Source organism: Suncus etruscus, chromosome 15, assembly GCF_024139225.1.
Source record: "Suncus etruscus isolate mSunEtr1 chromosome 15, mSunEtr1.pri.cur, whole genome shotgun sequence".
Classification (NCBI taxonomy): Eukaryota; Metazoa; Chordata; class Mammalia; order Eulipotyphla; family Soricidae; genus Suncus; species Suncus etruscus.
Genome location: NC_064862.1, coordinates 91,604,746 through 91,723,847, shown reverse-complemented (window position 1 = coordinate 91,723,847; position 119,102 = coordinate 91,604,746). Strand labels below are relative to the sequence as shown.

Below are 119,102 nucleotides of genomic sequence, written 5' to 3'. Positions count from 1 at the left end.
GTTGAGGACTGGCTAGATCAAGGGGTCAAAACTCACCACTTGATAATGCTCATGACCTCTTCTTAGAGGAAGGGTCTGTGTTCTACCTCCATGTCCCCCAATGGGTATGCTTACGCACGAGGTTCACCCACACACCAGGGGCCTGAGAAATAAAACATGTGCTTTGCATACTGGAGCCCTGGGTTCGATTTTACATACTGATTGATCCTTTGAGCTCCCCTAAGGAAGGCCCCTCAGCAGCATCAGTGCTGAGGATGCCAGGGCTCGAAACCAAGATGGCTGCATGCAAGGCAAGCACCTTCCCCACTGCTCTCTCTGTTTCTCCAGTATTTCTTTTTCAAAGTAAAGAACTTGCATGAAGGTGCATCGTAGCATCTGGTCTCAGATACCTCCAAGAAGGAGCCACCCGGATGAGCACCCACAGAAGGGCAGTGGGAGCACTGAACTGAACTGACACTAGAAAGAATTCTTGACACAGACATGAACCTCTGTAGCTTTTTTTTTTTTTTTTTTTTTTTTTTTTTGCAGATCCAAACACGCCAGACACAAAAAAAGACACATTTTTGTAAGATTCCATTTATAGCAACTATCAAGACAGGCGAATCCAATCCAGAGAACAGAAAGTAGATCAGCGGTTGGTGGGGCGGTGGGGGAGGCCAGCCTGGGAGTGAAGATTAATGAGGGTGCGGGGGTGGGGGACAGGGTGTCTGGGAGCTAACCAAGGCGGTTTAGACTGGACACCTCGCATGCAGAAGGCCATCGAGCCAGCTGCTTTAACCCGGTTTACACCGGGACAGAGAGGCTGCTGACCTTACTCAAGGCCGACCCAGGTTTAATGTCCAGCACCCCCATGTGGTCCCTAAAACCCGCGTCATGAGTGATCCTTGAGCTCAGAGCCCTGAGCATTCTTGGGTGTGATGCTGAAACCTATATAAAGAAAATTATTTACAAGAGGGCCAAGGGGTCACTCAGAGGGATGGAGGGCACTGCACCCCGTGAGACCCCCAAAAAACCCTCCACAAGAAAAGTGGTTAATAAGGCCCTAGAAATAAAGTGAACAGGGTAAGTTCTCTGAGAGGTGAAATTTCATGTGTGGGTGGGCCCCAGGTTCTCAGTCCCTTACAATAGGGGTTTTCCTGAAGAACTGCAGCCCCAGCTTTAAAATATTTTCTTTTGGTTTTGAGCCACACCCAACAGTGCTCAGGGGTCACTCCTGGCAGTGCTCAGGGGACCCCATGGGCCTATGGGATACCGGCGATGGTACCTCGGTCTGCTGTGTGCAAGGCAAATGCTCTATCCACTGTGCTGTGTCTCCAGTCCCTATATTTTTTTATAATTGATTTATTTTTGGTTTTGGGATCACACCCATTGGCATTCAGGGCTTCCTCCTGACTCTGCACTCACAAACCACTCCTGGTAGTGCCCAGGGAACCCTATGGGATACTGAGGATCAAACCCGTCACTCCTATGCAAGGCAAATGCCCTTCCCATTTTCCAATTGCTCCAGCCTCACACCAAGTCTTAAGCATGTGAGTTTTGCCATCCTGGAAGTGTGTAGTTTTTCATGCTGACATTGTGGAACAATATCTCTGCTTGAAAGAACACAAAATGTCTCCAGTACATGTGAGAAACTTCGAGAGTTTCCAGGAGCCCTGGTTTATGTGATGGTCTGGGTTCAAATGTGCTTATTCTCTCTGCCCCAACTTCCTAAAAAAATTGAAAGTGGGAGGAGGAGGGTCAGGGGGCTGGCAGAGAGAAGACTTAATGAGCTGAACACGTTTTGTTTTGTTTTGGCTTGCTGGATGCCTGGTTCTGTTTCCTGAGCACTTCCAAGCTGGGCCCAAGGAACTAAAGCAACCGGCAATGCAAAAGAACCGATTTAGGGCCCGGAGAGATAGCACAGTGGCGTTTGCCTTGCAAGCAACCGATCCAGGACCAAAGATGGTTGGTTCGAATCCCGGTGTCCCATATGGTCCCCCGTGCCTGCCAGGAGCTATTTCTGAGCAGACAGCCAGGAGTAACCCCTGAGCACTGCCGGGTGTGGCCCCCCCCCCAAAAAAAAAAGAACCGATTTAAAAAAAAATAAATATCAGCAATGGACTTTCCTCCAATTGGGACCCACTCCAACCTCCCAGGCAGAAAGATGGTAGTGCCCCAGTCCTCTCTCTTCATACCAGGGGCTGAGTCTCAGTGGTCAGTCTGGGTCCACCTTGAGCCAATCGGAGCTGCTCTGGAAGAGGTGCCACCGCTGCCATTGGCTGTCGAGCAGAAAGGGGTGGAGTCAGGTCGGGGCCAGGTGGGGCTGGATCCAGGGATGCTGAGCCCGGGTGTGGGAGGGAAGATGCTGCCGCGCGGGGCAAAGGTCAAAGGCTAAAGGTCGTGCCCACAGCCCAACCCACGCGACTCCCTTCGGACCCGGGATCTAAGCGAGGGCCGGAGAGCCCAGTGAAGAGCAGCATGATGGGGGAACGTCGCGTTCCTGGGGATCAGACCCGCAGCCACGTCACTCACCCATGCAGGCTGTCTATGAGTCCTCAGGGTACCCCAGAAATGACACCCCAGGAAAAGCAGGCAGAAGCCGGAAACACGGGCCAGATGCACCGTCACCGCCCAGCCGTGCATTCGTGGGCTGAGAAGGGGCAGACCCAGGTGGAATGGTTGAGACAATAGGGGGGGCCAAGGGGAGGAGGACAAGACAGGTTAGGGCTACCAAGGACCCAAAGGACCCCCATCATCACCTTGCTTCTGGATGGCCCACAGGCTGCTCACCAAAGGGCCATGTCCTGGGTCTTAGAAACAATCGTTGCCGTTTTATTGAGCCCCCCAAGAACTGTGCATTCCCCAGCCTCGGGACCAGACCCAGGGGAGATGGGACTCTGGGGTGCAACACTCCACTCTGGCCACTGGATACCCTCAGCGGCCAGACTCGGGGTGGGATTCCCCAGGATGAAGTGTGGCATATTCCCAGCTCAGCACAATCTGTGTGAATATGAGTGTGTGTGTGTATGTGTGTGTGTGTGTGTAAGTGTGTCTCTGCTTCTGTGTGTGTGAGTTTGAGTATGCAGCTAGTTCCTGACTTCTCAGCAGGAATCTGCCCCTTGACCCTTGAACCCAGGGCCTTGCTGTTCCATGAGATTTAAGGTCCTTCCACCCCTCCTGGATCCCTCCAGAGATAAATGAGGCGCGGGCAGGGAAGGGGGGGGGCTGTGTAGAATGCGGAGGGGTCCGAGGGCCCGGCAGCTGGACCCTCGCTTTGTGCCTCTGTGTGGCTTCATGCGGTGCGGCTGTCCAAGGCAACGCGCGGGTCCAGGGTGGTCCGGGAACTCCCTGAAAGGGAGGCATCAGCCCCGCGGGGTGCGGGGAGGAGTTCCTGAGAGCGCGGATGCCCGTTGCCATGGGGACGGCGTTGCCGTGTCTATGGAAACTGTCTCTATGGAGACAGCTTGGCGGGGCGGTTAAACGGGGGGGGGGGGCACAGGTGTTCTGGTACCTCCGACTTCAAGTTCATTTCCATGGCAACAGCCTGGAGGGGTCCCAGCTGCATGGGGAGGGCTGGGAGGGAGGGCGCCCTGGGTTGGGGGTGAGGTTTGAACCAGAGTCGAGAAGGGGGAGCGCATCGCCCACGGTGTGGCACAGACACTGGAGGTGAACTTGGAGGCGTCTGGGAAGCCTCAGGATCCATGGATACACCCCCCCCCCCGACTGGGGCGGCATCTCCGTGGCGGGCAGATGAGGTGACAGGCCAGTCGCCAGCAAGGACGCACAGGCGAGGCACCTGGAGTCCAGAGCGCGCTAGGCGCTAGGGCCTCTTGGAGCGGTTCTTTGGTTCAAAGGCGGGTGAGGGGGGCAGGCTCCTTCAATCGGATCCCTGAGGGGTGTGTCCGGCCTCTACCCTTGCAAGCCCCTCCTGAAACTTCCCATTGGCTGGTCTCCCCTGAAAAGAACTCAGGAACCCTGGGGAACTCAGGGAGGCAGGCGGGGGAAGGGGAGAGAACTGGAGACCCCCAAAATCCGAGTCACTGCAGGTGCCCACATTCTCTACCTTTGGGAGTCTGACCAGAGAGAGAGAGGTTGCCAACTTCAGGGCAGGCGGATCATGGAGGGGATGATTTCAGTGTCCCCTAAAAAGAACAGCCAAGGACCAGCCCTCCCTCTTCAAGAAGCAGCAGAGGGCGCTTGGCAGATCTCCATAAAATCCTGGGGGGTCCAGCCTCCAGGCTCCCCCTCTCTGGGGAGGGGTCCACAAACCCTGGAGAGAGTCGGAGGTGGGGTCGCCACTGTCCAGGGGATGGGAGTCGATCGGAGTCCAGGTGACTGACTCCAAGGGACCTCGGGGCGCGCGGTCGGGTCAGTGTTCCAGGCCGGGCCAGCGCCCCGCGGGGAACCCTAGACGTGCAGCGGGGTCCAGGCGGCGGGGTCGCGCGCGCCGACGGCCCAGCCACCGCCGCCGGCCCAGCCCCAGCCCCAGCCGCCGGGCGCGGGGTCGGGCGCGCCGGGCGCGCGGTAGCAGTAGACGCCGAAGAGGCGGCGCGCGGCGTCGGGGAAGCCGAGGTTGCGCACGCCGGGCCGGGGCCCTCCGCAACGCGCGCGCGGGTTGACGATGGGGTAGCGGGCGCTGCCGTCGGCCACCCATCCCGCCGTGCAGCGGTCCAGCAGCTGCAGCTTCCACGCAGCGAACAGCTGCCCGACCTTGGCCACCGCCGCGCCGCGCGCCGCACAAGCGCGCTCGGCTCCCGCGAAGGCCACGGGGCGCAGGGGCTTCAGGAAGAAAACGCGGCCTGCGGGGGTTGCAATTTGGGCACTTAAGGTGGGTCATCTGCAAGCACCCCCACCCCATCCCGCACGGCTGCAGGCTGGCGCCTGGACTCCCATCTGGCGCCACCCCCAAGTCGCGGTTGGGGTCACCCTCCTGGAGGGACTCATCCTCGGGACCATGCGCCACAGGGGCGCGGGGAGCGCACGCACCCGCCAGGTTGGAGGTGAAGCAGAAGGCGTCGTAGCGCTCCCGCGCGTCGTGGCGGTACCCGTAATTGCGCACGCCCGCCGAGGCGCCGCTAGGCCCGGCCCGGCCCCCGCAGGGCTCCCGGGGCTGGCTCACGGGGTACTGCACCGAGCCGTCTCGCAGCCAGCCGGCGTTGCACCAGTCCAGCCCGTCGCGCCAGGCCGCGTGCAGCTGCTCGGCCGACGCCAGGATCCCGTCCTGCTCCGAGCAGGCGCGCTGAGCCTCGCGGAAGGTCAGCTGGTAGCGCCCCCCGCGCGGGTGGTAAGGGAAGACCACGCCTAGGGAGGGGACACACACATGGGGGACTCAGCCGAGGTAGGGGTGCGATGGAGGGTTGCCTAGACCTTCCTTCCAAGGCCTGCCAGCTCCTGGCCTCAAAGGCCATCCCAAGGATTCCCCCTCAGAACCCTCTTCTCAAATTTGCATTTCTGTTGGCCTGACCCCTTAATTAATTAATTAATTAATTAATTAATACGTTTTGGTTTGGGAGCTAAACCCAGCGGTGCTGAGGGCTGACTCCTGGCTCTGAGCTCAGGGTTGACAACTAGAAAAGCTTGAAGGGATCATATGTGGGTGGGGAATCGAATCCGGGGTCCATGGCGTGCAAGGAAAACGTCCTCCCTGCTGTCCTATGGGTCCAGCCCCTTCTTGCATCTTCTACGGAGGTTGAAATCTTGCCTCCCAGACCCAGAGTTAACCGATCACAGCTCCCCAAGTGCTAGGCAGCCACAGCAATTGGCTCCTGGCTTGTAATGAGTCGCAGCTGAGCCAATGAGGGACAAGTCTGGGACTCAGGCCGGCAGATAGCAAAGCTGAGCGCGTGGAAGTCTGGTGCTAAATTGGTGAACCAAAAAGTTGCATCTCTGGGGCCCGGAGTGATATAGAACAGCCGGGAGAGGGTTTGCCTTGCACGATTCAATCCCCAGCATCCCATAGGAAGATGAGCCTGCCAGGAGTGATTTCTGAACGCAGAGCCAGGAGTAACCCTTTAGCCCCACAGGGTATGCCAGAAAAGTTTCATCTAAAAAAAGCCATGCAGGGCCCGGAGAGATAGCACAGCAGTGTTTGCCTTGCAAGCAGCCGATCCAGGACCTAAGGTGGTTGGTTCGAATCCCAGTGTCCCATATGGTCCCCTGAGCCAGCCTGCCAGGAGCTATTTCTGAGCAGACAGCCAGGAGTAACCCCTGAGCAACGCCGGGTGTGGCCCAAAAATAAAGAAAGCCATGCCAGGGTTGAACAAAGAATCCAGCTACAGTAGTCTGAGCGACTGGATCGGATCACATCCCGCTGAATCCCATCTGGATGTTCCCCAGGTACCAGCTATGCAATTTGAACTGGCTCATCTTGTTCTGTGCCAAGTTGGCAGCATCCCTCAGCTCTGCCCCCTTCCCAGGTGCCACCAGCAAGTCCAGAACTCTCTCTCAACACGGAGTCCCTGGAGCTCAATACTACCTTGTCCCCTGCAGCCTCTGATCCCGTCCTCCGGCCCCCGCCTCCCCCCGGAGCACCGCGCCCTCCGCCAGGTCACCTTCTAGGTCCAGCTTGACCATGCCCGTGTCGTCCTCCAGCTCATTGGTGACCTCGCACTCGTAGCGCCCGTAGTCCTGCAGCGTCACATTGCGCAGCACCAGCGAGGCGTCCCCGGGCCCGTCGCCCTGCAGCTCGGCCCGCCCGCGGTAGCTGCCGAACGCCCGCTGCTGGGCGCCCAGGGCCACGAACACGTCGGCGAAGGCCAGCGGGTCCACCACCTTGGTCCACTTGAGGCGCACGCCATCGTGGTCGTCGGCGGTCGCCTCGTAATGGTAACGGCAGGGCAGCACGATGGTGCCACCGCGGTGGCTCACCACCTGCCCGGGGGCCGTCTGCACCACCACCGAGCCGGACTCACCTTCTGTGGGCAACCAAGCCACTGGGATTCAGAAGCGGGATGGGATGGGATGGAGAGCGGGGAGGGAGCCCAGGGATGGAGGCCAAAGAGGGTACCTGGAAGGGGCGGGGCCGTCTAGAGGGGCGTGGTCTTTGGGCGTGGCCTCTGGGGACAGGGTCTCCAAGAGGCGTTATCTGATAAGCGCAGGACTATATCAAGGCGTGGCTTATGTGGGCGGGGTTTCAGAGAAGCACGTTTCGTGGTGGGCGGAGTCTACAAGAGGCGTGGTCTCTGATAGGCGAAATTATACCCGGGTGGGCGGGACATTTGTGGGCGTGGTATCATAGAATGAGGTTTTCTGTGAGAGAGCCTCGGACTTTGATAGGCAGGGCAGGTCTGGGCGGGACGTAATGGGCGTGGTTAACAGTGGGCGGAGTCTCTTGGAAGGGGCGGGGTCTGCAAGAGGCGTGATCTCTGATAGGCCAGGGACCATATCGAGGCGTGGCCTATGTGGGCGGGGTTTCAGAGAAGCATGTTCTCCGGTGGGCGGGGTCTCCAAGAGGCTTGGTCTCTGGTAGGCAGGACTGGGTTGGGCTGGACCTTAATGGGCGTGGTTTATAGTGGGCGGTGCCGCACCTGGGCAGTCTTTGGTGGGGCGGGGTCTCCCAGAGGCATGATCTCTGATAGGCGGAACCACATCAGGGCGGTGCCTTGTGGGCGGGGATCTCTGAGAAGCGTGGTTTCTGATTGGTGGGCTTGGGGGCAGAGACCCTGGAAGCCCCGCCCCACCTCCCTGCTTCCCGCAGCATCCTCAGCCCCCACTCACCCAGCACATGCACCACCTTCTTCCTGCCGCGCTGCGCCCCAGCCGGCCCGGTGAGCAGCAGGACGCCCCAGGCCGCCGTCCAGAGCGCGCGGAGCCCCAGGGCCGCCCGAGCGCACACCTGGAGGACGCACCTGGTCAGGCCCGCCTCCCCGTGGCGTGGGGGGCTGCAGGGGCCTACTAGGCCTCGCCCCCAACCCCAAACCCAGACCTGCATTTAGTTTGGAGTCGGGCCGCCTGGGCCCCCCAAGGCAGGGCAACCTCTCACCCGCTGTCTTTCTCCTCCGGCACCTGGGCAGAGCGCGCGGCCCTGACGCCCCTGTCCGGGGGTCCCGTCGAGACTCGGTCCCCGCACCCCGGGGGCCTCCTGACCCCGAACCCCGAGGCGCGGAGCCCCGCCCCCCGCCCTGGCCCCGGTCCGGGACGGGGGAGGAGCGAGGCGGCAGCAGCAAGGTTATCCGTGCGCCAGGAGACTGCAGCAAACCGGCCCGGGGAAGCTGGCGAGGACCGGGTCCCCGGGAAACTGGGGGTGACGCAGGGGCCCAATAGCCCCCAAAGAAATGGGGATCGAGAGGAGAGACGAGGGGAAGGAGGACAGACTGGCCGAGAGGGAGGGACAGACACGGACGGACACAGACCCGGACGGAGCGAGGCGCAGGAGGAGAGAAACTCGGAGAGAAGGGGACCCGGGGGTGGGCGCAAAGGAAAAGTGTGGAGCGGCCTTGGGGTGCGGGATAAGCGACAGGGGGTGGTGGAGAAGGTCTGGGGAGGGGATTGGAGGACAGCACTGGGGGTGCCGTGCCTGGCACAGAGGGACAGAGCCGCGGACCCCACTCACCATGCTGCCCCTGCGGGCCCCGCGAGCAGCCCGCGCGCGCCGGACACTGCGCACCCCACGCTCCCTGGGACACACTGGCGCAATCCCGGAGTCTGCCTGCAAGGGGAGGAGGGAGGCGGGCGCGATGGGGGGGCATTAAAGGGGACGCTCCACTGAGTTTGTGGGGGGGGGGTCTGCCCTGCCCTGGGCACGCAGCAAGACTCTCTCTGCCGGTGTTTAAAAGTTGGGGCCGGGGGGCCGGCGAGGTGGCGCTAGAGGTAAGGTGTCTGTCTTGCAAGCGCTAGCCAAGGAAGGACCGTGGTTCGATCCCCCAGCGTCCCATATGGTCCCCCCAAGCCAGGGGCGATTTCTGAGCGCTTAGCCAGGAGTAACCCCTGAGCATCAGAATGGTGGTGGAGTCGGAGTGACCTCAGAGAAGGTTCCATTTCTTTATATCCTTTCTGCCATGTGGGTATCTAAGTGGGGGGATCCGGGGCTTGCATTTGGGCCCCCCAAACATCAAGCACTACTACAACTGTGGCTGGAAGGATATTGGGGATCTCTAAGCCTGTACCCACCTTTTGCTGGTTCTTGGGGGGGGGGACATCTAGAAACTGGGTTCAGGAGCAGGACTGAATCCTGACCCCTTCCGGGACCCTGGACTCAGGTTACCCTAGCACCTGACCAACCCTTCAGACTTCAACCCTTAGACTGGAACCCATGGCTGAAGAGATGGTGCTCAACTGTACATGGGCAACCCCAGTTGGATCCCCAGCATCTCTCGAGTCCTCCAAACACCACAGGGGGAGGTGACTTAGGGCTCCAAGCTGAGAGTAGCCCTCAACACTGCTGGGTATGGCCCAACCCCACTCCTGATTTTCCCCCAAATGAAAACAACATGGAACCAGGAGACTGGACACATTCCCAATTCTTTAATTCCTCCCAGACTCAGTGTCCTGAACAGGAGCCACCAGATAGGGGGCGGAGGGGCCACCTGCTGTCTGGGTTCGGGACACATCCGCCCAGGACATGTGTCTGAGTCGCACCCCCCCCTCCGCCTGCCTGCCTGCAGACTTGTCATCCATCACCCCATCTGGGCATTGGGACATGGGGTTCCAGCCAGCTTGGCACACAGGAGGGCGGTGGTGGCGGGTGAAGGCCACGTGCATGGTTGACAGTCGTCTGCTGTGCGTCTTCCTGAGCCTCAGTTGAGGCTAAGCTGACCTCTCCCCATCTCTTCCCTTCACAGTGGAGTAACAGGAAACATCTTTAAGGAAAGGACATGTAGGGGGGGACCATATCCATGGAGGATCTTCAGGGGTGCTGGTGGGGGTCCGAACATTAAGACGGTCACTCCCTGTGCCTGATTCCTTTGTTGGAAGTGGTGAGACAAGTCGTCCGCTCTCCCCGTCCAGTGCTCAGAGCCCCCACTCTGGGTATGAAAAAAATTAGTCCCAGGAGGAGCCCCTCAGAGCTGCTTCTTGTGGGGGTCGGTGGGGCCTGGCAGTGGGTGCAGGAAGAAGCCGGGCCGGAGTTGGCAGCGCAGGGCCAGCAGGTGGGCGCCAAGCGCGCAGGACAAATTGCACAGCAGGAAGCATGGCCAGGCGTCCTCGGGCACACGGTAGGTGAATGGGGTTCGAAGGTGCATGGAGGCGCACACATGGGAGAACTGGGCCTGGACCGCAAAAGGGGAGGGCAGGAGGCGGGGTGAGGGCAGCAGTGCACAGGTCCAGCCAGCTGTACTGAACCCCTTCCCCGCCCATATCTGTCCCTCCGCTGCTTCTCCAGAACCACCGAGTCTTGTCTGCACCCATCTCTGCCTCATCCTCCCCGTCCCCCACCAGGCCAGGTCTCCAGCTTTGCTTATTTATTTATTTATTTATTTATTTTTGGTTTTTGATCCACACCAGGCTGTGTTCCAGGGTTACTCCTGGCTCAGGAATTACTTCTGGCCATGCTCAAAGGACCATATGAAATGCTGGGGCTCGAACCCAGGTCTGCCCCGTACAAGGGCAACACTAATGTGCTGTGGGTACCTACTCAGGTCCTTACTACACGTGTCTCTTTCCTCGTTTGTCATGATTTTGTTGCCACACCCAGCGGTGCTCAGGAGTTACTCCTGGCTCTGTGCTCAGGGATCCTTCCTAGCAGGGCTCTGGGGACCCTGTGGATGCCGGAGATTGGACCCAGGTTATCTGCATGCAAGGCCAGCGCCCTCCCCCACTGTGCTATGGCTCTGGCCCTGCATTGGACACGTTCTCCTCTAGACTAGGCACTCAATCGTCGAGGCTCCCTATCCACAAGTCCATGGTGAGCCCTGAAGGAAGTGAGGGCCAGCAGAGAAAGCCCCTCACCACCCCTCAGCCCGCACCCAGTCCCTCACCTGACCGATGGCCCCCGCGAACAGCAGGCTCAAATCGGGCAACCAGGAGCAGCCGGGCCAGACGAGCGCGTAGGCGGCCAGGCCGTAGAAGGGCAGGGCGTAGAACAGCTGCACCAGCATCTGGGGGCACAGCTTCCAGGGATGAGCGCTGGGCCAGGGGCGCCCGGCAGGCCGCGCAGTTCCGATGCCGGCCAGCAGGGCGCGCACGGCACAGAAACCCAAGGCCAAGAGACTCAAGTTTGCACTCAGGGAAAATGGGACTCGTGGTTCACATACGGGCTGAGCGGGAGGGGGGGCCATGTTCCAGGTTCTGGGGAGCCAATGCCCAGTCAGCAGAGGCTGAAAGAGCTGGAGCAGAGACGTCTCAGGAGCACACATGAGGCCCTGCCTTTCATCTCAGCATTTCAGACACCTCCCGTCTCCAAACCAACCCTTTAGCATGGCCAGATGTGGTCCTGGTGGCCTCCCACACTGCAGTCTGCAGTCTGAGTAGTTTCCACTGCCAGGCCTGGGTATCTGGTGACCAAGCATTGCTGGGAATGGTCTAGAATGTTCCCCTTAGCACCACATGCGAGACACAAAAGACAGGAGTTTGAGAGGGACAGAGACAAGCCACCAATATGACCTGGAGTGTTTTTCTTTTTTTTTGGGGGGGGGGCACACCCATTTGATGCTCAGAGGTTACTCCTGGCTATGCGCTCAGAAATCGTCCCTAGGTTGGGTGACCATTTGGGACGCTGGGGGATCAGTGGTCCATCTTAGGCTAGCGCTTGCAAGGAAAACACCTTACCTCTAGCGCCACCTCTCCGGCCCCGACCTGGAGTGTTATGCCCTGTATTCTGTTTCATCGGGACCCAGGGACCCATCACCTCACTTCCTCCACCCCACCCCACCCACTCCCTCTCTCTCACCTGCACCTTGGGGTAGGCCACAGGGTCCCGCAGGTAGGGCTCATACTGATAGAGGTAGACGAAGCAGCTGTCCGTGGGGCAGTCGAGGACCACCTGGGGCCGATAGACCAAGCGACAAAGCCCGTTAGAGGCCCCTTCCCAGGAAACCACCTGGCCGAGGGCTGGGGAGGGGCATCAGGGAGCCGGGGGCCTCAGGGAGGCTCACCAGGCCCCGGAAGAGTGTGAAGAAGCCTGCGAGGCCCAGGTAGAGGAGCAGGACCAGGTCCAGGGGGCGCCAGAGCAGGCTGCGGTGCTCCTGCTGCACCTGGAGAAGAGCCATGTCCAGACATGAGTCTCGAGTCCTGGGACCTTTTAAGCACCCGCCACCCACTCCCTCCTCCCTCAGGGCTTGGGGGTTTGCTCCTGACCACAGTGCTCTGCGTCCCACAGGGCTGTGGCCATCAGGCCCCTAAGCAGCACGTGTGAGCGGCTTAGGAACTGAATTTGGGTGTCATTGTCACAGCTGAAGCTCCCCTCCTTTGAGGCCGGCTCTGCTCAGACGTCTGTCCCAGTTTACTTGGGGGACCTTGGGGTTCCAGGGACCAAGCCCAGGCCCCCTCATGCACAACTTGCCCTCTGCTCCTGGCAGGCTTGGGGGACCATATGGGATGCCGGGAATTGAACCCAGGTTCATCCTGGGTAGGCCGCATGCAAAGCAAATGCCTTATCACTGAGCTATCTCTCTGGCCCCTGACCCATTTAGTTAGTTAGTTAGTTAGTTAGTTCGTGTTTTTTTTTTTGGCCACACTCGACTATGCTCTGGGCTTACTCCTGGCTCTGCACTGACTAATCACTCCTGGCAGGCTTGGGGACCGTATGGGATGCTGGGGACAGAACCCGGGTCCATCCCAGGTAGACCGTGTGCAAGGCAAGTGCCCTCCCTGCTGAGCTATTCTGCCAGTCCCAATGTGACAGTTCTTTGGACCTGCTGGGTCCTGGACTAGAACTTGGGGCCTCGCGTGTGGCAGTATATACTTGAAATTCCTCACTCCTGGGCAACCTCCCACTCATAGGCACTATGTACTTGAGTAGAAGTAGCTCAGCAGGGGCAGGGGGGGGGGCGTTGGGGCGCGCTTACCACGTCGGCAGGACAGTAGACAGGATCCCGGGGCTGTGCAAAGATCCTCAGGCCGGCCCAGCAGGGGAGAAGCAGGCAGGGGATGGTGAGGAGCAAGGTGGGCCTGATCTCAGCACTGTACTTGCCTGCAGATGAAGGCCTCCACTCAGCAGAACCCCCACCAGCCCTGTGGGGTCTTCCTGAGAGCTCCCCCCATGTTCCTCGTTCAGAACTTTTGCCCTGCTGGGGCCCACCCAAACACTCTTTCCCCAATTTCCTTGAGACAGTGGCTGTGTTGAGGTGGGGTGCAGGCGTGGGTTGGGGGCCCCAGCTTGGTCCTTACCAAGAAGGTTCCCTCCGATGAACACCAGGGCGCTCATGAGGAAGGAGCCCAGCCAGTAGAGCCCAAAGTGCCGGTACCTCTTCCTGTGCGGGTGACCTCTGGGTGAGTGGGAGACACGCAGCACCCCTCCCTGCGTCCTTCCCAGCAGCATCCATAGGCCATCCTGCTCCCCACCTAGCTCCATGTGAGATTCTCCGGGGCAGAGGCATGGAAAGGAGTCGGTTGAGAGAAAGGGGTCAGGAAGGCAGCAGGAGAAAAAGCCCCAAATCCCGTGGCCAGCCCCCCACCCAGGTACCCCTCGAGAGAGACACCCCGGCCTGGGTTCCCCGAGCGCCAGGATGGGGCCTTTGCTGGGCACCTCTTGCGGATGGCGCCGGCCATGGCCAGGTAGAGCAACAGGTGGACGATGCCGTCCCAGTAGCAGCTGGATACGCCATGTGGGGTGCGCAGGTAAGGGTCCCCCTGCGGGGGGCGGGAAGTGCGCGATCAGACGGCGGGTGGCGGGGCAGGGGCTCCCCCGGCTTCAACCTACCTACCCCCTGGGTGTAGAAGTCCATGAAGCTCCCCAGGTAGCCGTCCTCCCGAAGCGCGATGAGCAGGTTCACCATGGACGTGAAGGCGAAGACTGCAAACACTATGGGAAGGAGGTGAAAGCGCGGGGGTGGGCGGAGCATCGATCGTGGGCGTGGCCTACCAGCTGATCAGCTCGGTTTGGGGCGTGGTTTCTTGTTTGGTCATGGTCTGTGTGGGTGGGTGTGGCCCTGTGTGGGGGCGTGGCTTCCTGTTAGGGCACGGATCGCTATGGGCGTGGCTTCTTGCCGAGCCAATTTTATCAATGGGCGCGGCCTATCAGCAGGTCCCTCATGTGGGCGTGGCTTATTTGTGGGTGTGATCAAGACGTGGTGTCTCCTGTAGGCGTGGCTTGCATATGGGTAGCTGTGTGGGCGTGGTCTGTTCTGTGGGCGTGGCCTGTGTTAGACCTGTGGGCGTGGTTTGTGGGTATGATCAGGGGTGCTGTCTCCTGTAGGACGGTTAGCATATGGTGCAACCTCTGTATAGGGGCGTGGACTCTTGACTGGGCGTGGTCATGTTTATGGGTGTGGCCCTCTGTGGGCGTGGTCTGTCGGTGGGCCCTGTCATTGGTGTGGCTTGCCTGTGGGCGTGGCTATATGGCTTGTGTAGCCCGCGTGGTTCAGAGGGAGGTGGTGGGTGCAGCTGAGTCAATGAGGGGGCTCAGAGGGGCGGGATTTGAGCAAGAAGTGATTCTGCAGGGTGCTGGAGCTGTGTGAGCTGGACTCAGGTATAGGCAAGGCCATGTTGGAGTGGGGTGGGGGGTGAAGGTGTGGGGAAGGCTGGTCTGGTCCTGGGTGTGGATGGGATCTGAGTGATCCCAGGATCTGGGATTTCAGGAACCCCGGTTATAGGCCTCTTGCTCTCATTCCCCAGACCACCACTTACTCACTCGGGGGTAGGCACACCTGTCAGGGTACCCTATCTAATGGGAGAGGCACTGTCCCCACCCTGAGGACCCCAATGATGGGGTCCATTCATTATAAGGGAGGTTGCCCCAGTCTGATGGTCGGAAGAACCTGGTCTCTGCTCCCAGGAGCCCCAAATCTCCTAAGGGAGAGCCTTTGAGGCTCTCCAGTCCAATGCAGGAAGTCTCAACAGTTCTCCTGGGAGGGCCACGGTTCTTACCGGCATAGAGCGGGTCATAGTAATAGGTGTCTCCACGGGACAGGCTGTAGACGGCCACGGAGAACAGCGCGACAATAAGGAGGCTCATCATCGCGACCCCCAGGGGGCTGTGGAGTGGAAAACCCAGGCAGGGTGAATGCAACAGAGACGCGGGAAGTTCAAGGGATGCGGCCCAGGATCTGCCCGTCCCATCACCAGCCTCGTCTTGCCCTGGAACCCCCAGGGCATTTTTCAACTCGGCAGTCTGTTCATTGCCTCTCCCTCTGGGGAGCCCTCTGTCCTTTCTCGGAAAGGCTCTTTGGGCCTCTGGCGCCCACTTGCGCAGTGCTCGGAGGGGCTCTGGCCTAGCTCCCTACCCCTCCCAGCTAAAGTCCAAACGCCTACCTCAACCCGGAGCTCCCTGCCCCATGGTGTCCATCTGCCCGATAAGGCAGGTCAAGGGGTGCAGAGATAAGAGGAACACAGGCTCTGTCACCCCAAGTTCCCCACAAACCAGAGCTTAAAGAGGGAGCGTGTGACCACCCAGGGCGTCTGTCCCCTGCCTCCTGAGACCTCGGGTCCCACCCTGCGCCCAGGACAATGCTCGATTGTGTGGGTCCCACCCCAATGTGCACGACTGGACTGTCACCCTCTCTGGGTGATGCCACGTCTAGGAGGGCATTTCCCAGGGGAAACCTAGGTTCAAAGGGGACCTCAGTGACCCGGCTTGTCCCGGGCTGAGGTTCAAGGAGTTGGGTCTGTCCCCTGGACACACCCTTCTCTGGTCCCTGTGTGGGGTGTAGGTACCCCAAAGTAGCCTCCACCCCCGGGTCTCTTGGGTCTGTCCTAGGGGTCGGGGACAGAAGGCAGGCATGAGGACACCCAGACAGGGAGCTGAGGCAGTGCGCCGGGTGACAGGAGGCTGGTGGCCCCGGACGCCTGATCTGGGACAACCCTGGGGTCCTGAGATGGCTCGGAACTGGGTAAAGCCAGGGGTCCTCCCACCTTCCCCAAAAGTGCCCCAGGCGACCAGACCCGCCCCCCGGGAATGGCTAGCAGGGATTGGGGCATGGGGGGAACCCCGGGGCCCACCCTACACCCTACGGCCTACGCACTGCGAGAGCTCGGCCACCAGGCTGAGCGCGAAGGACAGGGGCAGGGCGCCCAGCGACAGCGCCGCGATCTTGCCGGCCAGCGGCGGGACCTCCATGGCGTGGCGCCTCCAGGCTTGCTCCGACCGGCCTGGGGCGTCTGGGCGGCAGCGTCGTCAGGCCGGGCAGCCGCCGGCCCCGCCCCGCCCCGCGCAAAGGTCGTGCCGCGGTGCCAGGTCCGCCCCGGAGCCCTGAGGCGCCGCCCCTGCCCGCCTCAGTTTCCCTCTCCAGGACTCGATGGCGCTGGGTCCTGAGTGCGCTCCTGCCTCCCGCGCAGCCCCAACTGGACAAGGAGTGGTCCCCAAAAGCCTCCAGGTGCCTGCGCACAGGCTATTAGGGGGCACCAGGCACGTTGGGGTATTTGCGGCATGACAGGGATTCTTCAGATCTTTTTTCAGCCGGAGAGATAGCACAATGGTAGAGCGTTTGCTTTGCTTGAGTCGACCCAAGACAGATGGTGGTTCGAATCCTGGCATCCCATATGGTTTCCCGAGTCAGCCAGGAGGAAGCCCCTAAGGGCAGCCAGGTGTGACCCCAAGGCCAAAAAAAATTTCTTTGAAGTGGATTGGCCACACCAAAGTACTCAGGATTCAAACTGAGATTGGCCCCTTGCCAGGCCAACACCCGAACCTACATCTCTCTAGCCCCTCACAGTTCCTTCCCTTGGCGGTCAAGGGAAAGTCAAGGGCCAAGCAGGGAATGTGGAGCATGGTCACACTCTGAAGGCAGAACTTGCCTCTGGAGGGCACTGGCTATTCTGACCGAGTCCAGTCTCAGGATGGCCTAGGCCTAGTGGAGTCTACCCCCTTCCCCACAGGCATCTTCTGCCTGAGTTGCTGGGGCAATTCTCCTGCTGTACACACCTCCAGGCAGCCTTCCAGGGGTTCTTCTCTGCAACTGGAGGGACAGTGGTGGAGCATTTGGAGGCATTGTTGCCCTGTTGGGGGACAAAGTCCTCAGACTCTAGGCTGCCCAAGATCACTAAAGATTTGGGGAAATCTGACCCAAAGACCAGGGTGCCTGGGACAAGAACACATGCTGTGCATTGTGTATCTGATCTTTTTAGGGTGATTCCCCAGTGCTGTTAGTGGCAGATGTATGTATGGCCGGACAGGACAGGCCTCCAGCAGCATCTCAGCCCAGGTACCTATGGGGCTGAGGTGCGTGTGGGAGGAAGGTGTAAAGGGTGGCATGTACCCTAACCCCATGCGAACACACTAACAGACAGCAGGCAGCCCAGCACAGTCCATCAGGCCGCCGGAACCTGCGAAGGGCGGCCCTGCCCAGAGACCCTGCTAGTTATCAGGGAGACCTTCCCTGCAGTCTGCAGCCAGATCTGGGCTGTCCTGGGGAATAGACACTTTCCACCCCAGTCGCTTCTGCCCCATGAGTGTCCCAGGACAACAGGAGGGTCGGTGGCACTGTGGGTGCATGTGGGGACTTTAATACACGCAAGACACTTGATACACGGGGCGCAGGTGGCAGTGGGCGGCCCGAGCATCCCTATCCAGGCGTGGTCTGGTCTCGGGAAGACAGCTGTCTGTCTGTCTGTCTGTCCGTCCATCCTTCCTTCCTCCGACCTCCCTGCTCAGTAGTAAGGCCGCCGGGGATTGTTCTGTGGGGGAGTGAGGACCGAGTGAGCCTTGTAGCGGCTGGCTTGGTGGGGTTCGGGGAGGCGGGGGAGGGGCAGGACGCACCAGGGGGTTGGGCCGGAAGCGGTAGGCCAACATCATGCGCTTCCGGAAGGCCTCGTACTCGTCGTCCTCCTTGGACAGCTCGGCTGGCCGGTCAATGCCGAAGCCGGCGCCGTCCACGGTGGTGGTGCCCCTGTGGGTGTGGGAGGTGGGGTGAGGGAGGTGGGCGGGGGGCAGGGAGCCCCCCATGCCCGGAGCCTCAGCCAGCCACTCACTTGCTGACGGGGTTCTTGATGCCCTGGCCCTCGGAGCCCAGCCCCTCGCCCTCCTTCCAGCCCATCTTCACAAGCATCTGGTAGCCGATGTTCTCCACCGTCAGCTTGAACTCCTTATACTCGGAGTAGTCGGGCTCTCGGCCCTCCTGTGGGGGGACAGATGTGTGGTGTGGGCCGGGTCCTCTTCAGCCCTGGCTTCCCCTTCCCTCGGTACCAACGCTCACCTTGAGGGCCTTGAAGGTCTCCATGAACTTGTCGAGCTCGTCGGGCGGCAGGAAGTCGCCGATGAAGTGCTTGCCTCGGCCCATGGTGGTGAGCTGCTCGGCCCACTGGCGCGTCCGCTCCATCTCCATGCGCCGCAGCTGGTGCTCCCATGTGCCCAGCTCGCTGTCCACCTCCTCGTCACTGTCGTAGCCGTGCGGGTGCTGGCGCAGCGCCTTCTCCCACAGCAGCTGCATGTCCTGCACTGCACGCTTGTGCTGCATGATCATGTCGTACATCTGCTGCATCTGTGGGAGCGAGCGAGTGGTGAGTGGGGCCAGCAGGCGCTCCGGGCCCAGGACCGCCTTGTCTTCGCCTAGCCCCGTTCCCCAAGTCACCTCCTGCTGCTCCTTCAGCTGCTTCTTCTGGGCGTCCGACAGCTCCGTGACGCCCACCAGCCCCACTGGCTTCCCTTTCTCGTAGCCCAACCCCTTGAGGTCCTGGACTGAAAGAGACCAGAGCATTAGTGCACAGAAGCTGCCTTGGGGCACACTGGCCCTTCCCCGTCAGCTACACCCAATTAGCTCCTTCAGGGACTCAGAGGAGACGGGGTTCTGGCCATCTAGGATGGCCACAGAGCTGTAGTTTTTTTTTTTTTTTTTTTTTTTTTTTGGGTCACACCTGGCGCCGCTCAGGGGTTACTCCTGGTTCTACACTCAGAAATCGCTCCAGGCAGGCTCCGGGGACCATATGAGATGCTGGAATTTGAACCACCGTCCTTCTGTATGCAAGGCAAACGCCTTGCCTCCATGCTATCTCTCCAGCTCCACAGAGCTGTAGTTTTACTTCCTCACCCTCATCACCCTAGCTTTGAGTGTGACGGAAAGCAGAGACCCATGGCGGGGCTCAGAAGCAGGACCCACCTGATAGGGGCGAGGGCGTGGCGTCCCCATCCCGTGGCACCATCTCAGCGGGTGGCAGCTCCACCTTGTCCTCCTCAGGCCCCCAGCGGCTCTTCCGTTTCCTCTTGGCCGTGGGGGCGGCCACGGGCTTGCCGGAGGTGGTGGCAGTGGGTGAGGTGGGGCAGTTGGCAGCAGGGAGCGCGGACCCTGACTGGGATGGGGATGGGGTCTCCTCAGGAGGGGACCCGCACAGCGGGCCAACGTCAGGGGCCGGTGGGGCAGCAGGCAGGGCAGCCTTGGCCTTCCGGAACTCCTCCAGTTTCCGGTGAAAGTACTTGTACACGGGGCTGTCCGGCTGGTACAGAAATCTTCGGGAGAGCAGAGAGAGGGGGTACTGTGGGTGAGCCCAGCTCCCTGTGCTACGGGGCTGGGGCACCCTGTGGCGGCTCACCGAAAGGCCTGGTTCTCGCGGTTGCTCCGCAAGGCGGCAGCCTCCACCTCGGGCCCACCGTCCGCTATGAACCTGGCCAACTTTTCTGCGAGGTTCTTAGCCTCTTCATCCTCTGGGGGTGAAACTTTAAGCGGGCGGTCAGTACTGAGCTCAACTCACTCACCCACCAGCCTAAGAACTGCTAAGACCCCCAGGCAGGAGGGGGCAACGCAGAGAGAAACAGGCAAAGGGGTGTCAGACAGTTGCAAGGAAAAAACACTGCACCCGCTCCCCCACCACCTCACTGACCCCTGCCGCAGGGAGCTCAGTGCTCCCGTTCCAGATTTCTTTCTTTTGGTCTCTGGTCCACACCTAGCAGTGTTCAGGAGGAACTCCTGGTGGGCTTGGGGGGACCCTATGGGGTACTGGGGATCAAAACTGAGTGGGAAGTGCAAGGCAAATGCTTCCCCCCAGCTTTCTGATCAGACCCAACATTACTCTCACCAGCCTCCTCTTTGGGGACCCTATGTTTTGGCTCCTAGGCTCCACCTGGAGGTGTCATGGCCTCATATCCCAGCACGGTGCTCTGGAGTCATGGCCGGGCCCAACCATGCCCACAATGACCCTCCCATTTGGAGACCCTCTGCTCAGGGCTGGGCCACCGGTTCAGCGACACATAAAGTGATGTTCATGGCACTGGTGAACTGGTCTGGTTCCTGGACCCAGCCTGGGTTCCGCCTTGCCTGGTTCCTGATTCCACCCGTGGGGGCCTCCAAAAGCCCCAGAACCCTGCCCCCACCCTGTCCCCCCACCTTTCTGAGAAGCCGCCTGCAGCTTCTGCATCTCCTTCTTCATCTCAGCCACTTTCTTCCTGTAGTAGAGGAATTCCCGACTGTTCTTGTCATGCAAAAACCTGAGGCAGAATTTTCCGGAGCGGCCTGGTAAGCAGCTGGAAGGGGAGGACCAGGGGGTTGTGGGGGGGGGGGGGGCATAGCTGCGGCAGGGAAGGTAGCACTTACGCCAGGGCCGGGTTGTCCTTGTGGTTCTCCATCGCCAGTGCCTCCAGCTCGGGGCCTCCTTCCGCAACAAAGCGGGCCAGTTTCTCTATCACTTTCCGAGTTTCGGCTCCCTCTGGGGGTGAAACTTTAAGGAGGCGTCAGTACCGGGGTTCAGCGCACACACACCCACCGTCACAGGCCCCTCACAGAGGGCCCCAGGACCGAGGGGGGCATCAAGTGAGGGCGCGGCTGCAGGGTTGTCCAAGACGCACTGGCAGGAGTGGGAGGTGCTGGGACCCCCTTTGGGGGCCGCTTAATTCTTTCTTTTCGCCTCTAGGAGAAGCCCGAGGGCCCCACGAAAGCTGCCGGACCACCAGACAGGGTCTGGGGCGTAACTGCACCGGCAGGTTCCCGTCCGTGCGTTAAGACCACCGTGGCGGCTGCGCCATCGTCCCGAGTCCCCTGTGGCCGCTGGTGCCTCTTCGGGCCGCTCCTGAGGCCTGTAGGCAGGACCTGGGGGCCTCAATGGCCCGGCCGTGTCTCTGCCAAGTTCTGCTTTCGGGGATGACTCAGTTTCCAGACTGTCGTGGGCCGCTCCGGCCCCAAGCTTAAGCACTGAGCCGAGGTCGATTGGAGCTACGGGCAGACTTGCCGATGGGTCAGCTTCGGGGCGCCGGGGAGCTAAGCGGATCCTGAAAAGCCCTGGACGGGACGGCACGTCTTGTTACCGTGCATAGAACAGGCCTAAGATCCGTGCCCTGGGGAAGCCGCAGCCCCGACAAAGGGATCCTGGGGTGACCATGTGATTTTCTGCTCCATCCTGATGGTCGATGTGCGCCCCGCGAGGGTGGCCCCCGGCCCAGGAGGTCAGCAAGTCGGGGCCTTGGAGCCAGGCTGGGGCCCCTGAATCTCTTCCTCTCACATAGATGAGATGCCGCACAGCCCCCTGCCCCCCATCGAGCACCCCAGTCGGCTGAGCTGTCCTGGGGTGACCCCTACCTTTGATCTCCAGCCACTGCTCATAGTCCTCCTCCTCGTCCTCATCGGGGGCCTGGAAGACGCTGGGGCGCCGGGCCACAGGTAGCTGCTTGGCGTGTGCATAGGTCCGTACCGGGCCAGGGGGGCTGCTGAGTAGGGGGGGCCTCCGCCCGGTGCGAAGGGGCATGCGCAGGGGCGCGCTGGGCGCAGTGGAGGGTGCATCTGGAGGAGTCAGAGGGACCTTCGCTCAGTGGCACAGACGCACCCTGTCTCCCCGCCCTGTACCCCAAAGGCAACCCCATTAGTGCTGGACCCCTCTGAGCTACCTCTTTCCATCCCAGGGGTGTGGATCACCCCTGGTGGGGCCCATGCTAAACCATCTAAGGCCCCCCAGCATCCAAGTGAGACTCACAGGGCCCGACTCAGTCCCTGCCCTCACCCGTGCTGCCCTTGGCCTCCTGGAGCTTCAGGAACTGCTGCAGGAAGCTGCCGTCGTTGGCGAACTTGTTGGAGGCATTCATGCTGGGTGAGAGTGGGCAGGGTGTGGGGAGCAGCACTGGGGCTCTGGGGCGGGGCTCCCAACTTGCCAGAGCCCCAGGAATTGCTGAGCTCAGCCTGGACACCCAGGCATTGACACAGAGACATGAGGATGGAGAGATGCTAGGAGCTTCTCCTCCTGCTTAGACACATTGAGGATCTGCTGGTTGGTTAATCGGTCTGTCAGTCAGTCAGTCAGTAAGTCAGTGGTCAGTCAATTGGTCAGACATTCGGTCAGTCAGTGGGGCTGCCCGATTGGTCACTGACTGCACATTCCTAAGTGTAACTGAGGTTCGCCACAAGCACAGCCACACACCCAAACCCTGCCTTAGTGGTAAGGATCTGTCTGCTGCGATTTTCCCTTTCTACAAAGAAAATTCTGTTTAGGCTCAGGACACAACTTTTACTTATTACTTAAAAGGCATTTTCAGGGGCCAGAGACTGCACATGGGTGCCAGCTGACCCTGGTTTGATCCTTGGCACCACATTTGATCTCCTGAGTCCCAGTAGAGGGTCATTCCTGAGAGCCAGGAATAGTCACAGAACAAGGCCAAGTATAAACCCAAAACACAAGGAAATCAAACAAAACCCCAAGAAGCTCACAGGTTTAAAGCTCTTCCTTCTAAACCAAGAGGGACCCTCCCAACAGCCTTTTCTAAGGGGGCAGGAACATGAACAAGACCTGGCCCAAGAGCGATGGCTTCCTGCTCCACAAACTCAACCTGCCCCACAGCAATGGCGGTTGGCTCCAGGCTGACAACCTGCCCCAACTGCAGTGATGTGCTGCTCCAGACAGACATGCCCAAACTAGATTTTCTTTTGGTGCCAGGGATCAAACCAGGGCCCCTACAGAAGGCACATGCCCTACCAGAGCCATGGCCCTCAGTTACCTGGCATCAGAGTCAAAGTTGAGGCTTACACTCCTGGAGCTTTCCCACACACTGGAAGTGTCCCTAGACCCCTACAGCTCTCATTTCTCTCCTGCTACCCCATACCCCTGCAGAATAGCACCACAAACCCCCTCCTCCACTTACTCTCCGAGCTGTGGGGGCTGAGGATTGGCCACCTGGCTCTGCTTGGCCTTCTGCTCCATCCGGGCCTCGATCTCCCGCTTCTTTTGCGCAATGAGCTCTTCCTGATGAAGGATGTTCATGTTTACCTTGGACTTGGCAGGAGTCACCCCAAACCACCGGTTTGCCTTTCCTGGCGAGAGAGAAGTCGCACCTTCAGCATCACTTTCACTCCCCAATAGGCCCAGGTGGCAGCTGATGGGTCCTGCCCTCGTGACCTGCAGGCCCGGATAACCAATTTCCCAGCCACCAGTGACCAAGCCAGCTCCCAGGTGTTGATAAGTAAAGGGTCCCACCAGCATTTCCTTCAGGCTGGGGACAAAAGCAGCTACAGAGCCACAAACCTCCTTGCTAAAAAGGGCAAGAGGGGCTGGAGAGATAGCATGGAGGTTAGGCGGTTGCCCTTCATGCAGGTCATTGGTTCGAATCCCGGTGTCCCATATGGTCCCCCGAGCCTGCCAGTAGCGATTTCTGAACATGGAGCCAGGAGTAACCCCTGAGTACTGCCGGGTGTGCCAAAAACAAAAACAAAACAAAACAAAGCAAAACTGAAGGGCAAGAAAGAGAATAAATGTGCCTCTTATGGTGAGGGCAGCTTGCAAATAAAGTCCCAGAGAGGGGATGGGGAGGACAACGCGCACGGGTAGCGGGACAGCCCCCGTGCAATGAAGGGGGAGAGAGGGGCCAGAGGCAAACAAACGCCAGGGGCAGCGAGGAAGGAGGCTTGATGAGCCCATGACCCAGCTCAGGCTCAGCCTGGCAGGAGCGGGCCGTGCCTGGGACGGTGGGGACAAGACAGGCAGGCATCTGGGTGTTCCTGTGAGCCAGAATGCTGGTAGCTATAGCAGATACCAAGACAGAAAGATGGTCCCCTTTGGGATTTTTTTGAGGTGCTCAAGATCCTGGCAGGGCTTGTGTGCATGCAAATTCCCCCTGCTGTGTCCTCAGGGAGTCCGTTAGAATTTTTTAAAACTCATTTCAACTGAAGATGAAACAGGGGCATTAAGCAAGGAGTGAGCCCACTGGCTTCCATGCAAGAGACAAGGTGTGTCTTCCAAACCAGAGCGGTAGCCATGGAAACAGGGATGCCAACTGTCCCGGGGGAACAGAATAAAATGCAAATTCCAGGGCTCATCATCCAGTGAGTTTCCCTAGCTCTCACTCTCACTCTGCCCCTGCAGCAAGAATGAACAAAAACCCAATTCGAGGGCCGGAGAGAGACAGCATGGAGGTAGGGCCTGCATGTCCTTGCATGCAGGACAATGGTTCGGATCCCAACATCCCATAGGGTCCCCTGAGCCTGCCAGGAGCGATTTCTGAGCGTGGAGCCAGGAGGAACCCCTGAGCGCTGCCGGGAGTGACCCAAAAACCAGACAAAAGAAATTCGAAAAACGCTTTTGCAGGTGCAGCGGGGTTTGGAAGGAGGCCGCCCACTTCCACACTCCAGGTCCTCGACCCCACGGAGCTCCGCCCAGCCCACGTCTGGCATCCCTAGACGCCCCGCAAGGGGGTGCACCTCCCCGTCACGGGCCCCTGTTAGGTCCCTGGTCTCATCTAGGCATCTACCCTCCCATTGCCCATCCCAACTTGGGAAAGCAAGGGCAGAATCCCCATCGGGGTCCCCAGCGCCCCAGGGCGCACGGGCTGCACGGGGTTGAGGTGGGGGACAGGGACGCAGCCCCCGATTGCAGAAGCGGGGAGGGTCAGGCTGCAGTCAACGAGTCCTGGCAGGTGCTTCCGAGGGTTGGAGTAACAGCTTGAAAGAGCGACTTTCCTAGCACGCGAGGCCCAGGCCGGAGGGCGACAGCTCCTGCTCCGAGAGGCGGGGAGCAGAGCGGGGCGCGGGGCTCGGAACACACCCCCAGGGCGGTTATTCGCAGAACTCGGCCGGGCCGAGCGCTCCGCGGCCTCCTGGGAACAAGGAGCGAGGTGCCCGCGGGCCCGGGACTGGAGCTGGAGCCGGACACCCGGGACTGCGGGGCCGGAGCCCGCGGCGGGGGTCGCGCAAGTGCATGGGCCGCGGGGCGGTGCGGAGGGAGGCGACGAGGGGCGCCCCCGGGGCCCGTGCGTCGGTGGACGGGGGTCGGGTCGGTACCTGCAGCATCCCGGGTATCCATCTTGAGCCTCCTCCACTCCCACAATGCCCCGGCGCCGCCCGCGAAGGGCCTGTTATACCGCGCGCGGCCTGCCGGGAGATGAAGTTCGCGGCCCCCACTTCCGCCCTGAGAGGCGCCGCCTCCGCGGCCGCGCGGGACGACATCTCCCGGCGTGCCCAGCGCCGCGCCGGCTCTCGCGAGCCCCGTGGAGCCCCGCCCGCTTCCGCCTCCCCGCGCCCGCTTGTTGTTGTCGAAGCCAAGATGGCGGCGCAGGCGGCGGCGGCGGCGCAGGCAGCCGCGGTGCAGGCGGCGCAGGCCGAGGCGGCCGAGTCCTGGTACCTGGCGCTGTTGGGCTTCGCCGAGCACTTCCGCACGTCCAGCCCGCCCAAGATCCGCCTGTGCGTGCACTGCCTGCAGGCCGTGTTCCCCTTCAAGCCGCCGCAGCGCATCGAGGCCCGCACGCACCTGCAGCTGGGCTCCGTGCTCTACCACCACACCAAGAACAGCGAGCAGGCGCGCAGCCACCTGGAGAAGGCGGTGAGCGCCGCCGCCCCGGGTCCGCCCCTCGCGCCCGATGGCCTGGGCGTCCCCTGCCACCCGAGTGTCCTGACCCAGGCCAGAGCCAGAGGACCGCGGAGGGGACCCGGGCGGGGGCGATCTGGCGGGTGTTTTGGGGTGCCCGAGGCCCCTCGCGGTGACTGCGTGCCGCCCCGTAACCCTCCCGAGTCCGAACGGCACACGCCCCCTCTCAGGGCCGCGGCACGGCTCTTCCCGGTGGACTAGAGAGGAGGGGACCTGGGGGCCTGGTGATCCTGATGTCCCGCGCACAACTGTCGGGACGATTTTCCGCCCTGGCCACTCTGTAGAGTTGGGGTGGGCTCCTTCTGTTCCGGTCGGGTCCGGGTGTGTAAAGCCCTAAAGCCCAAGCCCCAGCCCATGGCTGCAGACCGGAGCCCAGTTTGGGGTTCAGGTTGATGGCTTGTTTCTTTCATGCATGGCGGAGAAGGGATGGATGTGCCTCCAGCAGGACCCGCCTGGGGCTGCCATCAGGGTGGCAAGTGCAGCTCAAGCCTACTGGTCTGCGTCAGGGTCAGGCGGACTTTTGGAGATTTCAGGGGGCTCTGGGCTTGCTGGGCCGGAGGAGTGAGCCTTCGAGGGTGTTTTTTTTTTCTATACCCCCCCCCAGAACATCAGTTGGGCTTCTTGGACACTACGTGTGCCCTGGGAAGCCATAGGGCCAGCAGTTAGGTTGACTCCTTAACTTTGGAACTCACACACTGTTTCTGTTTTTTTTTTTTTATTTTTCGGGGTGGGGGTCGCTCAGGGATTATTCCTGGCAGGCTCCAGGGCCCATATGGGATGCCAGGAATCAAACCCGGGCCCATCCCGAGCCCATCCACCCCGTGCAAGGCAAACGCCCTATTGCTGTTCTATCTCTCTGAACCCCTGCCACCCCCAGTTGTTAATGGCTCTTTTTGTCAGTGTACTGACATTTCCCCCCCCCCCCAGCACTATTGCTTTCTTTGGAATGCCGCGTACTGAGGGAAGACACTTTTACCCCCTAGGAACCCCAACAAAACCCCTTGTTGGTGGGCTGCAAGAACTAACTCTTATCTTTGTCTCTTCCAGTGGCTGGTGTCTCAGCAAGTATCCTTGGTTCCTGAGGAAGTGCTTCCCACTGGGGTCCCCCTTGCCCCTCAGACCCACCTCCCTGGGGTGCCCTCCTTAGATCTTCCTCCCCAGGGTATTTCCCTCAGACCCACAGTCTCACAGGCCTCTGAACCCTCTGCTCACTCGGCTGGCATCGAGCAGGATTGATCACTGGAGATGGTGAGTTTCTAGGTGTCTGTGCCCCTTAACCAGCTCCCCCTAGATCCCACAGTTTGAAGATGTGAAGTTTGAGGCGGCAAGTCTCCTGTCGGAGCTGTATTGTCAGGAGGTGAGGCCGGGTGGGCCCTGTTGGCTGAGTCGGGGCTGGGGGTGCCAAGCCTGCATTGTTAGGTAGCTGAGGGCCCCTCTCCGCCACAGAACTCAGTGGATGCCGCCAAACCGCTGCTGCGCAAGGCCATCCAGATCTCCCAGCAGACACCCTACTGGCACTGTCGCCTGCTCTTCCAGCTCGCTGTGAGTCCTGGGGTGCCGGATATGGGGCCAGCAGGCTGTGGGGGCCCCATCTCCCAGGGAGGCAGTGCGACTCTGTCCGTCTCACCCACAGCAGCTGCACACGCTGGAGAAGGACCTGGTGTCGGCCTGTGACCTACTGGGCGTGGGTGCTGAGTACGCACGCGTGGTGGGCTCTGAGTATACCCGGTGAGCATCCAGGGGCAGCTGATACCTGTTCCTACCCTTCTAGGAGTTGCCTCCCACCAAAGTGCTGGGTGTGTAGTTCTGAAAGGTTCTTGCTTTGGGGCTTCACCCCTGAGCAAGCCCCTGCCAGTGGCCTGCTCCTCTGGGCGGGGTCTCCCCTGTGGGCACTTCCTGCCCTCTGCCTGTTCTGGGAGTATTCAGGCCGCAGGGACACCACAGACATGGCAGTCTTGGGCCTCCTGGGTCTATACCCCACCCTGAAGCTGGGGATCAGCCCCCTGAGCCTGCTCATCCCCTCACCCCATTGGTCAGCTATGTCAGGGGAAGAAGACACAGACACCACCTCTGAGCACAGACCCCTGGACCCCTGAGTCGCGGGTGGGTGTTCAGATCTCACAGAGAAAGGCCAGGCAGGATGAGACTAATCAGACATTGGGGTTGGAGGATATCGATCCCCACAGTGCGCCTGGGCCCTGGGCCTAGTCAAGAGGTGCTGGGTCTTAACTGACATCGCTCCTTCCCCATTTCTCCCAGGGCACTGTTTCTGCTCAGCAAAGGAATGGTAAGTGGGGGTGGGGGTGGCGCAGGGGACTTGTGAGGCATGTGTGGGGCAGGGCTCAGACCTGCTGTGCGCCCCCCCCCTCAGTTGCTGCTGATGGAGCGGAAGCTGCAGGAGGTGCACCCGCTGCTGACCTTGTGCGGGCAGATCGTGGAGAACTGGCAGGGGAACCCCATCCAGAAGGAGGCGCTGCGAGTTTTCTTCCTGGTGCTGCAGGTCACCCACTACCTGGATGCGGGGCAGGTGAACTGCCCGCGGGATCCCCTGCCCCTCAGCTCCTGGTAGCAGGTGCTTTTAGAATGTCCCTGGCAGATTCTGCTCACTGCCGTGATGGGGCAGACCATGAGGGGTGCTGCCAGCCTTTGGGGCCTCAGGCCTGCAGCAGCACCAACTCCAAGCCCCTTACCCCCTTGTGCCCAGGGTCCAGGGGATTGCAGGGGGCTGGCAGGGCGCACCTAGGTCTGAGTTGCCCCTCACAGGTGAAAAGCGTGAAGCCATGCCTGAAGCAGCTGCAGCAGTGCATCCAGACCATCTCCACACTGCATGATGATGAGATCCTGCCCAGCAACCCCGCAGACCTCTTCCACTGGCTGCCCAAGGAGCATATGTGCGTGCTCGTCTACCTGGTGAGTGCCGTAGGGGGCACCGTGTGCTTATCTGCCTGGTGAGTGCCTGCCATCTGGAGACACGTCTGACCTGCTAAGCTGGCAGGTGGCACTGGTTGCCGGGCCCCAACGCCTTGTGCTATGTGCAGGTCACCGTGATGCACTCCATGCAGGCCGGCTACCTGGAGAAGGCACAGAAATACACAGACAAGGCGCTCATGCAGCTGGAGAAGCTCAAGAGTGAGTGGGAAACACAAAATGTGAAAATTAAATTATTAAAAGAAAGAAAAACAAAAGGAGCGAGTGACGGGGCCAGAGAGAGCACAGCAGTAAGGCGTTTGTCTTGCACGTGGGCCAACACAGGACAGACCCCGGTTCGAATCCCGGCATCCCATATGGTCCCTCAAGCCTGCCAGGAGCGACTTCTGAGCAAAGAGCCAGGAGTAACCCTGAGCACCACCGGGTGTGACCCAAAAACCAAAAAAAAAAAAAACAACAACAACAAAATGAGGGGGTGGGCTCCGGCTAATCTCAGCCCCTACCCCTCCTCACCCTGACCCCAACCCTCACTGGCTCTACCCAGGGCTCTGCCCTTGCCCCACCTTGAATCCTTTTTCTGCCCCTCCCCCCTCCAACTGACTCTTGCCTGGTCCTGGATTCCGCCAGATTCTGGCCCCTCCTCTCCTGATGTCTTTCCCTGGCTGGTCCAGCTGTCCTAACTGCACCAGTTGCTCTGACCCCGCCCCTCACTAACTGCCACCCTTCCTTGATTCTGACCCGCCTCTTCTCTCCACAGTGCTGGACTGCAGCCCTATCCTGTCGTCCTTCCAAGTCATCCTGTTGGAACACATCATCATGTGCCGGCTTGTCACAGGCCACAAGGCCACGGCGCTGCAGGAGGTGTGCATGTGGGTGGTGTGGGGCCACACGGGGCTGTGAGGTGCTGGGTGGAGACCTGGGGGGTGCTCTGGGGTCCCACTTAGGCCGTCAGCACGTGCGCTGGGGCTGTGCTCTGCGAGGCCCTGGGAGGTGGCAGCCACGTGCCTGTCCCTGCAGATCTCCCAGGTCTGCCAACTGTGCCAGCAGTCGCCCCGGCTCTTTTCCAACCACGCGGCACAGCTACACACGCTGCTGGTGAGTGTGGGTGGGGCTCTGGGGGAGCACACACACACACACACACACACACCCCTGGCCGTGGCGGGTCCTCGAGCCCTGGTGTTTTCCGCAGGGCCTGTACTGCGTCTCCGTCAACTGCATGGACAACGCCGAGGCCCAGTTCACTACCGCACTGAGGGTGAGGGGCGGTGGGCCAGGTTGGGGTAGAGGGTGGTACCGCCATGGGCCCAGGAGAGAGGATGCCTGACAGCTGGGGCCCTGCCACCCAAGTGTCCTGACCCAGGCCAGAGCCAGAGGACAGCGGAGAGGGCGTTGGCCTTGCATGCAACTACCTGGGTTCCATCTCTGGCTTCCCATACTGAGCACCGTCAGAATGAATCCCTAAGCGCAGTCAGGAGGAACCCCTGAGCCCTGCTGGGTGTGGTCCCAAACTCAGCCTCTGTCTGCCCCGCAGCTCACCAACCACCAGGAGCTGTGGGCCTTCATCGTCACCAACCTGGCGAGCGTGTACATCCGGGAGGGCAACCGGCACCAAGAGGTAGTAGGTGACATGCTTCACGGCGCTGCCCTTTCGGCGGTGCGGGGGGCTGCAGGGCTGCGGCGCCCGTCGGAGACGAGCCGTCACCAGGTGCTCCCGCCGTGGCTCTGGCGGATGGACGGACGGATGGACAGATGGGCTGGATGGGCTGCCGGGGTGAGGGGAGGGCCCTGGGACACCCCCGCAGGCTTCGCCTCTCACCTGCCGCAGGGCCATGGGGCTCCCTAGGGCTCTCCCTGCCCCCCAGTCCCGCAGCCCTTCCTCCCTCTGCCTGTGGGTCGTGATCCTAGGCGGGCGGGATGGAAACTTCGGGGCACTGACTGGCCTTTCCCACAGCTCTACAGCCTGCTGGAGAGAATCAACCCCGACCACAGCTTTCCTGTCAGGTGGGCCCTGCCAGGAACCCCTCACCTCTGCCATGGACACCGCAGCCCCTCCTGACCTCTGATCTCTGACCTTTGCCCTCTGCCCCCCCCAGCTCCCACTGCCTTCGAGCCGCGGCCTTCTACGTGCGGGGTCTCTTCTCCTTTTTCCAGGGGCGCTACAATGAGGCCAAGTGAGTGCAGTGGGGGGGGTGTTGAGGGTGCTGGGCAGGTTTGGGGCGACACCAGCCTCATTGCCCTGCCCCGCAGGCGCTTCCTGAGGGAGACCCTGAAGATGTCGAACGCGGAGGACCTGAATCGCCTCACAGCCTGCTCGCTGGTGCTCTTGGGCCACATCTTCTACGTGTTGGGCAACCACAGGGTGAGGCATGGGAGCCGGCCTCGGCCACGGGTCAGGAGTCCAGCCACACCCGCACCAGACACTCACACCCGCCACCCACCCACATCCCCACAGGAAAGTAACAACATGGTGGTGCCCGCCATGCAGCTGGCCAGCAAGATCCCCGACATGTCCGTACAGCTCTGGTCGTCCGCTCTGCTGCGAGGGTGACGGGTCCCAGGGGTTCCGGACGCCCCCTGCTGGGAGGTTAACTGGCCCCAGGAGGTGAGGGGCACTGCTGGTGGGGTGGACAGGCCCCTTGACAGGACACTGTACCCTTCCAGACCTGAACAAGGCCTGTGGAATGCCATGGACGCACACGAGGCAGCACAGATGCACCAGAAACTTCTCGCAACAGCTGCCTCCAGGACCACATCGAAGCCTGTAGCCCTCCCTGAGCACAACCTCATCACGGGTAATAGGGGCTAGGGAAATCTGGGAGCAGGGGGGCCACCCCACGGCTACAGGGCAGCAACCTCACCATGCTAATCCCTGCAGTGGAACAGGACGGGCCACCCCCCCGTTCAGTTCCAGGCTCAGAATGGGCCCTAGCACCAGCCTCGCCAGCCTCCTGTGAGCCCCAAGGAGGGGGCCCTCCACCAGGATTGGGGCTCCAGGCTCTAGCTCCTTGAGGACCTGCACCGGCTCTTGACCGCACCTATGGCCTGGTCCTCACAGTGGCACCACCTTGGCGCTGTTTCCTGGCAGAGGCCAGGGTCCCCCCGGGGTTCCCTCGCACTGTGAAGTGTCTCATCTGAAGGAAGAGCAAGGCGGGGAGAGGCTGCTCCATCCCTGGCCTGGGCGCCTGCACCCTGGCCTGTTGGCCCCACATGTCTCCCCTTGCTTCTCGCTGCCCCCTTCTACCCATGTCTGTCCCCTTTTATTTATTTAAGTGTTCCCTGCTCCCTGCCTCTTTTGTGGGGCACACCCAAAGGACCCTCCATCCTGCTGTTCAGTGCTTTAGCGATTTCACCCCCGTGTCTGTCAGTCCGTTGTTCACTCCGCATCCCGGCCTGAAGACTCTTCCTTCCGGCGGCCATCCCACTGCTCCCCTGTCCGAGTTTGTGCCCAGGCTGCGGTCTGCCTCCGACCAGCTCAACACCCTGGTGCACTGGCCTGCGGGTGGACGGGACGGCTCGGGCTGGATTTTGTTAAGGTTTTGCCCAGGTTTGTGGGCAATCGTTTTTTATGGGTTTATAATAAGGTTTTAACAGCCTGCGACTTCCGCTGGTGCCTTTTAGTCAGGAGGAAGACAGGTGCAAATAGAACTTTGTATAAGATGGGGGGGGTTTCTTCCTTTGCTGTTGGAAGCGGCTCCCTGGTTCTTAGTAAAACAGTTGCAGGTACTGTGGTGTGCTGTGTCTTCATGGGTGGGTCGCTGGCTCCCGCTCACCCCTGACCTGCGAGCAGATACAGGACTCCCTGCCCCTTCTCAGTCACCCCACATTTCCTAGGGGTGCTGTGTTGGGTTTACCATCATGAAGAGAGAAAATTCACGTGGCCCTCAAATCGACATCAGATGTTTAGGTTTTGTCCCATGGACGTTAGCTGCGTTGCCGGGTGGGTCTGTCCCTGTGGCACCTACCAGCTGAGACTGAAAAACCGAGTAGGCCCGCCCCCAAGCTGTCCCGCCTGCTTTCCTGACTGGTTTCTTTGTCTGTAGATGTGTCCCAGTGGGTGCCCTCACTCGGGTATACCGGGCATTGACCCCCCGCCTGGTCGATGGTCCAGAGTGACACAGCTTGTGGGGACCGCCCCCCAGATTCCCGGTCCTCCCCATTGTTTGATCCTCAGCGGCCGAGTCGGTCGCGCCCCCTTGTGGACACTGCCGGCACTGCCACGGCTGCCAGCCCTTGCCTTGGCACATCTTCGGGAGTTGTTGGTCCCTCCTCTGGGCCTTGGTCCTCGGCAGAACCCTCGACTTCAGCCACCATCCTCCTGGGCCTCTGCCCATGGGCTTCTGTCTCTTCGGGCCTGCTGGGGTCCCAATCCCACCCCACCACTTGTGACCTCAAACCACGAGCCAGTCTGGGAAGCTGCTGGAGACCCCAAGGGCTTATGAGGGATGAGGCTGTGCTGCGTGTGTCGCAAGGTTTTCTCCCTCGAACGCGCCCCTGCAGGGCCAGGCTCCTCCGTCCTCCAGGGCGGATGTTCGCAGAAAGGGTTAATCGCCAACTGCTCGGGGTAGCCTGGTGACCCGGAAGTACATCTGGGTCTCCCCCGGCCTGTGTCACCCCGGCGGCCCGGCCCGCGGCCTGCTGCGCTCGGCCACCAGGGGGAGCGGGCCGAGACGGGTGGGCCAGGCTGGCCACGGCCTCGACACCCCCGTCCAGTTCCCTTCTGTAACACGCGTGGGGGACAGAGCCCTGGCTCCAGGTCTCCGGGTGCCCGGGCTGCAATCTGCCTGGCAGTGGCCCCTGAACACAGTCAGCACCTGCTGGGTGCTGGGGACAAGTCCGGTCTTGGAGGGCGGGTACGTGGCCAGCGGCGCTGAAGCAGGACGGGTCACCCGGGCCAGGGGGCTCCTAACCCGGGCTGATTTGCTTATTTTATTTGAGGGGGCTGGGTCACGCCTGCTGCTTTGGGGGGCAATTTCTGTTTCTACTGCTCGGCCCACTGGGAACTGGAGGAGAGTTGAGAATCTTTCGAGCTTGCACTCCTGCCCTTGAAGTTGTCTCCTGGGGCTCCCCCTTTCCTGCATTTGGGGCTGGAGAGGATGTGGTGTCTTCAGGGCTCTGGAAAGGGCCAATGTGCAGGTCTGTCGTCCAGAGGGAGCTACAGGAATGATGGACTTGGCCAGGGGGACCCCAGAAAGTGCTGGGTAGTGCTTGTGGACTGGATATTCTTCCTGTGTGAGCAGGCTGGAGGGAGTGGGGCGATATTCTGGCCCTTGGAGCCCTTCACCACCCTTCAGGCAGTCACTGCTCTACCATTGAACCGGCCCAGGTGGATTTAACTTATTTAATTCAGTTGGGGGCGGGGGGGCACATCAAGTGGTGCTCAGGGCTGACTCCTAACTTCTCAGTGGGACTGAGAAGTGGGGAGAGAAAGAGAGAGAGACAGAAAAGAGACAGAACTAGGATGGCTGAATGCAAGGCAAGTGCCCTACTAACTCCTAGAACATCTTATATTGAGGGGTCACAGGGGTCCTGGATTTGTAAGTAAATTAAGTTAAAGATTGATGGGCCAGAGCGATAGCACAGAGGTAGGGCATTTGCTTTGCGCGAGGCTGACCAAGGATGAACCTCGAATCGATCTCCTGCATCCCATATGGTCATCCCATTTTCGCCCCAAAACCATGGGCGATTTCTGAGCTCATAGCCAGGAGTAACCCCTGAGTATCACCAGGTGTGGCCCAAAGAAACAAACAAAACAAAAAAAACGGGGGGGGGGGGAGGGGAGGTAGTACAATGTAGCTGAGCAGTCACCTTGCATGTGGCTGACCTGGGTTTGGTCCCCACATCAAATAGGGTCCCCTGAGCACTGCCAGAATTGATTCCTGAGCTTCTGAAACCAGGGGTGAGCACTGAACTGTGTAGCCAACCCTGATGGACCCCAGTTTGATTCCTGACATCCCATATGGCCCCCTGAGCCTGCCAGGGGCGATTTCTGAGCACTGAGCCAGGAGTAACCCCTGAATGCCCCCTCCCCCCTGTGACCACCCCCCCCAACCAAATTCAAAGCTCAACAGATAGATTGATTGCTTACTTGGCATCAAAGAGCCTGGAGGACCCCTGATTGGGGGTAGGAGTTAGCCACTCCCACCCCCTGCTGGGTGTGGCCCAACAAAAGTGATTTAAAGACACCAAGCACTTCAGAGGCCGGATTAGGTGAGCATGGCCCTGGGGACAAAGGGCACCTGGTTTCCAGAAAGGGCCGGGCAGGCTCTACAGACCAAACCAGGTCGGTGGTTTGGTCAGACTTGCCTCGCACAAAGAAAGGCTGCTAAGATCTGAGGTCTGAGATCGCCCATTGGGAAGGCATTTGCCTTGCACCAGGCCATCCCCGGCAGTGCCTATGGTCCCCAGAACCCTGCTAAGAGTGAGTGTAGAGCCAAGATTAAGCCCAGAGCACAGCAGGGTGGCCCCAAAAGTTAACAACAGGGGCTGGAGTGATAGTATAGTGGGGTTGGGCTCTTGCTTTGCACAAGGTAGCCCAGATGGTCAGTCCCCTGAGCAGCACCAGGAGTGATTGCTGATTGCAGAGCTAGGAGTAACCCCGGTGTTTCCCCCGAAAAATCTATTCTGTCCCCACTACTGGGGAATTCTGGTGGTTCCTGGGGACTCTAGTGGAGACATAAGTGACCCCTGAGAACCAAGGCTGGTTATAGGATCCTACAAATGATGCAGATTTCCAAGCTTGGTGTGAACTCAAACCCCAATACTAGCTAACACCAAAAGTTTGAGGAGTTGGGGATGTGTGTGTGCCATGATATGGGGTGTCCCTTCCCGCTGTGACCCATCCTTCCCTGCTATAGGACTGACCCACTGTCCTTCAGCAGTGCCTTTGTGATCCCTTCCTGTGCCAGGTGCCCACTGCCCTCTGGTTTTCTGACTCCTGCCCTGGCCCTGCCCTCCCTGGAGCCTGGGGTGTCACCTGGCTTCGTTCCCACTTCTCGGTTTGGAGGTGAATGTCACTCAGCCTGTTTGCCCACATGACTTCCCAGACCCAGGCGAGGACACGCCTTGATACAGAGATGCAATCACACTGCGGGAAGGGAGGCCCATCTGCAGCACCCCCAGCTTCTCCCCATGGGGCATCTCCCATTTCTCTGGCAGACAAATTCTTCTGGGGTTTGGAGACTTTTGGGGACTCTGGGCTGCAAAGTCATGTGCTCAGGGGACTCAAACCTGAGTTTCCGGTGTGTGGAGCACCCCCATGAGTCATCTCTCTGGCTCTGCCTTTTCTCACTGGCATTTCAGCCTTCGGGGTTACCCCGCCACCCCCATTTCCTGGGAATCAAAGACATTCCTGCATATTCCTAGCCCAAAGGAGAGGTAAGACATGAGCACTGTTCCTAACATCCCAGAGATAATTCTGGAAAGAATACTGGTTGACCCTGCAGTAGCATGACTTCATTTGCAACCTGTCTTTGACAAAGTTAATGTGGGGGAGCGTAGGGGGGGACTCTTGAGACCTGGATCCAGAAATTTCCCACAGCTGATTAAGAGAGCTTGGAGGGGGGCTGGGAAGGTGGCGCTAGAGGTAAGGTGTCTGCCTTGCAAGCCCTAGTGTAGGACTGACAGGGTTCTATCCCCGGGCATCCCATATGGTCCCCCAAGCCAGGGGCGATTTCTGAGCACATAGCCAGGAGTAACCCCTGAGTGTCAAACGGGTGTGGCCCAAAAACAAAACAAAACAAAACAAAACAAAAACAAAAAAAAAGAGAGCTTGGAGGGATGGGGGATAGAGTGATAGCTCAGCGAGTAGGGCGCTTGCTTTGCATACGGCCATCCCAGGTGAGATGGGATGAGAGAGTAAGAGAGAGAGTGAGAGAGAGAGAGAGAACCCAGTTGGAGAACAAATAAATGCCTCATATAAGTGCATAAGGCCCAGGGTTAGATCCTCATGAGGTCTCTAGGGTACAGGCCTCCTCAGTATCCCATTTGGTCCCCCGAGCCAAGCAAGAGGAGTTTTTTTTTTTTCTTTTTTTCCTTTTTGGGCCACACCCTGTGACTTTCAGGGGTTACTCCTGGCTATGTGCTCAGAAATCACTCCTGGCTTGGGGGGCCATAGGGGATGCTGGGGATGGAACCAAGGTCCGTCCTGGATCGGCAGTGTGCAAGGCACACTGCTGTACTTATCACTCCAGTCCCATTCAGGAGGAATTTATTTTTTTGTTAATTTTTAATTTATTTTTATTTATTTAATTTGGTTTTTGGGTCATACCCAGAAGTGCTCAGGGGTTACTCCTGGCTATGCACTCAGAAATCACTCCTGACAGGCTCGGGGGACCATATGGGATGCTGGGATTCGAACCATCATCCTTTTGCATGCAAGGCAAATGTTCTACCTCCAAGAGAAATTTTTTATTTCCTTAATATTTTTTTGTTTGTTTGTTTTTCTTTTTTCTTGTTTTTGAATTTTGGGCCACACCCAGCGATGCTCAGGGGTTACTCCTGGCTGTCTGCTCAGAAAAAGCTCCTGGCAGGCACGGGGGACCATATGGGACACGGGGATTCGAACCAACCACCTTTGGTCCTGGATTGGCTGCTTGCAAGGCAAACACCACTGTGCTATCTCTCCGGGCCCTTGTTTGTTTGTTTTTGGTTTTTGGGTCACACCTGAAGGCGCTCCGGTTACTTCTGGCTCTGCACTCAGAAACCGCTCCTGGTAGGCTCAGGGGACCATATTGGATGCTGGGAATAGAACCCAGGTCTGTCACAGGTCAGCTGCATGCAAGGCAAAGGGCCTTACTGCTGTGCTATCTCTCTGGCTCTGCCAGGAGGAATTTCTGAGTACAGGGTCAGGAGTAACCCCTGAGCGCAACTGTGCTCGATGCAAAAGCAAAGAAAATGAGAGGGAGAGGGGGTTGGGAAGAGAGAGGAGAGAGGGAGGGAGGGAGAGAGAGGGAGGGAGGGAGGGAGGGAGAGAGAGAGAGAGAGAGAGAGAGAGAGAGAGAGCGAGCGAGAGAGAGAGAGAGAGAGAGAGAGAGAGAGAGGGAGAGAGAGAGAGGGAGAAAGAGAGAGTGAGAGAGAACCCAGTTGGAGAACAAATAAATGCCTCATATAAGTGCATAAGGCCCAGGGTTAGATCCTCATGAGGTCTCTAGGGTACAGGCCTCCCCAGTGGCTGGTTCCTGTAGTAAGCCACAGAGAAATGAAAACAATACAAGATGATGAGGCAGCTATAAAGTGGGCTGGGAACAGGCAGACTTGCCCTCTGGGCTTCTCAGTTTCTCAGTAGAAAATGAAGGGTTGGACAATGAGCAGCCTTTGATGTTCCTGCAATTGAGCCACTATAAAAGCACCAGGATTACTTCAGTGAACAAGGGGACTCCCTTTCTTGCTCAGAAAGCTTCCTCGGGCTGGTCACTAACCGGACAGGATGGAATGGAAAGATCCCGGATACCAAGTGAGCTCGAACTTGGAGCTCAGCTGCTGGAGCGTGGCCTTCTTAGTGGCCATGAGGCCGAGGAACAAACTGGCCTGCCTGGGAGCGATATGTGTGGATTCAACCCCAGCACTGCTAGCCATCAGATTTTTTTGTTTTTGTTTTTTGTTTTTTGGGTCACAAACCGACAGCGCTCACAGGTTACTCCTGGCTCAATGCTCAGAAATCGCTCCTGGTAGGCTCGGGGGACCATATGGGATGCCGGAGATCAAACCAGGTCCGTCCTAGTAGGCCGCATGCAAGGCATATGCCCTACTGCTGTGCTATCTCTCCAGCCCCTGCCTCAGATTCTTGCTAAATAGGGTAAAAGCTACATCCGGGGTACAAACAAACTGCTCTGGCTTCCAGCGACTTCCATCCCCTGGCCACGGACTCTGTTAGCCTTGACGCTCGGATCCTGTCCTGGCTCAATCTGCAGAGAGGCCCCACAGGGCACCCTGCCAGCCTCCTATCGCTGTGCCTCTCAGTTGGTTCTGTACTTTTCTTAGGAATGTCAGCCCACTGGTAACAATGACAATGATCCTTTCCATGCTCCACACGGGCACAGGGCTGGCTGAGAGGCTTAGAAAGCATTTTCACATCCATTATCTCATTTAATCACTTCCTCCTCCAATTTCTTCCAGATTCACAGGGCTGGTCTTGAGAAGAACATTCTGCCTACATCACACTGACCTATCTCCCTTTGTTCGCTTTGGCCTGCAGTTCTGGCCTCTACTGGGGGCACCTCAGCCCTGTGCACACTTGTATTCAGAAAGTTGAAGCAAGGGGCAGAAAGTGAAAGCACAGTGGCAGGGTATTTGCCTGCATGCGACTGACCCGGGACAGACCGCGGTTAAACCCACAGCATCCCATAGGGTTCTCCAAGCCAGCCAGGAGCGATTTCTGAGTGCAGAGCCAGGAGTATCCCCTGAGCCGCCAGGTGTGGACCCCACCCCCCCAAAAAAAAAAAAGTTGAAACGAGGGCCGGAGAGATAGCATGGAGGTAGGGCATTTGCCTTTGCATGCAGAGGGATGGTGGTTTGAATCCAGGCATACCATATGGTCCCTCGAGCTTGCCAGGAGCTATTTCTGAGCGTAGAGCCAGGAGTAACCCCTGAGTGCTACTGGGTGTGACCCCCTCCAAAAAATAAAAAGAAAGTTGAGGGCTGGGAGAGATAGCACAACGGCGTTTGCCTTGCAAGCAGCCTATCCAGGACCAAAGGTGGTTGGTTCGAATCCCCGTGTCCCATATGGTCCCCCGTGCCTGCCAGGAGCTATTTCTGAGCAGACAGCCAGGAGTAAACCCTGAGCACCGCCGGGTGTGGCCCAAAAGCCAAAAAAAAAAAAAAAAAAAAAAGAAAGTTGAAGCGAAGAGTTTGCCCTGGGAAGGTTCACAGCTTGGAAGGTCATTCTTGTGGCAGCCCTTTTGATGCCCCCATGGTGGTGTACACTTTGTTTCCTGTTAAAGGTAAAGCTGGTTCTTTGGGGCACCATCAGATGAGGGGTTCAAACTGCCTAGAGGAAGACATAGGAGAAGGTACCTGTGGTGCTGGGCCGAATATAGCTCAGAATTGCAAAGACAGTGACAGATTCAGGAGAAACTGCTTCTTGGAAGCAAGAAGAGAATGAAGGGCTGGATAGTACAAGGTTATGGTCCCTGCTTTGCATGCAGTTGGCCTATATTCAATCCCCAGTGTTGCAAACGCTGCCAGGGGTGATCTCTGAACAAGACCCAGAAATTACTCCTGGGCATTGCCAGGTGTGCATCTAAAGGAATAAAATAAATGAAACCTAGGCTCACCAGCTTAATTGGGGGGTGGGTGGGAGATAGCACAGTGGTTCAGGTACATGAATTCCTTGTGTTCACCCAGGTTTCCCCCAGCACCAGGTAGTCTTCCTGAGAGAGAGAGAGAGAGAGAGAGAGAGAGAGAGAGAGAGAGAGAGAGAGAGAGAGAGAGACAGAGACAGAGACAGAGAGAGAGAGACAGAGACACAGAGAGAGACAGAGACAGAGAGACAGAGAGAGAGACAGAGAGAGACAGACAGACAGAGAGACAGAGAAGAAAAAGACTGATGGGGTCACAATCTGAAAGTCCCACTTAAAAATCCAAATGGGGCAGGGGGTCAGAGTGATAGCACAGAGCTAGGGCATTTGTCTGGCATTTTGCCGGCCCGGGAAGGTCCCGGTTTCGATTCCCTGCATCCCAAATGGTTCCCCGAGCCTGCCAGAAGCTATATCTGAGCGCAGAGCCAGGAGGAACCCAAGCTGCCATTATTGTGTGACCCAACACCCCCCCAATAAAAGAATCCAAACAATTTGGGGAGGCGGGTAAGTGGACATGTGTCCCTACAAACACCCCAATTCTTCTGCCACACACGGGCCCTGTTCAGGAGAAGCGCATCTCTGGCATCTCTTGCTTTTGGGTAGAAACACTGAGTGGTGCTTGGGGAGAGTCACTCCTGGGGGGGTGTTGGGGCCCCAGCGCCTGGCCTGCCCCCTGCTTGGGGGGGGTGCCTGCAGCCCCAAATTTCTCCTGCTGGAGAGAGAGAGAGAGAGGAGAGAGAGAGAGAGAGAGAGAGAGAGAGGGGAGAGAGAGAGAGAGAGAGAGAGAGAGAGAGAGAGAGAGAGAGAGAGAGAGAGAGAGAGAGAGAGAGAGAGAGAGAGAGAGAGAGAGAGAGATTCCCAGCAGCTCGGACCTCCCTTGCCTCAGCGCAGAAAATGAAGGCGGGTGGGCACCCAGGCCCTGGCCCCTCAGAGACCCCCTAACTTAGGGTCATCTCTGGGATGGCAGAGCCCCCCAGGACGCTCGGCTTCTCCTCAGACACGAGGGCTGAGTTTTCTTTGGAAAAAAAATTCATCCAGGTTTTGATCAATTTGCAGAGACCCCAGAAATTTTCTTCAGAGAAGTGGGGGTCAGAGGCCAGATGCCAGAAGCTTCTGCTCAGAAGTGGGTCGAACTCGAACCCACGACTCTCTGGGGGAGCAGAGCGCGGGGCTTCCTCGCCTCTCCTCCGAGGGCGCCGCGCGGCCTCGCCCGGCCCAGGCCGCCTCTGGGCCGGTGCATTGTGGGTGGGGCGCCCCTGCTGAGCACTGCGGGGAACCCCCTGCCCAGCCAGTGGTCGGCCGCCCCGCAGCTCCAGCCACGAACCGCCCTCCGGGGTCCCAGCGAGCCGGCCGCCGATTGACGCGTCTCTCAGGCCCCGCCCCCAACCAGGCACGCCCCCATTGAATATTTTGATTGGCTCCCCGTCCCGCTCCACTTTTTCATTGGTCGCTCGCCTGTCACTCACCGCGTCCCGCCTCCTCGAGCCCGCCTCGGCCGCCGGCACGACCCGAAGGAGCCAGCCGGCCCGTTCGCTGATTGGACAGCGCGCGCTGTCCGTCTCGCTCCGGGCCCTGCCCACCACGGGGCGCGGAGACGGAGAGCCCGGGCCGGATCTCATTGGCCGGCGGCGCCGTCACTCTGCGGGACGCGCCTCAACCCGGAAGTGTGCGCGGCGAAATCTGCCTAGCAACCGGGGAAGCCGGGCGGCGAAGCGGCAATTTCAGTGTGAGCCGGAGGAGCGGGAGAGCGAGCGGCGGCGGCGGCGGCGGCGGCGGCGGCTCCTCCCGCCCGGGTCAGCGGCCCGGCGCGCGCACGCGCAGCCGCCAGTCAAGTCGGTCGGTCGGTCGGTCGGTCGGTCCGTCCGTCCGTCCGTCCGGAGCCGCTCGCCCGGCCGGCGCCCGCAACTTCGGTGAGTGCGAGCGGGCGGGCGGGCGGGCGGGCGACGCGGCTTCCGGTGGCGGCGGGCGGCGCGGGGCTTCCGCTCCCCGACCCGGCCCGGCCCGAGTGCCCGCCGCGGGCCCCCAACTCGGCGCCCCGGGGGAGCCCGTCTCCGCCCTCCGCGGGGGGCACGAGCAACACCCCAGTGCTCCGGGGACGGAGACGCCCCACGCCCTTCGGATCTGGGGGACCCCAATTCTCGGGGGAACCCCTCTTCTCCCGCGCCCTTTTGGTTCCCTCCGGGGACCCCCACTCTCTCTCCTCCTCCTCGCGGGGCGCCCCCACACTAGGCGCCTGGCGTGCCAAGCTCCCAACCCCCCCCACTGCAGATGCCTGAGATCTTTGTGGGGTCCTCTGTGGCCCCAGGGACCCCCTACTTCCTGGGGGACTCACAGTTCTCTTAGGAGACATCCTCGCACCCCTCCTTGGGTGAGGGGGCTCCCCACCTCCTGGGCATTCTGGGTGTGTCTCAGGAGCTCTCTTGAAGCGTCCCCCCTTTCTTGGACTTTGCTTTTCTGGGGGGTCCCCCTCCTTTATTCCTTACCCGCCCCCCCCTCTTTTCTGCCCTCACTTCTTTGGGCCCCTAGGTGTCCGCCCCCAGTAACTGGGTGCGTTTCCCTGGAGCTTCCCACTGGCAACGGGGACCCCCCCCAAAAATTGTTTCCCCTTTTCCCACACATTTACAATTTCCCATGTCTTCCCTAAAGCCTCTTTGGGTGCTGCAAGTTTTGGAGACACCTCCTCTTCTCTAGGCCCCCTAGTAAAATCTGTCCCCTTCCTCTAGGAGCCTTGTGGCTCTAAAGCACACCTCCTCTTTCCCAGATGCCTCCCTTTCTGTTTGGGGGGGGGGGGTCTTCCACTTCTCTTAGCAGCACCTGGAGCCCTCTTGTCTACTTCAGTCCTTTCTGTGTCTGGGGAGCAAGGCTTCCCTCCTGTCCATCAGAGCCCCCACCCCTCACTCTCAGTTTCCCCTTTTGTGTTCCCTCCCAGAGGGAGAGGCTGGAAGTGTCTCCCTCACCTGCACCCAGTATTGCTAGAGTGGTTGGGGTGCTTCTCAGAACTTGGGTGACTTGGTGGGGACAGGAGAGAAATTGGGGAGAGAGCGCAGCCAGAGGTGGTGCTTCCTTTTCTCTCCTGCAGGCCACCATGTTGGAGCCCCGGCTTTGGAGCCTTGGGGCCACCACCATGTTGTGAGACCAGTGTGGAGGCAAGTGCGTCTCCCCCGCCCCCTTCCCCCGCAGCATTATTACACTGTCAGACTGTGGGACCGACTCACTTCCTGTCCCATCCCTTGGTCCTCCCCCTCACCTCCGAAAAGGGAGAAGAAGAGCCTTCTTCAGCCCTGCCTGCTGCTTCTCCTCTCCTGACTCTCTGATCACCCCTTGATGTCCCGAGGACCCTCCACTTTGCCCAGGCAGTGCCAGGAGCCGGAAATGGGTCACCTCAGCTCCAGGAAGGGTGGGAAGGAAGCTGGCACGGGGGATCAGACTCCAGTTCCGAATTTTCAGGGGACAGAGGAAGTTTTTACGTGGCGTGGCTTTTATAGATCGTGTGTGCCCGCGTGTGTGGGTTTAATGGCCCACCCTGGATTCCAAGTTCAGCCCAGTAGCTAATTTTATCTGCTTTGCCAAATGCAGGGCCCTCCCGAGCCGTGTAGATGAATGCTGGCATTGAGAGATGGTCCAAAGGACAGGAATGAACTCGGGTTGAAACCTGAGTAACTTGTAACTGCTTCGTGGCCGAGCCCAGGTCTCCAGCGCAGCACATGGGGAGCCCTTCTTCCGTGGAGTTGGAAACAGAGGCCCAAGTCCCGTTGGGTTTAGTGTTTCAACAAGTTTTCCCCTCCGCCTGGCTCCAGCTGCAGCTTACTTTACAGTTTGACTTGAGGCTGTCTTGCCCCTGTTGCCTTCCATCCGGGCCTTGCTTAATTTGCGTCCTTTGTGAAGGCTCCTGCCGAGGCTATAATTTGAGTTCTAAATCTGTCGGTGGACCATGTGGACGCAAGTTTCAACTCGAGCTATTTTCTTCTGTGGAGCGGCGCTTGGAGAGTTTCCTGGGCCCTCTGCTCCTGGGGTAGTCAAGTCCAGGCAGGAAGCGGCTCCCGCCCGGGCTGCTCTTTTATTGCCTTTTCCTGGTCAGCTGTAGGCACTTTCCTGAGGGGAAGGGCACGACGGGGAGGAGGCCGGGATGGCCTTAGAGAGCGCCGAGAAGTGGCAGCACATCTTTGGTGTTTGTCGTGGATCAGAAGCCCCACGATAGGGCGTTAGGAAGAGAGGGGTGCTTCGAAGGAGTAACTTCACATTCTGGAGCTCTCCTCGCTCGTGTGTGGCTTTGGATAAGTTTTGGCACAGAAGAGGCACAATATTTAATATCCGAGGGGTCACACAGCAGCACTTTGGGATCTGTGAGTCTGCAGGAAGGTGCCTGCAGGTGGGCGGTGCTTCTTAGATTCCTGCAAAAATGAATGATGAATGAATGAATCTGAAGAAAGGGAGAGGAGAAACCCAGCTCGGTGTCTGGCACACGGTCGGTCGGGTTCCAATAAAGGTTGGTGGTTGTGTGCAGGAGATTAGGGTTCTGGCCTGGACTCCAGACCAGGAAGCACTTGGGACTCTGCCAAGGCTAACTGCCTGCAGCAAAAGAAACTCAGAATGTCTGAGACAAAGCCCACCGCCCTCCTGGGTCTCGTAGTAGTATGTTTTCTCTCTTCAGATCGCTCTTGTAAGGTGGATTTCCTCTGTGGTGGGTATTTGTGTTTACCTTGGCCTTGTCTTCTCCCACTGCAAAATAGGGGTAATTTGTGTGTTAAGTGCCAGTAGGGAAATGTATTACTATAATTAGATGGCAGCAAAATAGAAGATTAGAAAGAACTTGAAGAATTATGAGAAGAAAGAAAAGTAAGGAAACTGAGATGAAAGGCTCATATCTATATTTTGGAGTGGCTGGGAGTGAGGAATACAGAGCAGTTACCTGGTAAGGGATTTCTTCTTACATATTAAAATATTGAAAAAAAGGTCCTGGGGCCGGTGAGATGGCACTAGAGGTGAGGTGTCTGCCTTGCAAGCACTAGCCAAGGTAGGACCGCGGTTTGATCCCCTAGTGTCCCCATATGGTCCCCCCAAGCCAGGGGTGATTTCTGAGTGCTTAGCCAGGAGTAACCCCTGAGTATCAAACGGGTGTGGCCCAAAAAGCCAAAAAAGGAAAAAAAGGCCCTTTTGTTTTTGGTTTTTGGGTCATACTCGGAGATGCTCAGGGGATATTCCTAACTCCCTGGCACGTTCTGGGGACCATGTGGGAAACCGGGAATCCAACCACAGTCTGTCTGGGCTTGACCTTGTGCAAGGCAAACGCCCTGTGCTGTACTATCTTCCTGCCACAGATCCATTTTTGTTTGTTTGTTTGCTTGTTTTTGGTTCACACCCGGCAGCGTTCAAGGGTTATTCCTGACTCTATGCTCAGAAATCACCCCTGGCAGGCACAGGGACAATATGGGATGCCAGAATTCGAATCACAGTCCTTCTGAGTGAAAGGCAAATGCCTTACCTCCATGCTATCTCTCCGGCCCCAGAGCAATTGTTTTTAAAACTTTTGGGCCAGACCCAGTGACGGCTAAGCACTCAGAAATTGCCCTTGGCTTGGGGGACCATATGGGATGCCAGGGGATCGAACCCCTCGGTCTGTCCTGGATCAGCTGCGTGCAAGGCAAGTGCCCTACCACTGCGCCATTGCTCCAGCCCCTAAAGATCCATTTCTTTTTTGCTGTTGTTGTTTTTTTTTTTTTTTTGGCTTTGTTTTGTTCTTTGGGTCACACCTGGCAGTGCTCAGAAATCACTCCTGGCAGGCTCCGGGGACCTTATGGGATGCCGGGATTTGAATCCTTCTGTATGCAAGGCAGAAAGCCTTATCTCCATGCTATCTTTCGGGCCCCTAAAGATCCATTTCTTTGTGTTTTTTTTGTTTTTTGTTTTTCGGGCCACACCCGTTTGATGCTCAGGGGTTACTCCTGGCTAAGAGCTCAGAAATTGCCCTTGGCTTGCGGGGACCAAATAGGATGCCAGGGATCGAACCGAGGTCGAGATCTTTCCTTGGCTAGCGCTTGCAAGGCAGACACCTTACCTCTAGCACCACCTTCCTGGCCCCCCAGCCTGGAACTTTTATTTATTATTATTTTGTTTGTTTTGGGGCCACACCTAGGGGCGTTCAGGGGTTACTCTGAGCTCGGGAATCTTTTTTTTTTTTTTTTGGCCACACCCGATGACACTCGGGTTACTCTTGGCTATGCGCTCAGAAATCGCTCCTGGATTGGGGGACCATATGGGACATGGTGGATGGAACCACGGTCTGTCCTAGGCTAGCGCGGGCAAGGCAGACGCCTTACCCCTTGCGCCACCACACCGGCCCACAGGAATCATTTCTGGCGATGCTTGGTGGACCATAATGGATGACGGACATTGAACCTGGGTTGGACATGTGCAAAGCAGGAGCCCTCCCTGCTATACTCTTTGTTGTTATCTTTTGGGGCCACCCTGCCATGCTCATATGGATGACAACGACCAAATCTGGGTCAGCTATTTGATGGATGCCCTTCCGGTTGTTGCTGTCACTCTGCCCCGCCCCCCAACTTCTTTTTTTTTGTTTTGTTTTGTTTTGGGTCACACCAGCAGCGCTCAGGAGTTACTCCTGGCTCTATGCTCAGAAATCGCCCCTGGTGGGCACGGGGGATCATATGGGATGCGGGGATTCGAACCACCGTCCTTCTGCATGAAAGGCAAATGCCTTACCTCCATGCTATCTCTTCCATCTCATCCCCAACTTCTAAAGAGGATTTCTCCCCTTTCAATTTTCAGGCCATATCTAGTGGTCTTTAGGGTCTGCTTCCAGTATTGTGCTCTGGGTTTGCTCCCAGCAGTGCTCTGGGGATGGAGCCTCCGCTTGCAAGCATGTACTCAGGTATGGCACAGTCTGAAGCTTTTTGGGGAAGGGATATGCTTGGGCTATATCCCGTGGTACTCCGTTCCTCCCAGCAGTGCTTTGAGGACCATGTGCCAGTGATTGAACCAGGTCAGATCCATACAAGAGAAGAACGGAACCTCAAACTATTAATGGTTTCTTTTCAGCAATTAGGGAAAGCCTTAACATCATGGCTGGCGAGTCAGCCACCTCCTTCATTTACTAGTATGGGGACAGATGGTGCTTACCTCTGACAGTCAAAACCCAGAGGGCAAGATTGGGTGACACTCTTGTGCTGGGCCCCCACTGGGACCCTCTCAAGATTGAAACAAAAACTCTTCCCTCCTTTGGATAAATTCTTCCCTTTCTCTCACCCCCATCTTCTCTCTTTCTCTCTCACACACACAGTTACACAAAGTGTCTTTGCTAGCTTGACAAGAAAGTTCCAACAGTCTTCAGTTCCTCCAGTTTCTCTTTTGGGGGCCCACACTCACCTGTTTGTGCTCAGGGGCTACGTCTGGTGGTTCTAGCCAGAAGGTTCGGGAGGGCCCAGGTGCTCAGAGAGAATGAAGTTGTCTCGCATCTCTCCTGGTGATCTTGGAGGGAGGGAGAATGTGTGACAGGGGTGGACCTGGGCCTGCAGCATGTAAAGCGTGCTCAGCTTCTCGGTTCCTTTTAATTCTTTTAAGGACAGTTATTCTATTATTTGGACGATAATGGAACAATGGTTTTTATTTGTTTGGGGCCACATTTGGCAGTGCACAGGGCTTACTTCTGGTTGTGTTCAGGGATAGCTCTTGGCAGTGCTGGGACACTCTGTTGAATCCTGGGGATCCATGGAGGCAGACTATTTGCAAAGTAGGGCTCTCCCTTCTGTGTATACTGTCTCTCTGTTACTTTCAAATATACAAAAGCTGAACAACTGTAAACTGTTTCTTTGAAAATACACTATGTTGCTGCTTTGTGCCACAGGCTTCATTCTGGTGGATGCTGGCGCCAGTACTAAGTCTTTTATCTTAACAGGAAGTTTTCTAAAGTTTTTTTTTTAATTGAAAGATCCTTACATCAATAAAAACCCTTGGATAGTTAGAAATGATATTGATTTAGTTACATTTATTGGATGTAATGTAGCATGGTTATCCGTTGGTGGGCAACTCTAAAAGGCATGTGGGTCCGTACACTGCCCAGCTTCTAACTACGGTGGATAAACTGTTGATTTATATAACAGAAATAGCTGGGGAAGTCAGGGTTTCCTTCCTGTTGAAGACAGCACTGGGGGCATTAAATCCCTGTAGGGTCTCAATGCTAAAAAGCGGGCCAACCTCTTGGAATTGGGAAATAACTACTGTATGGAATGGTGCCATCCAAATGAATGGGTAATGTTATTTTTAATTTCTTGTATTATTTTTGTCTCTGTCCTTTCTTTATCTTTGCTTATACTGGTGTATAATTTGCATATGACTATGACCTTTTCCCTCTAAGGGACATTTGAATATTAAGGACTTAGTTGAGGATTTTGTGTAGTTATGAGATAAGATTCCCCTCTCATTTCCTCCCCCCCTTTTTTTTTTTTTTTTTTTTTGGTTTTTGGGCCACACCCGGCGGTGCTCAGGGGTTACTCCTGGCTCAGAAAAAGCTCCTGGCAGGCACGGGGGACCATATGGGACACCGGGATTCGAACCAACCACCTTTGGTCCTGGATCGGCTGCTTGCAAGGCAAATGCCGCTGTGCTATCTCTCCGGGCCCATTTTTTTTTTTTAATCTTTTTCAGTGCCAGGCTTCACCCTAGGGCCTCATACATATGTTTCACCGCTGAGATACATTCCTAGTTCCGTTTTTGGGGAATGGGGTGGTTTTGGGTCACACTTGTTGGTACTTGGGACTGCTCTTTTCTGGAGGTCACTTCCAGCTAAGACACCATGTTTAGGGGTATCTCAGCCTCCTGGGCTGGAGTGTATACAACATTTGCTCACAGGTTTGATCCTTGCTTCCCAAATGGTCCCATAAGCACCGCCATGAGTAATTCCTGAGTGCAGAGCCAGGAATAACCCCTGAGCACTGCTGGGTGTGGTCCCTCCAAACCAACCAACCAACCAAATAACAAAACTCAATCAGAGCTTTGTACATGCGCAGCTTAGATGAGCAAGTTCTATAGCTCTTCCTTTTTGTTGTTGTTGTTTTTCTTTTGTTTTGGGGTCACGCCCAGCAGCACTCTGGGGTTACTCCTGGCTCTGCCTTCAGAAATCGCTCCTGGCAGGCCTGGGGACCATATGGGATGTCAGGTTCCTTCCTGGGTCAGCCATGTGCAAGGCAAATGCCCTACCGTTGTGCTATCTCTATCCCGTTTTATTTTATTTAATTTTTTAATTTTACTTTTTTTTGTATTTGGGGTTCTTATCCGTCGGCGCTCAGGGGTTCCTCCTGTCTCTGCACTCAGAAATTGCTCCTGGCAGGCTCAGGGACCATATGGGATGCCAAGATTTGAACCACTGTTTGTACTGGATTGGCTGCATGCAAGACAAATGCCCTACTGCTGTGCTATCTCTCCACCTCCCTCTTTTTTTGTTTGCTTTTGGGTCACACCCGGCAGCGCTCAGGGGTTACTCCTGGCTCCATGCTCAAAAATTGTTCCTGGCAGGCTTGGGGGACCGTATGGGATGCTGGGCTTCGAACCACCGTCCTGTATGCAAGACAAATGCCCTACGTCCATGCTATTTCTCCACCCCCCCCCTTTATTTATGGGGGCCACATTCAGCAGTGCCGAGGGCTTATTCCACGGTCTCTGTTTAGGAATTTCATATGGAGGGGATTGGAGGACTATCCAGGATGCTGGAAATCAAACCTTTGTGCTTTGCCTGCTATACTATCGCTCAAGCTCCTCCTTTTTTGTTAAACTTAAGTTAGATTAAAATTATAAAATATTAAACTACCTGACTTATGTAGCCACCTAGTCAACCAGTAATTGAGCAGTGAATGTTTATGGACCTGTGAGATGAGCCAGGTGCACCCATTTGGGTGTTTGGAGGGACCTGTAGCCAAGATGCTGGTAGTCAGCCCTTGGGGTCTTCCATGACCGGGCTGACGATGGAAGACCCCTGAAAGGATATACGGGCTTCCTTGGTCATATATCCCAGGAAACAAGGGTGAGTGTCTTGGAGGGATAGAAGTGAAACCTTCCACCTCCTCGTTTCCTCACTGTGCTCCCTGCTTGTGTTTTCCTTCGTCGAAAGGGAGGCAGAAATGCCGGCGTTGCTCCGGTGGATAGTCGGCTTACTCCGGGCTCTGTGCTCAGGAACCTCCCCGGTGGGCCTCTCAGGGTACCATGTGCGATGCGAGGCCTTGAAAGCCGGGCCCACCACATGCCAGGCGAGCACTTTACCCGCTGCCCCAGTTCTCTGGCCTGTGCAGGCAATGCGGACAACTCTGCTGGCATCTTGGAGAGCCCAGAGTGTCTGGTGTGGTCAGTGCCCGGAGCAATTTTGGCTTTCTTTTGCTCAAATTTGTTAGCGGTGTGTTTTTGGAAAACTGGCATTTCTTCACTGCTGAGAGAACAGCTCTAAAAGTTCTTTCTGCTCTGTTTGAAATAGAAAAACAAAAACAAAAACAAAACCCCAAAGCAGATCCGAGAGGGCCTGAAGGTCCCAGCCTGAAATGTGTCTGAGTAGGTTATTGGTTCAGGGCGTTTCCTTCGCGTTGTAAAGGGGGAAAAGGACACTTGGGCGTCTCTTGGTGGGGCCAGGATGAAAGCCTGAGATTCGAGGGTAGGGGCCCCGTTGGGTGGGCCCCATCACCGGACTCTGCATGGGCCTTGGGGCTCCCGGCCTCCCCTCCACCTCGAGTGCCCTGACAGGAGGTGCAGAGGCCGGCCCGGCGGAAGTGGGCGTGGCGAGGGCCGCCACCGGGCACGTGACCAGGCTCCCACCTCTGGGCTGCTGCCCTTGGGAAGTGGATGCTACTCCCGCCTCACTTCCTGTTCCCCGCCCTCCAGGCCGAGTGCTCGGCCCCAAAGTGAGCCTAGGTCCTAGGAGATCCATTTCAAGTCCTCACCTTTTCCTGGGGAAAGCTGTCAGGACTGCCAGGAGACCCACGCTTTACCTTTCTGGGGGCGAACCTGGGATTTCTGTCCCCTGAGTGCCTGGCAGGGCAGCCTTGGAGATGGAACTGGGAGCAGGCCGGGGCAGGGCCTTCAGCCTGTTTTCTGGAAGAATGGCTCTCGGATGTTCGTCTTGGTTGCGTCCTAACAGTGCTACTGGAAGCCCTGTGTGCGGTAGAACTCGAGATGGGAAGCCTAGGGTTCAAATCTCTTTTGGTGTTGTTTGGGAGGGCCCACTTGAGGCGGTGCATGGGTAGGGCTTACTCTGAGCTCTGTGCTCAGGGAATCACTCCTGTCAGAGCCTGGGACCCTATGAGAACCCGGCCAGCCACAAGCAAGGCCAGCCCCTTACCTGTGGACTCTCTGGGGTTTGCATCTGGATCCCATTCTTTACTCTGACAAGAGTGGCTGACTCTTGAGCCACAGTTAGGACCTACCTACCTTTAGGAGGAGAGGAATGGTAAGAACAAAGCAAGTTGTCAGATTGCTCTAGAAGCCTGCTGAACACAGTTGTAAGAGCTCCCCTCAAGTTGGTGTCCAAGTTTGGGCAGAGGTTCTTTGTGATTGAGAGATTCTTAGAGTGGCAGCTATTTTTCGGTGAAATCTTGTAGTTTATGGCACTTTCAGGGTGATGGAAATATTTCGCTTCCTTTTTTAAATCTGAGCCACACGCTGTTCTGCTCAGGACTTCTGGCTCTGCACTTAGGATCACACCTGATGGGGATTGAGGGACCAAGTGGGGTGCTGGCAATCAAACTCAGACTGACTGAGTTTGTACTCTGATCCAGCCCCCAGGAACTCAGCTGTGTTTCTTTTAAATTTTGTTTTTGGGGGGCCAGAGAGACAGCATAGTGGCGTTTGCCTTGCAAGCAGCCTATCCCAGGACCTAAGGTGGTTGGTTCGAATCCCCCGTGCCTGCCAGGAGTGATTTCTGAGCAAATAGCCAGGAGTAACCCCTGTGGGCCACAGGCAGTAATGCTCTGGGTGTACTCTTGGCTCTGCACTCCAGAGACCAAGTCAAATATCTAGGATTGAACCTGGGTTGCCCACATGCAAGGCAAATAAATTTACCTGCTGTGCTATCTCTCTGGCCCTGGATGCCAAGTTTGGCAAATTTCTGTAGACAATGCCCATATGGGGCTTCCCAGGACAACATTTGATAGTGCTTAGGAGAGCAGACAGGTGTGGGATCGAACCCAGGGCTTTGCATGTGTTCTACTTGAGCTGTCTACTGAAACCTTGAGTATTTATGTTTGGCCCAAGCATGTTTATTAGCAGATTCATTACATGACAAGCACCCTTTGTTAAATATTTTATTTATTCATTTATTTATTGGTTTTTGGGTCACACTCGGTGGCCCTCGGGGGTTACTCCTGGCTCTGCGCTTAGAAGTCACTCCTGGCCGTTTTGGGGGACTCTCTGGGATGTCCGGATTTGAACCAGGGTCTAGCTGTGTTGGCTGCGTGCAAGCCAAACGCAAATGCCTTGCTGCTGTGCCCTTGTTAGGCTTTTTTAATAGCTTGATCTCTGACCCACCTATTCACCTCTATCCTGCAAAACCCTTAGCATAAGTGTGGTCCCTTCTAGAGTTTTCATCTAGGGACTGGAGTGATAGGACAGTGGGGAGGGTGCTTGTCTTGCTTGTAACGGATAGTTTCCCCCCCCCCATCCCATGTAGTCCCCCAAGCAGTGCCAGGAGTGATTTCTGAGCCCAGAGTCAGGAGTAAGTAATCCCTAATTATCACCAGTTGTGACCCCAAAGCAAACAAACCCAATAAAAAACAGACACCCCCAAAATAGTTTTGATTCATTAGGAAGTATCACAAAAGGTGCCTTCAGTTTTGTCCAGCGGACACTTGGAAGAACTTTTGTGATTGATAGCAGGAAGTAGGTGAGAGTCTCTCGAGTTGACCCTGCTCATTGCCAAGAAGGGCCCCCAAGTGCTGGGAATAAAGCTGCGGCCTGGGAGCAGACAGACGGAAGCCACAAGGAAGCCGAAATACCGGCGGGCCAGTACCTGTCCCGCTCAGTAGGTGATGCTGCCCCTTGGCAGCCGCTCAGCCGGGAACCGAGCTTCTCCGGGAAGACACCAACAGAGGCGGCTGTGGCCCCGGGTGGGTTTTGGTTTTTCCCTGCGTTCCCTCGGACGTGCAGTGACATGCTCGGAGGGGGGTGTCTGAGGTTTATGTAATAGCACTTCGCCAGATAATTAGGATATTTTCGCCGTGGTTTGGATGAAGACTTGACTATTAATTAGCAAGGGTTTGGTCTGTGAAGGATATGATGTTTATATTTTCATTTTGTAGTTTTTTGGGTTTTTTTGGGGGGTTTGGGGGGCACACCCAGCAGTTCTTGGAGGCCAATCCTGACTTGGTGCAGTGGGGTCTCTCCTGGTGGTGTCTAGGCCCTGTGGTGCCAGGCCAATCTGAGCTATCTTTCTGACTCAGAGAGCGTTGTACGTGGCTCTGGAGGGAAATTTTGTTTGGCCAAACCAATTAAGTTGTTTTGGGGGGGGGTTTCTGGGCTCCACCAGGTGGTTCTGGGGGATGCAAGTCCTGGATGTTACTTGTTGCGTGACTAGGGACTGTGGCGCAGGGATTGGAGTCAGACCCCCTGCACTACACAGGTGCTGAAGGAGGCCTGCAGCCTGGCACCACTGAAGTGTCTTAAAAATCATCAGCAGGGGGCCGGAGAGATAGCATGGAGGTAAGGCGTTTGCCTTTCATGCAGGAGGTCATCAGTTCGAATCCCGGCGTCCCATATGGTCCCCCGTGCCTGCCAGGAGCAATTTCTGAGCCTGGAGCCAGGAATAACCCCTGAGCACTGCCGGGTGTGACCCAAAAACCACAAAAAAAAAAAAAAAAAAAATCATCAGCAGGGGCCGGGAAGGTGGCGCTAGAGGTAAGGTGTCTGCCTTACAAGCGCTAGCGTAGGACAGACCGCGGTTCGATCCCCCGGCGTCCCATATGGTCTCCCCAAGCCAGGGGCGATTTCTGAGCTCATAGCCAGGAGTAACCCCTGAGCATCAAACGGGTGTGGCCCAAAAACAAAAAAAACAAAAAACAAAAAAATCATCAGCAGTTTCCGCAGGTATCCAAGACCCGCGCCCCCCCCCCCCCAGTTACTCTGGAACCACGTCCTGACGGGCATCTGTGGGTGATTGCACAATATTTCATAATCACACGCTCAAGTACTCCGTGGTGGTCAGTCCAGCCCAGCCCAGCCCAGCCTGGCGAGGGACCCGAGTGGCAGCATCCTGAGCACCAGCAGGCTCAGCAGTTGGCTCCCTGGGCCTCGGGGACCCCACCCGCTGCGCCCTGCCCCCACATTGCCTCTGTGGGGACGGCGCACCCTCAGAGCAGCCCACCTGTCGCCTGTGCACAGGGTTGTGTCATTAAGATGTCACAGCTGATGCCGCTTTCAAACAGGTTGTCACCTGGGTGACTCGGGCCTCGATACTGGAGCCCCCGACACTCGTGTCCCACCTGCACAGGCAACAGTGTTTCCTAATGAAGTGGGCGGGACTCTCCGCCCAGGTGAGGAGCCCGGAGGGCTTTGCTTCACTGTGGGGCTTTCATGGACTTGAGCATTGACCAGGGGGTTCCAGAAGCTTCCAGATGGGCTGTTGCTGCGGGGGAAGCCGGATTCGTTCCAGTTTTGCCAGGTCCCAGCACCTCGCACGTCCGCTGCGTCCCGCACGCACCCTGTGAGGACACTCGGGTTTTGTTTGCATTTGAACGTTTGGATTTCTTTGTTGCAAAGTCCAGTGGGACGGAAGTGGGTCAGGGAGGCTTCGGGAGTCACTCCGGGTTGTGTATCACTTTGGGGCTGCTTCCTTCCTGTCTAGGAGGTCGCCCCAGATGTTCCATGAAGCCCTTGGCAAGTGCTGTGGGGTTCCGGCGTGGAATTCAGGAGTAAGGATTGCCGGTTCTGTGTGCAACTCGATCAGTGGACTTGAAAGAAATTCATTGTTGGAGTCACGTTGCAGAAACTTGGACTTCTGTTGTTATACATGGTTTAGGTCTGGAGTGGAAACCAGGAGCAGTGTGGTGAGCGGCCCGGGAAGAGACGGCGCTCAAGGGGGCGCCCTATGGGCGGATGGGGGTCCCCTAGGCTCGGCCAGGCCAGTGCCCAACCCGCCGCTCCACCGATGGGCCCTGGCGCGTGCTGCGGAAACTTCGGCCGCACTTGCGCGAATGTGTGTTGGAAAACACGGCAAGTGCTGCGCGCGCGCGCCACACCCCTGCCGGTGCTCGGGAGCACTCGGGGGCTGGGGCTGGGGCCGGGGCCGGGGCCCGGGCCCGGGCCCGGGCGAGTGCCCGGCGCCGGCCGCTCCCCGGGGGCCGCACCTCGGCGGCCGAGCTCCCGCGGCTCCCCTGGGACGGACGGCGCTTCGCCCGCAGCGCTTCCGCGCGCAGCTGGCCGGCCGGGCGGGCGGGCCTGCGAGCCCGGGACCGGCGGGCTTCGGGGCCACGGGTCCGCGGCGGTGCCGAGCCCGTGCCGGGGGGCGCCGGCCGGCGCGTGGGAATCCCGGGAGGGCCGGCGCTTCCGGGCCGCGGGGCCCCGCCCGGCCCGGCCCGGCCCGCCCCCGGCCCCGCCCGCGCGGGAGGGCGGCGTCGCCTTTAAGAGCTCCCCGGTGTTTTGGGGGCCGCGGGCCGGGCGCGCTGACCTGGTGCGCATGTCCCGGGCGGTGACGCCGGCGCCGGGCTCCATGTGTGCGGCCGAGGGGCGCATTATCTGGCCGGCGGCGCGGGCGGCGGGCGGGCGGGCGCGCGGGCGGAGCGGCGGAGCGAGCGGCCCCAGCGGCGGAGCGAGCGAGCGCGCGCGCGCGGCCCCGCGCCCCCCGGCCCCGGCCCCGGCCGCCCGGCTCCCGCTCGGGTTCCCGCGGCCCCGGCCCCGCGCGGCCCGGTGAGTGCGGCGCCAACTTGCGGGGGCTCGCGGGGCCCCGCGCGGGAAGTGGGAGCGGCGACTTCGCGCGCGCGGGCCAAGTTGGGCTCCGCGCCCGGCACGTGGGGGCGCGCGGGGGTCCCGGGGGGCGCACGTGGGCGGGCGGGGCGCACGTGACCGGGGCGGGGGTCGCGGCGAGCCGGGCGGGGGTCGCGCACGTGGGGCGCGGGGCGGCGCGGGGGTCCGGCGGGCGGGGGTCCCGGGGGGCGGCGCTGAACCCCGCGGCGGCGGCGGCGGCGGCGGCGGCGGCTCCGTGTCAGAATAAGAGTCCCGGCGCCCACGCCTGCGGCGGCCTCCAGGCCCGCGCCCTTCCCGCCTGACCCTCGGGACCGGACGCTGCCCCCAGGGCGCCGGGCCCCGCCGCTCCGGGCGGCCTCGGGTCCGGGCGGGCGGCGCCGCGCGGCCGATCCCCCCCACCTGGCCTGGGTCGCGGGCGTCGGTGACGAGCCCGCCGCGGCTGCCTGTTAAAGGGATGATTGCCAGGGATCGGCATTGATCACTCGGACGAGGCTCGGCTTCTGGGCGGGCAGGGCTCCGCCACCGGAGACTTGACAGCGCCGGGCCCGGCCGTGAGGGGCCCCCCCGGGACCGCTGCTGGGCCGTGCGCTCCCACAACTTAGGTGTGGAGTCAGTCGGTCCTTATCTTAACTTCGGAGTCTCGGCTCAAAGTCCGCGTGAGTCACTTGCCTGCTCGGTGTGAGCTTCTCTCTCCTCACCCTCGGTCCCTTTCTTTCCTCGGAGCGCCCAGCGCCGTTCTGGGTCTGGGTCTTCGTGGTTCCGGGTGGTTCTGGCAGGGAGGGACGCGTGCGGTGTGTCATCTCCCAGGGACGCCCTGTCTTCCCGCAGTGTTCTCTGCTGTGGTAACAAGTTTTCTTTCACGTTAAGTTGCTGGAGTTAAATTCTCCGGCACTGGCTCAGGAAGCCCAGGCTGGGGTGTGGAGTTGGGTGACCTCGGGCCACACCAGGACCAAAAGGTGGTGCTGGCCCCCAGGTGCTGTTGCTGAAGGAGAAAGAGCCCTCACTTCTCAGTGAGGCTCCTGCCCCAGGTCCGGAGAGGCAGCTACATCTGCCTCGGGAGCTCCCAGCTAAGGCTGTTCCTGCCTTTCTGGGGTGGCCCCGGCTCAGGTGCCTCTGTGTGACGGCCTCGGAGCAGTTTTCCTTCTGTGTTCCCTTGCGGAGCAGCTAGTCCAGAAATGGGACTGCAGGGAGAAGCATCTAGGAGGATGATTTTGAGAATGACTGACTCTCCTTTTTTTCCTCCCCTAAAATTATGACCCTGGTTTTGTGCCGGTTGTTGGTCCCTCATTTTCAAGGTGGGTAACAAGGGGGCTGATCCCTGGATTCCTGAGTTGGCCGCACTGTTTCCAGTTAGATGGCTCCAGCTTTTATCAGTGTCTGTTGGGTTATCTGTTGGGAAGCATCCTTGGCTGGTTAAGAGCACGTGGTGTTGGGGATCAAACTAGGTTTGTGCTCCACCACTAGCGAGATAGCCCCCAGTCAACTCCTGAGACGTGCGCTTGGAAACAAATAGAAGTCTGGGGGAAGAGTTCGGAGGAGATGGTGTTCTCCTTGCAGACCCCAGCATCCCGTAGGGTTCCCCCAGGCTACAGAGAATGATATCTGAGCATTGCTGGGTGTGGCCCAACGCCCCCTCCACAGGGGGGGAGGGCAGTTCCACTCAGGGTAGATAAAATCCTGGGGGGAAAAATTGCCTTGAAGTCCTTGGGAGAGTTTGTACCAAAGAAAATGATAACTTGTGGATCAGGGTTAGCATACCCCGCCCCCCAATTGAACCCAGAGGCTCCCACATAGTCTCCGGCTTAGCCACATTCCACATTGTTGTTGTTGTTGTGATTATTATTTGGTATTTTTGGGTCATACCTGGCAATGCTCAGGGGTTACTCTTGGCTCTATGCTCAGAAATTGCTCTTGCAAGGCTTGGGGGACCATATGGGATGCTGGCATTCAAATCACCCTCCTTCTGCATGGGAGGCAAACACCCTATCTCCATGCTTTCTCTCCCGCCCTTAGCCACATTATTGATAGCACAGGGTAAAAATAAATAAATCTGAGCCGGGAAGGTGGCGCTATGGGTAAGGGGTCTGCCTTGCAAGCGCTAGCGTACGGCGGACTATGAATCGATCCCCCAGCATCCCATATGGTCCCCCCAAGTCAGGGGCGATTTCTGAGCGTATAGCCGGGAGTAACCCTTGAGCGTCAAACAGGTGTGGCCCCAAAACCAAAAAATAAATAAATAAAAATAAATCTGACACTTTTGGTGTTGTGTATTTTGTGATTTTCTATCTTTTGGTTTTTGGGCCACACCCAGCAATGCTCAGGACTTACTCCTGGCTCTGTGCTAAGGAATCAATCCTGGTGGTGTTCGATCTCAGGGGAGCCTTTATGGGATGTGGGGATCAAATCTAGGGCCTCCTTGTGCAAGGAAAGTGCCCTGCCTGCTGTGCTCTTACTCTCAGCCCTGAAGCATGTTCAGCATTCCAACTTTCCAGTTGCTCCGCTCTCTGGATTTCTGTCATTTATCTTGTAGTTTTGGATGTTGCTGGTAGTGGTTTGTGGATTGACTAATCCCCTCCGGAAATAAGGTTTGACTGGACCTCCTTGCAGTGTATGAGGAATGGGAGAGAAACTGAGTCACCTCACACTGGGAAAACAGAGAAGTCTTCTAAGACCTCCATTGGGCCTTCTTCCTTTTTTTTTTTTTTTTGGGCCACACCTGGTAACGCTCAGGGGTTACTCCTGGCTATGAGCTCAGAAGTTGCTCCTGGCTTGGGGGACCATATGGGACGCCGGGGATCGAACCGCGGTCCTTCAAGGCTAGCGCAGGTAAGGCAGGCACCTTACCTCTTGCGCCACCGCCCGGCCCCTCCATTGGGCCTTCTAAGCCCTGTTCCGAAGGTGGCGGGGTGTCGTGCAGCTGGAGCAGCAGCTATGAAGAGAGACAGGAGTGAGTTTTAGGGGACATGATGGGCCCTTGCCCCCTGAGCACGGTGGGACCCTAGTGGAGAGATTGTGGAGCCCAGGCCTGAAGATGCTCCTGAGGAAGTTGGCCCCTTCTGTTGTTCCCAGGCTTGTCCCCGTCAGCCAGCGGGACTGTCAGGTTTCCTTGCCCAAGTTGTTAGGGTCAGCGGTTCCTGAGGCAGGTGGGCGCTCCTATCCCGTCATGGGCTTGGCAGTTTGGTTCGCCCCCTCCGGGATGGCCGCTAGTCTTTCCCTGCGGCTCCGGCCCAGTAATTGAGTTAATTTCGGCTCCTACTCAGAGCCGGGAGGTTGTGAAACAGGTGAGTAGGTGAAGTCTCGTGGGCAGCCCTCCTCAGGCCCTGGCTCCTCTCCTCTCGGGGTTTCCTGTAACCGTTGTGGGGTGGGGAGTGTGGCAGAACCTGAAGAACGAGTCATGGCGTTGGGCTGTGAGCACTGTGACCCGGTGTGCTGTGCGCGGAGGTTCTGGGGCTGCCTAGAGAACAGCGAAAAGGCCTGGCCCAAGTAACCCTGAGTCCAGGCCCACGGCAGATGTGGGCTTGATCCTCAGTGGTGATCTCTGCAGGAGCAGCCGCGTGTGGCCCCAAAAGGAAAAGGTTGAGGTGAGGTGCATCGGGTCTGAAGTGTGAGATCAGGGACCTCGGCGTGTGTGGGGGAGCAGACCCTGCCATTCTGCCTAGGTTTGGAGAACAGGATCTGGGACTTTTTAGCAAAGGAAATGTTGGGGGGCTCGCCCCGCCCCTCCGTTTTTTAGGCTGCATTTGTGACCTCTTTTTTCGTCTGATGGAAATGTAGGTTAGTCTTCCAGAAGACAAAGGAATGTGCGCTAATTGGCCAGCGGCAGGTAGCCCCAGGAAGAGAAGGGAAGGGGAAGGGAAGGAGAGACCAGGCCAGCAGGGCCTGGGCCTGGTGCCCCCTCCTTTCCCAGCAGCTCTCCCTGTTCCTGGGGAGTCTGGCAGGGCCTCCTATTGCTGTTCTCATTTTTTGTTCTTGGGCTAGAGCAGGACTACCATTCCCGCCCCCACACTTGGGAGGCCTTGTCTGAGAATGGGGGCCCCCATTGGGGGCTTCTGGTGCTTTCCAGGGCTGATGGTGGGGTTGAGGCTAGAGATCTCAGAAGTGATCTAGTTCCCCGGGGTAGTAGGGAAGGAGGTCTCCCCTTGTTGGAGGGGGGAACTCTTGAGGGACAGCCCCCCAATGGTGACTCTTTCTTTCACACTGGAGGTCCCGGAGTGGGCTTGTCAGGGCACCTTTAGGTCCTGTGGAAACACTGTTCCAGCAGTGGGGGGACCGGGACCGACCCTGCTGCAGCACCTTTTGACTCTGAGGATGCTGAGTGGATGGGAGGGGGAGGGGTTCCCAGCCCTCAGCTGTAGGAGGCCTGACACCCCTGTGTCTGACTGAGGAGCTTGGTGACAGCTTTCCCTGAGTCCATACGGAGGTCTTGGGAGCTCAGAGCTTGTCGCTGTGGGGTTTGTTCTCTTGAAAATGAGGGCCAGTCCTCCACCCTCTGTTCCATAGCCGAGGCACCTGCCCCTGTTCCCTGTCCTACTGTTCCTGTTAGGGACAGTAGATTGTGACTGGGCAGCTCCTGCACTTCATCAACTATGAAGGGGACATTTTTGGGGGCCACACACAATGGCTCTCAGATTACTCCTGGCTCTGTGCCCTCTTGGTGGGCTTGGGGGACTCCATGGGATGCAACCACCTTCCCCAAGGTGCTATTGCTCTGCCCCCCCCCCCCCAAGAGACTTTTGTTTACGACACAGCAAAGGTGTATGTGCAGGGCTTCCCCCCCCCACTTCCCACTCCTTTGGGAAGCAGGTGGCTGCTTTTTTGGGTTGAGGACGGACAGATGGAATCGGCCCTTTGTCCCGGCCAGTGTGGAGAGGGTGGGCCTTGGTCACTGCCCTCCTTGGCACCTTGATGAACTGCCTTTCTGTCTGTGAGGGTCAGGGGTCGCCTGGCTGTTGTGTCCCCTCCCCAGACCTTTTGTTTGGGGACTACACCTGGCTCTGCTTGGAGGACCTACGGTTCCAGATGGACTTGGGGCTTCCTGCATAGATGTGCCACGCCCAGAAGTGAGGCTTGGGGAGGGAGCCCCCGGGCCTGAGGGGCAGCCTGTCTGTGCTGTGGAAGCCGTGTGCTGCGGTGGGGCCTGAGGTTGTGGCAGGCAGGTGTGGGGTCACCTGGACTGACTCCCTGGTCTGGGAGTGGGCGACCCTCCACCTCCCTCACTGCATCTCTTGGCCGCCACCGCCCCTGTTGCTCACTCACTTCCTGTCCGGGTCCCCTCCTGGCTGTTTCCTTCCCTGGGTTCTTGTCCTTGCTACACCTCGAGGTCATGGTGGTGCCTGCACTGGCAGGATGTTGCCCCGGAGCTTCCTGTTCTGGGGCAGACGGCTGTGGAAACCATGACAGCAGCCCTGGGTCTCTAGGCGTCCTCTTGGGTTCAGCCGGGGCCCTGTCCAGGCGGATCTTGGGACCTGGGAGATATCTGCTGGCAGCTGGAGGGTCTGCAGATTGGATGAAACATGCTAAGGACTGGGGGCTCCTCTCAGGGGAGAAAAAGGGGGAGGACCCCGGCAGAGACTCAGGTGGTCTTGCCTCTGTCTGGAGCACCTGAACTGGTCCCTGGGAAGGGGCTCAGGCTCTGGCTGGTGGATTGGGGGGGGGTGTGGCTTGTTGGAGGGGAGGGGAAGAGGAAGTGGGGGTTCTCTCAGGATCTGTTGGCCCAGATTCAGGAACCTGAGCTTGACTTCACTTGAGTGGCCTGAAAGGGCTGCTGGCCCTGACAGGGGACGGGTGTCCTTGGCCGTGGCCCTCGGGAACTTTGTTCTGAACCTGCTGGACAGGTGGGCTTCTGAGCTATGCTCAGATGGTTTGGGGTTGGTTTGCTGTTTTGAGTTTTGGAGCCACATCCAGCAATGCTTAGGGATTAGCCCCCACCCCCTGTGGGGCTTGGGGAGCCTGCGGAGGGTGTGTGAGGGGTCGAACCCAGGTTGACAGTTCACAAAGAAGCATCCTCCCTCCCCTCTGTGCTCTCAGGACCCAGACCTCCCGGATGCTGCCTCTGGCTATGACCCCGAACCCCCAGTGTGTAGACTAGGTGCTAAGAGGTGACCATGCCAGCCGAAACCCCCCTCCTGACATCCCGCTCTCTGCAGCCTGTCACGGCTCTTGTCTGGGTGCTCAGGAACTGAGTGGGTGGGACCCACCGACCTGTGTCCTTTGGGAGACCTTACCCGAGGCATTACAGGGCCTCTCCCCCATAGATGGTGCCCCAGTGGGGCGGGACTCTTCAGGGTTGGGGTAAGAGGTGAAAGTGAAAGGCAGAGGGTCCCTCGACCTGTGGCCTGTGTGGCCGGATCCCTGTGTGACTCACAGGAGTTGTCTGCTCAGTCCCCTGAGCTCCAGGGAGGCTTCCTTGGAGAGTTTGTGCCTAGACTAGCTGGGAAGGCCGGTCTTTGAGGGTGCTCTGGAGACGCCCTCCTTTCCTTTCCCCTAGAGTGCAGGGGGTCTGGTCATGCCTCAGAAACCTTGTCATGGGCATGGAGGGAGGATGGACATGGTACCAGGTGCTGCTGGGGGTGTCCTTGTTCCCACACGTTGGCATCTGCTCATGGAGCCCGTGCTGCCCCGTTCCCTGGACCTCAGTCTAGGGGAGTCTCTGCTTGCCCACACACCAGAGGCCCCACAGGCACTGGGGAGCAGCTGACACTAAGGTCTGGGCTGTGGGATAGGCGGGTCCCACCTAAGAGAACTATGATCTAGCCAACAGGTGTGGGGGTGTCTGGGTCTGGCCCACTGCAGGGGCCTTACAGTAGGTCTGCGGGGTGCTGGAGCTTGGGGATCCTGCCAGTGTCCAGCAGACACTGCTCGGTTGTGTAGGGGGCAGATATGGCTTTGGCTCCCCTAGGCAGGGAGTGGAGGGCAGTGTCTGGGGCAGATGGATGGGGGACCCCAATCCATCCAGGCCTCTGGCAGTGTCATCACCCTGTTGATCCTTCTGCCTTCTGGAGACACCCTGCTATTCATCATGTCCAGATGCCCCTCACCGGAGTGCAGGGCCCTGTCTGTGCAGCCTGGGCTGGTGGGCTTGTTCTGTGCTCTGCTGTTGGTGGTACCCCAAAGGGTTAAAATGCTGGGTGCTGGCCCATAGGCCTTTGGTTGAGTAGAGGCCAGATGGGGCTGACTCCTTGGGACCCTGCTCCTTGGGGGTTGTCCCTAGAGTTGTTCCCTATCTGTGACAGGAAGGAGACAGGCCCTGGGGGTTAAGAGGGGTTGGCGGATCCCAGGGACAGTTCCCAGCTGGATCACTAGGACTTTGGGAAGCTGGTGCCAGGCACCCATGAGTCTCTTCAAGGATCTCACTGCCCTGAGACTGGGGGGGGGGGTTGGTATTGCTGGTGGGAAGGCAGAGATGCCTATCAGCACCCCAGATGCTGGGAGGCCTCGGGAAGGAGGCGTGGTTCCAGAAGGCCATTGTAGCATCATCTCAGGAGCTCTGGGGCCTGGGGGTTCCGAAGGCAGCACGAGACTTCTGGGACTTTGGGGGCTTCAGGAAGTGTCCAGGGGCACTGTGGAGCCTGGCACTGCAGCGGGCAAAGGTGCTTTCCTGGGCTGCTGTGTGTGTGTGTGTGGGGGTGAATGACTAGGGAATCTGTGTGCTGCATCTAGGCTTCAGAGTGGCCTTTCTACCCTGCCCCAACCCTCTGCTCCCTCTTCCTGCTCATGTCCATGCAAGGACGCAGAGTCGTGGGGGGGGGGGGTGGCTGGGAAAACTGAGAGATGCAGGCCGGTGGGGGCTCATAGTCCCAGCGCCCGCACTTGGGACTTCACTGGTTGGACTGGACAGGGATGGAGGGGGATCAGTGTGAAGCATAGTGCCAGACACTTGGCAGTGGAGACCAGGCATGGAGCACTGGGCTTCGAGTCTCATCTTCTGGAGAGACCGCAGCACCACTGAGCACCTTTCTCTGAGCTGCAGTATGTGCTGGGCGAACCCCAGGGGTACACTGGGCTTGGGGGGCTGAGACCTCTCCACAGTGCTGCTGCCGCCCTGCCCTGCCTTGCTGTTCTAATTACGGATGGAGTTTGGTGAATGTTATGAGGTTTTCGCCTTAAGTCTGGTGCAAACACAGCACTTGTGTATTTATAACCCGGACGCCTTTGGGCTCGGGAGAAGGCTGGAGCGGAGGCCGCTCTGCTGCCAGGAGAGTTTGGGGGCACTTGTTCCATGTCCGGCTACTGGCCACTCGGCGTGGCAGGCAGAAGGGAACGGTGCTGCCGGCCTTCTTGGGGTCTCCTGGGTCACACCAGTTGGGGTGAACCTTGTCTGAGGGAAGGGCCGTGATTGACCCAGATCTGGACCCTGAGGATGTGCTTGGGCACCCAGCAGGCAGAGACTGAGCCCTCGGGTTGCCAAGGACGAGCTCATGCAGCCCATGGGCCCCGTCGCCTGCCAGTCACATGCTCCCCTCCACAGGGATGCAGGTTAGCGAGATGCTGGGCCCTGGGGAGAACAGGGCTGTCTTCCTCGTGGCTCTGTCTCTGCCGGCTCTGTGGGGACAGCAGTTGTGCTCTGGGCTGTCCCCCTATGAGTTTCCTTGGTGCCCCCGTGGCCCCTGTGCTGGAGTGACCTTGCCTTGCAGTATAGACCAGGTCCATCTCCACATTGCCAGAAAACTAAAAGTTTTCTGAATTCTTCCCGCTAAAGCTCTGCCTCAGTTTCTCCCTTCATGGTGCCAGAGGCCGTGGGTGACTTGCCTTTGGGCCAGGGGGTGTCATTCCTGCAAGCTCCGCCCACCTGCCCTATCCCCATGATGGGCTTGGGCTTGCCTGTGGGGGTCTGTGTTGGGGCACAGGTGACGATCCCCCGTGGAACCAGGGCTCCCCTACAGTGGGGTGTCAGGATGTCTGTCTGTCTCTTCCCATTAGCGGAAAGGGGTGAGTGGGGTACCCAGGTACAGGGTCAAACCGAGCCATGGTGGTTATCAGGGAGCAGGAGAGCATGGTAGGAATTGTGTTCCTGCTACTCCACCATCTCACAGGGTTGGGGCGAGTGCCCCGTCCTGTTCCGGTGTGCTGCCCTCCTCCTGTTTCTTTCGTTACTGGGTCACACTCCAGTGCTCAGGGCTGGGGATTGAATCTTGGTTGAGAGAGTGGAAGGCAAATGTTCTCCCTGCTATCCCTTTGGCTTCAGCCTTGTGTTTCTAGGGTTATTTTTTCTTTTCTGGGTGTGTGTGTGTGTGTGTGTGTGCACACCCAGTGATGCTCAGAGGTCACTCCTAGCTATGTGCTCAGGAATTGCTCCAATGGCTTGGGGGACCATATGGGACACACTGCGATCCATCCTAGGTTAGCGCTTGCAAGGCAGATGCTTTACCACTTTAGGTTTTTTATGGTGTCTGAGGCTGCACCCAGAGCTCATGCATGAAGGCTTGTCTTTCTTGCCCACCAGCTGCATTACTGTCCCTCATAATTTATTTTGTTTGTTTTGGGGCCACACCTAGCGACGCTCAGGAGTTACTCCTGGCTCTGCACTCAAGGATCAATCCTGCTAGGCTCTGGGGACCCTGCAGCATGCCTGGGATCTGGGTTCCGGAATCCTGGCCTGGCTCAAATTTTTTTCTTCTTCTTTTGGGCCACACCCAGTGGTGCTCAAGGGTTAGTCCTGGCTCTGTGCTCAGGAATCACTCCTGGCAGGCTCAGGGAACACTGTGGGATGCCAGGGATTAAACCCAGGTTGGCCACGTGCAAGGCAGTCGCCCTCCCCACTGTGCTCTTCTTCTGGTCCCTTGGCTTCTGGTTTCTGAACCAGCTTTATCTTCCAGTGTGTCCCTTAAGCTCGCTCTTTGGATGAGTCTTTCCTGAGTTGGCTGAAGCCTTGCCAGCTGTGGTAACTGAGTCTTTCCTGAGTTGGCTGAAGCCTTGCCAGCTGTGGTAACTGCTGATTTCTGAATGTCGACCCTGACCCCAAGTGAGCAGGTGAAGGGACCTGCCCAGGCCTGGCCTTGAAGTGCCTGCTCTGTGGTATACAGCCCTGTGGGTTGCAAACAGACTGGAGCAGGGGTCCTCAAACTTTTTAAACAGGGGGCCAGTTCACTGTCCCTCAGATCATTGGAGGGTCTGACTATAGTAAAAACAAAACTTATGAACGAATTCTTATGCACACTACATATATCTTATTTTGCAATGAAGAGACAAAACAGATACAAATACAATATGTGGCCCACGGACCATAGTTTGAGGACCACTGGGCTGGAGGGACCCTCCTAGGAGTTGGGCGTGGAGGGGGTGCTGCAGCATAGGGTGGCAGGACACTTGTGCCCCTCGGTCCCCTGCACCCAGAAGGTTTTCAGAGTGTTCAGAACTTCACTTAGTTTGCAAGTTCCCCTGTGGGGGTGTTTCTCACCTTCCGTGATCTGCGAATTACAGGTTGCCCAGTTTAAAAATAAAGGCTGGGCCGCAGAGACTCCTGGCAGTCATGTGGGGCCAGAGTGACGAGAGGTGCTACCGGCCACCTTGGGTTAGCACAGGTCATCACAGGGCTGGTTTCTCACATGGGCGTCAGTGTCACAGGGGAGGAAAGCCGGGGTCACGAGTGCTCTGAGCCCAAGGGAGTCCTGACTAGGCCTTCGTTTCCCTGCTGGAATGTAAACCAGGAGCCCCTTCTGTCCACATGTGGCACCTCCACTTCTCCGCCCTGGGGTCTGGGAGGGTCCACACCTGGAGAGGGCAGGCACCCACGGCAGGGCGAATGTGGATGGCTAATGTGTCTCCATGACTAGCTGGGACAGCCTGAGACTCAGTGTGTGTGAGCATCGTGCCGAGGACTCGAGTTGTGCCAGTACTAGTACTGGGTGTCTGCCCTGTGCCTGTTGCCATGTGCGCCATGGAAAGTGCAGTTTGGGCTCAAGGTTGGCTATGGTTGGCAAAGGATTGAAGCTCCTTCAGCATGTCCCTGTGGTGGAGAGTGTGAAACTGCCGTGGAACTCAGGGCTTCTTCCTCTGTCCTGCCCTCAGGTTGGCCAGCACTTGGCCGCGAGTTGCCTTTTGACGTAGCCGCAGCCATGGCCGGCTGGTAGGACCAGTGCCCCATGCCCAGAAGCCAGGTGAGTGTATGGGTGGGGTGGAGTGGGGATGTGGAGGGAGCCCCTGACATGGCCGGTGCATGTATCTGGGGGCTGGTCAGGATTGCATGCTGGGCTGTCCACATGGGCTTCCCAGACCCTCCCTGTCCCTGAATGTCCTCACCTGCCTGTCTCAGCAGGATGAGTCCTCTGGGAGGGCTGGGTCAGTGGTGGTCTGGCCCTTGGCTTTTGGAGTTTGCCTGGTGCAGCCATCTTGTTGTTAGGATAAGGTTTCTGGAACAATCTCACAGAAACATGGGTGCTGAGAAAAGTGTCTTCTGATTGAACTTGTGCACTTGGCTTTAATTTTTGATGAATTAATGTCGGTGGGTGGGCCTTGGCCCGCTGCTTCTCTGGACCGTGTTCTGCCAGCTGTGCCTGAGGGTGCCGCCTGGGTCCTCATGGCTCCTCATGACAATACCTGGACAGCTGGGTGGTGCCAGGGAATGGAACGGGGTCAGCTGCACATGCTGGACCCCCTGGACCCTCTGCCTGGCATTGTACTTAGTGTTTAGTACTGGGGACTGAACCCACGTTTTCGGTTGTTACAAGGTACTGGAGGTCAGAGATGTGCAGCTGGCTAAGCAGGGCTAAAGCTGGGTGCCTGCTGCCCCGTGTGGCTGGGGTCGTGACCCCCGGGGGCGGTTTGCTTCCCCTCCGCTCCAATACCAGCAGGTGTGGAGATGACGCCATAGTCACCCTCGGCGATATGGATGTGGGGGTGCTGGAGTGAGCACAGTGGGTGAGGGTCAGCCCTACATGTGGCTGACCGAGGATAAGCCCCAATCCCTTGGGTGGCAGCCCCCCCCCCCCATCCGTTCAGTAGGCACCTGGAACTTCCTGGGAGCTCACAGGGAGCATTCTAGTTGTCTAGCGCTGGCGTGGGATGGGGGAGCAGTGAGTGTCCCCTCCCTTCTTGTCCACTGGTCTGCTTGGAGGAATAGAAGCTCTTGAGGAGGGTTGTGAGGGGACCACCTGCTTGGAAAAGTGGTGGTTGGAGGGAGCCTAGCACGGCTTCCTAAGAGGCTCCTAGGTTTGGGTTGCTGGGTCCTGGTGGACCAGTCCATACTGTGGGCCCCTTGGAGAGTATCACATGATCACGGAGGAACCTGCCTTACGATCTAGTTTATGGCAGAATTGGGGGCGTGCTGCATACACCAAGTCTGGTTGGGTTGCTGCCCACCTGGCTCTCCAGCCTTTCTTGGCCTTTCCTGGTACTGGGCCAAAATCACCTCCTCCCGCCTGCGGCTGCTCCAGGTGGGCAGTCCTCTGAGGCCACACTTTCGTTCTGACACCCTGTGGGCACCAGATGGTAAGAAGGCTGCACTGGAACCCTTTGTGGGCTGAGCTGTCCCCACTAGGCTCCATTCCTTGAGGTGCAGGCGCCTCATGTCCCTGGCAGTGCCAACTCAGCACCTTCCCTTCCCATCCCGTGGGTCGCATCCCATGGGCCAGTGGCTTCTTCACGGTCACTTTGCTCAGTATAGCCTTTCACCTGTGATTTCCGGGGTGCCGTCTCAGCAGCAGCTGTCCAGTCCCTCTGTCCATCACTGTGTTCCCGCCCCTCAGTATGTGCCACGCTGCAGCACTCTGCTCCTGTCACGCCTCCTCTGGGACATGGCAGGAGTGTCACCTGCAGCTAGAGCCATGGTGGTGGCACTTCCTGGTGAGGCGCGTGGGTGTCACCCGCACTTGGTGCACTTGGCACACTGGTGGCACTTCCTGCCTCCCCGCGTGGGTGTCCCTGGCTGGGGCCTTGGAGTGTTTGCGCAGCGCTTCTGCGGCTCAGGGTCGCCTTGAGTGCCACCCAGCAAGCCTTGCTGGCATCTGTCCTGGGCTGTTGGTTGTGTTTGGGTGGTGAGGGAAGCCGAGGCCACCAGTGTCCCAGCCTTGTCCCCTCCACGGCCGGTGTCTGTTCCCTCTGCGTGTTTCTGCAGAACCAGATCCTCATAGCAGCTCTTTGCTGCCTGCGGGTAGCTGGCTTTGCCCGCACCAGCCATTGCCCTCCAGGAGTCTGGGCGGTTCTCCAGGCCTCTGCTTCCCCCCCCCCCCCAGCGGCTCCTCCAGCTGTGCTTGTCTTTCATCGGGGGGAGGGGCCCCACAGCACAGCAGCCGCCTTCCAGCAAGCACAGGGTTGACAGTGTGTCCGGGCTGGCCCGGTTTCCAGGCTGGGGTTGGCACAGCTCCAGCCAGGGCCGAGAGGGTGCTGCCCTGTGCCCCACGTGGCGCATGCCAGGATCTGGGGGTTGGGGGTGGGTGTCCCCTCCTGAAGCTCTGCTCTGGCTCCTTGTGACCACATGGTCAGGTCCTGATCTGTGCAGTGGGGGATGGTCTCTGGCCTGGGTTCAAATGAGCTCTCCATTAGGGGGCACAGCACTGTTGTCGGGAGGCTCCCATGCCTGGACTCCTCCCCTGGGGAAATTGCCTTTAGGACCCTGACTCCCTGCAAATGCTAGCCATGGTGCTCCCAGGTCTAGCCCCAGGAGCTGCAAAACTGCTGGTGTCTATGTTTGCAAACTGTATCCCCCCAGCCCTCCTGATGGGGCCCAGGAGATGGGGGCAGCTTGCATTTAGCTCCTTTGAGGACTGTGGAGATGCTGCCCGCTGAGGGGACCTGGCTTCCTCGCAGGTGACCTCCTCAGAAGGCCGGTCTCTTGTGAAGAAACTGAGGCAGCCAGATCAGGTCAGACCCTTCTGGGCTCCTGCTCCCGCCGACTTGGCTCTTCTGACCTAGGGACCAGCTCCCCCAGTCCATCCTGCTCGGAGTCCACTGTGTCCCCGAGAGACTATCAGCCCCACTGGCCCTGCATCCTGCCGTGGGACGCTGAGGTCCCTTTAAGAGCAGGCTCTGTCCCTGCGCCTGCTGTGGAATGCCAGGCCTGCCTCCCGCAGACAGACATCCCTGCTGTCCCTTCTGTCTCTGTGAGGGTTAACAACACTTCAGCTTGTTGTCTGGAACCGGTTCAGACTGGTTTTCTGGAAAGTGCTTTGTCTCTGCGACTGCATCCTGGGAAGGGTCATGTGGAGCCCAGTGATGTCATGGGATCAAAAACTGACTCAGCTGTTTTTTTTTCCTTCTTTCCTTTCTTCTTTAAATCGAGATATGTGTGTGCTGCAGGTAGAGGGTGTGGGCGCCTCAGCCCCCTACTCACCTGGCTGCTGCCCGAGGGCTCCATGGCACCTCACACCCCACGCCCCTGAGGTGAGGTGGCCCCTCACTTGGGGCATTGCGAGGGGCTCAGCCCTGGGCAGGTCTGGGCCCACCCAACTATGCTCCTAGACCCAGGGTGTCCGAGGTAGGGCTTCAGCTCCAGGCATACCTATTTGCCTTGGGGTCTGCAGCTTGGAGCCCCCAGCCCAAGTCCCATGGGTTCCCCATGAGGTCTCCCAAAGGCTTTGCTCCTGCCCATCCTCCCAGGGCAGAAAGAAAATGCCCTAGGACATGGCACCCTCCGCCAGTCACTACCACATGGCCAGGGGACAGGGCACTGGTGGCCGAGGACCTAAACGTGACAGCTACATTTTGTCCCCCAAGTTCAGAATGACCGAAGAGGTATGCCGCACCCGGAGTCAGAAGCGCCCGATGGATTGGGGCCCAGCCGACAGCGAGGTGGACAGCAAGAGGGCGAGGATGGAGCGAGGCCCACCAGCTGCTGACGGGAGCACTGAGGGTGACACGCGACCAACGCCTGAGCCAGGAGCAGGCCCCGCAGCCGGCATGGCCGAGGGTCGAGGCGAAGGGCAGGTGGACGAGGAGCCCGTGGACATGCGCACCTCCAGTGGGTGAGTGGGGTGCGGGTGTGAGGGGATTGGGCTGTGTTGTCGTGGGCACTGGAGGTGCGCTGGGTCTGCAGAAGGGCCTGGGCGACCAGGCCCAGCCCAGCACCCTTGGCTGCCCTATCCCTCTGCCTCCCTGGAGAAGGAGTCTCGATGGCCCCCAGAGCTCTGGCGTGTCGAGGCTGCAAATCCCTAGTCTGATGAGGCTGAAGGGACAGCATGCAAGAATCTCTGTCCCTAGGTGGGGGAAGCACTCCTGGGTTCTGAGCCCCGCAGAAGTAATGCCATCACGATGCCTGCTGGGTTGGACGCTGCCATGTGGGGTGCTGCTGCTGGGGTTGTTGGGGCTCCTTCTCTTGTCAGCTCTTGGGCCCAGCTGGGGTGTTGGAGACAGCGGCGTTGCTGGTGTTTCTAGGAGACGGCCGCCCTGCCCTGCTCCTGCCTCCATCTCAGGGGACATGGGTGCAGGGACATGCAGCCCAGGCCTCTTGCTTATTAGGAACCTGAGCTTAGCTTGTCTCACTCCCTCTCCCCTCCTCTCTCCCTCCCTTCCTCCCTATCTCTCCACTCTTCTCCCTCCTCTCGCCTTTGGACCCAGTATGCTTTTTCCTGGAGTGTCTGCCGGCCTGAGACTGCCGGGCTATCATGCAGGTGAGCTGGAACCCTCACTGGTTTCCTCGGCTACTAGGTTGGCATCTCCTGACTCAGTCTTCCACAATGTCTGCTTTATTTGCAAAAGAAACACTCTGGCGGGCAGCTTCACGTTGAGCCCAAAGAGGAGGTGCTGTCGTGACTGCCACCCAGTACCGTACTAATGCAAGACAAAATCAATTCCCGGTCCCCGTTTTGGCATAGAGACGTGAAATTCGGAGCTTGTGCCCAGGGATGGGAATAGCGAAAGTGGCTGTGGTTTGGTCTCCCACGCCCACCTGCCTGCTTGGGGTGATGTCTGGCTCAGTCCCGTGGCTCTCAAGCCCAGCAGCTGCTCTGCAGGGTTACCAGAGGCACTCTGCAGCACACCCAGGATACCAGGGACACCATGAGGCCTATTGGAGACACGCACAGGAGAAACCACCCCAGCAGCAGCGTTAGGTTCCTGTATGGGGTCGGGAGACAGGCCTGTGGCCACTGACCTCCCAGCACCGGAACCTTGGCAGATGCACAAGGCCCATCAGGCCCTGAACAGTCGCTTCCCTGACCCGCCACGGGAAACTAGGAGTAGAAACAGCCCAGCCCAGTCTTCTCAGTACTACCAGCGACTTGAGGAAGGTGGTTCCTGCAGGAAGACGGGAGGAGAAGGAAGAGGGAGAGGGAGCGTGTGTGGCTCGTCCTAAAGGTGCCTCTCGTGGGGTTGGTGAGGTGGCGCTAGCAGGGGTCTCAAACTCAATTTACCTGGGACCGCAGGAGGCAAAGTTGGGGTGATCCTTGAGTGCAAAGTCATTAGTAAGCCTTGAACATTGGGGGGTGTGACCCAAACAACTAAAACAAAACAAAAAAAGATTTCTTTAGGACAGGGCCACAAAATGTTGTACGGAGGGCCATTTGCGGCCCACGGGCCGTGAGTTTGAGATCCCTGCTAGAGGTAAGGTATCTCTCTGCCTTGCAAGCACTAGCCAAGGAAGGACCACGGTTCGATTCCCCGGCTCCCATATGGTCCCCCCAAGCCAGGTGCGATTTCTGAGCACTTAGCCAGAGTAACCCCTGAGCATCAAACAGGTGTGACCCCAAAAACCAAAAAAAAGGTGCCTCTTCCTTACTAACATGCCCACGGGCTCACACTTGAGCTGGGTCTGACTGACCCACATCGTAGCTCCAGCTTCACCATCTCAAAGATGTTTCTCACTGTGGAGGCAGAACGTGACACCTGGGCAGAGGCGACAAGCTGCGCTTCAGTGCTCAGAGCCTGACCGTGTGAAGAGGAGGAAGGGGGGAGGGTTTCTAGTCAGTGTTCCCCTCCAGCAGGCTGTGAGAAGTTAAGGTGCTTATTGTAATCGCCAGAGCCACTGTTAAGGAGTTAGCTTTAAAGTGACGTCAGCACTGCCCTGCAGGTATGAGTCCCCCTGCCCCCCCCCCCCCCATTCCTGGCACCAGAATGTCCACTGGAATCACTTGATCTCAGGATAGGAAGGAGAGGGAGGGAGGCCAGGCACATAATGGCTGGTGACAGATGTAGACCCATCCTTCAGTCCTTCCTTGGCATGTGGGGAGGAGCAGGTGGGTCGCCCATGGTGACAGGAAGGGAAAAGGCCAAGAGCACTGGGGAACTGAGCCCCACTGACCCTGTCCTCCCCTAAGGGACAGGTTTAAATCTCTCCCCACTACATATGTCCACTATAAGTCCCGACTTAAGCCCCTGCGGTACCAAAAGCATAGTGGATGGTCTGGGTGGGGCTGCCATCCTACTCTGGGTCCCACAGCTGCCTCCCAGGGGCCAAGGTGCAGGGTTGTTGGTCCACAGTGAAGGGGGTCCAGGGCAGTCAGGCCACCTGTTTTCTCTTCTTCGTTTCCTGGCCTTTGCTTCAGAGAGCAGCCTACTGGCCTGCCTGTCCCTGCTGGCCTGGGCATCTGCCTCGCCTCCCCGGATTGCATTTGGGAGCATAAAACAGCACGAGTGCACTTGAATTGCCCGAGTGTGGGGGTAGCTAGACTCCCTGAGATGTGGCAGGTGGCAAAGTGCCCAGCTTCCCACTGGCGCTGACTACCATCCTCGGGGCTAGTTGCTGGGCTTTGGCCCCATCCCTCCCTCTGCCCAGTCCTGAGGGGCTGCAGGCCCGTTCTCTGCTCCCTCAGTTGTTTGAAGAGTCTTTAGCTGACACATCTCCAGAGAGGTCAGTAGGACTGGCCTGCTGTGACTGTCGCCTGGGGATATCCTGTCCAGGCTGGGCCCCCAACCCCTTCCCAGGGCCCCCCACGCAGCTGCTCTCCAGCCCACCAGCTGTCTGCTGGAATGTTGTCCTGGAGCGAGTTGGGGCACGAGGGCTGCAGCAGGGTGACAGGGCCCCCTCCCCTCCAGCCTTTGGGGTGGGTGGCGGTAGATTATGGGGTTCTTTCTTCCCCAAGAAAGGGGCTGCCAGGGCCCGGAGAGATAACACAGCGGCGTTTGCCTTGCAAGCAGCTGATCCAGGACCTAAGGTGGTTGATTCGAATCCCGGTGTCCCATATGGTCCCCCATGCCTGCCAGGAGCTATTTCTTTTTTTTTTTTTTTTTTTTGGTTTTTGGTTTTTTTGGGCCACACCCGTTTGACGCTCAGGGGTTACTCCTGGCTATGTGCTCAGAAATCGCCCCTGGCTTGGGGGGACCATATGGGACGCCGGGGGATCGAACCGCGGTTCTTCCTTGGCTAGCGCTTGCAAGGCAGACACCTTACCTCCAGCGCCACCTACCCGGCCCCGCCAGGAGCTATTTCTGAGCAGACAGCCAGGAGTAACCCCTGAGCATTGCTGGGTGTGGCCCAAAAACCAAAAAAAAAAAAAGAAGAAAGAAAGGGGCTGCCAGGCTGGTGCCCCAAGCGCCTGTTCCAAAGACACTACTATGTGTCTGCTCCATAGCTCTGGGTCTGGCTTTTCAGAAGGACATTGTTGTCTCCAAAACTAGTGACTCTGCTGGGACGCCCTGTGTGGTGCCAGGGGTCAAACCTGGGTCTGTCTCTTGTCAGACCAGTGTTCTTTCCCCTGTGCCCTCTCCACCCCTTAAAACCTGGTGAGTTGGGGCCAGTGAGATAGCATGGAGGTAAGGTGTTTGCCTTCCATGCAGAAGGACGGTGGTTCGATTCCCGGCATTCCACATGGGCCCCTGTGCCCAAGATTTCTGAGCGTAGAGCCAGGAGCAATCCCTGAGTGCTGCCGGGTGTGACCCAAAACCAAAACAACAACAACAACAACAACAAAAAACCTAGTGAGTTGGCTGGTTAGGTGGAGTTCTGTGATTTGATGCTGGGGCCCAGCACGTGAATGAGTGAGTGAGTGTCCAGCTCCTGAGGGCAGGCATATGTTAGTTTTAGCCTCGGGAATAGTTTTTCCTCTCATGTGTCCTGGTTACTGTTCTGTGCCCTGCCAGCCTCCTCTGGGAAGAGGCGCAGTGAAATCCCTCACTTTGGTGGTGCCTTTCCATTAGAAATTGGAGGTTGGGGCCGGCGAGGTGGTGCTAGAGGTAAAGTGTCTGCCTTGCAAGCGCTAGCCAAGGATCAGGACTGCGGTTTTCCCCCGGTGCCCCATATGGTCCCCTCAAGCCAGGGGCAATTTCTGAGCGCTTAGCCAGTAGTAACCCCTGAGTTTCAAACGGGTGTGGTCGAAAAACCAAAAAAAAAAGGAGGTTGGGTGTGTTTTGCACAAGAGTTGCAAAGGTTGCTCTGCTCCCCTGTACTGCCTTTCCATGGTGGGTCATGGGGGCCCTAAGGCTGTGACGTGGTCGCTGCTCTTCCCAGCCCAGCCCATCAGGACCATTGGGACCCCAGTTGGGGGCTGTGGGTACGAACTGGGGTGGGTTGCCTGGTGTTTTGTGGCCAGACTCCTTGGCACTTATGGGGGACCTAGAGCTGTATCCAGGTCCACAGCCATGCTGGTTCCTGCAAGTCGTGTGCCTGTTGTAGGCCCTACTGCATGGTCCAGTGCGTATCCGGTGCCCTTTGACCCACTGCAGGGGTTTTAGAAGCAGCCGCTGGGCCCGTGTGTTCTGGCATGTACCCCCCCACCCCCATGGGTCCGGTACTCCAATCATAGTCACAGTAGGGCCAAGACCTCCTGGCCAGGTGGCCGCTGCTCCCTGTCGCAGGTCACCTCGTTCCTTTGGGGGTAGTTGTCCTGGACCCTGTGGCCAAGAGCAGGAACCTATGCCACTTGCCCAGCAGTGCTGCTTGGTGGCAAATGAGACTGCATGGACAGACGCTGGTCTCTGTTCACCTCCCACATCTGCCGCTCCTCCCGGGAATCCCCTGTGGCAGCCCTTTTTTGAAGGGTCCCTGGAAGAATTCCGTCCCTCAGCTGCTGATCCTGACCCGCCCTGCTCCCTGGCATCGCCGGGGCCAAGCTGACTGGCGACAGGCCAGCAGCTCCCGTGTCCAGCTGTGGCAGAGGGCACCCACTCGGTCAGAGAGTGGCCCCCGAGAGAGCCTGAGGGCATGGGCACTATGGCTTCTGGGTCAGTTCCAGGCTGGTTGGTGGGAACCCCTGGCAGGTGGGGTTGGTCTTTGATGTCCACAGGTAGTTCGTTCACCTCTCTGGGTATGGGGTGCCTCCAATCGGAACTTGCCCGTCTGTGGAGACCCCACCTTGTGCCCCCTCTGTGTGGCCTATGAGGAGGTACAAGTTCAATGAGAATGGAGGGTGTCTGCTTTGCTCCTTTCATTCTAAGAAATAAATGAATGAATGGTTTCATGAATGAATGAATGGTTTCCTAGGGTGGTGACGGCACAGGGTCTTGTTTTTGTTTTTGTTTTGTTTTTGGGCCACACCCGGTAACGCTCAGGGGTTACTCCTGGCTATGCGCTCAGAAGTTGCTCCTGGCTTGGGGGACCATATGGGACACCGGGGGATCGAACTGCAGTCCGTCCAAGGCTAGCGCAGGAAAGGCAGGCACCTTACATCTAGCGCCACCGCCTGGCCCCTCGGCACAGGGTCTTGCTCACCTTCCGCACTTTTGGAGGAGGAAGGTGTTGGCATGTTGGCCAGTGACCATTGACTTCTAAGGACCCGGTGCAGGAATAGCGGCATCTGCCAGCCTGCAGATGGCCTGGGGGGGGCACCATTAGCGCCCCCTTGGGTGGTCTCACTGCAGATCTATCCCCCTGGACTGGTCTTGGCATGTGCGGCCTGAAATGCTCAAGTGCTCTGCTCCCCAGGGCTGCTCTGTCTACCCTGCCCTGTGGGCCGTGCGGGCGGGAGGGCAGGAACGAGGTGCATGTGACCCTCCTGGCAGGCCAAAGGTCAGGGCTCTGCGTCCCCTTAATGTGCTGCTGGGCCCAGCCGCTCAATACTGACCTTGCTCCGGCTGCTGGTGGCAACCTGACCTGCCCGGGGCTTGGGGCCCAGCCGCCCACACTTCCCACCTTGGTGGGACTTGTCCAGTCCACGGACACCCTGCCTGCACCCCAACTCTGTTGGCGAGTCTCTCGGATAGTCAGGGCCCTTGGATGAGCAGAGCGGGCTCCTTGAACACCCAGACTTGCAGAAACACATGTGGGTGTGGCCTGTAGCGCAGTCCCCTCGCCTGACACAACCTGTCCCTGGGGCCGCCGCACAGGAAGTGCCTGGCACGGGCGCCTCCATTTCCTGACTGCACCTGAGCACCTCACTCACTCCTCAAAATGAAGGCTGTGTGTCACAGGCCGGTCAGAACCGGCTGTTGCCATGGTTTTCGCTGTGGAAGGCACAGGAAGGGTCACGTGACTGGGGAGGGAAATGCCTTTGTCACGTGACTTTTGGTGGCCTCATTAGCATACAGGAAGTTCACTCTGCTGGCTGCTGAGTGATCCTTGATGGGAGGTGATGTCACTTCTTGGATGGCTGTCATCCCTGCCGGGAGCAGATGGGGCCTGGTGTGCTGGGGTCAGCAGCCCCCTGAGCCCCAGACCCCACCCCACTCAGGCTGCTTGAGGTATCCCTTGACCGAGCAGCTCTGGTCCTGGCTGAGAAAGGATGAATCCCCGAGACGGGGTGCCTCGCTGCAGTCACTAGACCCATTTCCCAAAGTTGGTGCTGTCTGTCCCTCTCCCCCCTTCCCCACTTAATGGGGCCAGAAGGGTCTAGTAGTTTGGGCTATGTGACTATTCTCTGCTTAAAGGTACCTGATTTCCCAGGGGGATACCAGAAAACTTCTTTTTCCTTTCCTAAAAGTGGGGTATGGAGCAACAGGCCAGAGAAATCAGGAACTTTGCCGATACCATAGGCCACCGTCCAGCAGCCGCCTGAGCAGGGCCTGGGGCCTGGCGAAGTTCGACCCTGCTCCTTGGGTTGGTGTGACCCCACAGCCAGCCCAGATTGGGGCTCAAAGGAGGGCATCTGCTCAGCATGGCCTGGGCGCAGCCTGAGCCCAGCACCTTCCTGTGTCCTACTCTGCACGGACCACACAGGTCATCTCGGGTCACTGCGGACATTGGGCAGCGAGCAGGGACCATTGGCCAGCCCTGGGCACCTGCGTCACTGCAGAGGAAGGCAGTTCCAGGATCCTGTGGGGGTTGCCACCCCCACCCCACTGCCCTGGTCCTGCTGTTCCCTCAGCTTCGAGCTGTTTGCTGGGCCATAGCGCCACCTAGTTGGCACTGTGTCCGGTCGCTCAGTGCGGTGCTGAAAGCAGCTCTCTGGGATCCTTGGGGAGACACCTTGGCTTGTGTGCGGTCCTGGGGTACCTCTGAGCATGCAAACTCGTATAGGTGTGTCCTGGCAGGTGGGTAGTTGGGGGTGTCTCCGTGGTCCCATGTCCATGCAGAAGACCAGGCCAGGCCAAGCTCCCCGCAGTCTGAACCTCCAGCAGTTGAGGTGCGGTGGGTGTGAGCATGTTGGAGAAGTGTTGGTGGGTAGAGCATGCGGGAATTGGGGAGGGTGTTGAGCAGTGTGGGGGCCACCCAGCTGGTCCCTTATTCAGACTGTCTGGGGCTTGAAATATGAGTAAATAGGGAAGGCACTGGCCTTGATACAGCCAATCCAGGTTCAATTCCTGGAATTCCAGGGGTTCCCCAAGCATCACAAGAGTGATTCCTTAATGCAGAACCAGGAACAACCCTGAGCACTGCCTGGTGTGCCCTTCCCTCCCCCCCCAAGACACTTGGGGTCAGAGCGGTGGCAGTGACGCAAGCGGTGAGACGTCTGCCTTGCCTGCCCTAAGCCTAGGACGGGACATCGGTTCGATCCCCCAGCGTCCTATATAGTTCCCCCAAGCCTGGAGTGATTTCTGAGCTTTACTGGTTGTGACCCCCTCCAAAAAAAGACTCCCCTACTGCTGCCGCTCTGCAGTGTTGGGGCGGCAGCTGGTCCCCCTAGTCTCAAAGGGTGTGTGTCTGGCTGGTGGGGTGGAACCTTAAGACTCCATCCTCTGTCCCAGCCTTGGCCCTGCTGCTGGAGGCCTAGAACTAGGCCCCACTGACAGGGCCTGCTGTGTCAGTCATTGCTGGAACCCACGTCCTTCCATGTGGCTGATGGCCATGCCTGTCCATGCTCCACAGTGATGCGAGGCCTGAAAGGAGGTCGCCCTCACCTGATGTGATCGTGCTCTCAGACAACGAGCAGCCAGTCAGCCCGCGGGTCAATGGGCTGCCTAAGGAGGTCATGGACACCAGCACTGAGGCACTTCTGGTGAGTGGGTGGCCTGCAGGGTGGGGGGTTGTCCCTAGCTTCCCTCACCCCCTCACCCTTGCCCCTGCCCCCACAGAAGAGCAGCCCCGAGGAGCGAGAGAGAATGATCAAGCAGCTGAAGGAGGAGCTACGGCTCGAAGAGGCCAAACTTGTCCTGCTAAAGAAGCTGCGGCAGAGCCAGATCCAGAAAGAGACCCCCACACAGAAGGTGTGTGATGTTGGGGCTAGGCAGGGCAGGGCAGTGGGCAGCAGAAGCCTGAGGTTCCAGTCCTGATGATGGGTTTTCCTCCAAACCTAAGCACGTGCAACTTAAAAAGTGTCCAAGTGAGGGGCGACTGTCTTTGGGGTGCGCTTTGCATTGAGAATCTTGGTCTGCACGTGGATCCTGGGGTCCTGCTCCTGCCCCCTTGGCCGCAGGGGTGGGGTACCTCCACTTGTAGGCTCCCTCCCTGGACCCGGACCCACGTCCCGGCGGGTAGCAGGTCCACAGAGTCCCCACAGCCAGCAAGTGGACACCATGGGTCTGGCTCCCTCATGCCTGTCTTTTCTCTTAGCCCTCAGGCTCCTCGGGGGGCACCGCGACCACCCCTCCCCCTCTCGTACGGGGCGCCCAGAACATTCCTGCCAGCAAGCCCTCGCTCCAGGTCAGTGTCCTTGTGTCGGGCCTGTCCTTGTGAGGCTGACACTCTGTGAGCACCTTTGGGACAATGGAGAAAGCTCAGGGTCTCGAGCCCAGCAATTTGAGTTGACAGTTCCCCCAGCAGTACTCAGCCCATATGTGAGCAAGGTAGCACCCTCACGGCTGCCCACCTACAGGTATAGTGCTCCAGTAGGGGAGCACTCCAAGGCACTCCAAGGACTGGGGTATTTGATGAGCACATCCCTGGTCCAGGTGTGCCCTTTTATCACATGGTCCTCAGAGCACTCGGGCCAGAGCCCAGAACAGGAACAGTCTGAGGGAGGTGTGTCTGGACCCTTGAGAAGGGAGCCCAGGGCAGGGTGGGGAAGCTCATATGCAGTGCTCTGAGCCACCTCCTGCAGCTCCTTCTCTGTACTTGTTAACCACCACTGTCGCCCACAGACGACTTCCGCCCGTGTGCCAGGCAGTGTCATCCCGCCGCCCCTGGTCCGTGGTGGGCAGCAAGTGGCCTCGAAGCTTGGCGTGCAGGCGAGCTCCCAGGTGGTCATGCCGCCGCTCGTAAGGGGGGCCCAGGTGAGAAGGGTGGAGTGCCTGTGGTCAGCTGGAGCCTCTGTTCCCCGAGCCCCCTCACTGACTCATCTCCCCCACCCTCAGCAGATCCACAGCATCCGGCAACACTCAGGCTCAGGGCCGCCTCCGCTGCTCTTGGCGCCTCGAGCAGCTGTGCCCAGCGTGCAGATTCAGGGACAGAGGATCATCCAGCAGGGCCTCATCCGGGTCGCCAGTGTCCCCAGCACCAGCCTGCTGGTTAACATCCCTCAGGTGAGGCCTTCCCACGCCCCACTGGCCTGTCAGCCCAGACAGATGAAGTAGATGGCTGTGGCAGAGACCTGCGTGGGGGCATCAGGGCTCTGCAGTCAGCAGGGTGGGTACGTGACTGGGACCGGGGCCTCTGGGAGAGAGGAAGCCCAGATCAGGGCACGGCACCTGAATGTCACCTGGGGGGGGCATCGCTGTCCTGATGGGGCATCTCCCTCCTGAAAGGCCTCCCCAGCGTCGCTCAAGGGGACGCCATCTTCTGCCCAGGCCAACTCCACATCCAGCAGCGGGGCCTCGTCTGCGGAGTCTCCTGCCAGTCGCCAGGCAGCCGCCAAGCTAGCCCTGCGGAAGCAGCTGGAGAAGACACTGCTGGAGATACCCCCGCCCAAGCCGCCTGCCCCTGAGATGAGCTTCCTGCCCAGTGCTGCCAACAACGAGTTCATCTACCTGGTGGGGCTGGAGGAGGTGGTACAGAACCTGCTCGAAGCACAAGGTAAGGGTCACTCGGGCCCCTCGACCAGCAGGGAAGGGGAAGGCACTTATTTGGTGCTTGGCCGACGTGGGTTTGATCCTCAGCATCCCGTAGAGTTCCCCAAGCACCGCCTGGAGTAACCCCTGAGTACTACCAGGGTGTGACCCAGAACCAAACAAGATTTGGCATCCGTCCTGGGCTCTGCTAGTCTCGGGGGGACTGGGGTGGCCATGGGCTGGTTCTGACCAGCTCCCACGCACCCCACAGCGGGCAGGGTGCCGGCCCCAGCGGTGCTGGCCCGGGACCCCTACATGTGCGCCCAGTGCAAGACCGACTTCACCTGCCGCTGGCGGGAGGAAAAGAGCGGCGCTATCATGTGCGAGAGCTGCATGGCCTCCAGCCAGAAGAGGGCGCTCAAAGTGGAGCACACCAGCCGCCTCAAGGCTGCCTTCGTGAAGGCGCTGCAGCAGGAGCAGGAGATTGAGCAGCGCCTTCTGCAGCAGGGCGCCCCCGTGCAGCCCAAGGCCGAGCCCACCGCCCCGCACCCCGCGCTGAAGCAGGTGAGTTGCGCGGGGCCCCGGGGCCAGCCCCAGCTTTGGCTAGGAGCCCGGATAGGCGGGCCGACCCCCTGTCCACGCTTGGCCGGCGCCCGCCTGCTCATTACCAGCATGTCCAAATTGCACCTAATGGCAGCCTTAGGCGAGGAAAACATTAATTTGCAGTTTCTTTAGCTCTCACAACTCATCCCACAGTGCAGGGCTGGCAAGGACGGCCTGTCTCAGCGACACTTCCCAAAGGCACAATGAGACGCGAGGGGTGTGTTTGGAAGGAATGTTCTAGTTACGTTCCAGACTCGAGCCAGCTGTACATCATGTTGTGGGTTTTGGAGGGTTTTTTTGGGATGTTTTTCTAATGCTTTATTCTTGGCACTTATTGGGTGTCCTCAGATGATGTTGGGGATTAGTTGGAAATGCCTGAGTCGCACCCGGTCCCCTGCTGCTGGCCTCCCCCCACCCACCCGCTCTCCCTGGGTCACCTAAGTCGGTCCAAGTCTGGTGCTGATCCCCCTTTCCACCCTACCCCTCGTCTGTGTAGGTCATAAAACCCCGGCGGAAGTTGGCGTTCCGCTCAGGAGAGGCCCGCGACTGGAGTAACGGGGCCGTGCTACAGGTCAGAACCGCAGGTGGCCACCTTGGCCGGCCCTGGTGCTCCTTGCGCTGTCTGTCTGCTCCTCTTCACTCCTGCCCTGCTTGGGTCACTTGCTGCTCTTCTGATTTTGGACTCTAGGGACCCGTGCGGGTGGGGAGAGGAGAGGAAAGGAGAGGAGAGGTGGGCCAGAGCCATCAGCCCATCTCACCTACCCTCCCTGCTCCTGAGCTGTAACCTGGTCTTGCTTCAGGCCTCCAGCCAGCTGTCCCGGGGCTCAGCTGCGAACCCCCGAGCTGTCCTGCACACCTTCAGCCAGTCCCCGAAACTGCAGAGTGCCGCCTCGGCCACCACTCTGGTTAGCAGGACCGGCAGACATTCCGAGAGAACCGTGGGCACAGCCAAGGGCAGTGGCGGTGCCACCTGGAAGAAGGCACCCCTAAGCACAGGTGGGCCCCCCACTAGTTTCAGCCAGCGCAGCTTCTAGCCCCCGAGCTGCCTGTGATGCCCACTGGCCTCTCTGCTTGTGTTGCAGGTGGGGCGCTGGCCTTCGTGAGCCCCAGCCTGACGGTGCACAAGAGTGCCTCGGCCGTGGACCGCCAGCGGGAGTACCTCCTGGACATGATCCCGCCTCGCTCCATCCCCCAGTCGGCCACGTGGAAGTAGTACGGGCTGGTGCCACCTCGCGGGGCTCCCACCTGCACCTGGAAAACCCCGCTCCCTGCGCTCTGGGACAGGCTTCCGGCTGGGCCACATCCCGGGGCCACGAGGACTGACCCTGGGGGCTCCCCAGGGCTTTCTTCCTGTCTTTGCCTTTAGTTAGCCCAACACCAGCAGAAACGCGGACCTCGGGGGCTGCTTCTGCTCCGGCTTCCCCCCAGCCCACCCCACCCCTGGACACTGTGACCCGCTCAGGCGAGGCTGGCGCCCTGGGCCCCACCCCCACCCCCACCCCCGTCGAGCAGTTTTCTGTTTGCTTTTCTGTCTCGGCCCCGGCCTGGACTGTCCGTGGCCTTCCTGGAGGTCTTTGGGGGCAAGACTTTGGTTTTTGTTTTTTTGTTTTGTTTTGTTTTGTTTTGTTTAAAATCACCTCATGATGATGGAATTGAAAGTAAATCTTGCAGAACCGGGGGTCCCTGCCGTGCCCTGCCCCCCTTCTTCCTCGCAGAAGATGCAGCAGAAATGCGGGATGCTGGAAGCCACAAGGAACCGAGAGGAGGCAACAGCCATCGGGTGTGTCCTGGGTCTAGGCAGGAGGTGGCGTGGAGCGGGTTGGGCTGTCGCTTCGCTTCTCGTTGTTGTGATCTCTCGTTAAAGTTCCCTTTTCTTTCCCTCCTGGGATGGACAAGCCTCCATAGCTACCCTGGCCTTGTGGTCTGTGGAGGCATCCAGATTGGGCAGCAGCTGAACTTCAGGGGTTCAGGATTGGGATCTAGTTTAGAACCTTCCCTATGAGCTGAGCAGGCCTTCGCCTTCAGCCTCTTTCCTTGTTTTTGTTTTTGCTTTTGTTTTTGTTTTTCTTTTTTCAAAACCCTCTTAGATTCTCCAGAACCGTTTTACCAAGGATCAGGTCTCCGAGTTGTTTTTGCTTTCTCCCACTCCTTAGATCGCCTCCGTGAGGAAAGGCAGCAGCTGCGCACACAAGGGTGTGCGTGGGGTCGCCGTGTGTGGGTGGGGGGCCGGCCACATGCCCGTGAGAGGGGCCCTGCCCCTTGCACCCTGGCCCCAGTTTTCCTGCTCGTGCAGTTAGGGGCTAATTAAAAATCCTCCTGCGGCAGGGCAGCCGCCCCCCACCACAGCTTCCACATTCTAATAAAGGCTCATTGAACCCTCACGGTGTGCGCGTATCGCTGTGTAGACGACCTTTTTGACACGCTAGATCTAGTTTTGCAGGATGTTCTCATTTTTGTTATTGCTGTGTTGAATATGAGTTTCTCATCGATCTTTGTTTCAAGCCCGAACCTGAAAGGGCTGGAGTGGGTCTGGGCAGGGAAGGGGAATGGGCAGTGCTTTCATTCCAGCATCCAGGGACTGTAATCAGTGGTGCAAAGAAGGGAACTGGACCTTCGGGGGGTGGGGGGTGGGAAGGATGTGTTTTTACACCAAAAAGAATCAAGAATATGCAAACGTTTCTATTCTTCACAATTTTTCTGTGTGCCTGGCGACAAAACACCCGTCTTGTACTACCCTGAGCTGTTCACTCTGTTCCCTGCTCGGACCTGGGTGCCACTGCCTGTGCCGCGGCTGGGCTGGACGGACAGCAGGGCCCGGAGCCTGCTCACCTGCTCAGGAACCACCTCTCGCCTCTGCCCCATTGCCCTGGCACTGCTGCCAGCCCGCGGACCTCGCCACTGGACCAGCCGGAGCGTGAGATGCCTTAATCTTCGGGTCCTTGCTTGAAACTCGCCCTTTGTGACTGGTGAAGGGACTCGGCGCCAGGAAGAAGCAGTGGGCGGCAGGAGTGGAGGCGAAGGTGGGACCTCCCCACCTCACCCCAAGTGGCAGCTGTCACCTGGCTGTTTCTGATACAACTCATGGCAACCAGTAACCAAAATGCCAGCTGCTGGGGTAGGGGTGGAGGAGCACCTCCTTTTTTCTGCAGACGAGTCTGCAGCAGCTGTTGTGAATAGGTGGACAGACTCCATGGGGTACTGTGTCTCCTGCGACAAGTTAATGTGGTCTGAAGCCTGTCATCACAGGAAGACAAGCTGAAGCCGACAGCTGACCCAGTGGCCTGGGAGCAGCAGGGTTGTAAGTGAAAGGACCTGAGTTCCTGGGGCCCACAGACTTTCCCTGGACACCGACTTCTGCACGCTTCTCTCCGGGACCTGGACTCGGCTCACTTTTTTTTAAGGACAGAAGTTTTATAACGCTTAACAAAAGTGTAATGGACATTTACACTAGTGCAGGGTATCTGGGAGGGTTTTTTTTTGGTTTTTTTTTTTTTGTTTTGTTTTTGCGGGGGGTTCGGGGGGAGGGTTGTCACTTGTATTTATTGTGACTCTAAATCTTTGATAATAAATGTAAACAAATGTTTGCCACCAAACGAGAATAGAAGTTCAATAAACAGGCTGGACGCTGGCTTGCCACTGTCCTGAGGGAGCTGTAGTGCCAGGGTGGGCGCAGAGGGCCCAAGAGGAGTGAGGCCTGCTTCCTAGACTGCTACAGGGTTCAGGACATGCCGCTAGATGTGCCCCAGGCTTCTCTGTGACCTGTGGGATCAGTGAGAACCTACTTAGCCTTTGCTTACAGCCTGGTTCAGCATCTGTGCACCTGCCTGAATGGCAGATTCGTTACGGGTTGGTTCCTTGTGAGCCTGTGGCAAAAGACGGTGCTTGGAGTTTAAGGCACGTTATGGTTTGGAGCAAAGTGTGCTGTGTACTTTTTTGTTTCTTGTTTATAGCCTAGAGCAGTGATGGCTGACCATTTTGAGCCCGAGTGCCCAAACTGCCGCACAATTCCTGGTCCTCCCAATGGCCAGTCCAGCCCTGTTGCCAGGTGCAAAGCAGACAGCGGCACACTCGCCTCCCTCTTCACTACATATCTTAATTACCGACCCCTTCACGTGCCACCACTGGCACGAGTGCCATAGGTTTGCCATCGAGGGCCTAGGAAATAAAAAAGATGGGTGGCCACATTGTTCTGTGCCAGGGGACCATATAGTGTGCAGGCTGGGTTCCCACAAACAAAAAAAGTGCTCTGGGCCCGGAGAGAGAGCACAGCGGTGTTTGCCTTGCAAACAGCCGATCCAGGATCTAAGGTGGTTGGTTCGAATCCCGGTGTCCCATATGGTCCCCTGTGCCTGCCAGGAGCTATTTCTGAGCAGATAGCCAGGAGTAACCCCTGAGCGCCGCCGGGTGTGGCCCCAAAACCAAAACCAAAAAAGTGCTCTGATGGGCTGGAGGAAAGAATGGGTAAGGTGCCCGTCCTGCACGCTGCAGATACAGGCCCAGGTTCAAGCCCCAGCACCCCATCAGGAGTGATTTGTTTATAAGGACTACTGCTGGGTGTGACCAGAAAATTTTCTAGCCCTTTGAGCAACCTCTACAGTTGTTTCTCAGTACTGTTTGGGTCTCAGCTGCAGCCTGGTGGGGTTCTTAGACATGACAGCGTTGTAGTGTCATATGTATTGCTAACTTCCTTCTACACTGCCTGGTGCTATGTCTCCAAAGTGGCTTGTCCCCTCTGAACTGAGTCGTACCCAGGTACGTGGGCACTAGTTGCTTCCAGGTTCTTCTGGACAGGAGATACGTCCCCGCCAGCAGAGGGAAAGATTAGGGATGGGGGCAGGGAGTACCCGAGGGGCCTGTGGGTGTCCACAAGAGGCTCAGGTTGGGGTTCTGAACACAGCTGGGAGGGAGCCTTGAAGTGTAGGGTGTGTTTCCCAGTGACTTCCTTGCCTTTTTACCAGCTTCTGTCCCCATTTTTTCATGTGGGGAGCCAGCAACATTACAAGGCTGGGAGCAGTGTCTTTTTGGTGTTAACTCCGGGGCGGGGAGGGTTGTCTCTTTCTACAGACTAGAGTAAGATGCTTCCCCTCCTGGCTTGTTTCCTTGGAGAATGAGGGTGCAGAGGGAGAGCTGACATTTAACCCCCAAGACCGCTTGGGGCCAGAAAGGGCAGTGTACCTAGGGTAGGGCATGCCCAGGCTTCATTTGGAGCTGCTTCCTGAGGTGGACATCCCCTGCACCTCATAGGACCCATTAACCGCTCCACAGGCAGAATTATCCCGAAGTTCCCTACTGGGGCCTCCTTTGCAAACTCCACATGTCGCTCCCTCCCTCTCTGTCCCTGCCTTGCAGTGACCCTCAGCCTCTCTGCTATTCCTGGGGTTCATCTTCCCCCCTGAGTCTGGCACCACTGACCAATGCTATGGCGCTGGGCCATTCCCACTCGCCAACTTGCGGAGCGACCTGGCCTCTGCGAGGTCCTGAGCCATAGGGCCCCTTTGTCTTCCAGGAGCTCTTCACAGCGCCAACGGGATTCCTGCACCGTGTACCCGCATTGGGCACCCTGTTCCACTCTACCTGCAAAAGCACGGTTCATGCAGCCCACACACACACTGCCACTACCCTCTATTCTGAGGTTGTGCCCCACGCAGCAGCAGCCTCCATGACCCAGGCACAACTTCGCCACATCGGTCTCAGCGGTGACCCCCCACCCCCAGGGATAGGGGATCAGGAAAGCAGTACATTGAGCAGGGCGCGTGCTTTGCACGCAGCAGACCCGGGTTCGGTCTCCGACGCCCCAGGAGGAGTGATTTCCCCCTCAAGACCAACACAAACAAGAACGGGGGAGAGCTCCCTGCTGCTCTGTCAAAGGGGTCAGCAGCAGAAGTGGGTGAGCGAGGAAGAGCGAGTTTATTGCGGGGTCCCAGGCTGCGGCTGCGGCGGCGACCCCCCGCTCTTCCCCGCCTTGGGGACAGGACCTGCACGCACGCGCCCTCCAGCTCCAGGTCGTCTCGCAGAGGCAGAAGCTGGATCCGCGCGGGAAGCCCGTCGGGTCCCCTCCCTGGTGCAGAGGGATGGGACGAGGGGCGGGGAAGGGTTCGGGTCGGAGAGGAAGGGGAAAGCGTGCCCGGAGAGCCCCGGGGAGAGAGCGCGAGCACGGCGCGGGGCCCAAGCCCGGGCCCTGGCCCTAGCCCGAGTCCCCGGCCCGCAGCCAGCCGTGGCGCGCCACCTGTCCGGCCGAGGGCCGCGCCGACGGGCTGAACTGCAGCAGCTCCGCGATGAGGGCCTTGCAGCGCTCCGACAGCTCCAGGCCCTTGGGGTAGAGCACGCCGCGCTTCTGGCGCCGGGGCAGCCCCGCGATGTCCGAGTCGTCGAAGGGCATGCAGCCGGTCACCATGACGTAGAGCACCACCCCCAGGCTCCACACGTCGTACTTCTTGGGGTCGTAGGGGATGCCCAGCAGCACCTCGGGCGAGGCGTAGGCGGCCGAGCCGCAGTAGGTGGTGCTCAGGTCCGGGTAGCCGTGCGCCTGGCGGCCGAAGCCGAAGTCGGTGAGCTTGACGCGCCGCTCGTCGGGGCTCAGCAGCACGTTCTCGCACTTGAGGTCGCGGTGCACCAGGTGGTGGTCGTGCAGGTAGCGCACGGCGCCGGCGATCTGCGCGAACAGGTCACGCGCCTGGCCGCCGGGGATGCGACCGCTGCGCTGCACGGCCTGCAGCAGGTCGGTGGCCGCCGCCTCCATGACGATGTAGAGCTTGCCGTTGCACACCTCGATGAACTCGAAGACGTGCACGATGTGCGGGTGCCGCACGCCCCGCAGGATGGACAGCTCGCGCGGCAGGAACTTGTTGACGAAGTCGGGCGGCGCGCGCCGCCGGTCCACCACCTTGATGGCCACGGTGCCCTTGTACTTCTTGGACGTGGCCACCTTCACCTTGGAGTAGCTGCCCTCGCCAATCGTGCGGCCCAGCTTGTAGCCGAGCTCGCTCAGAAGCTTGTCGCCTGACATGGTGGCGCCGGGGCGCCGGGGCGCGCGGCGCGGGGAGCGGGAGGCGCGCGGCGGCTGTCGGGGGGCGCGGCCGGATTCCGGTCTCGGGCCTAACCCATGGCGCTGGGCACCAGCACCCCCGCACCCCCATGCGCCCTCTCCCCCGGGGCCCGCGACCGCTGCGCGGGCCCGCGATCGCCCGGGTAACAATTTCGGCCTTGTGAAGTGACCGCGGGCGTCACCCCGCCGCGGGCATGGGGGACCCCGCCCCGCCGCGGGCCGGCCTGGCTTTGTGACTCATCCTCCGCGCCTCGCCTCGCCTCGCCTCGCCTCGCCTCGCCGGCAGGTGGCCGCCGGGCCGACGACGGCGGTGGGTGCGTGGCGTGGGCATCCCAGCCGTCCCCCCAAAAATGCGCACCCCGAGTCCTGCCTGGTCACTGGCAACCCTCCCCGGCCTGCAGCTGCTGCTTTGCACAGCCTCCCCCTCTGGAGGCAGACCCGAGGGCGAAAGGCAGAGGCGAGGCGGCAGTGGCATGGGGGTCCCTTCCGGGGGCACCTCACGGGGAGCAAGCCAGACCGACACCCGACGCCCCTCTCCGGCACCCCGCATCCCAGGCTGCTGCTACCTGCGGGGACCCCGGAGAGGTCCAAGCACGCAGGGCAAAGGCGGCCGGGCATCCTGGGATGATCGACGGCCTGATCCGGTCCCCCAGTTCTCCTCGGACCCTTGACGCTCCCCGCTGGGCTGGAGCGTCACGTCCGCGGGTCCCGGACCACGACCGCCCGCGACCCGCCCCGACCGCCCGGTCACTTCCGCCACACTCGAGATGGCGGTGCGCGTGACGCACTTCCGTCCGCGACGTGCCCCCCAACCGATTGGTTACTTCCGCCACACTCGAGATGGCGCGCGCGTGACGCTTTTCCGCCCGCGACCGGAAGTGCCCGTCCGCGAAGATGGCGGCGTCCAAGGTGAAGCAGGACATGCCTCCTCCGGGCGGCTATGGCCCCATCGACTACCGGCGGAACCTCCCGCGCCGGGGACTGTCGGGTCAGTGTCGCCGGCGCCGAGGGGGCGGGGCGGGGCGGCTGGGAGGCGAGGCGCAGCCCCGCGCCCTCCGTCTGAGCGTGTCCGTCTTCGTCCTCGTCACCTCGCCGTCCCGCGGCCTCGCAGCCCGGGGGGAACTGAGGCCCGGGGAAAGAGGCAGCGGGCCCCGCTCCGGGACCGTTGAGTCGGCGGACTCGACCTGAAGGCCCTGGTGCTTCTTTGCAGCCGACCCAGATGCGCCTCGGTTAAAAGAAAGATAAAGAGGGGCCGGAGAGATAGCACAGCGGCATTTGCCTTGCAAGCAGCCAATCCAGGACCAAAGGTGGTTGGTTCGAATCCCGGTGTCCCATATGGTCCCCCGTGCCTGCCAGGAGCTATTTCTGAGCAGACAGCCAGGAGGAACCCCTGAGCAACACCGGGTGTGGCCCCCCCAAAAAAACAAACAAAAAAAAAGAAAGAAAGAAAAGGGCCAGAGAGATGGCATGGAGGTAAGGCATTTGCCTTGCATGCAGGACGACGGTGGTTCGAATCCCATATGGCCTCCCATAGGGTCCCCCCTTGAGAGCCTGCCAGGAGCGATTTCTGAGTTTAGAGCCAGGAGGAACCCCTGAGCGCTGTCGGGTGTGATCCCAAAACCAAAATAAATAAAATGAAGAGAAATTCACAGCCAGGGTCCAAGAGAAAGTCGTGCGTGCACCCGGGAAAGCCACGTTCAGGTGGAAGCTGTCACCCCACTTGATGCTGATATTTTAATCCCACTTTTTTTTCTTTCTTGATTTTTGGGCCACATCTGGCAGAACTCAGAAGTCACTCCTGGCAACTCAGGGGACCCTATGGGATGCCAAAGATCGAATCTGGGTCCGCTGTGTGCAAGGCAAATGCCTGACCTGCTGTGCTATCCTCTGGCCTTTAATCCCACATATGAGGCAAGGAAACTTCTCTCCTTCCCCATTCCCTCACATCACAGATAGAATTTTCAGCCCCTTTGGTTCAGATGGACTCTGGCTGCCATAGCAGCGTGTGTGTGTGTGTGTGTGTGTGTGTGTGTGTGTGTGTGTGTGTGTGTGTGTGTGTGTGTGTGTCAGATGGACTCTGGCTGCCATAGCAGCTTGGGTGTGTGTGTGTGTTATACCATATTTGCCTGTCTGTGTGTGTGTAGGTGTGTGTTTTGTTTTGTTATACCATATGGCTGCCATAGCAGCGTGTGTGTGTGTGTGTGTGTGTGTGTGTGTGTGTGTGTGTGTGTGTGAGTGTGTGATGGACTCTGGCTGCCATAGCAGCTTGGGTGTGTGTGTGTATGTGTTTTGTTATACCATATTTGCCTGTCTGTGTGTGTGTGTGTGTGTAGGTGTGTCTTTTGTTTCGTTATACCATATTTGCCCTGGTAATTACAGCATGATATGAGAGCCCCCTTTTGTTTTGCACTGCCCTCCCTTCCCTCTGAATTCTTGAGGGTGGGTGGGTTCCTTAGCCTTGGAAAATGGCCAGATCTGTGACACTGTGTGTCCCTGTCGTAGATAAATGGAAATACTGGGTTCTGGAGTCACAGTACAGTGAAAAAAGTGCTATTCTTGCAAACAGCTGACTGGTGTTTGATCCCTGGCATCCCTTAGGGTCCCCCAAGCACCACCAGGAGTGATCCCAACCTGTTCCTGGTTTATGACCCAGCTTCCTGTGTGCCCAAAGTCCTGTGTTCTGCCCTCCTTGAGCACTGTTTCCAGGGTGGATGAGGGTGGCATTATCCAGGGGTGCAGGTGGGATTCCTCATATCTGTCTGCCTGAGCCTGCAAGTCTTAGGGGGGTTGTGGAACAGTCATTCCGGGCCTTTCAGCTTCCCTGGGGATGCAGTGCTTACGCCCACCCCATCTGCCCTATCTGCCGTGAGGGCTGAGGACAGTGCATATGTGTGAGTGTGTGTTTGTGTACCTGTCCCCAGTTTCTGTGCAGAGGGAACAGTGCAGAATATCCCCCCTTTTTCTCCTGGTATCTTCTCATGTTTGTGAGCCACGGCTGTCCCCAGCAGGCCCACACCAGCTCTGTCGCCACTCAGAGCATAGTGAGCTGCTGAATCTCCCCAGACTTCTGCCCCTTTCCCAGATTCTTGGCCCCCTCATCTGCACTAGGGTTACTGGTTACCCACTTTCTGAGCTCTTTTCCCACTGCAGGGCCCAAAGGCCCATCTGATTCAGCACCTGCAACCATCACCGAGATCTGAATTCAGAGCTGCCACTCCCGAAGGAGATCCTGACCCTGGGGGCAGCACCCCCGCCCTGATGCCTGATGTGTTCTGTTAGACACACACACACACACACACACACACACACACACACACACACACACACACACACACACACACCCAACATTGTCTGTGGCCTGATGTGTTGTTAGACACACACACACACACACACCCAACATTGTCTGTGGCCTGATGTGTTGTTAGACACACACACACACACACACACACACACACACACACACACACACACACACACCAACATTGTCTGTGGCGCCCCCTTGTGTTCAGAGTTTTTTGTGTATTTGTGCTACAGATGGATCCTGGAGAGAGAGGGGACTCAGGGATCACTTCCGATGGGCTCTGGGCACCCTGTACAGTGCCTGGGATGGAACTTTTTGGTCCATGTGCGGGGCACCTTCCTCATTGCTTTTGGCCCTGATGAGTTCCTGCCACCTCGGTCCCCTTCTCCTGGGTCATTGCCAGCTCATGTGCACCACTCTCGGGGCTTTGAGCTGAGAGAGGCGACGAGCTACCTCAGTTTGCAGGCCCTGCTGGTGGTACAGGGGGCCTAGGCTCCCATGTTCCTCAGTTCGCTCGCACCATGTCCCCCCATTTGCTGAGGTAATGTCCTCGGGCACCCCGTGCTTTTTTGACCCTGCGTCTTCTGGTTTTTGTGTGCCAATATCCTTATTGATTTGGGGGTCCTCTCTTGGATGTGGTATATGCCAGTTCTTCCTCCCATCTGGAGGAGTCCTAGCTCATCAGGTTTGGCCACCCCCATGTCTATCCTCCCTTGCACTCTGGCGTCGGAGCTGAGAACAGGCTCCCAGGACAGATTGGGGAGGGGCAACTATTTCTCTGGTGTCCCCATCCAGTCCCCCATGTGCTGATCTGGCTCTTCTCCCCCCGAATTGTCCAGAGCCAATTGCCCGTAAAGGGGGTTCATTTCCCGCTGCTGCTTGTACACACAGCTGTGGGTGCCGTTGCCGGCCCCCGACTTTGTTCCCTCTTGGTATTGTTTGTGGCTATTCTGGGCCTTTGCTTAGTCTGTGAATTTTCAGTCCCCAAGGCAGGGGTAGGACGGGAGGGGGGCCCTCGGGACTCTGGGGGCAGATGGGGACTCCTGAGACTAAGGAGACAGGTGGACTCCTGAGACTCAGGAGACAGGTGGGTGTGGGGGGTCCAGCATCCAGGTCTCTCTAGGGCTTCCCCTCCAATTTACAGACTGCAGCTCTCCCCCCCTGCCAGTGCCCTCCACTGCCTCCTCTTATAGACAGGCTCTCTCATCTGCAGGGGTTTGGGGAGAGGCTGGGGAACTGGCTTCTTCCTACTTGCCCAGCACGGGGGCACCTCCTGGGGGACCCCACAGTGGACCCGTGTCAGTCAGGATTACTGAGTCTCTGCACAGTAAATATTCATCGCTGCTCAGGAGGTGGCATCCGGGTTTCCCACAGAGCAGTGACCCCTCCCCCCACTCCTTGCCATGCCCTCCCAATGGGCCTGACCCTGATGCCCAGGAAAGAACTTCCTAGAAGGTGGCAGGGCCTGGACCTGGCGGCCCCAGCCTGAGAATTCGGGGGGGCCTCCCTGGGCCCCCTGGTGGGTTTGGGGTACCAATAGCTGCCTCTCCCCACACAGGATACAGCATGTTCGCCATAGGTATTGGAACGCTGCTCTTCGGATACTGGACCATGGTCAAGTGGAACCGCGAGCGCAGGTGAGACAGATAGACACAGCGGGGAGGGCTCTGCACTTGTTGCATGAGGCTGGCCTGGGCTCATGTCCCAGCATCCCAGGTCCCCCAAGCACCTGGGAGTGACTCCTGGGAGCACCTGGGAGTGACTACCCACACTGGTGTGGGTAGAGCCCCAAACTAAAGTCATAAAAATGCTAGTGAGGGGGCCAAAGCGGTGGTGTGGAGCGGTAAGGCATCTGCCTTGCTGGTGCTAGCCTAGGACAGACCATGGTTTGATCCCCCGGCATCCCATATGGCCCCCAAGCCAGGAGCGATTTCTGAGCACATAGCCAGAAATAACACCTGAGCGTCACGGGGTGTGGCCCAAAAAACAAACAAAATGCTAGTGAGGCGGAATGGGGGTGGGGGACCATCATTGGGGAGCACCTGCCTGTGCTCAGCTGACTGGGCTCTGTCTCTGCATCCCCGGGGTCCCTAAGTTGGGAGTGACCCCCCTAACCAGGTATGGTTTGGCTTCCAGGCGCCTACAGATTGAGGACTTGGAGGCCCGCATTGCACTGATGCCGCTGCTTCAGGCCGAGAAGGACCGGAGGTGTGGACAGGGGCCACCCCTGGGGCCCTGAAGCCATGATTCACGGGGTGTAGCAGTACCCTAGGAGTCAGGCTGGGAAGATTTTGCAGCAGGGAGGGATTCTGCCTTGCACGCAGCAGGTATCCCATAGAGTCCCCCAAGCACGACCAAGAGTGAGTCCTGAGCACAGAGCCAGGAGGAACCGCAAGAGGACGGCTGGGTGTAGCTCAGAAGCCAAACGAAACAGAGAAAAGACTCGGAATCTCTGGGTGCAGGCTACTTAGAGGAGGGTGGGCAGACGCTGAAGGGAAGAGAAAAGGGAATGGGGGTCAGGGCGATTGACACCCTATTACCCTCTATTCCCCGCCCCCCCCCCCACTTCCCCGCAGGGTGCTACAGATGCTCCGCGAGAACCTGGAGGAGGAGGCCATCATCATGAAGGACGTGCCTGACTGGAAAGTGCGTCCTGGGGTGTGTGTGGAGGGTGGGCAGGTGGGGGCAGCAGCCTACCGGGGGCCCTGCACAACGACTCTGGCCCACCAACCACCCCCATTCTGCCCACAGGTGGGCGAGTCCGTGTTCAACACCACGCGCTGGGTGACCCCCGTGATGGGGGAGCTCTACGGGCTGCGGCCGAGGGACGAGGCCGGCCACGCCACCTACGGCTTCTACATGTACACGTAGGGTTGTGCGGCTGCCGCCCCTGTCCGCGACCCAGACAATAAACCTGGACGCCCCTTCCCGCCCACGCCCCATCCGGCGTAGCTGCTGTGTTTGCGTGTCTGTCTGCTGTGGGGCAGCCAGGGTGGGGACCCCAAAGCCCCTTGCGCTTTTATTCATTAATTTATTTTGGTTTGGGGCCACACCTGGGGGTGCTCAGGGATCACTCCTGGCTTTGTGGACCCTACGGGATGCCACATGCAAGACAAACGCCCCCAAGCTGCCCACCCCTGCAGACACCCCCAGGCCAGAGCCAAGAAACCACCCACCCCAGCTCCATGATTGCTGGCCAGACCTGCGCCTCAAAGGGTTAATCCCGCCTGTGTTTTGGCCAATGGGCGCGCTTAGCGCCTTCGCGGCGCCTCCTGATTGGCTGGCGCCCGTGTGGGCGGGGCGTAGGCCCAGCCAAGGCCTTAAGTGGCCGCGTCCCCGCACCGACCCGCATCCCTTGGTTGGTGGCTCCAGCCATGAGCGGCGCGGACCCCGCAGAGGCGCCCGAGGAGCAGGAGGAGCGGAGCTTCCTCAGGTCAGCCGGGGTTTCTGGTCCTGGTCCCCGCAGGGGGAGGCAGCAGCCGCCAGCCCGGCTGGGAGGGACGGAGACGGCGTGCAGGGACGCGCCGGACCGGGCAAGGGTGCAGGAGCCGGCCTGGAGGATCGGGGTCCCAGGCGCCCCTGGGTGTAGGGGCCAAGGCGATGGGGAGGCGAGGTGCAGGGCCCGATGTGGAGTCCCCGGTGCGGAGCGCTCCTGCACGCATCTTCCCGGAACACACCCTCCGCCAACGCTGCGCCTCCTGAGCGCAGTTGCCGGGGAAACGGCTCCTGAATCGCTCATCGTCGCCTCCAGCCCGGCGAACCCCTCCGGCGCCCCCCAAGTGCAGGAAGAGCCGCTCCTGGGCCCCGCGCGGCCCGTGCTGGGAGAGCACGAGGCTGAGTGGAACCCGGGGCTTTGAGCACATTGCCAGCCGGTTGGTGCATTGGGGTTTGGAGTCTCCCCATGTGCTCCTGGGGCCCCCAGGACCTGGGTCCTCCCTGCCAAACCCACTCGGATTCACCCACCGGCAGTCTCGGGGTCCCCTCGAGCCACGCGCAGGTTGGGGGCTCATCTCATCAGAGCATCCGCTGCCAAGGGGGCAGGAGGGACATGAGGGCACTGCTGGCGAGAAGGCAGGGATGATGGGAGTTCTGGCGGCTTTTGGGGTACCTGGGATTAGGTGCGAGAAGCCTCAGTCACTTCTGAGTTTCTGGGGCGTCACGGAAAGGCTGGGAACTGGGGGCCAGAAAGATAACAGTGGGGAGGGCATTTGCCTCGCACACAACAGACCCAGGTTTCATCCCCAGCATCCCATGGGGGTCGCCTGAGCGCCGCCAGGTGTGACCCAAAACCAAAAAGGCTGGGGGACTTATTTTAAGTTATCCGAGTGTTTTCCCCCTCCCTACCTGTGCAGTGCTGGGGCTCTGCGGGTGGGGGAGGACTCAGGGGACCCCAGCTCTCTGCAAGGAGTCAGGACATCCATGATGTCCATCCCTGGCACCCCTCAACACCCCACTCTTATGCAGGGCTCCCCTTTGCCCATACCCTCCTCAGTCCAGGAGGGGCTGAAGTCTGGGGGAGGAGGAGCAGCAGGTGATCCCCAAGCCCAGCACCCCCTGTAAGGGCAGACCCAGAGCTCACCTGTAGCAAGTCAGCCCCTGAAGAGGTTGACTGATGGAGGGATGGAGGATGAGGTCTTTCCCTTCCAGCTCGGAGCACGCGTCTGCCACCCTGTCTAGCCCACGGTTCTGAGGTGAAACGGCGGGTAAACAGCTTGCAGACAGTCAACCTTAATTTACATTAATGTAAAAAACCTTGGCATTGGGAATAGGGGAATCCTGAACAATTGAAGAAATAACAAACTGAGTTTTCTTTAAAAAGTCCCAAATTTTTCCTGCTGGATAATGGGAGGATATTTCTCCTGTGAAATCTGAGAGGGCCCTTTGTAGAGATTCATTAATTGGCAATATTGACTAAATATTTACATACACAACACTCACCTCATACTGTTTCCCGGGGACATGGGCTTGGGGGAAGCCCCTGCAGCCAGAGAAGCCCAAGGATGGCACAGCCTCACCCCATGACCCTACTACCTGGACTTTCCTGTTGACCTCGTGCCAGGCCACCTCCAGGGAGCCCTCCTGACCATGCCATGGCTTTGGGCACACAAGAGAGAAAGTGCGAGGACTTCTGGCCCCCTGGCTCTACTCTTCAACTCTGCTTCTGCGCCCAAATAACCAACTCCAGCGTCACCACCGTGCCCCCCCCCCATCTTCCTGCACCTCCAGGGCCTGAGCCTCTCCTCACCATTACTCACTATTACTATGTGGGTGGGGCTGGACATTCCCAGTGGGAAGAGGACGCCAGGTGCCCCAGCCCACCGGTGTGGCACAAAAAAGGAAAAATGAAATATGAGCTGGAGTGATAGTAAAGCGGCGTGGCGTTTGTCTTGCACACGCTGACCCAGGGTGGACCTGGGTTTGGTCCCTGGCGTTCCATATGGTCCCCTAAGTCAGGAATGGTTTCTGAGCGCTTAGCTAAAAGTAACCCCTGAGCATCCCCGGGTGTGGTCCACCCTCCAAAAAAATTTTGGGTAGGGCTGACCCCAGTTCCTTCCCCAGCTTCCCATATGGTCCCTGGACCCCACCTGGAGTGATTCCTAAGCAGTCAGGAATAAGCACTGAGCACAGCTAGGTGTGGCCCGGAAACAAAACCCCAAAATGTACATTTCTGCCTTGGCTCTCTGGCCTCCTCCCGCCTTGTCCCCTGGTTCCCGTCAGCCACAATTAAGCACTTTAGGGCGAGAAAATTTCAGGCGTCGCCATGCACCTTGCAGCCACCAGGAGGCGCCGCCGCCCCAGGTTTCAACTCTCCAACCTCGGGCTGTGTCAGGTGGGGTGACTGAAGGCGGGTGTGCTCCAAGATAGTGCTCCCTGCGCCTCTCTGCTGTCTCGGTGTCTTTGAGCCTCTCTGCACCCCCCAGCATCGCGGAGGCAGCTGCTTTGGAGCGCGAGCTGCTGGAGGATTATTGCTTCGGACGGCAGCAGCTGGCGGAGCTGTGCGGACATGCCAGCGCCGTGGCCGTGACCAAGGTATAGGGGTGTGGGGAGGTTCGGGGAGCGGAGCCTTGGGCTCCTGGGGTCCTCAGGTCTGGGGCCAGAGCTATAGCACAGCAGGGAGGGTGTTTCCGTGCATGCAGATGACTCAGGTTTGATCCCTGGCATCTATAGGATCCCCCGAGCCTGCCAGGCGTGATCCCTATCCCTGAGCACCGTCATGTGTGGCCCCCCCAATATCCCCACAGGTAGTCCGAGGCCCTTGATGGGCTCGGCAGGGTTGGTATGGGTTCGAGACTCCATGACTCCATAGGTGGGGAAACCCAGAGGCTAATTAGTGTAGGGGCACTGACAGGATCAGGGGTTAGGGGCCTAGTTCTGCTCCTGGTGAGCCCCCAGACTTTAGGTGTGTGCAAGAGGCCAGACCCATGAGCCAGGCCTCACCATGGCATCCAACATTGAAGGACGAGTCTCTGCTCCAGGTCATAACAAACTCCTGGGATCCCACCTGTCCTATGCTGGTTGCTCCCCCCTCCCTTCCATCCTTCTTCCCCTATTTTGCTCCCCTCCCTCCTCCTTCCTTTCTCCCCTTCTTCCCTATGCCCATTTTTCTTCTCCCACTCCCTGCTGGAAAACACTGTGGCCTTTCCTTTTGTGGCCCCGTTTCTCACTTCACCCCAAGAGGACAGATGGAAGGATCAGCGCTATAGCAGCAAAGCTCCCTATCCGCCCATCACCCCTCCATGCCTTGTGGCCCCCAAAGCCTTTCATCCAAGCCCCACCCAACTTCATGGGGCCACAGCTCAGGGCCCTGGAGGCTGGGGCAAGGGGATGTCCACCGTGGGATGAAGGTGATGAGATGAGGGTGCAGGGTGCCTCCCACACTGGCAAAGGGGACTAGGGTTGGCCCTTGAGTAAGGCAGCTGGACCCACCTTCACCCTCCATGAGGAAGGGGAGACATGAGTTCGGGGTGTGACTCAGTGGTACCTTTTTTGCACTCAGCAGTCGTGGTTTGATCCTGAGTGAGCACTGCTCGGTGGGTCCCACACTCCCAACATGGGGTGATGCCTGGTCCCCAGAGTGAGTGAGAGATGGAGCTTGCAGTGAGGTGAAGAGGAAAGACAGGGAAAGAGCATCCCAGGTTGGAAAAGAATGGGGGTGGGCAGCCCTCACATCACCCCAGGGGGACACTAGGAAGGGTCTAAGACAACACATGGGGCAGGAAAAAGGAGGACTCGAGTCTGTCTGTGGCCTGAGAATGAACAAGCAGGAACCTGGCAGAGTCTGAGGCAAGGATTCAGTGCCCTCTATCCACCTAACACTCAGCCCAGCGCTCCGGTGTGGCCGCTGTGGCTCCCAACCCCCCTGCTGCTGTGCGTGTCCCCCAGGTCTTCCCCCTGCCCATGCTCTCCCGGAAGCAGAGGACAGTGCTGGTGGTCTGTGGCCCGGAGCACAACGGGGCGGTGGGGCTGGTCTGCGCCCGGCACCTGCGCATGTTTGTGAGTTTCGAGGGTTCCCCATGGTGCCCTACTGGGGGGCGGGCAGGGAGGGCCAGGGGGGCCTGGCAGGGCCTAGCCCAGCTCCCTGATCCCCCACAGGAGTATGAGCCCACCATCTTCTACCCCACTCGCTCCCTGGAGTCACTGCACCAGGCCCTCACCACGCAGTGCGAGAAGATGGACATCCCCTTCCTGTCCTACCTGCCCAACGAGGTCCGGGCCAAGCTGGGAGGTGAGGTGGGGTCTGAGGCAGGCCTGGTCCCCCTCACTCCACCCTCCCCATCTCCACCTTGGCCCCCCAGGTGCAGCTCATCAATGACGCCTACAGGCTGGTGGTGGACGCGATTCTGGGCCCTGGTGTGGAGCCCCGCGAGGTCGGGGGCCCCTGCACGCGGGCGCTGGCCACGCTCAAACTCCTGTCTATCCCCCTCGTCAGCCTGGACATACCCTCAGGCAGGTCTGGGGTGGCTACCTGGGCCAGAACCCCCTCCCCATTCAGCTCCCGGTGGCCCCTCTCTGCACCCACAGCCCCGTGCCTCAGTTTTCCCAACCTGCAGAAGGCGCCTTCCTTCGTGGATGAATGAGCGAATCTGGGGGTCGTGGGTAGGGGTGCTGGGTTACCTCCCCTGGCCTGCCCACTGTCCCCTCTGCCCGCCCCCCTCCCCCGGCAGACGTGAGCTCACCAAGCAGAGGCCTCGCCCGTTCTGGCTGCCGCCCCAGGCCTGCTGGAGCCATTAGAGCCGAGAGGACAAACAGGGCCGGGAGTGGCCGGGGACATCTGAGGGCTCCCAGCACCCTGGGAGAACAGCAGGGCACCCCGGGGGGGGGTGCTAAGGGAGGAGGTAGACTGTCTGGTCTGAGAGGGGAGGCTGCACAGATTCAAGTCTGGGGAGAGGTGGGGTGAGGGGCCACTAGTTGGAGTATCTGTGTGAGGGGGTTGTTAATGAGGGGGTGAGGTTTTGCCTGTCCAGTTAAAGGGCAGGATCTAGTCTGACAGGGGAGGCAAGAACTCGGGTCAGAGGGAAGAGTGTCTAGTCTGAGGGAGGAGGGTGGATGGGTTGGATGAGGAAGGCCCAAGGTGCAGGTCTGATGGGGGAGGAGGCCAGGCTAGAAGTGAGGGCAGGAGGGGGAGGGCGGAAGCCGGTCCGAGGGTGACCCCACCGCTCGCCCCTTCCTCCCCCAACACCCCCAGGCTGGGACGCCGAGACGGGCTGCGGCGACTCCGAGGACGGGCTGCGGCCCGACGTGCTGGTGTCGCTGGCGGCGCCCAAGCTCTGCGCCGGCCGCTTCTCCGGGCGCCACCACTTCGTGGCCGGCCGCTTCGTGCCCGACGACGTGCGCCGCAAGTTCGCGCTGCGCCTGCCCGGCTACTCGGGCACCGACTGCGTGGCCGCGCTGTGACACGCGGGGACGATAATCGCGCGGGGACAAATAAACGCCACTTGCACCCGAGCCTGCCCGGCTGTGGCTGTGTGCGCGCCGCGCGTCCTGGGGGCCCGGGAGGGCTGGGCGGTGAATGCAGGGGGCGAGGGACCTTGCACTGCCGGGGGTGGGGGAACAGGGGGAGCACCGTCTGCAGGGAGGATCCCGGGTGGGGAGGAAGGGCGGGAGGGAGACGGGGCAGCCCCGGAGCCGGGCAAAGGGGTGCGCACGGGCGCACAGCGCGGTGGGACTTTCCACGAATTTGCTTCTGTGCAAATTCGCGGCAGAGCGCAAGGGCAGGGGGTGCCCCTGGGTGGGCCTCTCCCGCCCTCCTGGGTCCTGAAGCTCGGAGGTCGAGGGGGGCGCTTGGGGAGGACGGGGAGCGCACTGAGCGCGCGCGCCTGGCGCAGCCTTACGCATTCTGGATGCAGCGGCGGGTCTCCAAGGTCTCCTCGGGTCGGGGGTGTGGTTTATGGGGCGTGACCGGGGCGGGGTCTGCGTCTGGCCCCGCCTCCGCCCTCAGACCCCCCGCGGCCGCCGGCCCCGCCGGAGTCCGACCCCAGCGCGCCGCCGAGCCGGGAGCCTGTCCGCCGCGCGCTCGGACCGGCCATGGCGATCCCGCCGCAGCTGCTCAGCCTGTGCGTCGCCCTGGCGCACCTGGCGAGGGCCCGAGGTGAGGCGCCCCAGATTTCTCACCCCCCCAAGCCCAGCCCTTAGGATCTATCCGCTTCTGCACGAACCTGGGGCTTGACCCCTTTGCCAGCCCCTCGAGGTGGAGGGGCGGCTTGAGGCGGAGCATCCTCAGCTGGGGATGCCTGGAACGTGGTGGGAAACCCACAGCACCTCGGGGATCTTGGGGGCCGTCAGGAGGCGGGATGAAGGGGCCAGGGACGTCCTCTCGTCCTCACTCACCCCGGGAAGGGCATTCCCATCTCTGGAGCGCTCTGGGCATCCCTCACTCCTGGACCCCAAGTGCAGGTGTCCACTGAGGAAGAGATTCATTTTCCTCGTGTCGATGGGTGAGGTGGGGCCAGGTCCCTCTGCTAAACTCACCGACTGGTGGGGAGGGAGAGATAGCGCCCAGGACTTCCCCATGGAGCGCAGGCCAGAGGGAGGGGTATTTGGGTACAGAGGCTTCTTGCTGGAGGGACCAAGGGGCCCGTTCCTGGGGTGTGTTGGGGGATCAGCCAGAACTGAGTCCAGGTCTCCGAGCCTGTTTTCTCCTGAATGACGTGTGAAATGCATCTCTCTCTCTCTCTCTCTCTCTCTCTCTCTCTCTCTCTCTCTCTCTCTCTCTCTCTCTCTCTCTCTCTCTCTCTCTGTCTCTCTCTGTCTCTCTCTGTCTGTCTGTCTCTGTCTGTCTCTGTCTCTCTGTCTCTCTGTCTCTGTCTCTCTCTCTCTCTCTCTCTCTCTCTCACACACACACACACACACACACACACACACACACACACACACACACACACACACACACACACACACACACACACACCCCGCTGCAGGCAGCACCTCCTCCGTGGATCCCACAGCCCCTGCATGGGACCTTAACGGTCCATCGCTGGGCCCTGGCCGGCCCTCAGCCACCCTGGAGGACGGAGAAGGTGGGTCTGTGTGCGCCTTGGCTGCGGGGGGGGGGGGGGGAGGTGGACCCCCTGGATAGGCCCTTGGCAGTGGTGCCCCAAACTCCAAGTAGTACGACGGAGCTGTCCAGGCTGTTGCAAAACAGGCCCTGGGACCTCTGTCCCCCTGTGCAGGTCTAGAGGACCCCTAGGCTGCCTCACTCTCAACTCCAGGGTTCTAAATTTTGGGGGAGGGGGATGATGAAACAGTGGGGAGACCCCAGTTTGCACCCAGGCCTGGCAGAACAGGCCCCTCTGCAGCTGCTGAGGGGTCGTGGGTGGGTGACTGGGCGAGCGCCGGAGGTGCAGCTCCAACCCTGCAGGGGTGTCCGCAGAGGCCGGGGAGTGGACGTCCTGGTTCAACGTGGACCACCCGGGCGGCGACGGCGACTTCGAGAGCCTGGCGGCCATCCGCTTCTACTACGGGCCGGCGCGCGTGTGCCCGCGGCCGCTGGCACTGGAGGCGCGCACCACCAACTGGGCCCTGCCGGCCGCCGTGGGCGAGCGCGTGCACCTCCACCCCACGCGCGGCTTCTGGTGCCTGAACCGCGAGCAGCCGCGCGGCCGCCGCTGCTCCAACTACCACGTGCGCTTCCGCTGCCCGCGCGGTAAGGTCGGGGTGGGCGGGACGAGGGGGAAAGCTGCGGCCCTCAGTGGGCAGAGCCTGGCGGGTGGGCGTGGCCAGACGAGGGCCCAGCGAATGGGATTCTCGTGGGCGGGCCTAGGAGGAAAGCTGTGGCCCTCAGTGGGCAGTTTGACAGGTGGGCGGGGCCAAGCAAGGGCCCAGCGAATGGGATTCTCGCAGGCGGGGTCTCTGAGATGGGCGGGACTAGAGAGAAGGTTGCTGCGTCAGTGGACAGAGTCTGCAGGGTGGGCGTGGCCAAACAAGGCCCCGGCGAATGGGACCTTTGCGAGCGGGGCCACACTTGCTATGTGGGCGGAGCCTGAGATGGTGGGCGGAGTCAGAGAGTCGCTCTGAACCAGGTAGGGATAATTGATGCTGGGGGACTAACTGATGCCCAAAAGCACCGGGGCTGGGCGATCTGGCTTGGTGTCTCTGGGGCAAGGAACTGGTTGAAGATGCAGGGGAGGAGCGGGCGGGGCTTGCTGCATGGATCCTGAGAACGTGTTGCGAAATATGGGCAATTGCAGGGAGGGGACATGGGGGAAATGGGGGGTTAAGATGAGAAGGGTCCCCCAAAAAGGCAGCCCAGGAGGTTGGGGCTGCGTTTTGAGACCCGGGAAACTCGCTGCCGCCTTCCTTTGCGCCTCTGTAGCAGCCAACTAGGTGCGGAAGGCGGGGACAATGGCAGGGCCAACTTTAGGTGCATCAGGTCCGTCTCGGGGGGAGCAGAGATTGCACCCCGAGGAACCCATGGGGGCTGGGGACCCTGCCTGGACTCATGGGGAGGGTCTCTTGCTTTTATTTACTGTAAGACTTTCAGGAGGCGAAGAGCCAAAGTGGTCTCCGCCTGAGCACCCCCCTTTCCTGTGCTCCTCACAGAGGCCACTTGGAGCACATGGGGTCCGTGGGGTCCCTGTTCTGGGAGCTGCGGCCCAGGCCGTCGATTGCGCAGCAGAAACTGCACAAGCCCCGCTGTGGATGCGTGTCCAGGGCGTTCCCTCGAGGCGCAGAAGTGTGTGCGACCTGCGTGCTCAGGTAGGAGGTTCCAGGCAGGGGGACGCGGAACGATGGGGAGACACCAGTCGGGGCGGGGCCTGAACCCCGGGGGCCTGGTCTGTGGATGGGGCGGAACCTGGAGGACCCGACCTTGGACTTCAGGTCCCGGGAGCTTTATGAGTTATTTCCCTCTGGACATGCCAGCGCCTCGTGGGTAGACCTGAGGGCGCGTGTGTGTGGATGTTCTGGGGCTGGTACAAACAGAAGCTGAGTCACTGGGGTGCATGGCGCTGGCCGCCCCCACCGGCCCCCCTGCCGGCTCGGACACGCGCTAACACCCTGGCGAAGGCGGTGCCCAGGCCCTCCCAGGGCCAGACACCAGGCCAGCCAGGAGGCGGCTGGAAATTCCAATCCGGCCTGGGCTCCACAAACACGGTCTGGAGACAGAGCCCGGGGCAGAGTTGGGGGGGTGCCCACGGTGTCCAATGCAATGGGGGGTGGGGTCCCCACCCTGCCCGACCTGGCGCTATCCTCCCAGCATGTCTGCCCTCAAGTTTCCAGTGGAATTTTCCACTTTATGGAGAAACTGTGGGTTCTGTGATGTTTCTCAGCCCTGATGAGACATTTGCTCCTGTGCTGGATGGAACCTTGTCCTGTGAATATTGTCACCTTTTCTGTCCCATTCCAGGATAGCCTAACCCTGTGATCCAGGGTTTGATCCAGGTCAACCCCGACATCCCCAGTAAACATGCTAGGCCTCTGAGAGAGTTGGTAGGGTCACCAGAGGTCACTTGTAGTGAGTGAGAAAAAAAAATCAGAAAACTCACCCGCTCAATAGGAAGCAGAGACAGTATGAGATAATGCTGTGACTTGCCACTTCTGTCCCCTGAGCACAAAGACAAGACTGATCCCTGATCACTATTGGATATGGCCCAGTCTCTCACAATAAAAACCTCCCCCTTGGGCTGGAGTGATAGCACAGTGGGATGTTGTTTGCCTTGCATGCAGCTGACCCTTGTTCGATCCCCAGCATCCCATAGGGTCCCCTGAGCACTGCCAGGAGCCATTATGAGCGCTGAGCCAGGAGTAACTCCTGAGTTACTCCTGACTTCCGGGTGTGGTCCTAAAAACAAACCAAAAAAACCTCCCTTGGAGGGAACCAAAGGATACCCCACTTCCTATGCCCCCACAGATGTGTGCCCCGACCACATTCTCCTGGGCCTGGTTGTGACCCCATCAGGGCAGCCACTCACGGGTGCCCGCGTCTCTCTGCGAGAGCGGCCTGGCATTGTGGCCACCAGTGATGCGCACGGAACCTTCCAGATGCCCGGGGTCTGCGCCAGTAGCCAGGTTAACGTCAGCGCCCGCGCCAATGGCTTCTCCGAGGGCCTGGCTCAGGCCCAGGCCAACAGTTCCACGTCCGCGGCGGTGACGCTGGTTCTGGAGCGGCTGGGTAAGGCCCTCGCCCTGGGAAGCGCACGGTTAAATGTATGAAAATAAACAGAAGGCCTGAAGCGAGAGCACAGCAGGGAGGGTGTTTGCCTTGCACACACAGATACAGGCTCGATCCCCGGTCCCCTACAAGGTCTCCTAAGCACCACCAGGAGTGATCCCTGAGCACAGAGCAGGGAGACAGCCCTGAGCATCGCCGGGTATGGCCCGGAAGAAACTAAAGAGAAGCCAGGCCTGAGCCCTGGGACCTGTGGTTGAACGTGTCTTTCCCGCCGTCACCCCCAGAACCACACAGTTGCCCAAAAACTCCCTGGCATGACTCCTGAACGCAGCATAGGGCGTACCCTGAGCTACCTCAATGTGGCCCCCAAACCCCTAGTAAAGAACAAAACAGGCGGATGCTGGAGCCAGAGCACAGTGGGGAGGGCGTTTGCCTTGCACGAGGCCAACTGGGTTCGACCCCCAGCATCCCATATGGTCCCTTGAGCATGGCAGGAATGATGTTTGAGCACAGAGCCAGGAGGAATCCTTGGCACCGCCACAAACCCCACAAAATAAAACAGGCTAGCAAAGGGTGGGGCACCTCATAGCAGAAGTGGGGGGAGGCTCTGCTGAATTCTCAGAAGAGGCACAGGAGGGGGGATTTTTGTCACTTTCGCCCATAGAGAGGCCCCACCTTGTGAGGCACCCCGAGTCCCGCGTCCGGGAGGTTGGGCAGAACGTGACCTTCTGTTGCAAAGCTGCGGGCACCCCCACGCCCAAGAAATACGCCTGGTGAGTGCTGGCGGGGCTCCAGCTTGGGCTCCAAGGGGTTACCCGTGCCTTCCGGTGTCCGGGTGCGGGACTGTGTCAAACATGGGGGGTGGATGCGGTCCCTCCCCACCCACCTGCGCGCCCAGGCCCCACTGTGCCTCCGCCCACTGCCCAGGTTCCACAACGGGACGTTACTGGACCGGCGGGTGCACAGATCCGGGGCGCACCTGGAGCTGAGGGCGCTGCGCCCCGAGCAGGCGGGAACCTACCACTGCAAGGCCTGGAACGACGCGGGTGCCGTGCGCTCAGCCACTGCCAGGCTCTCCGTGCTGGGTGAGCACCCTGGGGAGCCCAAACCAGACTCCCCCAGGGGGCCAGACCCCTCCCCAGTTCCCAGGGGGCCAGACCTTTCCCCAGTTCCCTTTGCCACGCACCACCCATGAGAATGCCTGGAACCCCGCTCCATCCAGGACGCACTGATTTTCGGTTCTCCCGCTCGCCCCACCCCACCCCCAGCTCCCGGAGAACCAGCCTGCGACCCCCGGCCCCGGGAGCACCTGATCCAACTCCCCGAGGGTTGTGGCCAGCCCGACGGCAACGGCAGCGGCCCCGCCTACCTGGACGTGGGTTTCTGCCCCGACACCCCGTGTCTGGGGCCTTCGAGCGCTGCCCGCTGCGGGGACTCGGGGTCCCGCTGCTGCTCTGTGCGGCGCCTGGAGAGCCGGAGCGTCCCGTGCGCCGGCTTCGAGCTGCCGGTGAAGGTGGTGGCCGAGTGCGCCTGCCGCAAGTGCGCGGCCCCTCGCGGTCTGGTGCGCGGCCGCCTCGTAGCCGCCGACTCCGGGGAGCCCCTGCGCTTCGCCCGCATCCTGCTGGGCCGGGAGCCGCTGGGCTTCACCTCATACCAGGGCGATTTCACCCTGGAGGTGCCGCCGTCCACGCAGCGGCTGGTGGTGACGTTCGTGGACCCGAGTGGCGAGTTCGTAGACACGGTCAGGGTGCTACCGTTCGACCCCCAGGGGGCCGGGGTGTACCACGAGGTGAAGGCCATGAGGCAGCGCGCCCCGGTAGTGCTGGACTCGGGCCTGAGCAATAATAGCATCGCGCTCGGGGACCTGGCCGACGCGCCCCCGTTGGGCGAGCTCCTCTTCCCACCGGGCACTTTCCGGACCCTCGACGGCCGCGCCTACGAGGGCGCTGTGGAGGCCCGGGTGACCTTCGTGGACCCCCGAGACCTGTCCACGGCGGCCGCGGCTCCCAGCGACCTGCGCTTCGTGGACCCAGACGGGGAGCTGGCGCCGCTGCGCACCTATGGAATGTTTTGGGTAGATCTGCGCGCCCCGGGGCGCACGGAGCAGCTCCAGGCCGGGCCGGTGGGCGTGCGGGTGGCCGCTGAGCACATTCACATGGCGGGCCACGCCGAAGCGCTGCAGCTGTGGTCCCTAAACCCCGACACGGGGCTGTGGGAGGAGGAGGGCGGCTTTGAGCGGCGGGGCACCGGGGCACGGGCGCGCCGCGAGGAGCGCGTGTTCCTCCTGGGCAGCGTGGAGGTGCGGGAGCGCCGGCTCTTCAACCTCGACGTGCCCGAGCACCGGCGCTGCTTCGTAAAGGTGCGCGCCTACGGCAACGACAAGTTCGACGCCAACGAGCAGGTAGCGGGCGTGGTGGTGACGCTGGTGAACCTGGAGCCGGCGCCGGGCTACGAGGCCAACCCGCGCGCCTGGGGCCGCTTTGACAGCGCCGTCACGGGGCCCAACGGCGCCTGCCTGCCGGCCTTCTGCGACGCCGAGTGGCCCGACGCCTACACCGCGCTGCTCACCGCCACCCTGGGGGGCGAGGAGCTGGAGCCGCCCCCCGCGCGCCCCGCGAGGGCCGTGGGCGTGGCACATCCCTACCTGGAGCGCCTGGCCTACCAGCGCACCGACCACGACGACCCGGCCCAGAAGCGCAACGGGTTCCGCATCCACCTCGCCAAGCCCAGGCCCGGCCAGCCCGGCGAGGCGCAAGGCCCCGTGTACCCCTGGAGACGCCTGCGGGACTGCCAGGACGCGCCGGTCACCCACAGCCATTTCCGATTCGCTCGCGTCGAGGCCGACCGCTTCGAGTACAACGTGGTGCCGTTCCTCGAGGGCGCGCCCGCCTCCTGGACCGGCGACCTGCTGTCCTGGTGGCCCAACCCGCAGGAGTTCCGCGCCTGCTTCCTCAAGGTGCGGCTCCACGGCCCGCAGGAGTACATGGTGCGTTCGCACAACGCGGGGGGCAGCCACCCTGGCACCCTCGGCCAGCTCTACGGCCTCAGGGACAGCCGCAGCGTGCGCGACCCGCAGCGCTCCGGCACCTCGGCAGCCTGCGTGGAATTCAAGTGCGGAGGCATGTTGTTCGACCAGCGACAGGCAGACCGCACCCTGGTCACCGTCACCCCGCAAGGGAGCTGCCGCCGCGTGGCCGTCAACACGCTCCTGCGGGACTACCTGGCGCGCCACGCGCCCCCCACCGCGCTCCCCGACGACCGCGCGGCCTTCTCCATGCTCGCCCCCCTCGACCCGCTGGGCCACAACTACGGCGTGTACACGGTCACCGACCAGAGCCCGCGGCTGGCCAAGGAGATCGCCATCGGCCGCTGCTTCGACGGCTCCTCCGACGGCTTCTCCAGGGAGATGAAGGCCGACGCGGGCACGGCCGTGACGTTCCAGTGTCAGGAGCCGCCCGCCGGCCGGCCCAGCCTGTTTCAGCGCCTTCTTGAAGCTCCAGCCTCCGCGCTCCAGGACATTCGACGGGAGATGGGCCAGGCCAGGGCCCCCCGTGCGCGCCAGGGCAGGGCCCGGCAGTGAGTCAGGGTGGGTGGGTAGGGGCACGGAGGGGTTCTATCTTGCTTGATCCAAACCTCTGGCTCACCCCAGCCTCGCCCCCTCTCTGGAAGCAAACAAGTCCCCCCCCATACCGAGTCAAGACTGGAACAAGGACTGGAGCTGGAAGATAGCACAAAGGGGAGGGCCCTGGCTTTGCATGCAGCTGACCCAGGTTCACCCCCAGATTCCCACAGGGTCCCCTGAGCACCACCAGGAGGGTCCTTGAGCACAGAGTAGGAGGAAAGGACCCTGAGCATTTCCGGGTATGGCCCCCAAATTTTGGACGAGAGCGTGAGTGGTGACCCTGTATGACAATCACTCACCACCATACCCCTAGGGGTGGGAATTTTGCTCCCAGCCAAGGGCACCCCAACTTCAGTGCCCCTTGCATGTCACCCGCAGGGGGAGCCATGCTGAGTCAATTATTTATTGATGCAAAGCCCAGAGACTGATTGCAGGAATGGAAGGGTCTGAGGCCCCCAAAGGCATTTGGGGGGCTTCTGGCTGGTGCTCGGGGGTTTATCCTCCTTCTACATGGTGCTGAAAACCCTCCTGAGGAGACTGAGGCAGGGACCCCATTAAAGATGCTTCTTCATTTCCGACTCATGGTCGTCAGTATTGGGGGCCCAGGATGGAGGCGGGGGGGGGGTGGTGGTGGTGCTGTGGCACAGTCTGTGGGTGATGGAACCCTCCCAAAACACACAGGGTGCAGGTGTGGGTTCTGGGGAGCCTCAGGAAGGGGATCCCCCTATAGTACTGGGCAGAGCTGACTCCCAGCTTCTGATGAGGGGTCAGACTCCAGGGCCACGCACTTTTCATGGAGAAAATGGGGGCACCCTGGATCCGAAGAATCCTGAACCCACGTCCCGGGACCAGGACAAGCCAGGTGAGTGTCAAGATCCCCCCTGTCCACGACAGCCTTTCACAGACCTCACATCATTAACAGAGGAATCGGGGCTCTAAAAGTCAGTCCCTTTGTTCAAGCCAGTGAACCCCAAGTCCTTCCTCCGGCCATGCTGTCTGCAGGCTTCGTTCCGGTCAGCCCAGCCCCCAATAATGACGTGTCAGTGAGGGAAGGGGGTGCTGGGACCCTCACAGAGCCGCCCTGGGGTCAGCTCGGGGCACCAGAATCGCTGGCCTCTCCAGTGGCCTTTCACGCGTCCATGATTTTATGAGCTGCTTCTTGAAATTCCTCTCACCAAGAGGCGGGAGAAAAGTCTTGGAAGCGGGAGCAGAACCCAAGAGAGTCTTAACGGCCGGATCCAGGAGGATGTTGTGGGCGACACACCCTGCCCTGAGCTCTAAGCACAGAGCCTGAAGCAAACCAACCCTGCCTGCACCCCTGCTGTCCCCCTGAAGGTCATTTCCTGTCGCTCTGTAGTCACCCGGAGCTCCAAACCACGTGCCTGGGGGTCCCACAGTGCTTCAGGGTCATATGGCCTGAGAAGGGGCCGGAGTGGGTTTTGAAGAGTGTGTAGGAGTTTTCCAACAAGACAGAGTAGGAGGGACATTCCAGGAGCTGCAGAGTTGTGCAGGCTGCAGGATGGGATGCAGTAGGGGGTGGGGAAAGGGGTTCTGAGGTTGAACGGAGGGTTTCAGGCCCCCCCGAACGAGTTGGGGGACCCAGAGCGGGAGGAGAATGTGGTTATATAATCCCAGCGTCTGTGGGAATGTGCCTCGTGGAATCGGGGTTCGCCACCTCCCACCGCCTCCACACCCTCAAGCCCTGCACCCGAGCCCCAGCCGTCCCCTCCCCGGCCTCCCGGCCTGGCTGCACATCCCGGACCTGGCAGGGCTGCCCACCGCTCCCGGCTGGCCTGTCTGTCTCTCTCATCAGCCGGGAGCTGGGTCTGACCCAGTTTCAGACCCCAACATTGGCGGGGAGCCTGGCTCGGTCTGTGGGGGGGGGGGTGTTGGCGCTTCGGCTGGGCTCGTGGAAACAGTAGCGTCCAGCAGAGTCCAGGAGGCCCAGCGGCCTGGCAGGCACAGCACAGGGGGGCAGAGAGACCCCAGTTTAGCGCCTTTGCAGCTCGGTCTGTCCTTGTCTGTGTGTGGCCACACACTTCCTGACCCTGCCAAGTTTTTGGTCCCCCCTGGAGACCCCTCCCCGGGTAGCTGCCCCCTTCCCAGCCAAGGACACGCTGGACACAGGCAGATAACACAGTGGCCACGGCCGTCCTGAATCTCCCTGTTCTGGGGACACTCAGAGTCCCCCCCGGAACACCTGAGCCAAATGTCAGGCCCAGCCCAGGTGCTCCCCACTTTTGAGCCCGTTGGAGGATGCGGGGCATGGGGAGCCAGGAGCTGGGGGTGCTTGTGCCTTTCCTGGGAATCCTGAACCCCAATCTGCTGATTCAGCCACGAGTCTGTGGTTGCCAAACCTCAGGTATGTCCTTGAAGACAGGCGGCGTTGGGGTGGGGAGGGTCCAGCCAGGAGAAGGGGGGGTGGCTGCCAGCCAAGACTCAGGCCTTCCCAGCCCCAGACACACAGCCCCAGGTACACTGGGGGATTTAGACCTGGGTTCGAGCTAGAGATGTAATTTGGGGTTCTCCCATGCCACTTGCCCCAATTTTCTGTTTTTTTTTTTTGTTTGTTTGTTTGTCTCTTTTTTGTTGTTGTTGTTTTTGAGTCACACCCGGCACAGGTTACTCCTGGCTCTATGGTCAGAAATTGCCCCTGGCAGGCACAGGAAATCATATGGGATGCTAGGATTTGAACCACTGTCCTTCTACATGAAAGGCAAATATGCCTTACCTCCATGCTATCTCTCCGCCCCCCCTTTTATTTTGTTTTTTGGGTTACACCCGGCGCCGCTCAGGGGTTACTCCTGGCCCTATACTCAGAAATCACTCCTGGCAGGCTCGGGGAACCATATGGGATGCTGGGATTCGAACAACCATCCTTCTGCATGCAAGGCAAATGCCTTGCCTCCATGCTATCTCTCCAGGCCCCCCCCCTTTTTTTCTTTTTGTTTTATTGGGCCACATCCAGCGGTGCTGAGGGGTTATTCCTGACTCTGAGCTCAGAAATCCCTCCTGACAGGCTCCAGGAACCATAGGGGATCAAACCCAGGTCTGCCTTGGGTCATCTGCATGCAAGGCAAATGCCCTACCACTGTGCAATCACACTCTGGTCCCGCTTTTTTTCTTTCTGTTTTGGCTTTTTGGGGCACACTTGGCAATACTCAGAGCTGACTCCTGGCTCTGTGCTCAGGGATCACTCCTGATGGTGCTCAGGGATGCTAGGATTGAAACTGGGTCTGTGTGTGGGGGGCAGAGCAATAGCACAGCAGTAGGGCATTTGCCTTGCATGCAGATGACTCAAGACAGACCCGGGTTTGATCCCTGGCATCCCATATGGTCCCCTGAGCCTGCCAGAAATGATTTCAGAGCACAGAGCCAGGAATAACCCCTTAGCATTACCAGGTGTGACCCAAAAACCAAAAAAAAAAAAAGAGAGAGAGAGAGAAAGAAACTGGGTATCAGATGCAAGGCCAATGCCTTTCCCACTGTGCTACTGTGCTATGGCTCTGGGCCCCACCCCAGTTGCTTCTTTTCTTGAAGAACTACTTAGCTCTTGGGCTCTACCCACACTCAGGTCCTGGGGGGTCTGGTGAGAGGGGCACAGACCTGGTTGCTACACACACACACACACACACACACACACACACACACACACACACACACACACGACTTCACAATGTATGGTCAGATGTGCTTGGCCACGCCCATCTCCTTCCTGTTCTTGACCTCACAGGGCCCTATGCTGAAAAACAAGCAGTCAGGCTCACCCCCTCTAACCTTTGGGGTGAGGAAAGGCCTGAGGCCTGCGGGGTGAGGGCGGAAGGAATAGGAAATTCCAGAAGAGCATCTAGAGATGGGTTTCAGAGGGGGCTTGCAGCATGAGTAAGAGTTTGGGACAGACAACAATTGGCCAAGTCCCAATTCCTGGCCTTCTCTCTCCTCTTGAGGTCCCAGACTCTCCTCTTAAGTAGATTTTTGCGGGAAGGGGTGGCTGGCTTGGGTCACACATCCATCGATGCTCAGGGGCTGCTCCTGGTTCTGCACTCAGGAATCACTCCTGGCAGTGCTCAGGGGACCACATAGGCCCTATGTCATATGTCATAGGGTGTTGGGGGGGGATGGAACTGGGGTCTACCGCGTGCAAAGCCAATGCCCTCTCAGTCGTGCTCTCACTCCTGTCCCAGGGTAAGGTAAATTCTATGCGTCTTGTGTCCCCTTTTCACCTCTTGGAATTACAAGGCAGGGGAGAGCCGAGGCCAGTGACTGTCCTCCACCCCGACCCTGCTTCCTAGGGCATCTGCTCCCCAGCTGACCCCACTGTGACCCTGCACTTAAGCCTGTGACCCCACCTTAAAGGGCAGCAGGGCTGCCCCGTGAGTCAGCCTGGCTTCAGCTTGTGTTTACACAGAGGGACCTTCGGGTGGGACCCTCGTGGGCACCAACTCCACACCCTGCACACGTAATGCTGAGTGTCCTGGCGAGACGGAAGGGTTGGCAGGTGTGGGCAGGGGGGCTCCGGGCACAGGCCCCCCCACCCCAACGGCTCCACGCCTGCATTCTGGCCTCGTAGCAGAGTGGAAAGGACCAGCCCAGTGGAATGTGGGTTGTGGTTAGGCCGTGGCTGAAGGAGCCGCTGGAAAAACACGAGTCCCACGGGCGGGAGCGGCCATCTGGGACCAGGAATGTGATCCTGGGCCCGTCTAGGGCTGAGACCAGATGGTGCCCACATGGCAGGAGGTACCTGCCTCCTGGTGCCCTGCGTGGCCAAGCTCTGCCCCACACTGAGCCCTGGACGATTTGCATGCCCCTGCCGACGGAGAGCTCATTCCTTGTCCACCAGTCAGGAAGATTTCTTGGACATTTCCTGCAGGAAGTGCTGTGAGCCCTGATCAGATGGCTAGGGATGGGGGTCAGGACAGCCCGGACCCCTCACCATGCACACACATGTACCCCCTCTGTGTCGTGCAGCCCCTCCTGGGTCTCCGGATGTCTCCCCATCCCTGTGACTCCAGAATCTCCCCTAGCAGACCCAAGTGTCTCACCAAGAGCTCCTCATCTGTGCCCACTTTTCAGCACCCCAAGCCACCGGACACAGCTGTGGGGTCCCCTGATTCTGCACCCCCACCGCCCTCCAGCAGAGCTTGAGAAGTCAAAGCTGGTTTGGGGATTCTGGTGACCCGACAACGTGGGGGCCGAGGTCGCAGGACTCCGGTGACAGGTCACAGTGCCCCTCATCGTCCAGTTTTGCATTAGCTATGGAAGATGGTGGAGGCAGGGGGGGGGGTGTCAGTGAGCCCCAGAGGGCAAGGGGTGCCAAACGGGCTTCAGCCAAGGAGGGGACTCAGTGGGTACAAGAATGCCGAGGGGCAGAGGCGGGGGAGGGGCGTGGAGATAGGCGGTAGCAGGTGCCAAGGCCCTGGGGTGGGGGCGCACCCTGGGAGGAGAGTGAAGCCCGACGGCGCCAGGCGGGGCCCTGGACCGCGGATTCTGGGGCGAAGGGAGCGTCCCAAGGAGATCCTGGGGCGACGTCGCCTTCTGGTGGCCGAGTGGAGAAGTGCGGGAATCTGGGGCTGGCAGTCAGGACAGATCTTAGTTCACAGACAGACACACAAGCCAGGACCCACCCAGGGACACCAAATGTAGGGACCCGCAATTCAGCGTAAGCAGTTCAAGAGAGAGATATAGAGAGACAGAGCACAAACTAGAGGAGGCCTGTAGCTACTGTAGCTCCCGTGTAGGAGAGAGGAGAGAGAAAAAGGCGAAGCAAGTTGCATCTTTTCTTTTACTTTATTTATTTATTGATTGATTGGTTGTTTTGGGGCCATACCCAGCTACGTTCAGGCTCTGCGCTCAGAAGTAGCCCCTGGCAGGCTGGGGACCATATGGGATGCTGGGAATCGAACTGGGGCCCTCCTGGCTGCATACAAGGAAAACGCCCTACAGCTGTGCCTATCTCTCCAGCCCCGCAAGTTGCTTCTTGCTGATGCTATAATCGGGCCCAGTCCAGCCAGCAGGCTCTGTTTCCATTTTAATTTGGGCACTCCCTAACTGTCACGTTCTACCTTTTGTTGTTGTTGTTTGTTTGTTTGTTTTGGGTCACAGCCAGCGGCGCTCAAGGGCTACTCCTGGCTCTGCACTCAGAAATCACTCCTAGCAGTTAGATAGTACTGCGGGTAAGACGCTTGTGTTGAATGCAGTGAACTCAGGTTTGAGTCCTGGCATCCAATGTGGTTAAGCTCCCATCAGGACAGATCCCTGAGCACAGAGCCATGAGTCAGACTTGAGCATTGCCTGGTGTTGCCTTCCGCAAAAACAAAAAGGGGGGCTGTGTGGGGCAGAGAGATCGCACAGTGGGGATGGTGCTTGCCTTTTGTGCATGCAGCCAACCCAGAATCAATCCCATTCCTTAAATGCAGAGCTAGGAGTAAACCCCTGAGCACTGCTGGTGAGGCCCCAAAACAAACAAAAAGGCCTTATTTTCTGTACTAACTCTGGATCTTTTCTTTGGGCCCGAGAGATAGCATGGAGGTAGGGCGTTTGCCTTGCATGCAGAGGGACGTTGGTTTGAATCCCGGCATCCCATATGGTCCCCGAGCCTGCCAGGAGCAATTTCTGAGTGTAGATCCAGGAGTAATCCTTGAGCACTGCTGGTTGTGACCCAAAACAAACAAACAAAAAATTGAATACTATTGGCTGTGATCCTCAAACAAACAAACAAAAAGGAAATGGTTTCTGCTGGCTTGATACTAACGTGTGGTGAGCATTATTGGGCCGGAGAGATGGCATGGGGGGGGCGTTTGCCTTGCATGCAGGACGGTGGTTCGAATCCTGGCATCCCATATGGTCACCTGAGGACCTATTTCTGAGTGTAGAGCCAGGAGAGACCCCTGAGCACTGCCGGGTGTGACCCAAAAACCAAAAAAAGAAATCACCCTAGCAGGCTCAGGGACCATATGAGTTGCCAGGAATCTAACCGAAGTCCATCTGGGGTTGGCTGTGTGCAAGGCAAATGCCCTACCACTGTGCTATCTCTCTGGCCCCAGGCTCGACCCTTAGAGGTACATTGACTAATCCCCTTAAATATATCAACACACACTCAGACACACAAACACAGATAAACAAACTCAGACACACACAAACACAAGAGACACATACAGACACACACACATGCAAACACAAAACCACAAAACCCTGCGATGAATGACAGATGTGGGGTCCACAGTGGGGGTGGGGGGAAGGAACAGGCCGCAGCAAATGTCACCGCAAAGTACAAGCCTCCTTCGGGGCTTTTGCCTCCAGCCACCCCAGATAAGGGACTAGGTGACTTCACAAGGCCCCAGAGAACCTCCAAGACTTTTCACCCTCTTCTTTACCTGTGGGTTTGAGTGTGGGGGAGTCCTGTTGGTCACCCAAGAACTGGTCTGTCCGGACAGGAAACATTTCTCCCCTCTCTTTCTCCTTCTTTCCAACATTCTTTTGTTTGTTTGTTTGTTTTGGGCCACAGCGGTGCTCAGGGGTTCCTCCTGGCTCTGCACTCAGAAATCACTCCTGGCAGGCTTGGGGGACCATATGGGATGCCAGGATTCGAACCACCATCGGTCCTGGGACTGCTGAGTGCAAGGCAAATGCCCTACCGCTGTGCAATCTCTTCGGCCCCTCTTTCCAACATTCTATCTGGGTGGAGCCGGAGAGATCGTGCAATGGGGAAGGAACTTGCTTCGAGCATGGTTGACTGGGGTTACTCCTGGCTTAGGAACTACTCTTGCCTGTGCTCCGGGACCGACCCCTGCAAAGCAGGCACCTTCCCCGTTCTTCTATATTTCCATCCCCACCCCGGAATCTCCTTCCTTCCCTGCAAACGCCAAACCCGCCACTTTGGCCGAGGCGCCACGAGAGGGCACTGTGGGCGCTTCTGTAAATCCCGGGACGTTTCTGGGAGAATTTCCCATTCCTGGGCCTGAACCCCCAACCCCAGAACCTGCTCCAGCTCCGGGGACCCCGGGATCTCTGCAGATGGGCATCTGTAGAGTTTTATATGATTTTTTTGAGGGGGGCCACACCCGATGACGCTCAGGGGTTACTCCTGGCTATGCGCTCAGAAGTCGCTCCTAGCTTGGAGGACCATATGGGACGCCGGGGATCGAACCGCGGTCCATCCTAGGCTAGCGCTGGCAAGGCAGACGCCTTACCTCTAGCGCCACCACGCTGGCCCCGAGTTTTATATGTTTTACCCCTTTTTTTAAATTGTTATTTATTATTTTGTTTTTGTTTATTTTGGGGGGTCGCACCCAACTGCTTTTAGGGTCACTCCTGGCAGGGGTCAGAGAGGCCACATGTCCCTAGGCTGGGTGTCCGGGAAGATTTTGAGATTTTGTTTGTTTGTTTTTGCGTTTATTTTTTTGGGTTTGATTTGGGGGTGGACCACACTCAGCAGTGATCAGGGCTAACTCCTGACTAAACTCAGGGATTACTCCTAGCAGTGCTCAGGGTACAAAAGGGGATGTGGGCCCGGAGAGATAGCACAGCGGCGTTTGCCTTGCAAGCAGCCGATCCAGGACCAAAGGTGGTTGGTTCGAATCCCGGTGTCCCATATGGTCCCCCGTGCCTGGCAGGAGCTATTTCTGAGCAGACAGCCAGGAGTAATCCCTGAGCACCGCCGGGTGTGACCCAAAAAACAAAAAACAAACAAACAAACAAACAAAAAAAGGGTATGTGGAGATGGCACCCAGCTTGTTCACAAACATGTTTTCTTGGCTGTGCTCTCTCCAGCCCCCCTGAGATTAAAGAAAAATGTTGGGGGGGGTCTAGCAATAGCACAATAGTAGGGTGTTTGCCTTGCAAGTGGCCGACCCAGGACAAACCCAGCTTTGATTTCCGGGAACTCATAGGGTCCCCTGAGCCTGCCAGGAGCAATATCTGAGCACAGAGCCAGGAACCCCTGATCGCCGCCAGGTGTAGTCCAAAATCCAAATATATATATACACACACACACACACACACAAACATATATATATACATATATATAACACACATACATACACACACACACACACACACACACACACACACACACACACACACACACACATATATATATATATATTAGGTTTTGGGGACCACTCCACAGGGCTGATATTCCTTCTATCTTTGGGGTGCTGGGGGACCAACTCTGTTGGCCAGCCGTGTGTGCAGGGCAAGTGTCACCCATGTTTCTGCTCTGGCTCCAGAAGCTGAGATTGTAAAGCCAGAAAAGCGAGTTTCGGGGCTGAGAGGTTGGGGGCAGGAATCTTGGGTGTGGTATTGGGCTCTGCTTTTGACATGTCGGGGCTGGAGAGATAAGAACGTGTATCAAGAACCTGCCTTGCACAGGGCTGACCAGGGTCCAAGGCCCATCACTGCAGAGGGACCCCTGAAGCCTCCGAGAGTGACTCCCTGAGCACAGAGCCAGGAGGAAGTCCTGAGTGACTGTCTGAACCCTGGGTCCCCCAGCAGCTCTGGACCCAGGACTCTGAGAGGAAGCCCCAGGTCCCCCTGTAGACCATCCCCCCGATGCTTGCGTGGGGCCTACTCACAGCTGCCGGGCCCAGAGGGCCTGTGATCTGGCACCTTCCTGGGCCTGTGTGGTGCTTGGGAAGGCACCTGGCACTGATGGCTGTGCCAGTCCAGGATTTCCCCTGGTGGCAAAAAATTCCACAGAGAGCACAGATCAGGGTGGAGGAGGAAGACACTCCTTCAGACAAAACTCGAGTTTGTTCCCAGAAGAGCACTTTACAGTAAGCATCCTACGGGTATGGAAAGAGAATTGTTTTTGCAATTTGGTAAGTTTTTCTTTTGGGGGGGGGAGTGACAGCACACCTGGGAGTGCTCAGGCATCA

General features: G+C 59.0%; 9 protein-coding genes across 17 annotated transcripts; 5 read left to right on the top strand and 4 right to left on the bottom strand.

The window, feature by feature from the left end:
* Positions 1-4,006: 4,006 nt before the first annotated feature.
* On the bottom strand, positions 4,007-8,591 carry HAPLN4 (hyaluronan and proteoglycan link protein 4). Its single transcript, XM_049788491.1, has 5 exons — positions 8,531-8,591; positions 7,696-7,813; positions 6,531-6,893; positions 4,966-5,280; positions 4,007-4,778 (listed from the first exon to the last, which is right to left on the bottom strand). Exons 1-5 carry the CDS (start codon positions 8,531-8,533, stop codon positions 4,387-4,389), a joined length of 1,191 nt encoding a protein of 396 aa, XP_049644448.1. The 5' UTR covers positions 8,534-8,591; the 3' UTR covers positions 4,007-4,386.
* A 969-nt stretch (positions 8,592-9,560) lies between these two features.
* TM6SF2 (transmembrane 6 superfamily member 2) lies at positions 9,561-16,142 on the bottom strand. The gene is made up of 10 exons (XM_049788503.1): positions 16,035-16,142; positions 14,941-15,047; positions 13,779-13,876; positions 13,601-13,704; positions 13,243-13,325; positions 12,921-13,045; positions 12,009-12,107; positions 11,804-11,896; positions 10,893-11,012; positions 9,561-10,184 (listed from the first exon to the last, which is right to left on the bottom strand). The coding sequence occupies exons 1-10, from the start codon at positions 16,127-16,129 to the stop codon at positions 9,978-9,980; spliced, it is 1,131 nt and encodes a 376-aa protein (XP_049644460.1). The 5' UTR covers positions 16,130-16,142; the 3' UTR covers positions 9,561-9,977.
* A 1,356-nt stretch (positions 16,143-17,498) lies between these two features.
* On the bottom strand, positions 17,499-25,218 carry SUGP1 (SURP and G-patch domain containing 1). The gene is made up of 13 exons (XM_049788486.1): positions 25,191-25,218; positions 23,060-23,228; positions 21,928-22,010; positions 21,510-21,710; positions 20,532-20,655; positions 20,325-20,425; positions 19,534-19,657; positions 19,104-19,450; positions 18,579-18,685; positions 18,204-18,488; positions 17,980-18,125; positions 17,768-17,897; positions 17,499-17,685 (listed from the first exon to the last, which is right to left on the bottom strand). The coding sequence occupies exons 1-13, from the start codon at positions 25,210-25,212 to the stop codon at positions 17,659-17,661; spliced, it is 1,866 nt and encodes a 621-aa protein (XP_049644443.1). The 5' UTR covers positions 25,213-25,218; the 3' UTR covers positions 17,499-17,658.
* A 230-nt stretch (positions 25,219-25,448) lies between these two features.
* Positions 25,449-31,507, top strand: MAU2 (MAU2 sister chromatid cohesion factor). Its single transcript, XM_049788371.1, has 18 exons — positions 25,449-25,728; positions 26,821-26,838; positions 27,065-27,130; positions 27,220-27,315; positions 27,407-27,501; positions 28,033-28,060; positions 28,145-28,300; positions 28,537-28,683; positions 28,812-28,902; positions 29,459-29,562; positions 29,719-29,796; positions 29,891-29,956; positions 30,233-30,319; positions 30,653-30,702; positions 30,795-30,872; positions 30,949-31,060; positions 31,154-31,245; positions 31,363-31,507. Exons 1-18 carry the CDS (start codon positions 25,453-25,455, stop codon positions 31,505-31,507), a joined length of 1,785 nt encoding a protein of 594 aa, XP_049644328.1. The 5' UTR covers positions 25,449-25,452.
* Positions 31,508-41,889: 10,382 nt separating this feature from the next.
* On the top strand, positions 41,890-84,031 carry GATAD2A (GATA zinc finger domain containing 2A). Of its 9 annotated transcripts, none has more exons than XM_049788481.1 (13): positions 41,890-41,905; positions 66,951-67,039; positions 70,593-70,840; positions 78,991-79,120; positions 79,197-79,328; positions 79,675-79,764; positions 80,202-80,333; positions 80,415-80,582; positions 80,805-81,072; positions 81,319-81,611; positions 82,147-82,221; positions 82,451-82,646; positions 82,733-84,031. In XM_049788481.1, the coding sequence occupies exons 2-13, from the start codon at positions 67,025-67,027 to the stop codon at positions 82,861-82,863; spliced, it is 1,878 nt and encodes a 625-aa protein (XP_049644438.1). In that variant the 5' UTR covers positions 41,890-41,905; positions 66,951-67,024; the 3' UTR covers positions 82,864-84,031. The 9 variants fall into 9 exon arrangements, with proteins under 9 accessions (XP_049644438.1, XP_049644439.1, XP_049644440.1 ...); XM_049788482.1 differs by lacking the exon at positions 41,890-41,905 and adding an exon at positions 55,860-55,886; XM_049788483.1 differs by lacking the exon at positions 41,890-41,905 and having other exon boundaries at positions 66,899-67,039.
* Positions 84,032-87,834: 3,803 nt separating this feature from the next.
* On the bottom strand, positions 87,835-88,737 carry TSSK6 (testis specific serine kinase 6). Its single transcript, XM_049788499.1, has one exon. It carries the CDS (start codon positions 88,654-88,656, stop codon positions 87,835-87,837), a length of 822 nt encoding a protein of 273 aa, XP_049644456.1. The 5' UTR covers positions 88,657-88,737.
* Positions 88,738-89,551: 814 nt separating this feature from the next.
* NDUFA13 (NADH:ubiquinone oxidoreductase subunit A13) lies at positions 89,552-94,941 on the top strand. The gene is made up of 5 exons (XM_049788502.1): positions 89,552-89,683; positions 93,555-93,633; positions 94,133-94,204; positions 94,573-94,642; positions 94,748-94,941. Exons 1-5 carry the CDS (start codon positions 89,590-89,592, stop codon positions 94,865-94,867), a joined length of 435 nt encoding a protein of 144 aa, XP_049644459.1. The 5' UTR covers positions 89,552-89,589; the 3' UTR covers positions 94,868-94,941.
* A 296-nt stretch (positions 94,942-95,237) lies between these two features.
* YJEFN3 (YjeF N-terminal domain containing 3) lies at positions 95,238-100,942 on the top strand. The gene is made up of 7 exons (XM_049788370.1): positions 95,238-95,298; positions 95,369-95,429; positions 97,918-98,026; positions 99,380-99,490; positions 99,590-99,703; positions 99,793-99,943; positions 100,683-100,942. Exons 1-7 carry the CDS (start codon positions 95,238-95,240, stop codon positions 100,889-100,891), a joined length of 816 nt encoding a protein of 271 aa, XP_049644327.1. The 3' UTR covers positions 100,892-100,942.
* Positions 100,943-101,337: 395 nt separating this feature from the next.
* On the top strand, positions 101,338-110,378 carry CILP2 (cartilage intermediate layer protein 2). The gene is made up of 11 exons (XM_049788368.1): positions 101,338-101,368; positions 101,436-101,585; positions 102,442-102,513; positions 102,855-103,139; positions 104,036-104,191; positions 105,318-105,605; positions 106,270-106,378; positions 106,533-106,690; positions 106,874-109,156; positions 110,006-110,089; positions 110,230-110,378. Exons 1-11 carry the CDS (start codon positions 101,338-101,340, stop codon positions 110,376-110,378), a joined length of 3,765 nt encoding a protein of 1,254 aa, XP_049644325.1.
* The last annotated feature ends 8,724 nt before the right edge of the window (positions 110,379-119,102 follow it).

Excerpts from the sequence above, each read along its gene's own strand:
- HAPLN4 (XM_049788491.1), bottom strand. Across the intron at positions 6,894-7,695 it reads GAAGGTGGTGCATGTGCTGG|AAGGTGAGTCCGGCTCGGTG; the intron begins GTGAGTGGGGGC and ends GGTTGCCCACAG. Across the intron at positions 4,779-4,965 it reads CTTCACCTCCAACCTGGCGG|GCCGCGTTTTCTTCCTGAAG; the intron begins GTGCGTGCGCTC and ends CAACCCCCGCAG.
- TM6SF2 (XM_049788503.1), bottom strand. The coding sequence starts at position 16,129 with ATGGAGGTCCCGCCGCTGGCCGGCAAGATCGCGGCGCTGTCGCTGGGC. Across the intron at positions 13,877-14,940 it reads CTATGACCCGCTCTATGCCG|TGTTTGCAGTCTTCGCCTTC; the intron begins GTAAGAACCGTG and ends TCCTTCCCATAG. Across the intron at positions 13,046-13,242 it reads CATCGGAGGGAACCTTCTTG|GCAAGTACAGTGCTGAGATC; the intron begins GTAAGGACCAAG and ends CTTCATCTGCAG.
- SUGP1 (XM_049788486.1), bottom strand. The coding sequence starts at position 25,212 with ATGGATACCCGGGATGCTGCAG. Across the intron at positions 21,711-21,927 it reads GGAGGCCAAGGGCAGCACGG|ATGCACCCTCCACTGCGCCC; the intron begins GTGAGGGCAGGG and ends TGACTCCTCCAG. Across the intron at positions 19,658-20,324 it reads GCAGGCGGCTTCTCAGAAAG|TTTCACCCCCAGAGGATGAA; the intron begins GTGGGGGGACAG and ends GCCCGCTTAAAG.
- MAU2 (XM_049788371.1), top strand. The coding sequence starts at position 25,453 with ATGGCGGCGCAGGCGGCGGCGGCGGCGCAGGCAGCCGCGGTGCAGGCG. Across the intron at positions 27,502-28,032 it reads GTGGGCTCTGAGTATACCCG|GGCACTGTTTCTGCTCAGCA; the intron begins GTGAGCATCCAG and ends CATTTCTCCCAG. Across the intron at positions 31,246-31,362 it reads TCGTCCGCTCTGCTGCGAGG|ACCTGAACAAGGCCTGTGGA; the intron begins GTGACGGGTCCC and ends GTACCCTTCCAG.
- GATAD2A (XM_049788477.1), top strand. The coding sequence starts at position 70,077 with ATGTGGAGCCCAGTGATGTCATGGGATCAAAAACTGACTCAGCTGTTT. Across the intron at positions 70,841-78,990 it reads GACATGCGCACCTCCAGTGG|TGATGCGAGGCCTGAAAGGA; the intron begins GTGAGTGGGGTG and ends CATGCTCCACAG. Across the intron at positions 82,222-82,450 it reads GTAACGGGGCCGTGCTACAG|GCCTCCAGCCAGCTGTCCCG; the intron begins GTCAGAACCGCA and ends GTCTTGCTTCAG.
- TSSK6 (XM_049788499.1), bottom strand. The coding sequence starts at position 88,656 with ATGTCAGGCGACAAGCTTCTGAGCGAGCTCGGCTACAAGCTGGGCCGC.
- NDUFA13 (XM_049788502.1), top strand. The coding sequence starts at position 89,590 with ATGGCGGCGTCCAAGGTGAAGCAGGACATGCCTCCTCCGGGCGGCTAT. Across the intron at positions 93,634-94,132 it reads AAGTGGAACCGCGAGCGCAG|GCGCCTACAGATTGAGGACT; the intron begins GTGAGACAGATA and ends TTTGGCTTCCAG. Across the intron at positions 94,643-94,747 it reads AGGACGTGCCTGACTGGAAA|GTGGGCGAGTCCGTGTTCAA; the intron begins GTGCGTCCTGGG and ends TTCTGCCCACAG.
- YJEFN3 (XM_049788370.1), top strand. The coding sequence starts at position 95,238 with ATGGGCGCGCTTAGCGCCTTCGCGGCGCCTCCTGATTGGCTGGCGCCC. Across the intron at positions 95,299-95,368 it reads GGCGCCCGTGTGGGCGGGGC|CCATGAGCGGCGCGGACCCC; the intron begins GTAGGCCCAGCC and ends TGGTGGCTCCAG. Across the intron at positions 99,491-99,589 it reads CCCGGCACCTGCGCATGTTT|GAGTATGAGCCCACCATCTT; the intron begins GTGAGTTTCGAG and ends GATCCCCCACAG.
- CILP2 (XM_049788368.1), top strand. The coding sequence starts at position 101,338 with ATGCAGCGGCGGGTCTCCAAGGTCTCCTCGG. Across the intron at positions 105,606-106,269 it reads GCTGGTTCTGGAGCGGCTGG|AGAGGCCCCACCTTGTGAGG; the intron begins GTAAGGCCCTCG and ends TTTCGCCCATAG. Across the intron at positions 106,691-106,873 it reads TGCCAGGCTCTCCGTGCTGG|CTCCCGGAGAACCAGCCTGC; the intron begins GTGAGCACCCTG and ends CCCCACCCCCAG.